Source organism: Protomyctophum bolini (assembly GCF_963924005.1).
Source record: "Protomyctophum bolini genome assembly, chromosome: 8".
NCBI lineage: Eukaryota > Metazoa > Chordata > Actinopteri > Myctophiformes > Myctophidae > Protomyctophum > Protomyctophum bolini.
In genome coordinates this window covers 39303234-39431630 of record NC_137869.1, presented here as the reverse complement: position 1 = coordinate 39431630, position 128397 = coordinate 39303234, and the positions used below count along the sequence as shown (strand labels likewise).

The 128397-nt window shown below is 44.0% G+C and overlaps 4 protein-coding genes across 9 annotated transcripts; 2 read left to right on the top strand and 2 right to left on the bottom strand.

Annotated features, from left to right (window-relative positions):
- Positions 1-20173: 20173 nt before the first annotated feature.
- Positions 20174-50986, bottom strand: plpp2b (phospholipid phosphatase 2b). Of its 2 annotated transcripts, XM_080771294.1 has the most exons (7): positions 50696-50986; positions 50417-50493; positions 33650-33801; positions 30707-30972; positions 30262-30319; positions 28535-28711; positions 20174-23850 (listed from the first exon to the last, which is right to left on the bottom strand). In XM_080771294.1, exons 2-7 carry the CDS (start codon positions 50475-50477, stop codon positions 23683-23685), a joined length of 882 nt encoding a protein of 293 aa, XP_080627420.1. In that variant the 5' UTR covers positions 50478-50493; positions 50696-50986; the 3' UTR covers positions 20174-23682. The 2 variants fall into 2 exon arrangements, with proteins under 2 accessions (XP_080627420.1, XP_080627419.1); XM_080771293.1 differs by having other exon boundaries at positions 50417-50986.
- Positions 50987-61733: 10747 nt separating this feature from the next.
- Positions 61734-76691, bottom strand: mier2 (mesoderm induction early response 1, family member 2). Of its 3 annotated transcripts, none has more exons than XM_080769333.1 (13): positions 76644-76691; positions 75225-75413; positions 73443-73568; positions 70981-71092; positions 69143-69234; positions 68365-68434; positions 67923-68077; positions 66585-66666; positions 66261-66355; positions 65925-66046; positions 64170-64327; positions 63193-63286; positions 61734-61872 (listed from the first exon to the last, which is right to left on the bottom strand). In XM_080769333.1, exons 2-12 carry the CDS (start codon positions 75249-75251, stop codon positions 63231-63233), a joined length of 1095 nt encoding a protein of 364 aa, XP_080625459.1. In that variant the 5' UTR covers positions 75252-75413; positions 76644-76691; the 3' UTR covers positions 61734-61872; positions 63193-63230. The 3 variants fall into 3 exon arrangements, with proteins under 3 accessions (XP_080625459.1, XP_080625458.1, XP_080625460.1); XM_080769332.1 differs by having other exon boundaries at positions 61749-61872; positions 63189-63286; XM_080769334.1 differs by having other exon boundaries at positions 61749-61872; positions 63189-63286; positions 70981-71086.
- A 7496-nt stretch (positions 76692-84187) lies between these two features.
- LOC308320224 (uncharacterized protein) lies at positions 84188-88515 on the top strand (the record flags this gene model as incomplete). Its single annotated transcript, XM_080770542.1, has 6 exons — positions 84188-84291; positions 84610-84725; positions 85351-85480; positions 85832-85973; positions 86086-86217; positions 88402-88515. The coding sequence occupies 6 exons, from the start codon at positions 84188-84190 to the stop codon at positions 88480-88482; spliced, it is 705 nt and encodes a 234-aa protein (XP_080626668.1). The 3' UTR covers positions 88483-88515.
- Positions 88516-112363: 23848 nt separating this feature from the next.
- On the top strand, positions 112364-116211 carry s1pr3a (sphingosine-1-phosphate receptor 3a). Of its 3 annotated transcripts, none has more exons than XM_080771287.1 (2): positions 112364-112701; positions 113406-116211. In XM_080771287.1, exon 2 carries the CDS (start codon positions 113552-113554, stop codon positions 114806-114808), a length of 1257 nt encoding a protein of 418 aa, XP_080627413.1. In that variant the 5' UTR covers positions 112364-112701; positions 113406-113551; the 3' UTR covers positions 114809-116211. The 3 variants fall into 3 exon arrangements, with proteins under 3 accessions (XP_080627413.1, XP_080627412.1, XP_080627414.1); XM_080771286.1 differs by having other exon boundaries at positions 112364-112730; XM_080771288.1 differs by lacking the exon at positions 112364-112701 and adding an exon at positions 112753-112887.
- Positions 116212-128397: the final 12186 nt, after the last annotated feature.

The window sequence follows — 128397 nt, the reverse complement described above, 5'->3', positions numbered from 1 at the left end:
GAATTAGAGGCCAAATCACTGTCACCGTTATTCATCGGATAGAATTTGGGTCCATACGGCACACTTTTTCAGCACGTCCCTCATCGACTGTATGTTGTTAAATAGAAGTTCACGCAATTAACAAATACTTTGGTGCTTTGTTTTTAACCTGAATATGTTTTGACTCGCCTGTCTCTTTCGCCTATCATGACAAACACTTGCGCAATTGTATCAAAGTACATTTTTTTCCCTCCAAAATAGTCAAAAAAGTCAAAGAAGTTTAGGGATAAGGGGTTTAGCACTGACGGAAATAGGGTCCTCGGTGTCAAATGGACAGCGGGGCTTTCACTACAGCATGTGGGGGCGATCAGATAACTTGTTCTTAGGTCTTGATAGACAGCAACGGTCTTAACTGCAAACCACAAAGCATAATAGAATACTTTGACAGAATTGCCACAAAGTTGCTTCGCACTCAAGGTAACAAGGGGAAAGAGGGAGGGAGGGGGGGGGGGGGGTAAGTAAGGGTGTGTGTGGTGGGCTGGAACCCCCCCCCCCCACACACACACACACACACACACACACGCACACAGTCACACACACACCCCACTGTCTCCGAGATGGAGATGGGGATGTCTCCTGCACGGCATGGGCCTGAGTGACAGAGAGACAAGGCCACAGTGTTGTCACAGTGTAGCCCCCTCCCCCCCCATACACACACACACACGCGCACACACACACACACACACACACACACACACGCACGCACACGCACACACACACACAAACGCCTCTGCCTCCCACTAATGCCACCCCCACCATCCCCGCCCGCCCGCCATCCCCCCTCAAAGCAGACAAGCCTGGTGTCAGCGCAGAGACGGCAAGGTGATTTATTAGTCTCTACTCCCCTGGGAACCCCCCTCCCTCCTGCTCTGCCCCCCTACCCCCCCCCCCCCCTATTCCTCCCATCACCCACTCTGGCCCCTCAGCCCCCCCCACCCCCCCCCTCATACTCCTGCTGCATGGCCCCTTGGGGGAAAGAAGGGGTAATGACCCACATCAGCAGCGGCTATGCTTGCTCACACGCATGCTCACGCACGTGTTTGCACAAAACGTGCCACACACACACACACACATACACACACACTCGTGCACAATAGCACACACACTTCCTCTCTCTTTTCCACGTGCACGCACGCACACACGCATGCACACACACGCGCACACACACACACACACACACACACTTGTGCACAATAGCACACACACTTCCTCTCTTTTCCTCTCTCAAACAGACACATCACGCGCGCGCGCACACACGCACAGGCACACACACACACACACACACACACACACAGTCGCACACATCACGCACACACATCACGCCCCAAGGCATGTGTATGTGGGAACTGAGAGGCATTCCAGCGCTTGATGTTGTGTGTTCTGCTGCCTTTCCTGGAACCCATCTCTGATACCAGAGGAGATCAATAGGCTATACTACTATAGCACCATGCTGCATCTCACACGCACGCTTTCTATACCATGCTGGAGATCAATAGGCTATAGCACCCCATGCTACTATACATCTCACATGCACGCATTCTACCAGTGGTGGGGAAAGTATACTCAAATGTTTTACTTAAGCAATTCGGAAATTCCTATAGAGCTAAAGTACTACAAAAGTATCATAGGCATCAACATGTATAGTACTTGATACCAAAAGTATAAAAGTATAGTCATTGTGCAGAATGTGCCATTTCAAGTATATAGGCCTATTCAAATGAATAAAATAAAATAAACGCATTGTGAGCTTGTTGTAGATCGTCTATTTTCAAATGGCCGAAATCTAATAGGGCTGAAGTGGATAATGCAGTCTATGTTTTGTAATAATACAAATCTCCTTCAGCGCCACGTTACGTTTACTGTTAAAGTTTAGTCAAAAAATCTACAAAGTAACTAGTAAAGTCTTCAAATGTATAAGTGGAGTAAAAGTACAATATTCTGATCTGAGATGTAGTGGAGTAGAAGTAAAAGTATTGGAAATTGGAAATACTCAAGTAAAGTAGAAATACCTCAAAATTGTAGGCCTATACTATATAAGTACAGTACTTAAGTAATTGTCCTTTAGTTACTTTCCACCACTGCATTCTGGCAACTTAAGTGGCAAGGATTCCCACTTTTTTTCTTTTCTTTTCACAATATTCAAGTTGTAACCTTTCCCCATTGTAAACCCTGGAAGAGGGAAATTCCACCTCTCCTTTTCATAAGAAATTTGTCTTTGTATAGCAGAACAATGGAAAGATTTGTCTCTCCTCGCCGCCACCACCATGCACCACCACCACAGTGAGGGGGAATATGATCTGTTTTTAACTCCCCACATATATCTATGAAAGAGCTTTTGATGAAAAAACTGAGAAATTTGGCCTTGAGATTGTGAGGTTGCACTGTAGGATCACATAGGTATTAGATATTGTATTAGAAGAATGGGGAAATTCAAAGAGAAACCTTTCACTTGCTCTCCCAAACATAATTATCTACACTCCTGCTGAATGAGACAAGGTCAGTATAGCAATGATTTTCGCACTCTGCCTGCGTCCATCATTTCAAGAGCAAAAAATGAACCTGTATGATTTTGGAATTCATGACACGGAGGTTAAATCTGAGCATTGACTTGCAAATGCCGCCATTCCCCCTCCTGCACACGCAGTCACGCAGTCTCCCTCTCTCTCTTACACACACACTCACTCTCAGTCTCTCTCTCGCTCTCTCTCTCACACACACACACTCTCACTTTCTCTCTCTCACACACACACACACACACACACACACACACACACACACACACACACACACACACACACACACACACTGGCCGAGAAAGCGAGCAGTAGATTCACAGGTTGTCAGATACAGAGAATCAGAATCATACAAGTATAGGCTAGCTCTGGTCCATGGGTGACAGGCTTACAATATATTGTTTTGCAAAAAAACACTCACTGGGCTTAAAATGGCCATGCCCACATTTGTGATGACGGCATTGGCCGTTTTTAGCCAAATGAGTGTTGTTTTTTTTGTTGCAAAACTAATGTTTGAAATGTATTCAGCATCATGAAAACCCCCTATTTTGACTCATCACATGTTACATAAAGCATGATGAAATTTTGAATATTTTGCCTTCTATAGGTTGTTAATGGTATGGTCACATATTATGCCAATTATGAAAATTGCTCAACATATGCAAGTTAGCATCCATGCTGGGGACCCATACTCAACATTTCTAACATAAAGATAAAACCTTGGTGTACTCAACATGTCCGGGTTCACGATGGGGCTCTATGGGCTGGCTACTAACTAGACTAATAAGCAGACAACAGTTGGAGAGCATCGAGCCGTCGAATCCTCGCCCATAACACCCATAACACCAGAGGGAGTTCAACAAACCATGTGCTTTTTTTTAGGCAGCGGTTCTCACTGTTTTCCAGTTCGTAGGCCTAGGAACATAGAGCCTATAGCAGGCAGTGTTTACATCCAGCGTAAACATCCAGCGTTTGCCGTAATTTCCCGTAAAGCATATAGAAGACATCAAATAACTCACCAAGCTTTTTTGTTTTGCAACTCTATCCATTCCCAACCCCCATGCAGAATGGCATGGCTGCCTGAGCCTGATGCAATTCACATGCATTGCTAAAATATTTGGTCGAAGACAGCATATTTATTGCTGTGTAGCAGGTTACAAAAAGAATAAATGACGTTTGAGAGCCCACGTATGCAAATAAGTCTATCCATTGTCATCTTGACTTGTCTTTCTTGAACCATAATATGCAAGAGTGGCTGGAGGACTGTGTTATATTGCCCCCCTCTGTTCATACGAAGTACTGCATTTGCTTTAATTTTAACATTCACGCGTATCAGCTGATAATAATTAATAAAAGTTGTAGGCTATATCAGTTACGGTATAATCACGCGTATACAATACTAAAGATCTGAGAATTACTCGTTCACATTAGTTATCATTGTGTTAGTAGTTTTCTTTTAGGCATTGAACAAGACAATATGTGGTTCTATGGTGTAATGGTTAGCACTTTGGACTTTGAATCCAGCGATCCGAGTTCAAATCTCGGTAGAACCTAGTTTTGAGTTAGCGCTTTGGTAGAGATCATAAAATAGAGATGGATTTGCTGGATTACGTGGTAAACTCAGGTAAACTTCAAATGAACGACACAGGAGTGATGAAAAGCCGAAAATGTCTGGCTCTGCTGTATAATGTAGCCGTTACAGTCAGGTTTATATGCGTACCTAGTTGACCTTAATGCTTTGGCTTTTGTTTCAGATAGTCGCCAGGGCCAAGGTAAACAGCGTGCCTACTTTACTTACCGGTACTTACCTTCAGACGAAAAGAGGAAATCGTAGCCTACTTTGAGATTATTTTGACGCGGACAGAATGCTTTCTGGCAGCGAGTATACATTTTCACCACATGATGTCGCTAGTTTACTGTAGGCTAAACGAAGGCTATTTTATAAGTGAAAGAAAGTGAAAATAAATGAGATGACTGAATAGAAATTCACGTCGACGTGTATGAGAGAGAGAGAGAGAGAGAGAGAGAAAGAGATTAACCACACGAGTGAATATTTTCCATGAACTTTCATTTTTTCACATGGTGGAGCAATTATTTCTGAGCATATGATTTAATCCTTTTTTTCATGAACATTACTACTGGATGGCCTGGATTTGCTCAAAGGGATTTTCTAAAATAATTATAATTTTGCTATTATTACGGTTACTGCCAAAATAGAATTAAGCCATGGCTTGCACCTTCACTGCCTGGCTGGTACCCTCCGTGCCCTGCATGCCTGCGGATAAAATGTCACTCAGACACTGAATTTAGACCATAGCCTATTTTATGGATACATTTTAATATCCAGCTCATTTTGTCTCACAATTTACAGTATGCAGGGCTGGATTAACCCCCACGAGGGCCCCTCTGGCAGATAATTTTTGCGAAGGTCCCCGAACACAATAGAAGTTCGAACACAATAGAATAGGCATAGGTCCTATAACATTTTCAGCTTGGCCTGGGCCGTAAGAACACAATACAGTGCACCAGGTGAGGCGATAAGCACATCAATATAATGTTATCCTGAACCAGGATCAAACCCAGTATTACATTTCATGAATGCAAACAAAATATTACACGCGCACGCACGCACACACACACACACACACACACACACACACACACACACATGCTAATTAGTAAGGCCAGGCGGGGCCTCGGGCCAGTCCAGTTAGGGCCCAGGTAGGCCCGGGCCATAATTTTCGGGCTGTGGCTGTGCGAATAACTTTGGGACGGGCCCGTCTAGAGTTTGAATGGACAGGTATCGGTCAAAAGGGAATCATCGAAGAGGAAGCTGTGGGAAGGATCAACATATGGAACAGGTCAGCTCCATATTTTTGAGCTTGTAGATCAGCTATTTTTGCTATAACTGAATTGAAACCCTGAATCATTTTTTGGTATTTTTGAATTGGAATCCTGAAAAGTAACCTTTTTATTGAATTTCTAATGCATTTAGTTATGTTAACTTTATGAACTGTTAACATAACTACATTGGACACAAAAAGACAATAACATTTTAATACTAGTCATTAAGTACTAGTCATTTAATACTAGTCAGGAATCAGCTGAAATCAATACTATATCAGTATTCTGATATTAAAATGCGGGCCGCATTAAGTGAATGTGGGGGCCGCCAGTTGCCCACCTTGGGTTGGCTCCCATAGTGTCGTGTTTGCTTGGCACTATAGTTCTCTCTCTGACCTTGTTGTCTGTGACCAGTCGGAGGCCCCCGTAGAGGTCCACATATCCGATTAGCTCCGCCCTTGTGACACCAATGTGTCATTCGTATAGGATTCTTGTGTAGACGCCATCCAGCACCTTTTCCTGTACTGCTGTGTTCACAGCAGTACAGGAAAAGGTGCTGGATGGCAGTGTCAGCTATGGTCTACACACTGTACCTAAGCCTCTTGAGGCCATCATCCATGTCAGATCTTCCAACTCTCCCTCATCCCGTGCAGGGCATTCCAGGCAGGTTCCCTCCTCTGGACCTTCAGATCCTGTTCCGTGGAAAGCAGTCCAGCCAGGCTTGTGCCAAGGTCTTCAAATAGGCCTACGGTTCTCAAAACTGGGACTTTCTTCAATCCAGAATCAACAACAATGTGTTCCCAATGAACCTGCCTACATTAATACTATCTTGCCGGGAAGCTGAGGTTAAAATGTACCATTTTAAAACAAAAATACATCGCATAGACGCTCAGGTGACCCAGCCGGGGTGATCAAGTCCCGACTTACGTCCCAGTAGCTACCCTCGATCAGTCCCATTAGGGAAAAACCAGGGCCACACAATCCATTCCTCCTGAACTACTCTGCCGGGACTGGGAGGTACCATTCTGGCGCGTGGAAGGACTAGGCTCTGTGGGTTGACTCCTGTCCGGGTCCCTCCTACGTCTCACCAGGTCCACTCCTGCTCTCACCAGGTCCAGCCCCTGTGCGTTGCACCAGACTCCCAGCACCAGGCACTTTATTCAGGAATGGTGGATTCTCGAGCCGCAATGGTTCCGCAGACTCCACCTTGCCCTTGGTGGTGCCGCAGGCTCCGCTTGAGGCTTGAATGGCCCTCCTAAAGGCATCACCGTGGGTTTGTTGGGCTTCTTCCTCACGGAAGACACAGGCTGGGGCGCCAACCCATACTGCTCCCAGGTGCCGTCTACATTCCGGCTGCCACCCGTCTCTCCGGTGGTCACCAGACTATTCCTGGTTGTCACGTAGTCTATTCCTATGAGTCACTATAAATAGAATAACTAAAACAAAAATACATTGCATGGATGCACCTGGGACGTATCCTCAGTGATGTATCCCAAGGTCATCAGGGTTTTTACAATGACCGTCAAAAAGGGTTTTGATGCTCCATATGTTTGCCTGCAATTATATCATGGCCTTCAAACTTGTGTGGCAGAACCTATTTCTTACAAAGTAACCTACAGTAACCTTCTAACATCACCAAATAGGATGGAATCGCATGTTGAGGGGACTCTGAACAGCGCAACTCCAAAAGTGCTTTCACTTCTGTCCATAGTGGCTGCCACAAACGTGAACAGTTGCACTGTCTTTCATACATAGGCCACTGTGTTTCCCCTCACAGCTTCCTTGTGACCTGATGGCCACACCCACAACTAACTGACACAAGAGTCCAGTGAACCTGAGCTCACTGTTCTAGTTACATTGTTGAACTGTGATATTATCAAACATAACTATTAAGCATATCAGACAGTCAGACATACATTACATATACATACATTTGCCATAATGAAATGCATGCATGTAACTAAGGGGGGATATCGAAAGCATAGGCAATTAGGAATGGATTCCCCCCCCCCCCACCCCCATCATCCCCTTAGAAAATCAAGCCCTGAATATAATATATAATCAGAGAGAGAGAGAGCGAGAGACCTGAGGGGTTCTTCAATTTACAACTCATTCCAGTTGATCTGCCATCGGTTTCTACACTGTAAAAACGTCAGTGTTCATTTACGATGGGTCCATTTTGTTCCATTGATTAGGATATTACTATAATGCTATGCTTTAGTAATGCTGCTCCATTTGAAGTATCTTAATCAGACGCTTTGGAGAAGCCCCATTCCCTGTCTTTAATGTCAAATCATGATTTTGTGATTTTGTGCAAGCTTCCAGAGAGAGAGAGAGAGAGAGGTTTCAAACTGATTTGTCTAAAAAAGAAAAATGGATGGTTGTACTTTGTACACAAATCCACACGCACGCACGCACGCACGCACGCACATGCGCGCTCACACACACACACACACACACACACACACACACACACACACACACACACACACACACACACACACACACACACACACACACACACACACACACACAAAGACAAAGAACCATCTAGAATCTTACCAGCTACTTGTCAGCTGAGCTCAAAGTATGGTGGAGGAGCGAGAATCACTCCACACTGACATCTCTTGCCTTGGGACACACTGTGTCACCTCCAAGCCTTGGGACACTAACTCTGTGCATTTCAGCCAATTACAACGATTGGGTGCACGCTTTAGACTAGAGCATGTGACTTGATTGGGAATTGAATACACAGCCATAAGAAAAGAACTCTGCTCCAGGTGGGGCTCGATTCAAACTCACAACCTCAGCATTGCTTAGCAGGTATACTGTCTGTCATACAAGTACCGAGCACCTTCTCCTTTCTTCTCTGGAAGCTTGGATTTTTGGCTGAAATAAATCGCACTACTCTCTTCTCTGCTCCTTCTTGGCCAGCAGCATGCAATGCTCACATTTTCCCAGTTTCATTAACTTTTCCCTCTCTCTCTCTCTCTCTCTCCAGTCTCCACAGATTCCTGGCACAGGAAGGGACCTTGTATTTTCCAGGGGAGCCCATGCAGCTGGCCTTACAGTACACTACTACAGGCAGCAGACCCTGGCCTCCCGTTTCCCCCTGTGGTCCTTCTCCCGCTCTGCTGCAGTTACATGGGAAATAAATATACACACAGACAGACAGAAGCACACACACGGAATAGAATAGAGATGTCACATTCCATTTTTCGCCCCCCAACTCATTTGAAAAAGAGGAAGAAAAAAAGAGAACTCATTTGAAACAAGGGAAATGAGAAACAATGCTAAAAGTCAATCTTTTGTCAATGGTAGATTTAATCCATCCACAAATTATTCTATCTATTGTCTATCTATGTATTAGTTCTATAGTAAATGGTGCATTTATAGCACTTCTCTATCCAAAGCGCTTTACCTCGATTGTGCATACGATTCCTACACCGATAGTGGAGGAAACCATGCAAGGCACCAAACCTGCACATCCGGAGCAATTAGGCATTCAGTGTCAAGGACACTTTGACACTGACTCTGGGGGAGCCCGGGAATCGAACTGGGAACATCACAGTGTCCCATCCAGCCACTCTACCCGTGAGCCACTGCTACAGGCGAGGTCGGTTGCGTTCAGTGAATAGAGCAGCACAGGGCAGGCACACACTTGGGATATTACAGATGTGATTTTGTACAGTTGCTAATTATTGTGTGCACAACACAAATAAGTTCAATAATGTATATGATTCAGAGCCTCACTCTGGTCTAGTCCTGGTGTTGCTATGGATATACAGTATTTCAGGGGCTTTGCATGCACAGCACAACGCCTTCATAGTCCGCTGGGACTGAGAGACTGTAAGCATGCAGTCCTACTGTAAGTGATTTAGTAACTCGTCAGACCCCCGACCACACGGCTCCGGAGGAACACTGTTAATGTGTCACTTAAGAAAACCTGTTGATCTTTGGGGAATTCCTGTCGTCACATTAAGCTACATTGAGCTACATTGAGCTAAAGTGCTGAGTTAGTGGGTTCAAATGATGGGTGCTGCTGAACCAGCTGATGTTTAAATCCACACATGCATGTTGTTGTACTAATAGGCCTATATGTTGTCTGACTATGCAACTCCATAAGCTAATACTATAACTCTCCCCCAGTCTAAATATAGCTACTTAGATAACATATAGCAGTGTTGTAAAAAATGCCCTGGCATACATAAATACTCTTACTCAGCTTAATTTGGCAGAAACACATATCAATGCTTGAGTGATGAGATGGGTGGTCTCTCTCTCTCTCTCCTCCCTCTCACCCCGATGGGGATGGTGGTCTCTCCACAGAACTGTTTGTGTAATTCCGTCTCACATAAACAGAGTAATGATGCAGACTTGATCATCGCAGTGAACCAATAGCCGTGGCGTGTATTGTAGACAGTCATCCACATGATACAGTATAGCTTTTGAATCCATGTTACATTTTCAGAGTAGCTAGCAGAACTGCAGAATGACATACTTTTCACCCTGAAACAAGGCCACAACAGAAGCCCTGTCAGCCTGCACGGTCCCCTCGTGGCACACCTCAGGTACTGAAGGTTCTGTTTACTCCTCCGTGTAGCCATTATTCAACAGCCCGGGACAAACTCTACCTTGGACCGTAAATCTATAAAGACTCGGGATGACTTATGAGGTCGCAGGGAACGACACGCGGTGCCAAAAGCGGCGCGTGCGTGTGTGTGTGTGTGTGTGTGTGTGTAAATATATAAATATATAAATCCATCACCAGGGTCAGTGGTGGTGCTGGGGGATGGCTGGTAGCCAGACACCAGGAGTGATTCTCTCTCTCTCTCTCTCTCTCTCTCTCTCTCTCTCTCTCTCTCTCTCTCTCTCTCTCTGGCTGCCTGGAAGAAGTGCAGCATTGTCCAGTCAGTGTTAATTTTGACAGTACATTCCGATTTAGTCTTTTGAATAACACACCATTTCGTTTTAGTCCTATTGAGACATCTGCAGTTAAGTCTAGTCTTTTAGTGTTCATTTTGAAAGCAAATTCTGATGAAGTCTTTTTAGTCTTTTGAATACACCACCATTTGGTTGTAGTCCTATTTAGTCATCTGGTGATTCTAGGCTTTATATCTAGTCAACACAATTAACACTGCAGCCAGGGCTTCAAACTGATTTGTCTAAAAAAGAAAAATGGATGGTTGTACTTTGTACACTGTCGACAAATAAATCCACACACACACACACACACACACACACACACACACACACACACACACACACACACACACACACACACACACACACACACACACACACACACAAAGAACCATCTAGAATCTTACCAGCTACTTGTCAGCTACTGTCACAGTTAACAGTCACAGGCCCAGATAGCATATTATAGACTGCAGACGGCATGTGCTACAGGGTTTTAGGAACCAGCTCCAATGCTCCACAACGCATTACTAATGAGGAAGACGTCAACAAAATATCTCATTCTGATGAATTTGAATTATGTAAACAAGTCTTAGTGCTTTTTCTGGTTTTATCCTCTTAGCAGATTTGGCATTGACCTGTACTTTCGTTGAACTGTACCCATTCTACAAACTGTTAACACATTTCTCAATCAATGAATCAATCAGTTTCAGAGGATAGAAACACAAAAGCTGCGACACAATTGAGAGCTTGTAGATCAGCTATTTTCGGGGCGCAACCCAGCAGTCTTTATCTACTGGAGATGCGTGTACGACATGGATTTAGAAACAAATTCGTTAAACGCAAAATGCTGCGTTCAAGTTCAGGAGAAGTTCGGAAAAAAGCAATTCTTCTGAACGCTGCCTTCCGGCATGGAAAGGAGTGGCATTTGCATTTCTTAAACTAGATGCTGCATTCGTGGTCTGGAGAGGGCAGTTGTGTTTTACAGATGGGTAAAAGGGCAGCTGGGTCTCAAGCCCCCTTTGAGGTCAGTGGCTTTAGCCTGTGACCCAAAAGAGACATTTGATGTCTCTTGGGGGGGAACCTTAATAGGAAAATGTTATAGAACGTGGTAATTAAAGGAGCTCTCAGACACTATTTTCTTCAGCCAACAATTTCTTGTATGCTATATAACATACATTATATTTTCCTATTAAATTTGTGACTTCCTCCCCCCTAAACCCTGCTTTCAAAACAGCCCTGAAGACTTCACTGTAGAGTTGATTCACCCCCCCCCCCCCCCCCCCCTTTTCCCCCTCACTTACTGTATATGTTTCTTTTCCCTTTTTACCTCCTTTATGATGAATTCCTGTTCCGTCCTTTGACTATATAGAAGTGTCTATTTGTACGTCTCTAAATGTTTCGATGAATTGAACAAGGTGGACCCTCTTGTAAGTATAATGCTTTATTGGGTCGTCCACTCACCGTTGAGTAACAGTCTTTGTATTGAGTTGTGCTGGAAATGTACTGTAATTCTGCAAACTGTTAATAAATATTTCAATCAATGTGGTGGGTTTTGAAGTGCATTCTGTTAAATGAGTGTTGTTGTGAAAACCTCACCGTACAGCAACAACACAGAAAATGGAGACAGGATATTGCTCGCTCCACAACAAGTATACATTCTCTGGGCCAATTGCAAAGTAAACAGTTTGGAATGGCTGCTGTAACTACGGAAAGATTTGGAGGCAGTCCACATAATGTCTATTTTGAAGGATGACACTCCCTCACAATAAACATGTATAATTTGATCTTTAACTGCCTGGGTTGGACACCTCCCACTGAGGTTTGGACATTTGGAGTTTTTACAGTTTGACAGACGACGCCAAAGGCAACCGTCTTGACATTTTATGGTCATGATGTCTATACTGTACGTGAGATTTGTCAAACTGCCCCGAAAAGGATGACGTATTAATTATGTTTTATACCCAAATATGCCGTATACTCACAGGTCATCTCAAAGACTTCACACTCTCGCCGTTCTAAATGTGGAACATGAAATTCACGCAATTATTCCCAGTTCATTGTCTTAAAAAACATTCTGGGCGGGAACCCCTTTTGGTGTTAGCAATATGCTATGCTTTAGCTATTGATCTACAAGATCTACAAGCTCACGAGCTTGTAGGTCCGCTATCTTTTTTTTAAATCGAAGAACCACTGACATAGAAACATAGCTTTTTCAGAAAACTGTCATTTTCAAACAGACATTTTTAGAATCTGATCTCAGGTCAATGTTTCTCACTGCAGAGAGAGTGGTGTTGTCCATGTATAGGCAGTCTGCGCGAAGACAAGAAGCCGTCTATAATAAGAGGAGAAAAACAACAGTGGCTGGCGGCTCGTCTTCGGCAGGCATTTTAATTGCTGGAATACATTGCCAGGCTAAAAATGTCTGCGTTGGCCTTCAGCATGGGAGAGTACAGAATGACTCACTGTACGTGTGAACACCTACTGTAAAGTCCTGACATTTATCATGAATTAAAAAAAAATATGATCTGCTTCTCAGCAGAAAATCAAGACTATATATTATTGACATTTATATGTTCAATGTTAAATGCCTTTAATTAAAGTGGCTGATATACTCCTGATAAATGATACTCCTCTTCAGACACACTTGGGAAATGGCAAGGATAGAGTAAATGTGTTGTGTGTAAAGTTGTAAAGTGAGTGGTACTGTACTGTACTGTACTGTACTGTACTGTACAACAACTCAAACAGTACTTGGATACCCCGATTTCAATCAAGAAGAAACTAAAGTCAATTGTGACCGCACAGTCTCGTCAATATAGGCCCTACTGTTACCTTTGCCTTTTGTTTATTGATCAAAATACTTCCTGGCTGTATCATGACCACAACTGGCAACATACTAGTCAGTCAGGCTCCAGTGTTGTTAGCGTGTGTTCACAGTAGCCTATATGTGTATGCGTGTGATCGAGTGGGTATGTAAGCAGGCCTATGTGGGTATGGTGGGTACAGTATATGGGTGCAGCTCTCACGGCTTTCTCTGAAGCAGTATTTTCTCTTTAAGTGGAGGAATCAGCGACGGAAGCCAAGATCTCCAGCCCAGTGGAAGCCGCAAAATAACAAGTTACACTTAAGGCGAAGAGAAACAATGCGCGTCAGCCATCTATCTGACATTCATTCTCCCCCAGTGTTTTCGGTTCAGGCATTCCAGTCCGGGACCGCACAAACCGTCACCTACTGGGGGGGGGGGGGAGCGACCAAACTGGGTCATTCTCCCGAAACGGTCCCAGTGAACCGAATCCGTCTCTCACAGCATGAAAACACACAGGCAAATGAGTCTATTCTGTCTTTGCTTTTTTTTTTACTGCTTCCACTGCTGAGGTTTTCTGAAACCACTCATTTCATTTCGGGGGCCGCCTTTCACCATGAGGCTCGAGGTCATTCACAGAATTCCAACCTCTGTTCCAGAACCATTCATGATTCCTGATGGTTTCTAAGGAATGGTGTATTTTGCCGTCCGTTTATTCGAGTGGTTACCATACTTGTCATCAGATTAACGAGATTTCACATTTTCAAGTTTATTTGAGAAATGCAATATAGCCACACGCCCTGTGTAAACTGTGGAAGAGAACTTTATGTATAGTATAAAAGAAAAGTAAAGTAAAAAAAAAAGAAGTCATAAAGTAAATCATTATAATACCGAATCCGATGCTGTATAACTATAAAGTTTAAAGTAAATATAAAATTGAATGTACAATACGTGTGTACTGTATGTGATGCAGTCCTATTGTGGCTACAGCAATCACATGACATAAAGGAACAGTAAACAGACTGGGCTCAGGATAACAAGTCACTTTGACTTGGACCCTATTTCTGCCAGTGCCTTACCCTTATCCCTAAACGTCTAACTTCTTTGCCTTTCTTTACCATTTTGAAAAACATTTAAAATGTGCAAACTAGCTGATCTATATTGACACGTTGTGAGCTTGTAGAGAGCTATTTGAACTATTCAAAAATGTTTTTCAAAATGGTAAAAAGAAAAGTTTAGGAATAAGGGGCGAAAAAAACGATGTTGTCCACTGTGTCAGGCCATGTGCTTCACATATTGTCAGTGCTGTCACGCCAACTGGAGAGTGTAGTGGTTAAGTGTCTAAACACTCTAAGAAGGTTGGGGACCACCTGATGACCTCTCATCCAGGCCAAGGCTTCATCCATTAGAAATGGATTATTATCGCATCTTTGTTTTTTTCCCATAATCTTTATCCCACGATTTTGTAACCCATTTTTCACCCCTGTGTCAATATCTAATGTGATCCTGGGCTCTACACACCCTCCGCCAATTAACCTAGTCCCCATATATGGGGGACATGGGGAGAGCAACAGACTTGAACTCATGCTTCCTTCATGCCCGAGTGTCCAAGTTGCTCCTTTCCACCTGACAGGGGGGAGTTTCCCTGGTTGGACGTAACGCGTGGAAGGAACACGTTATTCCAACCAGTTATTTTTCTCTCCATCAGGCGCCCCAGCTGGCCAGGGGGAGGCAGTTTAGAGACCAGGATTACTGCATGTTTTTTGTGAGGGTACCATGCACTACCTACCCTAGGGGGGACACGGGGAGAAGATGCAAACTCCACACAGAAAGGCCCTTTCGCCAACCCTGCCTCAGTATGCATGCATCTTCATGTAGGCCTATATTATATTTCCACAGTCACTCCAGAGGGCCACTATATTTCCACACTCACTCCAGAGGGCCACTATATTTCCACATTCACTCCAGAGGGCCACTATATTTCCACACTCACTCCAAAGGGACACTATATTTCCACATTCACTCCAGAGGGCCACTATATTTCCACATTCACTCCAGAGGGCCACTATATTTCCACACTCACTCCAGAGGGCCACTATATTTCCACATTCACTCCAGAGGGCCACTATATTTCCACACTCACTCCAAAGGGACACTATATTTCCACATTCACTCCAGAGGGCCACTATATTTCCACATTCACTCCAGAGGGCCACTATATTTCCACACTCACTCCAAAGGGACACTATATTTCCACACTCACTCCAGAGGGCCACTATATTTCCACATTCACTCCAGAGGGCCACTATATTTCCACACTCACTCCAAAGGGACACTATATTTCCACATTCACTCCAGAGGGCCACTATATTTCCACACTCACTCCAGAGGGCCACTATATTTCCACAGTCACTCCAGAGGGCCACTATATTTCCACACTCACTCCAGGGGGCCACTATATTATATTTCCACACTCACTCCAGAGGACCACTATATTATATTTCCACACTCACTCCAGGGGGCCATATTGCATGTATTACTGTCATAGCAAAATAAAAAGCCGATCTTGTAGATCAGCTATTTTTGCTATATTTTAATTGAAATCCTGAAAAAAATTGGCAATGTTTCTTTTATTGGAATCCTGCGCAGGTGAACGTGTCCATCAAACAAACAACACAACAAATACTAATCTAAACATATAATACCTCGTTGGCCGCTTGTCGTGGAAAAGGTTCTTGCATCTTGAGTTGCTTAGTTAGAGTCCTTTGAATGTCCTTTTGACCGTCTGCCTTTGACTTCAGACGTCTTTTTAATAACTTTAAACAGTTCGTAACACACGGTGTGTGTGTGTGTGTGTGTGTGTGTGTGTGTGTGTGTGTTAGCCCTGGTCCAATGCTTACAGCGAGTGTCTCTCCCTGACGCCTTGTGGAAGTACCTTCCACGGCCCACTGGTCATATTTCCACTCCCGTGCGCTGTTTTTGTAATACCAGCAAATAAACAAAACGACGTAACCACTTACCGAAATAAAGCCTGCTAGACCTTGGTAAAAGTCTATTCTCGACCCTGGGAAGCGTCTCAGGTCCCCAGTTTCTCTCTAAAATGCACTTTGTGCCATTTTAATAACTCAATGTACCCTGAATTAATTACAGTAACGCTATCCTACACTCGCGAACCGCCAGGATCACATTACTGGCGACTCGCGGGTGTAGGATAGCGTTAACTCACTTAAATTCAGGGTACATTGCGTTATTAAAATGGCACAAAGTGCATTTTAGAGAGAAACTGGGGACCTGAGACGCTTCCCAGGGTCGAGAATAGACTTTTACCAAGGTCTAGCAGGCTTTATTTCGGTAAGTGGTAACGTCGTTTTGTTTATTTGCTGGTATTAAAAAAACAGCGCACGGGAGTGGAAATATGACCAGTGGGCCGTGGAAGGTACTTCCACAAGGCGTCAGGGAGAGACACTCGCTGTAAGCATTGGACCAGGGCTATGTGTGTGTGTGTGTGTGTGCTGCTTCCTTGTGTAGACCAGAGTCTGAATGAGTGAGACACGGTTTGTAGCACCTGTGTGCAATGCCAGGCAATCATGCAGCATCAATCAGTCAATCATTGTCCAGTGTTGCTACTGACAGACAGAACTTGGTTCTGCCTCAGAAAGTTATCATCACATGTTTACATTTTAACCTTATATGAAATATAAATATATGTTTTTGTTGTTTTTCACCGGCCGGGTAAAAACACCGACTACTCTAGGCCTACTCGATGTCCACAGTCCATGTCAATGAAATGTTATGTTATGAGTTATTCATTAAAACAAACGGCTTGTTACACTGCTCAGCGTGGTGGTGTGTTGGCGTGGGTGTGGTTATTGATTATACCGTGGCGTGAGCACATGAGCGACCGGAGGAATTAAATACATGAGCATGCGCAATTGCGCATCCCGTGCACCGCAGCTCAAGGAACCCCCCCCCCGCACGCACGCACAAAAGCACGCACCCAGGCGCGCGCACACAAACATACACACACACACACACACACACACACACACACGCACAATTTATTTATTTATGTATTTATTCATTCATTAATTTCATGACAGTAAAACTGAATAGGCTGCATTGAAGTGTATGATTCAACTTTTCATGGTTTATATTAAATTGTTTTAAAATGTTAATCATATAGTATAGGCCTATAGTAAAAAGGCATGACGAAATATTAAAGAAGAGTAAAGCTCCAGTTGCCATGTAGGCTATTTACAAATATTGCTGTCAGGTGGAAACCTTGTACACATAACGGAATTTCCTGAATGAATGCCCTAATTAATCATAGGGGTGTCACTAATTCGAGTGCCCTAATGTCACACAAACATAATAGAAAATGGCAGAGAGGCTATTTTCTCAATTCTTTAAAGTTTTTAAGATAATAAAAAACAATGCATAATGCGTCACCAGGCCTTCAGACGCATGGTGGCAAATTCACAACCCCAAGGTCATCCATCCGACCATCCATATCCCACTTTGATGTCTTGCTAATATTAAAGATGACATTTGGAATCAATGATTTGAATCCATACCTCATTATCCCGCAGCAGATGGCAGATATATGCTCGTCTGGATATACGCTGTAAAATCCTGGGTTCGAATTTAACTCCATGAGTGTCAGTGTAGAAATGAACTCTCATGATTTTTCAGTGTATGATAGGCAGGCATGTCGCGCGTAATTGTAGAACGCAGGGCATTCACTGTGAAGAGTGCGGGCGCAGACACCACAAAACAGTTTGCAATCAAACAGCCTGCAGTCAATATACAGCGCATGATAGACGCGCCGACCACGGCAACGACAGACAGGCTGACCACAGTGTTGCAGATGCAGTAGTTAGTTAGTAGTGTAGCAAGCAACTCTGACAATAGTACAGTACGTATTGCAGACAGCTAACATTTGGATAGATGCTAAGATGCACCAACACAAAGCCAAGTAGCCAGGTGCCTATTAGATGGGGGTAGCACCCGCAGTTTCATTAAAGAGGATATTTCCAGAGCACTTAGCCTATAGTATAAAGAAACGTTGAATATGTATGTATTTGGTTCCAAAACACCCCAGAGAATTACCTGCAGGAAATTGAAGGCTCGTTTGAGAAATATTAAGAACAATCAAAGCATTGATGTCCATTCATGGAAACACCCAAGTTGAGCTCTTCTATGATTAAAGCGCCAAACGGAAAGATAAGGAGGGACTTGGAAGCAAAAGGAATGCCTATAGCAGATGTATAGCCTGCCTACCCATCATGGATGCAGTGGAATTAGGAGTCCTAATTAATTGGCGGTGACCAATATTGGAAAATGGTCACATATGCAGGAAAAATGGAGAGACTGAATGAAGGACTAGTTGCACTGGAAAGTGTATTTGGAAGGATGGCTGGTGCAAGGACAAGTCACCACGCTAAATATCATAACTGAAGTTGTGGACATTGATTGAAGTGATGCGCACATCAGCGTCGGAGAGGAACAGGCACTGTCAGATCAGTTACGCAACTTTTGGGAAATCGAATCCCTTGGATTCAACAGGCCAAGTTGCGTCTCGCACACACACACACACACACACACACACACACACACACACACACACACACACACACACACACACACACACACACACACACACACACACACACACACACACACACACACACACACACACACACACACACACACACACACACACACACACACACACACACACACACACCTAAACATTTTGCCAAACATCACACACTCTCCTATCCTCCTGGTGGAGACCTGTGCCTATACAGTAAGAGTCAAGAAGAGACATCTTTCCCATCTTTTCATAATCACAGGCAGATGTACCATATATATATATATATATATATATATATATAATGTTTGTGTAAGATGAAAATGTACATTAACTGAATATAGGAGGGGCTAGAGCCTAGAGCCCCTCAAAAATCAGTCACAAGATGGACAGTATTTATATTGGCCACATGACGTCTCAATCCTAAACAAACGTTAAGAGTCCATAGACCTGGCTGCCATTCGTTTTTGTTAAGTGTCTAAACAAGCATTACAAGTCCATAGACTTGGTTGCCATATGACGTAATTTCAAAAGCCAGGAATTGGCGGGGCTAGCGCCACTGACTCAAAAACATAGACGAAACCTCATTTCTATAGTATACCCATTTACTCTCACTTTGGAGAAGATTTTCTTTTCCTTTTTCAAAATGTCTTGACAATACAGATTGATATACACATGCGCAGGGCTTTTGCAACAAATGACTATTATTGGTTTAAATGAATGGTTTCAATATAGCTGCCAATGCCACGCCTACACATCGCCCACACGCGTGTCCAGTGTTTACGGTATTTCGGAAAATAAACTAAATACATGTGGGGGAGCGGTCCGCTCTCCGGGCCGTGCTCACTGAGATGGGAGGGGAGCCTTGCCTGCCTAAATCTCCCCCAAATCCTTGCGATTTAGCCATGTTGAAACTATGGATAAGTGGAGCAGGGTTTGGTTCAAGCAGGTCCACAATGAATGAACCACGTACCCAGTTTGTCTTCAGTGTTATAAATCGTGGGGCATTAATCCATTTTGGGTCGGGAACCCCTTTCGGTGTTTTAAACATTGTTATACTTTAGCTATTGAAAAATAGGGCGCGTTATGAGCTTGTAGGTCTGCCATTTTTGAAAAATCGTTAAAATGTGCCTCAAATCTTTTCGAAAATAGTCATGATTTAGAAAACATTTTTTATCAGGTGCAGTACCATGGCAGTTTCACTACAAACAGGATAAAGGACCACGGTTCTGCACATGACCGGTTACTGAACACCGCTAATTTGTACGGTTATGTTTAAAAATAATAATTATGGATTCTGTTAAATGTTTATTTTATTACAAAGCATTTTGTGCTGCCGTCTTGGCCACGAGTCCCTTGTAAAAATAGATTGAGTAGTCAATAGGGACTACACCTGTTAAAATAAAAAAGGTGAAAAAAAAAAAGATTATACAAAACTCCAATAAAATATCACTTACCGACACTGTAGATAGGTTTTCTTTATTTAAAATTCTATGTTTTACACACAGACAATCTACAGATGAGTCAATGTACAAAAGTAAACACATCATTTATATTTGACACACAGAAGAATGGCCAGAAAAGACCTTGTCGAAGGCACTGAAACACCAAGAGGAGAATGTGAAAAAGATACAGAGCCACGTCGACCAGAACGACCCAGCAGAGTCTAGTTACAACAACAAGGAGAGAAGCTGGAGCAAAACCAAAGACCATGACGTTTTTTACATCACCATCCACGTTTGTGCAGTGTAACGTTGGCCTGGCATGACCAGACTAATGTCACTGCATAGATATTAGTCTGGAACTTGGCTGTGGAAGATACATTTCCAAGTGGCGGTTTACAAACAGATTCCAACGTCACCGCAAAAAAAAAAAAAGAAAAAAAAGTCTCCTCACTTTGAACAGTGGGCTCTGATCGGTCACCCACAACTCTGGGGTTGAGCAAAATGTAATTCAAGCTGAGTGAGTGCCAGATCAATCTAGCCCAGGGATTTGTTTTTCTTGTCCTGTGGTAGATTTGTCTGGTTTCCAGGCTACTGTGTAACCCGGGCTGTGCTGGATGGATGGATGGGTGGGTGGGTGGTGGTTGTGTAGGAATGCACAGGTGAGAGAGGATAGGGGGGGAGGGGGGGGCAGCTTGCACGACAACACTTCACTGAAATCCATTCCAGGTGGCTCTCATTCTCTGGAATTCAAAGGCAAGTCCTTAAAAGAGATGTCTCATGGGACCATGGCTCACCACAAGGGGCCCCTAGCTCTCCAGTCTCCACCTCTCTGGTGCCATCGTGGCGTTCCACAGTCCCAGGTCATCCCCGGAGCCCGCGCAATCACTACCAGGTGAGAATCCATCCATCCATCCATCCATCCCTCTTTCTTGTTGTTGGTTTTTTCCTCTTTTTTTCCTTTTAAATCGGGTCCGTCATCAGTCCTACCGCGGGCTGTACAACAACTGTACAGGAGCCCTTATTCGCAAATTATCCCCCATCCACGCACATGGCACAGGGGGAAACGGGGAACGAACACAGTGAGATCTTTTTGAAGTGGGGAAAGGGGGCAGTGTTACCAGCTATAAAGCACAGAGTTTGGCGTTTGGCACAGGGCCTTTTATCGTTACAGCAGTCCTTAAAAAGCCCCTGCCAAGGCATCTGGTTCATGTTTAAGACCTGGAATTGGATCCGTTTGTGTGGCAACTCCAAAAGGGCACTATAGTCCGAGAAGGCTTACGTTTAGGTTTAGTCGCGGGGCCAGATTGCTCAGTACATGGGAAATGAAAACATAACCATACACGTAGAGCCAAAAACATACATGCATATACAGTATATATATATATATATATGTGTACATATTATAGACTTAATTGAACATGAAACGCATCTCACGGTATTAGCAGACAGATATGGTATTAGTGGCTCGTAGTGGCAAGCGAGGAGGGTGATTGCACAAAAACCTAAAACAGCGCCGGCATGGAGAATCCTTCCACGAGTAAATAAAACACGTCTCGTATTTCAAATAAATTAACGCCATTATCAAAATGGCCCTCTCGTTCTCTCCTTCTATAATAATAACAACACAACAACAACAGAACACAATGTAACAAGAACTAATTTAAAATGAAGCAAAAAAAGAAAAGAAAAAAAGATCGAAAGAAAGGGTAAGGATTAAAGGAAAATGTCCATGGTCTTTTAAATGGCAGTGATTTCTTTACACTCTAGTAGTGGTATGTCACTGTTCAAAAAGATAATCTAAGACAAGCTATCCACGTCAATGTATACTACCACTCTGCAGTCCATTTCACAAAACCATTCAATCAATATCGCTCAGATTACTTTTTGGAAAATAAGTAACGCTGGCCAACATGCTAGTGACTAAAAAAGAAAAAAACATTCTAAAGGTGAATCTGTCCCGGTCTGGAGATCTATTGGCACCGTTATGGGCATTAAGAGGTCAGACCTGATGATCTGGCGGTGTGAACACGTTTACGACTCAATCCCTCCGGCGGCGTCTAGTCGGACCAGTCAGAGCTGCTCCCATTAGTGGCCACATTTTGACACTAATGTGGGCAGATCTCGGGGGACACCTCGTAGAACGAGGTGAGCGGCGACACGGTGATTGGAATATTCGGTTGACACAAACGCATCTCAAAATGACGGCTAGTATAGCGTACGCTGGCATTAAAATGACTTGTTAACCCATTTTGGGGGCGGGAATTCCTTTTGGCGTTATAGCGTTATGTTATGCTTTAGCTATTGAAAAATAGCGCGGCGGACGACTGACATAGAAACATAGCCTTTTCAGAAAACTGTTGAGAATCTGATCTCAGGTCAAAATGGGTTAATATACACCGTATCCCTCTGATGAACTATGTAAGCCCCCCATGTACAACTGAACAAACAAGTCAGGTAACAGCTCAGCAAGTTGTCTAAAATGTCTGCAAATTAGATACTGCATCTCATTTGATGACCATGTTATTACTGTTGGCTGTTGCTACTTCACTCTTCACTATTGGCTGCATGTCGGCCGTTGGCGGTATTGGCGGTATTCGTTACAACTTAAGACTTTAAAGACAGATCTTGTGCGATCCTTTCATCAACTCGGAACGCGAGTGGAAACTCGAAGGCGTCTTATCTATTTTTGGAGGAATGTCCACAGCCCGTCTTCTGGCATGTGGCCAGGTTAAGGTGCTCTGGGAAAATGGGATCAACCTAGCCATGATTATATTTTCGACAACATTGAACGCTCTTATCGTCTTTCTGTCCGTATCATAGTGCCTTCATCACTGCCAGCTGAGTTGATTCTGTACACAAAAAAAAAGGCCATTCAAAAAACGGAAACTCACATAATGAAGGATAATATACTGTACACTTCGGCATCAGCAACGACGCTTAAAAACCATTAAGCTCCTCTCTGTACCATCGGGAGGAGAGGAGGTCATCTCTTTGAGAAGGGAGCTCGGGCGCCCGGCAACAGGGCACGGTCCCCTCAGTCAATCCAGTGGTTTGAAGGGGGGGGGGGGGGGGGTATAGGTGCAGTGTATAAGTGGTTGACACATCTGGTGCTTGCTGCTGCGAGGCTGTAAAAGCTGTCGACTGACTGAGGCTATTAGGTTGACCCCCCCCCCGGGGGGGTCAAACGGCAACATATTGTACGCTGCGCGGAATGAAGAATCCATATATTGGAGGCACTAATAGAACGGGGGGGGTCGTCTCGCGTGAAGATTGCGAGTCGTCGGCGTGCTGTGTGGATAAAACACAGACAGCTAAAACTGAAGGTCACGGGTCACGACCCTCTCATACAAGAGCTACAGTACATACTGTCTAGGACAAACAAAACGAAGATCGCAGCCCTCTTGGTCGGGCCCTCGTTACGTGTGCTTTGTTGGGGTATACTGTAGCAGCGTTGGCAGCCCCAACAAGGACCCCCCCCCACCCCTGCATGCAGCGTATATAGCAGGGCCCCCCCCGGGGGGGTCACACGGGCCCCGTGTTGTGATGGTGGTAGTTGTAATGGTTGTTCTGCTCGGCGTCGGCGATCTGCAGGCTGGGCTTCCGCTCCGGCTCGTCGCTCTCCTCCGTCTCCGGGCTGGTGTTGGTGCAGCGCGGCGGGCGCTTCTTGAAGAAGTCCGACACAAAGTGAACCTGCGGATGATGGAGAGAGAGAGAAGAGGAGAGGGTCGGTGGTGGTGCTGTTGTTGTTGTTCAGCTGGAGACTAGCCCGTTCTGACCCGAGATCGGATTCTAAAAATGTCTTCTACATCCTGACAGTTTTCTGAAAAAGCTATGTTTCTAATGTCAGTCGTTCTTCGATTTTTCAAAAAATAGCAGACCTACAAGCTCGTAGCGCGCCACTCGGTGGCGCGCTACGAGCTTGTAGATCTGCTATTGTTTCAATAGCGAAAGCATAACATAATGCTAACACCAAAAATGGGTTCCCGCTCGAAATGGGCTAATCTTTTCCCAGGGAGAAGTGTACGCGAAGGACGTAAGGGGATGTAAAGCATGCGAGAGGGCTGGGGTGGAAAGTGTGATTGCACATGTCTGGAAGGACCTGTTCATTGCACCAGCTGCTCCGTGCACGCACACATGTGTACGTGCACACTCACACATGTGCGTGCACACTCACACACACACACACACACACACACACACATACGTCTGAGGGGAACACACAGGGAGACACAAGGCCCGTTCGGCCTCTAGAAACCATAAAATATTGTGCCCCAGGAGGGTCTCAAATTGCACACAGCAGTCCGAATGCCCAGTCTCACTTTCCAATATGAATCACACATGGGCACGCACACACACACACACACACAGGCGGTCAGGCGCACACATTGCACATTATACACCAGCCCGGAATTCCACAAGACATTCTGACAGCACTTCAATCAGAACAGGGAAGTGGTCAAACAATAAAACAGCCAGCTGGACGACGCGCTTCAGGAGGGCCAAACAACTGTTGCCCGGAGACCTGCCTGGTGGAGGAATCTCACAGTGAGCAAGAAAATGACTTTTTCTCTTTAACACATAGACTGCTACAGGTTCTAGCGGACCCTGGCTTACTGGTGCTGAAGGCTTAACATGGGCTTTTTGAACTTTTTGGGGGGCCCACAGCGAGGGGCCTCTTATAGCGAGAATCACAATCGCATAAATAAAAAGAAAGCCCAACTTGTCCACTTCAATTTAAAAAAAAAATTATGATTCTACCATCTTCCATTCTGGAGATATTGACCTTTTTCTAACACCTGCTTTTGCCTGCACGCTGCTTGTGAAAAAAAACAACAGAGATATGGAGGCCTGAAGTTGACAGACATTTCAGTTCAGTTTTTTTAGTTCAAAAGACCGATATAAAATTGAGCACAAATAATATCCTATACAAACCATATACCGAATGAAAGCCCTGAATGTCTACTTTTAGGAGGAAAACAGTACACATTGTACACATATACAGTTTGTCACTAATTGGCTATTGAATGCAGCTTGCGCCCACCAGAGAACTTTAGAGAAGGCATGGACCCGAAGAACTATTATTCACAAAATAAGGCCTATAGCGACATGTACATACTATATACCGTATGAAACAGTAGACTCTCTGCTTTCATAAGAAAAATACCACCCAGAAAAATCACACCCCTGTGAAGTGAGCAGTGCAATTGCACTGCTCACTTCACAGGGGTGTGATTTTTATTATTATTACAGTATTAGTATTTTTCTTATGAAAGCAGAGAGTCGACTGTTTCATACGGTATATAGTATGTACATGTCGCTATAGGCCTTATTTTGTGAATAATAGTTATTCAGGCCCATGCCATCTCTAAAGTTCTCTGAAAAAGATAATTTTAGAGAGCATGGACCTAACAACTAAATATTCACAAAATAAGGCCTATAGCGACATGTACATACTATATACCGTATGAAACAGAATACTCTCTGCTTTCATAAGAAAAATACTAATACTGTAATAATAATAGAAATCACACCCCAGTGAAGTGAGCAGTGCAATGTTGCACTGCTCACTTCACAACATTGCACTGCTCACTTCACAGGGGTGTGATTTTTATTATTACGAGTAAGACGCGCGAACGCGGAAGGCGAACGCAGATCGTAAATTGCAATAACAATTAGAATAAATTACAGACATGATCTGCAGGGTGTCATAGTTAGTGCTTGGACCACGCCAGCTCCATATATGGTCACAAAAGACGCCATCACACTCATGTCACCATGACTCAGCCATAACCATATAAGGAGTCCCCAAAGCAGGACCACGCCATCACACTCATGTCACCATGACTCACAAATCACTCAGCTCCATATATGGGCACAAAAGGGCCAGGTCCACATATACAGTAAGCGGGACAGACAGACACACACACACACACACACACACACAGACAGACAGACAGACAGACAGACAGACAGACAGACGTGATCTGCTAGGTCTCATAGTAAGTGCTCATTGCATTCGCAATTACAGTATTAGTTTTTTTCTTATGAAAGCAGAGAGTCTTGATGCACATTATCTGATCATAAAACGGACTTGGAAACTTTCTTCAATCGTAGCCCCATATGTGCCCTCTCCCTACGCTCATTGAACTCATTCTGTGATTCGAGCTACAAACAATCGCAGTAACGGGGGGGGGGGGGCAACTAGGCTTTGAGGAAATGATCTTGCATAATCAACATTATTGTCGATTGTCGTGTGCCGCTCCAAACATGTCCAGACATACCACTAACCTCATCGATCCAGTCTCGCGTATCTATAAGGTGAGACGCGAGACTGGATCGGATTGTGTCTGGACATGTTTGGGAAAAAAAACAAGAAAAACAACGAGATGGATGCGGCAGCAGCACGTCAACGTATTTGGAAGAAAAAAAACGAGAAAGCACCACCTGTCGTTGCAAGACAAACACCCGTATGTTGCTGATAGACAGATAATAATCGATCCGATTTTGTCCTGCCGTTCATTTTATCACATTAGGTGCAGGGCAGGCTGCTCGACGGTGAGTTTATAATAGCCTGTTGTAACGAGAAAGGGGGATGGATTGGATGGTTGGATGCGCGCAGCGCAGCAGCGCAGCAGCAGCAGCAGTACGGCTTGCGATCAGCGACCAACGTATCATGGCGGGCCCTCGATAATGATGTGCAATCTGTCCATGACTAACTCCACATGTGTCTGGCAAACGTTACGTTATGAAATCAAATGCCGATCGTTGCAGGTTTATATACGGGCAGAGAGCAAATCGCGTTGTATCTTGTTCCGAGAATGAGAGCGCAAGCCTTGCAGTTGAAAGCAGTGGGGACTCGGGAGTGGGGGGGGAACTGCCAATGCGATCCAAGAGGAAGAGACCCCCCCCCCCACCATTCTCCCTCGGGAGAAACCATGTAGAAACAGGAGGGGAGGGGGAATCGAGTGTATTCACACAAACAAGAGCATTGTCCCATCCATTTTAGATCCCCTGACATCTGCGTTGGTCTATGCCGGACGGCCGTATCCATTACGTCGTACGTCCTCGCATAGACCAACCAATAGGCGGTGCCAGACGCTTCTCAGACCAACACCTCTTTTCAGCAGGGGGGGGTTTTAACTCTTTTTAGAGCCGATCGGTGTTACATTATGAGTTGTCCGGGCGCAAATATAGTTGAACTATAGTAATCAATAAAATAACGTTTTTTGGACCATAAAACGTATAAAAACGTTATGCGCTTCTTGCGCTTGGCTATAATAAAACGTTTAAAAACGCTTTCAGCATTCTATGAGTTAAATGTTTGTCCCATGAGAGCTCCGAACTGAGCACATGCTTCCTTCAATGCGTGAGGAGTGAGCAGGCCGTTTCTCATCACCCGAACAGCGGGGAGTTTCCCTGGTTGGACGTAGCGCGTGGAAGGAACACGGTATTCCAACCAGTTCCTTTCCCCTCCATCAGGCGCCCCGGGCTGACCAGGAGCAAGGACTATTAAAAAGAGGACTGGAAGCAAAGACCATGTTGGTGGACCTCCATGGTGCTCCCTGGAAGGAAAGAAACATGCGCAATGGGCTATATGCAGCCAACGCTTCCACGTTCAGCTTCCTTGGTCTCAACTGCGCATGTTTCTTTCCTTCCAGGGAGCAACATGGAGTCCACCGTACGGTCTTCGTTTCCCGTCCTCATTTAATAGTCCTTGACCAGGAGTAGGTAGTATATAGAGACCAGCAAGGATTACTGCGCGTTATTTGTGAGGGTACCTATACCCTATGGGGACACGAGGAGAACATGCGAACTCCACACAGAAAGGCCCTTTTGTTGGGTGTATGGGCGCTGATGGGACGCGGAGGAAAGAACATCCCCAGCGTTTAACTTAAATATACGGAAAATACTATTTGGGTTTTACGCCAAGAAATCTACAAGCTCATAGCGCGGCACCGAGTGCCGCACTACGAGCTTGTAGATCAGCTATTTTCGAGTGGTGCAACCACTCCAAGGAACAGCAATGTCCGTGTCCCTGTGTCCGCCTATGTGACGTTAACCTATGTGACGTTAATGAGCACCAGGGGCGCTGTTGTGCCAGAAACAGAGAGAGAGAGAGACAGTGCTGCACTGTTGCCTGCTAATGAGAGAGAGAGAGAGAGAGAGAGAGAGAGAGAGGGAGAGAGGGTGGGAGAGAGGGGAGTTGCACCACTCAGTTCACACGGGTGTGATTTTTCAAAAATCGTGAAAATGTGGCGCATATGAATATATATATATATTCTTTTCAGAGCAGCGGGTTATAAGACGAGTCGACGAAATCAATCAACAGTGATTGGAAGAGCACTAGCCGTGCAGAAGGAGCAGCGCCACTCACGTTGAGCACGGCGATGAGCGCCCCCTGCAGCAGGCCCACCAGCACGTCGCTCCAGTGGTGCTTGTAGTCGGAGACCCGCGTGTAGCCCACGTACACCGCGAAGGCCACCAGGAAGAACTGGATGGTGGGCCGGAGGAGACGGGCCCACTTGGCCACCAGCCTCGCCTGGACATACAGCTGCATGGAGGAGGGGGAGAGAGACAGACAGACAGACAGAGAGAGAGAGAGAGAGAGAGAGAGAAGTCAAGGGCACAGTGAGAAAGAGCATGTTTATTTATTCAAGCATTCCTTTCCGTTATTTCACAATTCTTCTGGCCTTCTGAAATGTCGTCTTTCTGACCAAACAAGGCAACGACATGATTTCGGAGAAGAGACGCTATTATGACTGGCGCGAGCGAGCCATCTGTTTGCATTGGTTGGCGTTTGTCAAATGTTGTCGAAGGCTTGTCGAAGTTGCTGACGAAAGGGGGTGAGGTAATGCGGCTTTAAACATTTCTTGGACCTTGGCACTTTCAATGTTTTTCTCGGGTAAACTTATATGGCATACATTATCAGGCCGGTCCAGATCCCAGCAATAAAATAAGAGGTGATAACTCGCATGCACTGTCTAAGCCCTAAGGTCAAAGAAAACCAGTTGACTTATATAGTAGGTGAGCGGTAAAATGTGTGACCAACTGGAAAAAATGAATATAATTTTAAATATCCCCTACTATGAACTGAAACTCCTTTTTAGCGCATTTTGGGCGGGAACCCCTTTTGGTGTTTCAAACATTATGTTATAATTTAGCTATTGGAAAATAGCAGATCTACAAGCTCATAGCTCGCCACTCGGTGGCGCGCTACGAGCTTGTAGGTCTGCTATTTATTTATTTTAATCGTAAAAATGTGGCGCAAACCTTTGAAAATATATTCTTTCAAAGTGAATGTTTTTAAATCAGGTCTAAATGGGTTAAAAAGGAGGAGGAAGAAGAAAAATAAGAAACTGGCAAAAAAGGCACACAGATTCCTGGCGTTCCGGTACAAGCCGGTTTTGTCGGAGGCGTGGTGGATGTTGGCACTACGGCAGAGCCCCCCTGCCATCCAGCCACTCCGACTCAGCGACGAACACTGCAGGGCGCTTGTACGCTTAATACACTAGACAGTATATAAGCTGGACATCTGCAAAGCTTAGCTCCGTTTTGCTTGGAGCCAATAACCAAAATACTACCGATTCTAGCTAGTAGTAGGAGTGACATTTCAGTCTCTTATTTCAACTGCTGTTGCCAAACGAGGTTCAGAGGAGGATGACAGATTGCTTTGCTTGGCCCCCTCGAAGCACACCGACGTCTAGCAGCACAGGCAGCGCCCTGGCCCTTCACACACACAGACAGACCCAAGGCCGCAGAGGGCAGTGAACTGGACAGACAGAGGGGGGGTCAGAGAACCGTCCTGGTGTCGCCTTCATCGTCGGCTCTGAGAAACTGCAGCGTGTCTCCTTTCAGCTCATTTGTCTGAGTGTCTAACATTCTTCTCTATATGTCCACAGGCACTGTCTCTAGGAAATACACCCAGCACAACACAACACAACACGACACAATCAGTCACTTCAGTACCGATCTAAAAACAGAAACATGACATCAGATCATGATTCCGTCCGGGCGCTCTCATGAGACCGATTCATATGATGTGAAATGTGTTCACATGGGAGTACCGCTCAGCGGATATAGAAGGCTTTTTGTTCTACTTACCGCTAGGAAGAGCATGCAGTACATTCCAAACGAAGAGTGACCGGAATAGAAGGATAACCTGGAGAACAACAACAATACAAAGAGACGCCGTGAATGACCCCACCGCAGCTCAAACACGCCGCCAGAATGACATCGTTAACGTTAAGTCAAATTAAGGCGTCCCTCAAATCAATGTCCCCCGTGTGTTTTGACCCATTTAGGCCTGACGTCGACATTTTAAAAATGTCTTTTTTTAAATGTCTTTTTTTTCTGAAAAACCTCATGTTTCTATATCAGTGGTTCTCAATATTTCATGTTAAGGACCCGCAAAAATATATGAAATTGCCTGCTGACCCCCCCATCTGAAAATGTGTTGTTTCAGGGACCACCTCTAAGAAGCAAAGATTTGAGTTACAAACGTTCGCTCTGAAAGAGTATATATTCAAAGCTGGACTCCTGGACTCACCTGGACTCCGTGACGTCTCGAGGCCTGCCGGTGCAGTTGATCTCCAGCGCGTAGCCCTTGCAGGCGACCTTGGGGGCGCAGACGGCCATGAAGTTGGGCCTCGGCCGGCCGATGGTGAACTTGGCCAGGTCCGTCAGCGACTGGCTGACGGCCGCCCCGAACAGGAAGGTGCCCAGGACCTTGTAGAGCGCGGCCACGTACTGGTTGAAGTCGGAGTTGGAGTAGATCCTCTTGCTGTAGACCAGATAGGCCTCTCCGGACGAGACCTGGCCGGGGGGGGGGGGGGGTAAAAAGAGAGAGAAAAAGGAGAAGACAAGAGATCGTGTTATTCAGACGTTTTCGTTATTGCAGTTTTGAGAGAAGATTAAATATCCCTGAAGCTAAAACCATTAAACCGTTTCATATCCTGTGTGTGTCACTGGAATATTCCCTCCCCAACACACAGTACGTTTTTCCCCTTTAAAAAAAAAAACTTTCAGTTATATTAATATAGTAAACAAGTTCCAGTCCACAGCATTTTAGCAGTTGTTGATTTTAGAAAATAGGTTACAACAAGCATGCCAAACATGTCAAAGAGCAGTGAGGATGAATATTTCTCCCATATAAAGAGAACAAAAGGTTTAAATTGTTTTTGTTCACACAAGAGATATAAAGGGGATACGAGCTCGACATCCCACTGCAATATGTATTTTGACATCAATTACGTTGCAGATTAAATTGCATCAAACGTATTAGACAAGTTATGACATAATGTTTTGTGTTGTGTTGTATGAATGGTAAATGTATTGATATGAAATACGTTTTTACCAGCTGCTTGGAAAGCATGCTGGTCTATTATTTGGGGTTTTTTGCAACTGAATGGCTGGAAATGGAAATTAAGAGTTTACATAGTACACAGTACATGCATCAACTTTCCTTAATCTCTTTTTAGTATTAATTAATGACATGTTATCTACTATTAACCCATTTTGGGCTGGAACCTCTTTTGGTGTTTTAATTTATGTTTATGTCGCGAGACATGACCAAAGCATTTCCGGGGGTCCCCAGCCAAAAACGTTGGGAACCCCTGCTCTAAACCAATGGGACAGCATTGCAGCCAGCAACAACCCATCCTACAATAAATGCGCCACGTCTCTGTGTGTGTTTGTGTGTGTGTGTGTGTGTGTGTGTGTGTGTGTGTGTGTGTGTCTGCGTGTGTGTGTCTGCGTGTGTGTGTGTGTGTGTGTCTGCGTGTGTGTGTCTGCGTGTGTATGTGTGTGTGTGTCTGCGTGTGTGTGCGGTTGTAATGCACGTAACTCGAGAACCGTTTGCCCCGCCGACTTCACATTCGACACATGTGTTCCCACACCCCCGCAGCCAGCCAGCCACCTGTGCAATTTCCAGCCTCTGCCTCAGCCAATTGACTGCCATGGCAACCCCCACATCTGCAAATTGATTACTTAACCACTCCACTTTTCCACAGTCAGTTTGGACTCTTCAGACACAGGCAGACCGGCAGATAAAGATCTCCACGTGGGACACAGACCGAACGGGTATTATTAATTAGGTTCCCAAGTTGCATCGTTCTCAAGTGTTTGGAAGTGTGTGTGTGTGTGTGTGTGTGTGTGTGTGTGTGTGTGTGTGCAGCTGGTGAAATATGATTTTTGGGCTTGTTTTCTTGTATGATATTGGTTGAGAGACCCCAGGGAAAGTAGCTACTGTAACTGTACAGTGAGCTAATAATGGGTGCAGTGCTGCACGATTCTTGCTCAAATGTGAACCTCGATTTCTCATGCGATTGTCATTTCTTCCCACTAGACCTGTACATTGCCTGTCGGCTGCACCGGCTTACAGTATACTTGGGAAAGATGCAACTTGGGAACCTAATAATACCCGTTGTCATAGCACCCATTTTAACTATCTCTGTGTGTCCCACATGGAGATCTCTGTATCTGCCTATGTCTGAAGAGTGCAAACTGACTGACTGTGAAAAGTGGACTGGTTAGGTTAGGGCATGGGTTTTCAAAAGGTGGTCCGTGGACCACTGGCGGTCCGTGAAGGTATTGCTTGTGGTCCCTGACCATGCATTTAGTAGTGTAGGAAAGGGAAGATTTGTATTTTAATTTATTGTATTGACCACAAGTTGAGAAACAATGCAGTAAATGCCGTGGTGACATGATGATGACGCTCGATCGATCGATCAGTTACTGGGAAGTCGGACGTCGAACTTCCACAGAAAAGGGAGTGAGAATCTCATGGGAAAACTGTACCGGATTGCGACTGATGGAGACTCAACCAGAGTCACCATTATAAGGAAATATGCCCATAATTAATTGCATGTGTATGTGTTCATACAGTAAGTTACAATGAACAGCAACATGATTTTAACATGGAAGGTTAATTTCCCCCCCCCCACACCACGCCCATATCCCCCTCCTCCCAACACAACAGTGGTCCCCAACAGGTTGATTCTCAGTCAGGTGGTGGTGGTCCCTGGTTCATAATCAGTTGAAAACCCCTGGGTTAGCGAGTTCAGAGTCTGGTTCAAGGACACGCTACGACACTAGCCTGGAACTCACCTATGCTTTCTATGGCATAGGCAACGCCCGGCAGGATCCGCCGGGAGAAGCTGCTGGACATGAGACTAATTAATTCGAGCGACAGAGAGAGAGAGAGGAATGTGTGAGTGTGCGTAAATTTAACAAAGGTGCAGACGATCAGAAATCAGCAGAGAGAGTGATCGACGTTTGCGCTACTCTATGCCGAATTGAAGTGGACTCGGACACAGACTTTTTTTTTCCCCTCTCTCCCTGGAAATAAAAACGTCTGGGTTTTTCCGAGGCTACTACGACACCGACTCTGGGGGGAGCCCGGGATCGAACTGTGGAACCTTTCCGGTTCACCGAACCGGCAACTCTACCCCCTGAGCCACTGCACTGCCATCCCACCAACCGGCCAACTCACGATGATCACGGTGCAGGAGATGGTGACGGCGGCCAGCAGGCCGTGGGTGATGGTGTCAGACTTCAGGGGGTACATGATGCTCTCGTCGTCGCAGTACACCCCTCTCTGGTACGGCCTGAAGATGATGTTCATGACGATGAAGGGCAGTGCCGCTGCAGTGAGAGCAAAGCAAAAAACAACAACAACAAACACAGCCTGGGTTAGATTGGGGCTTGATTGGGATAATTAGACAGCAGTGGGTTTCAACCTGTGGTCTTTTGAGGGGGTGAATGATTCAACCGGATAAATGATGGAGAGTTGGTAACAAAATGGGCCCTTTATTAGATCTAAAGTTGAAACCAAATGGATTTAAGTTGTCTACACAATTAGAGAATGTAGAAGAATTAATATTTTGATAAACGTTTGCCTGTCTCTCCTATGGTACCGACATCAATACAGCATGGAATTGTGGGAAAAAAGTATTATCCAATGATAACAAAATATTCTTTAGTTTTGGGTCTGAGAGGCTAAATCTCATCAAACGGTGGTCCATATGGCTCAAATGCTGAATTAATAATGGGCCTTGAAATGAAAAAAGGTTGAAAACCACTGGCATAGCCTTAGATTAACAAAATATTACAGGGGAAAAGACTGAAATAGTTTCTGGAGGATCTTGTCCAGTCGATATGACTATTAATACACCGATGCTTGATTGAGACGAACGATCAGTGTTCGCAAAATGATGTGGATAATTCAGGATAATGGAGTCGGGACTGAAAAAACATTGTTTCGCAAAAATAATGGAATGGATGCATAAATAACGCGCCTGTTTTCAGTCTGCGTTTCAGACATGACATCAGCTCCTAATCTGGGAAGTCTCAATGTTCCTCCAAGAAGGTTTAAGCTAAATCATTTTTCTTCCACCTTAATATTTTGATATGCACAAATTATGATGAACAGCCCGGAGGACCCAAACAAGCAGTGCAAACACGTGCGCACGCGCCTGGCAGGGGTTTGCAAAAACAAATGTTGAAGTAGTATTTTTACACATGCAAGCGGGCACAAAACACACACACACACACACACACACACACACACACACACACACACAAACACCTTCAGCGGCTATAAATCTTTAGGGATTTGGGTCATGGTTGTGTGCACACAAACACAAGCCCAAATATAGCTGGCCAACACTCCTGGACGAACGGAGAGAAATGTCCTTGAGTTATCCTGAGGCATTCATCCCAAAAACACCTACGCACGCACACACACGCACACACACACACATACATACTTCCATTTTACCCTGTGTGTGTGTGTGTACGACCTGCTGTTTAAACAGATACAAAGAGTGCGAGAAGGACTTCATGTGCTGCTAAGGGGTGAGTCGGGGTGTGCTTTTACCAACAACCTGGGGCAGACTTGCATGTAGAACCATAGATTGGAGCAAGGGAGGGGCATATTCGACCGAATTATGTGAGGTGAATTCCTACATAGTACTGACTCCACCACATGGCAGGCAGACGGCCAGCCAGCCTTGGGGCCAGCATGAAAAATGCCGATGAGGCCGCACATATATACTAAATGCAAGAAAAACATGTCGTGAAAAAAAAAGTACTGCGCACACTCGAAAAGTGCAGTCTCTCTCTCTCCCACTCCCCAAAGTATTACGTTTCTGTGTAAATCAGCGGCACCAGAAGCCCATTCTTCCAGCATAATGTCTGCAGCTGACATAATCCCGGGCGGACGTCCAGGGACACGTATTGATGAGAGGCCAGGAGTCCACTTCCATACGCCGAGACTAAATATAAATATACATGCAGATGTTCGGGCTTTCGTGGATTTCAGTCGAGGTGAACATTCTAGAAGTCTAGAAAACACCCTTCTGGAATCCTGTGGCTTTCAGCCTTTATGAATGAAGTGGCTCTATAGATGGAATCAACAAAAGATCTTTAAATTTCACCTGGATTCAACCTGGCTGAACCCGAGCATGAATAGAAATGCTGTGCACTATTTGTGAGGTATAAGTTTAGCAAAAGAAAAAAAAAAAAAAACCTGTTAAACCAGATCATCACTACAACTCTAATTTTGCAGGCTGGGGGGGGGGGGATACATCTTTTTTTGAGGGGCGCTATCCCCTCCAATGCATGGCTTTCGTCATGTGGTAGCCAAGTTATGATGTCATTCGTTTTGCCAGCCAAGAGTAAAGTAATGTTTGTTTATAGGGCTGTAAATGACAACGTAAAACGTCATCTGGCTGATATAAATACTGCCCTCGCTGCGCCCCTCACTTCACGCAAGTGTGATTTTTATTTTGTTAAAGGGAATGGGGAAAGTGACATTACATCGTTTTAACTTTCTCATAATAAATGCACTCATATATATCACAAAATGGGGTCTTCGCCGTCATCTACAAACCCTCCCGCTCACTCAGATCAGCCAACGCAGGGAAGCTGGAAGTACCCTCACTAAAAACGCCGGGACAACGCTCCACACGTCCCAAACTCTTCTCCCTTCTGGCTCCAAAACTGTGGAATGCACTTCCCATTGCAGTCAGAACTGCAGCATCACTCCCAATCTTCCGCCGTAGTTTGAAAACCCACCTTTTCAGACTCCATCATGGCCCATAGCACTTACCCCACCCCCTTAGATAGCAATTCTGTAGACTTAGATAGCATTTGATACAGACTTATAGCATGTTATGTAAACAGCATAAGTGCATGTAGTCATAGCACGTCATAGTACATAATGTATATCATAGTAGTATAGATGTATAGCTTATATGTATAGTTTCATTATAGATATTCCACTGTTACTTTCTTAGCTTACACATGTTTCATGATAAATGTTTTTATGTGATGTATTCCCCATGCTTTTTGTTCTTGCTTAATGTAAGTCGCTCTGGATTAAGAGCGTCTGCTAAATGCCTAAATTGTAAATTGTTATCTAGTCTCGCTTTGCCAGACTGTTTCCAAACGCTTCCGTCATACAGTCTGGAGCAACGGAAGCTCTATCATGAGTAAGCTATAAAAGCGGAGGTGGAGACTCCTACCTACGGACAGTCACACACATTTATCCGAATATAAATATAAATCATCCAAGCATATAAGCTTGTTGCTTAGCTGAAAAGGAAATAAGATATCTGACTCGGTAAGTATGTTTCCAAGGTGCCATCAGATGACGACTGGCATTGTTTTTTAGTGGCATGCCAACTGTGCACATGTTCCCTCACAGACGACCATGCAGACAAAGAGCTGTATTGACTCACTGGAACGCTCCAAGGACAGGAAAGAAGCAGCTTTGTGTTTAGTTAAGAGAATAAACAATGGCATTCAACACAGGATAGACACATATCATTGTACGGCGAGTCCTCCAAGTAACATAACCTTGGAGGAGTTGGACAGAGGAGGCAAACAAGGAAGGGGGAAAAACCTAAAATAGAGTTGCTGGGTGACTAGTCCGGAAGAATTGAGATCACGATTCTCAGTTTTTTTTCCGTCTGTAGTTGCTGAACATTTTACTACATTCAAAATGTGGTACCTTGAGCCAACTAGCGCGGCTTTAAACAGACAGCATCAAAGTGCTTGACTTAAACCTCTCTTAAATTCTCTCTCTCTCTCGAAGCAAAAACATAAGAGTAAATCCCACTACCAGAATCAGAATAGGGTCAACGTGGTGTCTGCATGGTTACTAGGATCGAGCTTACCAGCACTCCACTTGCCCCAGACTATTCATAAGTATTATTATTATTATTATCCCGCCCTCAATGTCTTCTCATATTGGACTGTACAGTCAATATAAAATGCATTATTCAGACACATTTCAGCCACCTTTTGCCCATTAGGACCACTCTACGCGACATCATCAAACAGCGACACGCGCACCTATGGTAACATCATTCTACAGGCCACTGCGTTACACCTATTTTTTTTTTCTGTGGCGCTCCACCGGCCACTTTGGACAGGACAACTAGTGGTGCACGATTCTTGCTCACATTTAGAAGAGATCGCATCAGTGTGTCTGAATCTAGATTGCAATCTTTTTTCGATTGATTTGTGCAGCACTATGGGTGACAGCAACACAGCTTCCAGAGAAGTTACAACTCCACTCAACTCATAATCGGATCATAGCCCCAAACCTGGATTCCGATTGGCTGGTTTCCATCTAGTAGACGTGATAAAAACAAGACACTATAATGTACTTCTTAGGTCGGTTTATCAATCACAGGTGCGTTATTTGCTTCTACAGTGATCCAGCGTATCTGTAGCTTAACGAGAGAAGGAGCGCTTGTTTTCCTTACAAGCCCCGGCCGCACAGGTCTTGTACGTTTTTTTCCCCCTTCCCTCTACTTAAAGGGAAACTTCATCCTTTTTGCTAAAAACATATATGTTAATGACGTTTAGAAGATTTAGAACACTTCGCTGGGGGTCTTTGTGTGTAATGTGTGGCTCACTTCCTTCCTGGACTACAATTCCCATAATGCGTTGGTGCACTGCCCCTCCTTGTGGATAGGGGGAGGGCTGTCTTACTGAGACAACATGTAGTCCAGGAAGTAAGACGGACGGACGGACACACGGACTCACACACACACAAACGGACGGAGTGCAAAACATACTCTCTCCCCATTCCCTCGGCCTGGTGGAGGCAATAACATGACATATATTCGTCTTGTGCATTTAAAGGCCAGTTGATTATAGTTCTGTGAGGGTCTCCAGACAGTGGACGAGACAACGTGGTTGTGATTATACTACAATTTGTGTCGCGGACACGCACGTATTCAAGAGCAACAGCAAGGCTGTAGTCAATATGATATGATGCTGCTAGCTATGCGGAATTGCGGATGCGGTTATGCGGACATGTGTAATTTGGTGGACAAGTATAATTTGGCCTTCACCCAGCCTGCCCATTAGGAGCAGTGGGCAGCTACCGAACAGCAGTGGTGGAAACTAACTATGTAATGTACATTTTACGTAAGTACTGTACAATTTTGAGGTACTTATAGCATGCCTATAGCATATCTACAAGCTTGTAGATCTGCTATTTTCAAAAGATTTGTATACATTTGAAAACCTGAAATGGGACATTCTGCATAATGAGTACTTTCTACTTTTGGTACTTTAAGTACATTTAGAATTTTTGATACTAATACTTTTGTACATTTACTAAATCATTTTTTGAGTAAATGACTATTACTTGTAAACAAAGTGTTTCTACATTCAAACATGTACATTTTACCTCCTAAATATTCCCCTCATTTAGGAGTTGAAAATTTTAAATGTCTCAAAATATGAATTGTTGAGGGAGAACAGAAAACTACAACATGGGACCAATATACGACCGCATATTAATATAATATAATATAATTAATATTAATATAATCTTTGCAGCCCGCGTACATTATAGAAGAAGTACCTTCATAATCCATTCAATGTGGTGTTGGTGTTTTAAGCATTATGTTATGCTTTATCTATTTTAGAAAAATCGTGAAAATGTGGCCCAAACGTTTGAATATACTCTTCCAGAGTGAACGTTTAACTCAAATCTTTGCTTCTGGGGAGTCTCTGGAACAACATGTTTTCAGATGGGGCCAATTCGGCGGCCAATTACATATATTTTTAGGGGGTCCTTGACCTTAAACTGTTTGAGAACCACCGCTATAGAAACATGAGGTTTTTCAGATAACCGTCAGTATTTAGAAGGCATTTGTAGAATCGTCCTCAGGTCTAAATGGGTTAATGTTAGTTCTCCCTGTGTGAACAGCAGAAGCTGGATGCCACCTGGCAGGACAGGCAGCTTCCCACTGGCTGCCCAACCAAACACAGCGAACACTATATATATGTTAGACGCCTGCTGCTCTAACATTGTTTTTACACACAGCTACCTACTGGTCTCGACAGGCAGCCGGTGGTAAAACTGGAAGAACAAAGCCTTGTGTTCCATTTCCCTCCGAGTGCCACCAGAATCCTGTCCACGATATGGGACCACAACAAGGCAATATGGGGGATTCTCCAGCTCAGCTTAACATCCTGTCCCAGAGTGACTCCATGGGGACTGTAAGAAGAGACAGTGAGTGGGACAGGCGGGACAGGGGGTGGCTTGAGGTAGATGGCTGCATCCTGGCTGCCTCCAGCTGGAAAGGACACAGTCAGAAAAGAACCATTGTCTCCTGCCTGTCCCAATGTGTCCCATGCAACCCCAGGCTGTAAAATAACCATTGTCCTGCCCGTCCCATGCAACCCCAGGCTGTAGCTGGACTTGAATCAAAACAGAGATATCATCGGATAATATGCAAGGGTTTCCATTCTGGAATCTGGATTTATTTGTTGCGATTGCCGGCCGCTCCACTCCAACATAAACTCAGATGTTCCATTACCGATATTGTCAACTCCCCGTCTGTGCTTTTCTTTGTTTCTAAAAAATGTCTTGACCACCACAGTGAAATAAACACAATATTTATCTCAGTGAAAAACAATACTGTATAAAAAAGGACAGATAAGACTACATATAGTAAATGAACTATTGAACTTTCAGTGAATGTGTTCTTCTTCCAGTGCCATTTTGCCAGCCCAAGTCTCTTCAAAACGTTATTTAAAATATGGAAACGTGATTGGAAGTTACACAAGCTGTCAAGCACTCTGAAACACCATTTGAAAGCATAACATGATCAGGGGAGTGTCGATTAGCTGGACATTATTTGAAATGAAAACAAACCTCGTCCTCGAAGGGCTACCGTGTTGACTGCCGTCATTACGGAGAGGGAGGGACACGGCGACATGATGTGTTACGTCGCTCACAAGCCGCGTGTGGAACGGAATGTTCACATTTAGTAAAAATGTTGACAATGCAACGCATTGGAAATGTTTTGGTTTTGGTTTAACCCATTTAGGCCTGACATCGATTTTAAAAAAAAGGCTTACGAATCCTAAAATTTTCCAGAAAAACCTGTTTCTATGTCAGTGGTGCTTAAACTTTTTCATGTCAAGGACCCCCAGAATTCTCTCTATTGGGCCACGGACCCCCATCTGAAAATATGTAGTTCCAGGGACCCCCCAGAAGCAAATATTTTAGTTAAAAATATTCGCTCTGAAATATATATTTAATGATTTTTCTAAAATAGCACCAAAAGGGGTTCTCGCCCAAAATGGTTTAAGCCCCTATTTGTACCTCCAATGTATATCCGGTTTGTTTAGCCAAATGCACGAGGCGTACGTAGGAATATAGCAATTATTTTCAGTTTCAGAGCTGGTCTGTTCAGAATCAAGGAAAAGGGTTATTTGCTTAATATGGCAAGTGTTGAAAGTCCCCATAAAAGTGGCAGGAGCGTAATTAATTCCACATAGGAGTCGCGGCGTAGAGTAACTCCCAATATTTTATGAAGCATTTAACACTTGCCAGGGCTCGACCATTAACCCATTCTGACCTGAGATCAGATTCATACGAGGTTTCCACTAGGACACACACTGGTCTGATTAACCCATTCTGACCTGAGATCAGATTCTAAAAAATGTCAGTCGTTCTTCGATTTTTCAAAAATAGCAGACCTACAAGCTCGTAGCGCGCCACTCGGTGGCGCGCTATGAGCTTGTAGATCTGCTATTTTTCAATAGCTAAAGCATAACATGATGCCAACACCAAAATGGGTGCCAGGTCAGAATGGGTTAATCACAGTGGAAGGGGTAGAAACAACCTATAGGGCTTCAAAGACCTATTAAACCACACCGAAAATCAGCGCTGTTCATTTAACTCCAAGATTGTACTACAAACTGAGGCAAATCAAACAGTGAAGATCACAGTGACTCAGTGTAATGACAATTAGAGAGAATTTCTTCCTATAAAAATTGTATAATCTTAAAACATTGGGGATACAGGAAAATGAATTCTTCAAATACATATATTTTTTTGACATTTCAGAAGTTAATTACACGACTGACTGCATTCATAATTACATTCATCCATATTAAAAAACCGTAATACGCCAATATTCCCATTAGACCAAAATGAGAATGTTGTGCTTGGAGAGCTATGCCAGTTTGCTACAGTCCATCCTTCTACTACAAACAAACTACAAAAGGATCAGAGGAAAGTCTAGGCCTGACGTCGAAATAAGAAAAACGTTCGCTCTGAAAGAATATATATATATATATATTCAAAGATTTGTGCCGCATTTTTACGATTTTTCAAAAACAGCAGACCTACAAGCTCATAGCGCGCCACTCGGTGGCGCGCTACGAGCTTGTAGATCTGCTATTTTTCAATAGCTAAAGTATAGTTAAAACACCAAAAGGGGTTCCCGTCCAGAATGGGTTAAGACTTGGGTCCTGGACGACGGCCGGTGTCCAAAACCGCCTAACCAACCGATAAACCCATATGTGGGCATATACTCTTATGACACGAGGGGACCCCCAATATGGGCATAACAGGGTGCCTACAGTTACCGGGTAGGGGCATGAATTCCCATTCCCAACTTGTATCGTTCTGGAGTATAAGGCTGGGTGGTTTCCCGTTGTTGGTTTACTTAAATCACAGAACCTGGACTCAAATAACCCCCTTTTCCCTAGCTTGTGAGAACCGTGTACATTAATAATGAAGGAGCACTGATTCAACAAACACTTGAAATGGTCCATGTCAAACAAGTTTGGATCAAAATAATATTGGTTCTCACTCAGATGAAGTTACCCAAACAGTCTGGGGTTGCTGTCCTGGGCTAGAATGAATAGTACGCCCCGGAGTGTGTTTGTGTGTCAAACATTTTACCACTGCAAAAGAATATCTGAGAGACGAACCAGCATCTCTCGCTTGAAAGACAGACAGACACAGACAGACAGACAAGACAGACGCATGCCCGTACTCCTCGCAGACAGAAATAGAACCCACGGACAGACACAAATCGGTCTTCAGGATACCGCGAGACAATCCCGCAGCCCAAACAGAACCCCTCCTGCCTCTTGGCCTCAAGACGGAGCCAAGTTATTTTGCCTTGAACTACTTGAAAAACCCCACGTCCTTGTGTAGAATAGCTCTCTTGTGGAGAAAAAAAAAAAAGAGCAAGGTATTACACAGGAAGGGAGGGCAGAGGGGGGGTGGGGGGGGGGTTCTTCTGGGCCCACCCGTCTCACAGACACACCTGCCTCTGGTAGAGCAGAAGGAAACACTGCCTGTTTGGAATGCTGCCAGGAAGTCTAAATCTCCAACCGCCAGTTCCATCTCCTGCCTATACGGAGCCCCTAATGGGAGAACCTGTTTGAAGTTGCAGGATGCAGATCTCATATTTCCTGTCTCAGATTAAAGAAGGCCGTATTTCAGATGCTTCCCACCCATCTGACATTTAATGCCTCTTATGTGAGCTGCCCACAAATCCACATCCAAAACCTTTTTTTACTCGAGACCCAAAAGAATGTCTCCCCCCAGGAGGACCCAAGGTAGCTGAAAATAGCCGATTTACAAGCTCACAATGCATCGTGATGCGACGCGTCGGGACTTTTTTTTCTCCCCAATTCATGGAATTTCCTGGATTTTGCTTTAATTCATGAAATTAGTTTCTAATTCTTTTCGCTAATGTTTTGAAATGATAACAATCAAGAAAGGCTAGGGCGTCTGCCAGCCCCTTCAGAATTCTGAACAGAATCAGTGAGCATCAGAAAAGTATCATACGTGGTACATAAATATATATATACTCTATCAATTAGTCTATAATACAACGCCTGCCAAAAGAGTATCTTCAGCGGGGATTGGGGAAAGGAACGAGCCTCATCTCTTGCACAAAGTCATTTATACTCCTTCTCTGGCACTTCCTCTTCTGTCCTAGTGTCCTCCCACGCACTTCTTTGGCTGTTGTAAATATAGAGGCCTCGACGTCGGAGACACTGCTTTATTTAGCAGCAGGCAGATGTGCAATTACGGACTGATTTGGACCCAAGTCTCACTGTCGGGCTGAGCCTCAGGCTCGTCACGTCCTCTTTCCCTACAGCAGCATGTCTCTCAGCTTTCCTCTCCGTCAATTTGTTTTTCTCTCATCTCACGGTTACTTCGCCTACTGTAGTTCCAGACTACAGTGTCGTAACCTAAAAGAACCCATGAAACCACCTAGACAGTTTCACTACAATTCACAATTCTAAGAAATCATACACCCTGGGAATATCATCATGCATAATATTCTCGGAGGTGGTCGTCTGGTCCTGCGAGTTGCAACGTGTAGGAATGTGCATTTTGTTGTGTTGCAAGATGTAGGTGAGAAGTGACAGACTTAATTAAATAGAGCGCGGGAGTGTTGATTCTCAACTTTATTTCATCAGAGGAGAATATTCTCACGAATTGCTTACTTATTATATATATTATATTATTATATTATATTCTTGATATGTCTCGGCATCATTCTTTATTGGAGCCTCCCTCTCCACCTCGTTAAAGCCTATTGATACTCCAGTTTAGGTGATAAGGTGACCAGTCGCCAGTCTGACCACCAAAACAGTGGTTAGTAAAAAAACAAGAGTGATGCGTTTGCCGTTTGGGGCGAGCGGTGAGTCGCTTACCACAGTGGTCACCCTTATCACCTAAAACTGAAGTATGAATAGCCCCAATAGTTACATTGTTATCCCAGTGTGGATGAGGCAGGACTACAATAGCCCTCTCTCCATCCTCCTGACTCTGGTCCCTTAGGTTAATCCTCATGTCTCTCCAATGTTGGCATTGCGGGAGGAAGCCTGCCGGGCCCCGGCGACAACATCACTATACTGACATTTAACAGATTGCATCAAGTGTTGTAAACACACAACTAAACCCTCGCTCTCATTCCTTCTCTGTCTGTCTGTCTCACCCCTCTGGACAAGCCGGGACTGACTCATGTGGAAGGTATGTGCTGAGCCTACAACCTCCAGTCAGCGTTGTTGGTCTCTGGAATTCTAATTCACACGAGGAACCGCCCAACCTCCACCACCACTCAGTCACACACCAAATCCTGCCCTTGGCTGCCCTATTCTTGATGTCTAATCCCGCTGGCTGGGCTCGCTCCCGCCGCCGCCGCCGCCGTCGTGTACGCATTCTGAGCACCAAGCAGGGTAGAAGTAAAGAGGGCATGTGGGAGGGAGGGCAATCAAACAGTCTGGTTTTGGGGAGATCAAAGAAGCGGGCCACACAGGTTTAGGCCCAACGAAAACACGTATATAGTAGGAGGAGCAAAAAATAGCCTGCTTGTATATGCAACAAATTACACGGGTTTCAAGGTTCTCTGAAACCCATTAACGTATGGTAATAATAGGCCCTAATAGGGAAAAATATCCTCCGATCCCGATGACTACATGTTAGTGTGCTAGAACAGTGCGCTTGTTGAAGAGGGCTCCAGTTTCCATGACAGAGCTCTCTCTCGGGGGCAACAATTCCCATCAGTGTCATCGCTGTGTCTCTCTGAGAACCCGGAACAATCCGTCTTCCCAACACAAGACACACGAGAGCTCCAACTCCCCGGAGACGCTGAAGCATGCATTACTAGAATCTGTGGGCCCGTCAACAAGGTCAAGGCAGTAACATGGTGATGATACGCTGAAAGAGTGTGGGAGGAGGGTATATCGACATCAGTTTTCGGGAAACAAATACTGACTCGTTTGTGGCAGTCATGGGTGAAAAAAGGTGAAAAACCATGGAACGGCGATGTCGGATTGCATTGTTGTTAACAACGCCAAAATCATGTGCTGCGATATTTTATAAGTTGGATGACAGAGTAAATCACAGCTCCTAGTGTTCTGTGATTCCCCAGTGCTTGATGGGTAGCATGTTGTCCAACGTTACACCCACACGCAATCAATTGAAACGACCAACACTACGTTATGTCATCCCATGAAAGGTGACCAGGGGTTTGTACTTGTTGTACCCCCCCAAAATCCCTTAAAAGTCACCTTCCTAAGCAGTGGCCAGGGTGGGTCCTGTAATGTAATGTGAGCGCTCAAGTACTGTACAATTGGATACGTTTTCCACCACTGCTGCGTGGTACAATTTTGAGGTACTTTCCTGGAATACTTCCAGTGTTCAATACTTTTTTTTTACCTCTACTCCACTATACATCTCAGACAAATATTGTACTTTTTCTCCACTACATATATTTAGACTTACTAGTAACTTGATTTCGATCATCATTACAAAACATACATTAACCACTTCACTGCAGCCCTAATTAAACTTTGGCTATTTGATAATAGCTGACCTTGGTTCCCTGCCACGGCTGACTTCAGCAGAATGACTCACCCAACGTTTAGTAACATTTATCCTCACTATCAGCTGTCTGGTCTGTCTGTCGTCATCCTCATGCACAGATGAGTCCCACAACACGTGAGGTGTGGAAAATATTAATACTTCTCTTTATGTTCCGCCACTGTATGCATGCACGCCGCTAACACGTGTGTGTTCTTGTTGAGTGTGTGTGTGTGTGTGTGTGTGTGTGTGTGTGTGTGTGTGTGCATCAAATTGTGAAGAGCTTTTAACTAAACAGGTTTGTTGCAAAGCATAATTCACAGAGCAAAAACTGACAGCAGCAGCAACAACAACTACAGTACTGTACTGTACTGCGGGATCACACTGTACTGCCCATATCTGGGCTCGGGGCCATTTACTGTAGTCACGCAATATTTTCTCCTGTGGATTCTCAGAGATAATCCAGCGCTCGTTACTCGTTCTCACATCACCTGGAGTGACATTCAATAGGGTTAAAAAAGGTCCTCCTTAACTCCTTTGACTTCTCCGTAGCAGTGGTGGAAACAGTACTCAATTGTTTTAGTTAAAAAAGGAAATGTATCAATACTGCAGTGCAATGTAGAAATTATAAATTAATAAGTCCGGGTTTCAAAATGTACTACAAATGTACAAAAAGTATGCAGAATGTCCCATTTCAAGTTTTCAAATATTTTGAGAATAGCAGATCTACAAGCCTGCGACGCATTGTGAGCTTGTAGATGTATAATGTATATATTATAAGGCTGAAGTGTTTAATGTACGTTTTGTAATAATAAACAAAGCAACTAGTAGTAGTAACTAAACTTCTCAAATAAATAGTAGTGGCGTAAAAGTACAATCTCTGCCTCTGAGATGCAGTGGAGTAGAAGTAAAAGCATTTGGAAATTGGAAATACTCAAGTAAAGTACAAATACCTCAAGATTGTGCTGTACTTTGAACTTAAGTAAATGTAGATAGTGTACATTCCAGCCCTGGTCTGTATAGCCTACCTCCACTGTACCACCTTCAGATATGCTGTAGACACAGGGAGAGGTTAACCTAACCTCAGACCTTCCCATGGTGCGCACGCGGCCAACACCCTCCATCTATTTGTGCCGAGTGTACGCTTACATGGACAGAGAATGGAGGAGGAGGAAGGGAGGGATACATGAAAGAACGAAAAGAAAAGAAAGAAAATATCTTTTCTGAACCACACAAACTCAAAAGTCTAAAAAAAAACCTAGATCTGAGGAGCTCGGGAAAGACCCGGGGTATAGTATCCCCCGGTGATGAATTCCACAGGTTTCACACACACAGCTCCCCCAACAAGTAGGTTCATTAGAAATCCAAGATCGACTCGACCTCATGTTAAAGAAATTAGCGCGCTACGCCCTGTATAGGTCAACTGCACTCGCTGTATTATATTTCTTAATTAAGAACCCGCAATAGAGCTGTCAGCGTGCATATACAAAAAAAAACCCTAAAAAGCCACAAGGTGTGTGTGTCAATGTGTTCTGAATAATAATCAGGTGTTTGAGCTGTAGACTAAACAATACAGCAAGGGGTCAGCGAATCCTAACTCCAAACCACACTTTAATAGAGGTTTGTCAGACCAATACATTAATGCTACGTTGTTATTATGGCTGAAGCAACCTCACATAAATCACTGAAGAGAAAGCCATTCATTGGGTTCACTTGATTTTACTATTTGGGAGGCTGGAGTGGTGGAGTCAAAAGGGAGAGGAGAGTCAGTGGGTGGGCTTGGGCCGTCAAGATTGGACTGACTGACCGCCCCATACGTATCCAACTCAGTGGGGGTTCCCGAACATTTCAGGTTGAGACCCAAAAGAGAGATTAGAGATTTGCCCGGGACCCAAACTAGTGAAAATAGCAGCTCTAAACAAGCGCACAACGCGGCGCAAGCTTGTAGATTGGCTATTTTTACTGCTTGTTTGTTAGTTTTAACTTTTTTTTTGTAGGAAAAGAAAATGGGATTTTTACTCGAGTCGTGACCCATACAATTGGTTCGAACCCGGGCTCCTCCAGAGTTAGTGTCTCCCTGGAAATAAAAACGTCTGGGTTTCCGAGGCTATAGTGTCGAAGTGTCCTTGAGCAAGACACTGAAGTTGACTGAACCCCTAATTGCTCCCGATGTGCAGGTTGGTGCCTGGCAAGTTTTCCTCTGCCGTGTGTGAATGGGTGAATGTAATGCACAATCTATGCAAAGCGCCTTGGATAAAGGCGCTATATGCACCATTTATAAATGGGTCGCTGTTTGGGAAACAGTGATCTAACTACTGCATGGCCCCGGAATCCCAGACTAGTAAAAGTAATAAGGTTATAAGCTTAATATACTGTAGACTTCTATGAGGCAAATGTGTGTGGTAGTACTAGTAGAGGTCTGCCTGTTCCTAATATATGTAAACGACATGACATCAGCTTGTGACTGCAACTTGTTCCTGTTCCTGTCTAGATACTTCCTTAATGTTAACGAAGTCCACACCAGAGGGAGTGCAACGAACCATGTACAACCCAGATTCGGCACAAACAAGGGACTAAATAATTTTCGCTCCTATGCCACCAAAATGTGGAACGCCCTACCAACAGTCATTAAGACATGCAAATCCCTCGACTCCTTCAAAACCGCTCTCAAAGGGCACCTATGGACGGCTGCAATTCGAATCTGGCCCCCGTAAAATCTGAATCCCCCCCCCCCCACCCCTTTTTCCTCTCACTATGTTTCTTTTCCCTTTTTACCTCCTTTATGATGAATTCCTGTTCTGTTCTTTGACTATATAGAAGTGTCTATTTGTATATCTCTAAATATTTGATGAATTGAACAAGGTGGACCCTCTTGTAAAACAAGTGTAATGCTTAATTGGGTCGTCCACTCACAGTTAACAGTCTTTGTATTGAGTTTGTGCTTGAAATGTACTGTAATTCTGCAAACTGTTAATAAATATTTCAATCAATCAATCAAAATGCATCCTCACTGGTTTATGTAGCCATGGAGCAGATCCCACCAGGTGGCCTAGATCTCTTCTCACTCAACACCAACAGCCACCATCTCACCACACAACACAAACACAAACATCTGAACCTGCTGCTAAAGTCCATAAAATTATGCAATAAGAGTCTCTCTGGCATCACTCGCCGAAAACGTTCATTTCGGAAATTGTGTTCCATTTCAGCGAGCGTCGTCATTATCGAGCATGAATTAAACTTTACTTTCACAGCAAGTAGCACAGTACAGCTCCTGATATACTGTACATATATTACCATCTGCTAAACTTACTACCAATTTTACTGTATTGTGTGAACAAAATAAATAGATACTTCCCATGCCTTTCTTTAATTTACTTTATAGGATCAAATATGGAGACAAAGTAAAGATCTTGAACACCAAGCTGAAAGCAAACAGCCACCATTATCTCTGAAGATGCTGCAGATTGAATTTTGAGTGATGGGGGGGGGGGGAGAATAGAATAATTATAGTATCTAAGGTTTACTTTATATGTGGCACCTTATGATTGTGTTGGCTGCGATGTATATATTAAAATGTATCGTGTGATGAGTCAAAAAGGAGAGGATTTGATCCTGACAATGTTAACTCGGGTATGAATTATTCATTAGCTAAATGTCTTTCATCGTAACCTAAGCTAGTCATTACACATTCCAATTTAAAACACAGCCTAGACTAGAGAGCACAGTAGGGTGTTTCTGATCCGTCGCAGCCCCGATAGAATAACATATTGATTCAAGTTAAAATGAAAATAACGGTTTGCCGTAAGTAAATAGGACCTTGAGCAATGCAACTGTGGAAGTACAGTAGAACATTCTTTGAGAGGGATTCTTGGCAGACAAAATATTGGAGAAAAAAAAAGGGGACACTGAGACATGCATATCAAATTTCCATAAACAAACATTCGGCTTCCTGAAACTGTGTAAAATGCTGCAAAGTCAGTCAGCAGCACTGTACAGAAAAGGGCGTATATAATAGCAGAGTTTATAATGCTGTAGTGTAATCTAATAGCATGTCAACGTGGACTGTATTTTTACCTATTATTTGCGTGCATGTAAAAACACAATCAAGGGACGACAGGCTGGCTTCATCAAAGTAATATGCCACTGTCACTATAATGTGCTAAATAGAATAAACAGTTTTAGTTTATGCTATGATGTCATGTTGGTAACAAATTGGAAAATAAAGTAATTTACAATGTTTATGGTATTTAATGATGCCATGTACCCAACCGTCCACATGGTTTGGTCTCTTAAAAAAAAAGGAGACAGATGGATAGTTTCTGTCCTTCTGGACAACAAAGCAGCAAGGCTAAAGTAAAATATAGCACCTCAAAGGAAATCAATAAAAAACACAATAATTAGTGGTGCCACAATCATGTGTTTATATTAAACTTCACACACACACGCGGTTTGACCACCACGGTAAGCATGGGGTGGATCGGGATGCACTGTTTGTTGTGAAATCCTACCTACACTAGTAAGGTAACCATAGTAGAGCTGCCGTGAAGGTAAGCAACGACCTACAGACAGAGTGACAGAGTGTACAGAGTGTCCACAACTCACCGACGAGCACGCACAGCACGTCCATCAGCACGTACAGCTTCTTCTTCCTCAGGTCTTTCATAGTTGTTCCCGTCCCTCTTTTTTGAATACGCCACGAAGGTTAAAAAAAAGGGGAAAAATGAATAAGTCTACCTAATAAATAGAACTGTTATTTGTGTATATATAGTCTACTTGCATGAAGAAGTCCATTTGCGCTCGGGAGTAACTCGGGAGTAACAAACGGAGAAAAAGTGCAGACTGTGCAGAAAGATACACCTATACTAGTGATAAACAAGCAACCTGTACTAATGACGACTCCTTCCGGGGTGTCTGTCCTCTTCTCTTCCTCTACCTGTCCATGGAAGAGGGAGTGACAGCCATGAAGGTGTGTTTGTTTTAAAGAGGAGGAACAACAACACTGCTCTTCTTAAACTCGATTCGTGACCAGACGAAGAGGCTCTTCTTCTTGTTGCGCCTCTTCTCTTCACGACACTTCATTTCAACTAAGACGGATCCCTCGATTTCACACACAGCGCGCCGCTCGCCTCGAACTGCCTGAGAAACCAACCAACAAGTATTTTACTGCTCAACTACAGCTCACTCACACAGAGCAGAATGATCCCTCCTCCCGTCCTGTGACTCCTGTCCCAGTCACTTCCTATAGCCTCTGTGTGTGTGTGTGTGTGTGTGTGTGTGTGTGTGTGTGTGTGTGTGTGTGTGTGTGTGTGCGTGCGTGTGCGTGCGTGTGTGTGTGTGTGTGTGTGTGTGTGTGTGTGTGTGCGCGCTTAAGCTCAAAATGCGTCCCAATAAGTATCTCTGAGTGAGTATACTCAATTGGTTCGTAACTGACCCCAGTAAAATGTCCCCCCTCCGCCCACTTTACTGTAGCTACACATTTTTTGCATAGTACTGTAGTAGCCTAATGTATATTATGTCATGAAATGTTCTGATGATTAATTGAAAATGGAGGACCCCAATGGAAACGAGCCTATTAGTGCTTTCTTTGGTTTTTGAATCCTCTAATAGCAGATGGTGACCTTGTATTGAACTGTGCTTATTCTATAAACTGTTAATAACGTTTTCAATCATTCATAATTTCATTCATTCATCAGAATGTTTACTTTGGGTCATAACTGTGAAGCCTGATTTAATCAGGCTGACACGCTATCTGACCCTGCTTGGTACACACACACAAGGCTGATAAGTAAACAGAAACCATTTTGTAATTTAGGCCTACTTTGAAGTTTGTACCGCACCATTAGCGCCATAATAAAAATATACAATTGAAATACAATTATGAAATAAAGTTATGTTTGTGAAACAAGATAAAAGTCATATAAAACAAGTCAAACAAAACAAGCTAAATAAATTCTGGCACTAAATAGGCAGGCATATAAAGCTATCCACATGCAGTAAGTCTCGCTGCAAATGAAATAAGGAGTGACATTAAATTTTGTTTGCTCGGTTAACCACCGTCTGAACCCGTTCCCATCATAAATACTGTGACTGTCATAGAGAACCTCACTCTGGGCACTTCTCGCCATGATGAGAGGCAATGGAGGCTGAACAGTTTAGAACTATAGAAAACTGCTCTCCAATTTAGCTCCAGTTGAGCTGAGACAGGATAGACCTAATTTATTCTTCGTCCTCACATTATGATTCATTCAGTCCCCCAGTGGAAAGTTTACTTAAGTACTGTACTTAAGTCATTTATGTATTTCTATATTGTAGTATTGATACTTAAAAAGAAATGTGAGTACCTTTACAGTCTCAATCTGGGACTGCATGCAGGGACCCCGTTCTGAGACTTACTGATATTCTGGGGACTGACTAATAAAAGTTAACTAAACAGGGTCTATGACATTTATCAGAACTCTACAGTATACAGTGAATATAGACTCATATAGAGCCGATGTGGCCCCCATGCTGATCACCATGGGCCCAACTGTAGATACATTAAAAACAATAAAACTACAGGGAGGTCAAAACTTCCAGCCTTTGCACAAGCAAAAAGAGACTTTTACAAGTCCTGCTGGGACTGTAGAATTAGCGTGACTTTGCACCAGCATGACTCCAAGAAAAGCGAAGTGCATTGCCTCGGGCTTCCAGGATCCGGCGGTTTCAGCATCAGCAGCATGATATTTAGCTATCCCTCAACTCAATGTTTGTGTCTTTAAGTGCGATTTGTCATTCTGCACATGTTTTGCCTACAAACATTGAAGAAGAAACAACATAACCTTATAGTCGTACAAAAGGCCACAGCACAAATAAATAAAGCACAAATAAAGACACAGCAGGACCCCCTAGGGTAGGTACCCTCACAAAAAACATGCAGTAATCCTGGTCCCTATACTGCCTCCCCCTGGTAAGCCTGCATGAGGTCAGTCCGTTGCTCTCCCCAGGTTGGCAGAGGGACTGGAGTGCCCAGAATTACTTAGACAATTGACACAGGGTGGAAAAAATGTGTTGCAAAAATCGTGGGATAAAAATGTAAGAAAGAAAAAATAAGGTCACAGCAGGGAAGTGTAAACAACGGCTGTAATCAACAAATGACTGCCAAAATACCTGGTGATAGTACTGTAAAATAATCTGAAACACAGACATTACCTTATAATAGTTAATCAGTGGGACATTTCACTCCTGACACAGAATACATGTAAACGTGAGACGCCATTGCCCCCTCCTGGTTGCTTATAGCAATAAGAAGTTTATTTGAGAATGGAAAGATCTTTCTTCTCTCACTCTCGTGTGTGTGTGTGTGTGTGTGTGTGTGTGTATGTGTGTGTGTGTGTGTGTGTGTGTGTGTGTGTGTGTGTGTGTGTGAGTGAGACTGTGTGCGTGCGTGCGTCACAGACACACACACAGGCAACAAATGAAAGGACTAAACAACATAAAGTGTAAACAATTCAAAAGAAATGCTGCCCTAATTACACGTATAGGCTAATAAAAACACTTTCATTGTTTTGTTTCAATATCTTACATGTTATTGGACTTGGTCCTTAGGAAAATGAAATAGCCTATCATATGTGGATGAAGTTCGCAGTACAGTTTCCATTGTGGCTAGTGAAGAATGTACGTCTCCCACTCTCCCATGTGATTTACTGACTTACAGATTTACTTGAGACTTCTGCATTGGAAATGTTGGTGGTTTTGCCATCTGGAGAGAGCATTCACAGATTATCACCATTTCTAATGCAGGAACATCAAACATATAGAGCTGAACATGAGGGAAGTTGACGCCTTATATCCATACATAGATGATAGATCATAATTGTTGGGCATAATATACAGTATAGCCTAATATACAGTATGTTCTATGGTGGTTGGTTAGATCTTGGTAGGGATGTCGCATGACTATAGAGCGTCGCAGTCCCGCCTCCTGCGAGGGCACCAGGAAATAATTCCCCATTGATATAAATAAAATAAAATAAAACAATCTACCTGAAAATAGATAGATATAAGTGAAGAGCAATTTCCGCCCCCCCCCCCAAGCTTTTATTTTTGTTCGAGTAATAGTACAACTCTAATAGTATTACTTATAATAATGTAATTAAAGATAACTTCATTCAGATTTATTTATTTTTATTTCATTTTCCAGATTTTTTTTTCTTCTTTTTTTTAGTTTTTCATTGGTGGGCCAGTCATAATGGTCCCGCGGGCCTGATGTGGCCCGCGGGCCTGAGGTTGAGTATCACTGCTGTAGAGGGGTGTTTCTTTAGGGGGAGCATGGATGCATGCCTGCGTTTATCATGCAGACATGTCCTTAGATTTAACCTGCCCACGAACTTTATCAGATCATTTGCAAGTCACTATGAACATTTTCAGTCCAATAGGAAGGGGTGTGGCCGGTGTGCATAAAAGATAGACATGCACAAAGACAACTTCAACTTTATTATTTAGATAAAGGCCGGCTGTCATATTTAAAAATGTATGGTATTCAGTCTGAATTTAAATTTCATAGAGTTCATACACTTTCCAGCACCTCTGTCTGTGAATAAAAATACCGCACCCCACACTACCCCACCCCAATGAGCTTACAAGATTTCCATTTAAAAATGTGACGCTTTTATTTATGCATGGTCATACACACAGTTGAACCAACAATTCAAACGGTGACAACAAAAGAAAACAAGAAAGATCAACAAGATCACAGAGATGAACAAGAGAGAGAGATCCAATCACCTCCCCGTCAGAGACAGCTTCCAAGTCTCATTCTATACAATACAACGTTTTCATGCCGCCCTGTGGGCAATTTCAATGGGACAGTCCTTGGATTCATATAATACCGTTTTTTCCATCTAGGCCTATTCCAATTCCCCCTCTCTCTCTCTCTCTGGAGCTGTATATTTGTATGACATCATGAATTAGTCACTGTGCAAGTCAAACACTGGCCTCTTGTCTGTACATGGCTACATACATACAGGACAGTAGTGACGGTTCACAAATACAAAATGACCTGCCCTCGGGTCGGAGGACTTACATTAACTTTGCAAGCCAATGATGTGGATTTACGGGCTCACATTTCACGTTTCATTTCAATCCTCAATGAACTCACAGAAACCCAGAAGACTACTTGGGTTTAGATTCTAACCCAAGGTCAATAAAATACCTGCTGATTATGTTATTCTAACCATTAGAACAACATGATAATCAGGTACACTATTTACCTTTGAGTGGTCACATAAATAAAAATGCTAGTGCTGTATCTCACAATCTGTGTGGAAAGGTTGTGTGCGTGCGTGCGTGCGTGCTCTTTAATGTTGTTATAGTCATCCAGGCAGGCAAGCTACCTAATGCAGGGTCAGGGAAATTCGGCCAAATACATATACACGATACACATTTTGGGTAACAAAAATATAAATAAAGATAGAAGAAGAAGATACTGTCTGTATATAGAGGCTGATTATTGCAGTTGCAGTCGTTAGTAGCATAACAGTGCATTCAACATTGCACTTGTATGCGTCTGGTCCTCCTCCTAATCCTCCTGCAGAACCTGCCCTGCAGAGCAGGAGGCCAGATAAGATAGGACATTAGCAGTTCAAAATGGCAGCTGGTCAAGTTCACACAGCCTGGACTTCTTTCTCGATCACTATTCTCTATACAGGGGTTCTCAACGTGTGGGTCGTGACCCGTCTGGGGGTCGCCAAAGTATTTAGGGGGGGGGGGGGATCTGCTATTTTTCAATAGCTAAAGCATAACATAATGTTAACACCAAAAGGGGTTCCCACCCAAAATGGGTTTTAATTAAGGAGGAGAGGACACTGGAGCAGCACGGACATTTTAAGCCTTTTATTTAGATGCTAGTATATAAAAAAACGACGAATGTTTCGACCTAGAAGGTCTTCATCAGAGTCATAAAGGTGGCAGCATTTGGGGAAGTCTTTAAATGCAGGGTAGGTTAGGGCTGGGCTGTCAATGAGCCAATGGCAAATGGCCATCTTACATGTACGCAGTAAAAACCACATACTGCCAGCAGTAGATATAGAAGTGTCTATTTGTACGTCTCTAAATGTTTTGATGAATTGAACATGGTGGACCCTGTTGTAAACAAGTGTAATGCTTAATTGGGTCGTCCACTCACAGTTAACAGTCTTTGTATTGAGTTTGTGCTTGACATGTACTGTAATTCTGCAAACTGTTAATAAATATTTCAATCAATCAATCAATCAATAGATATAAGTATAAAAGTATAAAGTATAAAGAAAACGCTGTTTAACAGTTAATTATATAAAGAAAAACAGTGATTCAACCATGAAAGTGTATGGCTTTTTTAAATGAATTTTAGGACAAAGGCATTAGAAAGAAATAGAGCTAAAGCATTATCAGCCACACCCTCAGTCCAGGTTTCAGTCAATATTTGAGTGGAAGGGTAGGTATGGATAGGGAATGCCTGCCAGTATGTAACCTCAAGTCCTTGGCTTGAGTCGACCTACGACAATGGCCAACAGCTCCCAACAGCTCCCAGATGTAAATGAAGAATAATTTGAATGCCCAACAAATGAAATGAACAAATGTTGGATGCAAAAGGGATGTTGGAAATGGCTAACAATTCAGCAATTTGCTTGAGATATCGCCGTGTTGCTACTTGCTAGTTGCTACTTACCAACAGTGAGTGGCGGTGGCCCGGTTGGTACCGGTTGGTGCCTGTTGGTACCGGTTGGTACCTCTCCTGCCACCGTATGAGCGGCCGGTCACAGATCTTCTGTACCAGTCGGACCACGGTGCAGCTTAATGTGTGGCACCGGAGTAAGCACCTCATCTGCACACAACAGCAACACACACACACACACACACACACACACACACACACACACACACACACACACACACACACACACACACACACACACACACACACACACACACACACACACATTGTTACATCATGGAGTTTTGAAACCTTGATTGATAAACAGCAGAACATTATGTCCACCTAATGTAGCCATTGGATAAATGGAGCGATATATAAATACTTTTTTTGCAACTGAATGGCTGGAAAATGGAAAGGAAGAGTTTACATATAGTACACATAGTACATGCATACACCTTCCCTAATGATTATATCTGGTTTCAGTATTTAATACTATTTATTTATGGTGTATTGTCTCCATTATTAAGGCTATTGTAGCAGTCAATTTCTATTGGGGGTCGGGAGGGGGCAGGGCGGGACATTGTTAAAGCATTTCCGGGGGTCCCCGGCCAAAAACGTTGAGAACCCCTGCATTAGGTGATGAAGCCATGCTGCTCTTTCCCACTGCCCACACCAGGCTGAATGCACTGCTGCTCTGCTCTGTTCCGTCACCCTCACCTTGGGGCCAGTAGAGGGCACTGCAGGGCCAGAGAGGAAAGGAGTGATGGGAAGGAGGAGGAAGAGGGAAGGTGAGAGTGAAGAGAGATAGACAACAAAGATCTTTAATATACAAAGATGGTCGATCCCGGTTGGAGCCATTATAGAGGCGACATGGTCTCCCCCGACATGTTTTCCTATGTCCAGCTTTTGGTGTATGTAACACAATTTTTGTCCCAGCACAAACATTAAATGACATCGACAATGAATGGACAATTTTGAGTGTTTGTGTAAACACAAACATTGCGTGACACAAACATTGAAGAAGAAGGTGAGGACGCAAATTGTGATTGGCCGGTATGAGATGATGTACGATGATAAGAGCACCGCTCACTTCACACAGGTGTGATTTTTATTATTACATCCTAGCGTAGCACAAAGTTTTGGCATTGTAGTCAAACTTGTCTTTATATGTAAATTGCAATCACAATTGTCCCACCCCCCAACAACGATGATGATGGCGCAAACAGCCAAACACTCAACTCTCACCCGGAATTTCGGGGTGAGATGTCCGGACAACTCACTTGGAGATGGAAAAAGGGTGAGTTGTCTTGTTACCGTACTGAATACACATCTATTTAAACGGCTACATCAAACACGAGGCCTATGCTGGCAAATACTGCGGCATGGTCAAAAGCAATTGGTTTTGATAGCACATCAGTGAGCTGGATGCAATCCTACAGATGGTGGAGGTGAACGGAACTCTTTCAAATTCCCTATAGAAGTCTCTAAAGGTTCTGATTAATTGAAAATGGTGGACCCTGTTGTAAACAAGTGTAATGCTTTATGGTGTCGTCCACAGTTAACAGTTTATGTATTGAGTTGTGCTTGAAATGTACCCATTCGGCATACTGTTAATACATATTTCAATCAATCACATTTCAACAAGGCAATTCAGTGCATGCTTTACATAAAACAGTAAGGCAAAGGAAACATTATAAAAGGACATTTGAATTTCTGATAAAGAAAAGGGATAGGCTACAGGGCATTTCTATTTTAAGTAACCATCTTTGGGAACCAACAGTTCCCAAGCCATCCTGCATGGCTTCAGATCAGATAACATTTATGGGAAAAGTGATTCATACCAGTGCCTTTCACATCCTGCTGTATTATTTTTTAATAATAAAAAAAAAAACGTTCCCCTAAATGTGTCATACTTTTGAGACCAACAAAAAGGTTAACATAATATAATAAGCATCGTGGTGAAAATGAAAAGGGCTCCACTTTCCCATAAATGATATTAAAGTTCAGTCCCAGCAGAAATTCAACCACCACCAGTGTCCACAAAGTACATGATACAAACCACCCCATTAGACCAGCTACCAGTGGTTATCGTAAACTGTAGTATAGGGCTGTTGCCAGAGAGCAAATACTGTACCTTTCAATATCCCACTGGAAGAAGGAGACCGCCGGACAAGCCCAGGACCAGATGGGGGGGGGATTACATCTCCACAGCGGCCCGGGAAGGCCTCGGGATCCCCCAGGATGAAGTTACCAATGTTGCTCTGGAGAGTTAAGTCTGGAGCTCTCTGCTGGAACTGTTGCCCCCGCAACACGACTCTGGATAAGCAGTTGGAAGATGGATGGATGGATGGATGGATGAATGGGACCTATTTAAATTTCATTTTAATATGCACTTTTTTATTTTTTTTACAAAATATTACAATTATAAACAAACATAACATGAAGCCGTACAATATAGAAATTGCAAAATTAAAAAAAAAAGGCAGGGTTCCCTCTCTCTCCTGGCCCTGGTGGTCATGTCTGGGACTACGCTTGTGTAAAGAAAACAGAAAAAACACTGATCTGAACATGGCTCTGGTCTAGTAGTATAGGCCGGCCTTGACATATTTACACAAAAAAGCAAATAAATACAGAGACAGATGGACGTTAAGCCGAGGCTGGATTCAAATTCACCCTGCCTTATTAACTTCTCCTTTCCCGTTAAAAACTACAAATCATACGTTTTATGTACATTGCATCCCTTGCCCTCTACAGACTCTCAAGCAAACCAGCCATGAGCTACGAGTGACACCACCCAACGAGCCAATTAAGCCAGCGAGTTGCCGTGTCGCGGTCTATTAACCCACGGACGTCACTCACCGACTGGTGAAAGTACTGGGAGGAAAAGACACTTGGTATCTGGCGCGCCGTCGGCTTCAAATAAACTGTGACACCGTCGGTCAAAGTTGTCGGCCCTCACCGGGGTCTAAATGTCTCAATGGAAGAGCAGCAAGACCACCTCCGACCGCTGCAGATAGGCTTAGTTATGTGTTAACACAGAATGTTAAAAAATAGTTTTATTCGTTAAAATAAATCCTGGATCGTATAGCTTAAAAAAAGAAATCACTTTGATCATGATTTGGTACATTTAAAAACTGCCATCTGTTTGAACACATACAGTAGGGTTTGTGCATACAGTATATGTTCCAAGAGATTTCTTATATATATATACAAGTGTAAAAAGAAAAACCTGGGGCACAACTCCACAACACTTGGATGGTGCTCCATTCCAAAAAGAATGGAGAATCCTTCAACTGGAAGGCAATGTTCAATCATTTTAGTTCTGTTCATTTCCAAATTGTGCTACTTATCCAAGACTTCGGTTTTAATGAAGGCAAATCAGCAGTATTGTTTTTTTTATCAAATGCACTTGCAATAAAACTGGAATGTTTTTGGAAACTTCGGCCACATGAATATGCTTGTGGGGGGGGGGGGGGGGGGGGTGAACAAGGGGAAGGTCTATGGCATTGGCTTGATAGAGGCATCTTGCTCAGACGTCTCCATGAACCCGTGAAGGTATAGGAGATGTCGTGATCAACGCCTGAGACATCGCTGCGGATCAATACATCCCTCATGGCCTCAGAAATAAAAATATTCCTTTTAGGAAAATAAGCTATGGCACACTTCTGTCTACTGTGCAAGTAAAGCAGGATATTTATAGACCATATTTGACCCACAAGGCAGTAATTTTGCTCCTACGAATAGATATCAAGTAATAAGTAGAGTAAGAGAAAAATGGCTGCAATGTGAATATGGTCAATGGATCTTACAAAATGTAATTGAGAAGGGATACAACACTATACCTTCTGACATGCCCCCCGAACCCCACACACAGTTAAAACTACAACCGCAAAAAAAACAACATTGTGCTCTTAAAGTAGTGCCTGATGTTGCCCCATCATTGAATTCATCTTTCAACAGTTAGGTAGGAGTTTGGGAGGCAATACAGACGTAGTTTCAGACATACAACACACACACACACACACACACACACACACACACACACACACACACACACACACACACACACACACACACACACACACACACACACACACACACACACACACACACACACACACACACACACACACACACACACACACACACACACACACACACACACACACACACACACACACACACACACACACACACACACACACATACACACACACACGGGACTTTTGGGAACAGATAAGATATTCAACAAACCCAGCTTGTTCTGATATGGCATGGAGATTTGTTCACCAGCAGATACACCGCCAAGCAAAGTCTGATTTAAACTTGCCTATTTTGCACCCCGATAGTCTCGATAGGTGAAACATTAAAACAGAGCTTGTAGGTAACGGTGTCCTGGTGTCTGAGGATCCCGAAAACAATCAACAAAATGAGGCGGCAGTGAATGAACGCTGATGTTTCTCACGTCCTCCCGGCGGCTGGTTTCTCAAGCTGTTAGTTGTGATTACGGTTGCTTTTGGTTGGACTGCAAGGTGCTTCCAGTTTCCGGTCTACTTTAAAAAATGTCCAGTCGTGACTCAATGCCTCATAGGTCACTGTAATGAACTGCTTATATGTGCCGATCATCAGCAGAAATATATAACATTCCAGAATGGACGGCATGTGTTCATCATTCCAGAAAGGATAATGTGCTTCCGATGTTATAAGAAGTCTCTTATTTCTTTCTACATTGTCTACGCAGTACAACGGCATAAAAAGACCAAGGTCCACTCAAGATGTCCACAGACAAAAATGGCACAAACTGTGTAGCTCCATTTTAAATGGAATACAATCCCTCCTCTTTCCCCGTGTCGTCCTCTTCACTGTGTGAGAGAGCGGGTGGGGCGCTGCATGGGAGAAGAGGAGCACAGAATGGCACCGGCGTAGCCTCCGAAATCCGAGGGCAGGAGAGCGGACGAGGGAGGGGAGGAGGAGGAGGAGGAGGAGGGCAGGGAGAAGTCCACCTGTGACCCACGACGAGGGAGGCCATTCCCAGTCCCACTCCCCGCGGTGGTGGCAGCACAGTGCCCAGGAGGGCCCTCTGGGATGAAAGGCCCGTAGAACTGGAGCTGGTAGAAGCCAGAGCCCAGGATGTGACTGCTGTGGTCCTCCTGGGTGGGGGATGGAGGGCCGCCACCGCCACCACCACCGCAGGGTTGTTGTTGCAGGGAGCTGCTGTGAGGAGGAGGGGAGGAGGAGGGCTGGGCCTGCAGCTGAGAGTTTGAGAGGGGAGGACAACCGCCCGGCCGCCCAGCAGGCTCCCGGGGGTCTTCCACAGGCGAGAGAAGCGAGAAGGGGCACCTGAACAGCTGCTGGGGACACCCACCAGCGTACATCCCCTGCTCACCTGGACAGATGGAAAATATTAAAAAAAAAAAACTAATAAAAACAAAACAAAAAATATATATATAACAATTAAATTAATCTCTCTCTCGCTGTGCTATAAAATCATGTTAAAATTCAGATTTTTGAAGAACTCCGCACACCGTTTTAAATGATCCCCAACACAGTGAGTTTATTATATGAGCACGTTTCAACCCCATGGTCTTCGTCAGGAACTGGCGCCTGACCCTGACCTTTGCATATTGTTGTTGACGGCACCAATGCCATTAAGATGCCATTGTGGAGAGACAAAAAAGAACTCCTCTAACCTTTTTAATTCAGTCCTAACATTATGGTGCCAAACATACCATAATTATTATTCCTAAAGCAAATTACTGTATAGGCACTGAAATAATTATTTATTATTATTATTAATATTAATAATTAAAATCTCCTGCACAATTTGTAAAAACAAAACAAAGCAAAACAAAGTCTTGTCTTTGATGATTTGTAAATACTGTGTCCCATGAATAAGCCAGGTGAGAAATAACACTCATCCATGATACACATGCTTTGAGGTGTTTCTTTTGTCTATTACCCTTAAATACATGATTTGTTAACCAGTCTTGTACGGTACATTTATGGATTTTCTTTGGAAGAGAAAAGTTAGTGAGTTTCGCTCTGAATCTAGGGCTGTCTTTTCTGTTTGGCTTGTAGGCTTCGTAAACAAAAAGTGCAATAGAGCGTCGCAGTCCCGCCCCCTCGAGAGACCCGGAAAAGAAATCCCCGTTCATTTTCCTCAGACTTTTCAAAGAGTATTTATTTAAAGACGTTTACGCCGCAGACAAAGCCAACTCTTGTCGTGACAAATCATGACAATAAACACAATGTTTTGGGCCAAACAAAGAATTAGAAAGTAGGAAAGAATGGCAGGTTACAACACTTTTTTGTGTTTTTCTTCTTTGTAATTATTTGTTTGGTCCAAAATATTGTGTTTGTTGTCATGATTTGTCACGACAAGAGTTGGCTTTGTACGACGCTTATAAGGTCTTTAAATAAATACGTTTCGAAATGGGGAAAATGCATTGGGAATTATTTCATGGGCCTGGCGTCGTCATGAAAGCTGGCGGGACTTCGACGCTCTATAGACAGATACGACAAATAACTTAGATAATCTAATAACTATATGAATAGTGGAAACAGCCGATCTGCTATTTCCACCGTTTTTTGGAAAATCCAACATGGAAATGTTTATGACGATTATGGCAAAGATAATTGCGATTAGACAATTACGTGATAATTGTGACAGGCCTATGAATCACATTGTCTCTGTCTGTTTACCTACAGGCCACGCCTGCTTTCTGAGGCCTGTGCGGACCAAGTTCATGGCTTTAAGAGAAAGCGTGGTGTTCGTCTCCTCCGGGGACGGCCCTCCTCCTCTACAGCGCCATGTCAATGTATACACACATGTGCATGTACACACACACACACACACACACACACACACACACACACACACACACACACGCGCGTGCACACAGACACACACGCACACACAAAGAAAACAAACAAACAAAAAAATGATAGGCAAAGCAAATAGAAACAGGTGCGGAGAAATAACCAGGGTTCCCACACATTTTTACCAATGAATTTCCAAATATTTCCGAATATTTAACCCAATTACCAGGCCTATAATGACAATAACTAATTCAGCGCAATAATGAGTGTCTTACTCCTATGTGAAATGCCCTAAAGACGGGCAGTGTAGCAACAATAAAGCATAGAATATAGATAGAATGCTATAATTCTATTCCAAATGTTTTGCTACTCCACCTATCCTAGGGCATAGAATCACGCTGCAGCGCGTTGTGAGCTTGTAGATCTGTTGTTTTTTGTCACATAATGGTACACATTAGGCTGAAACCGCACAACTTGTGTTACATTTATTTAGTTATGGAAAAAAGTTTTTTATTAACTAAATCAATAGCCAAAAAACAATGCATAGCCAACTATTTTTCCAGGACCCTTGATAAATTCCAAAACTTTTCCAGAACTGAATTTTCTTTTTCTAATTTCAAAATATTTTCCGGAATTTCATGACGGTGGGAACCCTGAATAACATTCAGAATGCTTGAGACAGTGATAACCAATGAGACCAAAACAAAAGTCAAACACCACAGGCACGAGAACTATGACAAACAAACAAAACAAAACAATGTAAATAATGTGATCTAACATGAACCGTGAATGGGTTTGAATAGAGGGTCGTCCATGAGGAGAACTGCCATTTTGTCCTTTGGGGGGAGTGTGTTAACCGCCTACCTTGTTTGTCCAGTTCCAGCCCTTGCGGTGGAAGGGAGGAGGAGGACTCCAGCTGCACTGCACCCTGCAGGGAGCCCGGAGTAGTAGACCCAGAGTCCTGGGAGTTACCCCCTCCGACCAGCTCCCCCACCTCCCCATCCTGGTCTCCATCCTCCTCCCTGCAAAACACCACATCATCATCATCATCATCATCACCGTAAGTGAAGCAGTCAGTAAGCTGCCAGAGTTACAGTGTTGCTGGTGGCAGCACATCACGGAAGACGCGAAGAGCACGGCCTTCGGTTTGGTGCTTTTCCCGATAATGCTGTGATTATACCGGAAAACAACTGAACAATTTAAAATAATCAAATCTTAACTGGTTGGTTTCTGTTTTTGGCTGGGGACCCCCCCCCCCCCCCCCCCCCCCTCCCCACCACCAATACAAATTGACCTGCAATTAATTCATTAATAACCTTAATAATAGAGAAAATATTTCATAAATTAATACCGATACCAGATATAATCATTAAGGAAAGTTTATGCATGCATGTAAACTCTTTACATTTTCCAGCCATTCAGTTAAAAAAAAAGAAAGAAAAGAAATTGAACATAATTTGGGGTTCCCCCCAAAATAATGTGTCGACCCCCCCCCGAGGGGTCGCGACCCACGGGTTGAGAACCCCTGAGATAAGCCATAGACAGAGAAAGGTAGATGCTTCCTCCGGCACTGATGCGTCTGTAAAATAGGGAAGCCAGTGTGCTACTACCGCGGGGAGTGGGAATGGCCTCCCTCGTCGTGGGTTGCAAATTAACTTCTCTCTGCCCTCCTCCTCCTCCTCCTCCTCAGATTTCGGAGGCTACGGTGCCATTCTGTGCTTCTGTCCCATGCGGCGCCCCACCCGCTCTCTCACACAGTGAAGACGACACGGGGAGGAGGAGGAGGAGGAATTCTGAAGCACGCTTCCGCGTGAGTCACAGAAGGGGGCATTCGGTAGGCCAATCACAGGCGGGACTCTTTCCTTCCCAGAGACTCTGGGAATGTAAACGTTTGTTTCTTCATGCCAATAAAGCTCCTTTGAATTGAATTTTAAGTGCCGGAAAAGACGCACTGTGATTGGCCAGTAGACAGCGTGCCTTCCACACTTCCACCTTTTTATATCTATGACAATACATTAATAGAAAAGAACTTCTGAGGCTTCTTGAACAGGAGGCTCCAGCACATTCGTTTTGTTTTAGATCAGTGGTATCCATGTTATTGTTCCCTCAGAATACCAGTCAACTTCCCTTCAACTAGATCTTCAAATATTTAATAATTGTACTGCTAACAGCTCAAATTTAAGTGGATCACACAAGTAGCTTTCACCTGGCAACCATGTATGATTGACCCATTACATGAAAACTCCTGCTGTCGGACATTAAAGTTGATACAGTTGGATACCGTTTCACCCTCTACATCGTATTTCTAGTATATTGAAATGTCGTCATGCACATTTCTTCAGTGCATATACTGTAGCCTACTGCAGACCTTGTTGACTAGATTTAGAAACTCTTGCTAAAGAAATTATCGATTATTTATATGGAGAAATCCCGTCATTTAACATGCATCTCAATGGGTGGGAAGCACAGCTTGCCAGACCTTGGTCTGGCAGAATGGAGTGGGGGCGGGGCTTAGCATAGGGTCAAGGAATTGCGGAGCAACTTGAAAACCCAGACAAAAAACATCCATGCATAATATGGTTTCATGGTTACTCGTGTCCACTCCCAGCCCCTACTTACATATGCATGTTGTACTTCCTTCGGGTCAGCTTTGAGGCCTGCTGAGTGAAGTACTCGTGGCGTTCTGACTTCTTCCACATATAGTAATACTCGACACACTCCCCCACAGACCGCGTCCGTACCTGGGTAGGGGAAAAAGAAAGCCCTGTGTATGAGATAACGTCAAACACCCCTTTACAGAGAAAACATTCACACACATGAGAGAAAACACCAAAAAGGTACACTGAATCCAGTTAAAAAGAAAAAAAGAAAGAAAAAAGCAGTATGTTGTTGTAGTACGATGGAGAGGTCGTCTGAGGACGACCTAGAGAGGGAGTACGATCTCAGGGCACCAACCTTATTGCCCTGAATGAGGTGAAAGTTCTTCCCATAAACTCTATAGCCATGTTCAAAGTTCCGGCACTCCTGTTCGCTCCACGCACACAGCTCTTCTACAAAAGAGACAAGAGGAGGTCAGTGGAGAAAACCAGTCCCAACAACTGGTCAGTCAGTTCAATTGAATTCAACATTACATTTGCAATGCCATGACAATACAGTCTATCTATACGGATAGGAGGATTTTTGAAAAAGTTTGTGGGGAACTTCTGTGCATCACTGTCATGTTGTGAATAGTGAAGAGTGTGGTCATAACGAGTCGAAAAGTACGCGGAAAGTTCTTACCGCGGTACACTTTCACATTGAAGCGCAATCGCCTGAGTGCCTCCTCCATGCTGAAGTTGCATTTCACCAGCTCGTACAGCGCCTGAGAGGAAAGACAGAAAGAGAAACGGAAAGTGTTTCTGTTTGAGACATTTAGCCGATGCTCCTATCCAGTCACTTGACGATACAACATACAACGTTGATGGTAAAACCATAGAGTATATATTTTTATCCCACGATTTTGTAACCCAGTTTTTCTAATCACCCAGTGCCAATTATCTAATGTAATCCTGGGCGCTACACTTCCTCTGCCAACCTGGGGGGGCAGCGGACTGACCTCATGCCTCCTTCTATGCATGAGGAGTCCAAGCTGCTTCTTTTCACCTGACAGAGGGGAATTTCCCCGGCCGGACGTAGCGCGTGGAAGGGACACGTTATTCCGACCAGTTCCTTTGCCTCCATCAGGCGCCCCGGCTGGCCAGGGGAGGTAGTTTTTTAGAGACCAGGATTACGGCATGTTTTTGTGAGGGTACCTACCCTAGGGGACACGGGGAGAACATGCAAACTCCACACAGAAAGGCCCTATCACCAACCCCCGCCTCGGGTATGGGCACTGATGACGCGGAGGAGGGAACACGCCGCCAGTGCCCACAGCGTCCCCAGCGGGAATCGAACCCAGGACCTTCTAGCTGTGAGGCGACAGCACTACCAACTGTGCCACCGTGCCCCGTAAACCTTTCCACTGTTGAGAGTTAAATTGAGGATTCTTCTGTGTGGACAACTGGACATGCTATGGTTGAGTGTTGACCGACTGTTGCAAGGAGTTACAAGTGACAGCATCCTAATTCCGTTTGACTACTAGTCCATTGTACAAGCTTGCAGCGCAGCAAAAGGTGACATGCTGTGAGCTTGTAGATCTGCCATTCAAGAAGGTACCTTTGTACCTTGTGTAAACTGTTAATAAAGTATGCAATCAATCAATTAGCCAAAGAATGGCACATGGGAGGTGTATAGTTCTAAAATATATATGCATTAACTCGAGATCGTCCTATATATTGATTAGGGTTCACAACTCTGTGAAAGTGAAATGTCCGCTGTCTTATGCCGTCTATGGGAACGGAGTTTTTAGAATCCTAATATCTCGGATTCTTCTTCCCGGCTCCGGCACACAGCATTGACTTCTGCCTTTCCTAAAGCTGTATAAATCTCATCCTACATGGCGTCACCCACCCACACACACACACACACACACACCCACACACCCACACACACACCCACACACACACACAACACAACTCCGTCATGGAACAAAGTTACATGGATGCACTCTTTCTGCGTCAGAATGGTGAGTGACATCACCTGTTCGTTGTCTCGGATGGTGTCTCCTGGTAGACGTGTGCTCCTCGCCGCCCCCTCCTGGCAGCCCGGTATCTGTGCACAGAGCAGGTACTCCTCCACCTCTTGCACCGGCAGCACCCCGGGACTCCACAGCAGCTGGTCCTCACCATCCTGGGCTGGAGACACAGAGAGGACAGAGTCAATACAGAGAGAGAGAGGACGAGGACAGAGTCAATAGAGAGAGAGAGAGAGAGACAGAGAGAGAGGACTCCACAGCAGGTGGTCCTCACTGTCCTGGGCTGGAGACACAGAGGACGAGGACTTTAGAGTAAATAGGGGGACTCCACAGCAGCTGGACAGAGAGCATGAGGACAGAGTCAATAGGGAGGAGAGGAGAGCTAGTAAGTGGAAAAAAACAACCCCTTATTCACTTTTAAAAATGGGACAGAGGCCCAGAACCTACCTCTATCCTGAAAGGTGTAGGGACTGACGGGAGGGATCTTCGCTTGGTACATTGAGCCAACCATGATGTCCTGAGGGGAAAAAAACTAAGTCATTCACAAACCATGGCATATGCTACTGGTAAATATATGGACGTATAATAATTTAATTTGTCTTTAAATCAATTAATGGTCTGGCTCCTCTTTATCTGTCTGACCTTATTGAGGTCTATACTCCTCCAAGGTCACTGCGGTCTGAGGGCCAGCTTAATCTCAGGGTCACAAAGAAGACCCGCTTAAAGTCCAGAGGCGACCGAGCCTTTTCTGTTGTAGCCCCCAAACTATGGAACGCACTCCCCCCTCCCACGTCAAATTGGCCCCTTCCATCGAGACTTTTAAATCTCGCCTAAAGACCCACCTCTATACCTTGGCTTTTAACCCCGCTTGAGTTCCTTCGGTCCTTGTATACTGTCTGTTTTCTCTCACTGTGAGGCTGTTGCTTTTCTGTTGTTTTCTGTATTGTGTCTCAGCTTTTTTCACTGTTTTCTCGCTGTTGTTGTTCTGTGTGGTAGCTTAGTTCATTTGTTTTTATTTTTCTCCTGTACAGCACTTTGTAAACTCTGAGTTTTGAAACGTGCTATATAAATAAAGTGGACTGGATTGGATTGGATATAAACAGACACGCTGCAGTGCACACATACAGTACTGTAATGGTAGTGTTCCGATGAGACTGCATATCGTTTAGTCATCAGTGGGTTTAGCACCGTTTAGAGTTCATACAGTATCAGTCATTTGACTTACCTTGCGTCCATCATTGGAGGCACTGGAGGCATTCGAGTCATCGTCTGATTCTTCTTCTGAAGAAGAACTGATCAACATGCCTTTGTCTCCGCCTAAAAGATGGATGTGACATATACACACATTAATGTTAGGTGCCAATTTGGTAACCTTTCCAAAAGCACATTTTAAATAATTCAACGGAGGAAAAATGTTTTGTATTGCATCTGAATATTAAGCTGGATCAGCGCCAGTGCTATAGTAGCCGCTAGCGTGCCAGTGCCAGACGTTTTTTGAAAAAACTCCTAAAATGGCCGACAATCAGTTCCGACAATAGTAAACTTCTATTAGCTTTTTCACAGGTCAGGAGAGGTGATCCGATCGGGGAATAATAGTTTTAGTCACATCTAAGTCAAATCAAGCCCCGAATATCGCATTTTGAGCATATTATGATCCATGATGCACATAAAGACACGCGCGTGCACATGAGTATTTTGGCCGTTTTTAGGTAAACGTCATAAATAGCATAAAATGCTAACAGACTGGATTATGGGGAATAAAACAAATAAATTAATTAATCTCAGTTTCTCGGGGCTGGTGCGGAACCAGTTAAATATACTGACTAATACTGATGAGAGAAGAAAGAGGAACTAACCAGGTGCTCAATGGAGCCCTGATGAAGACCCGTTAGGTCGAAACATGTTGGCAGTTGCCTTTTCATTTAATAAAGGCGTTCCTAATTTTTTAACTGTGTGCCCGAAACCTTCTCCTTCTATCATGAACATACTGATGTTGATAGAATGCCTACAGTGCAGTGCCTACAATACTGAGCACAGGTCACATGGAATCATTACACAACTATTTATTAATAACGTCATGAATGTATAATTGAACTACAAACCAAAACAACACTGTAAAACCCTGAGTGAACCCTGAAAGGTCACTCTTGACTCTCAAGCAGGTGCTTGTAATGTATTTGGAACTAGTAACATCTGATGCACTAATGCAGAAGTTAAAAATATATATTACCCTCCAGTTATGTTACATTATTAGAGAAACCCCCTAAATGATCTTCTGTAACCAAACAAGCCTGTGTGGAGCGTCACAGCATGAGCAAGTTGAAATATGAACAGCAAGGAAAAACAAACCTGAGATGTCACTCGGCTTCTTTGGCAAAACTCACATTCCGTAAACCATTCTACATAATATGGGGTTATCTTTAACGCATTTTGGGCGGGAACCCCTTTTGGTGTTTTTAAAGCATTATGTTATACTTTAGCTATTGAAAAATAGCAGATCTACAAGCTCATCGTGCGGCACTCTACGCTATTTTTGAAAAATCGTGAAAATGTTCCTCAAATCTTTGAATATATATGTTTTGTTACAGAGTGAACATTTTAACTCAAATCTTTGCTTCTGGGGAGGTCCCTGAACAACATATTTTCAGATGGGGGGGGCGGAGGCATATTTCATATAATCTTTGGGTTCCTTGACATGAAATATTGTGCACCACTGATAGAGAAACAGGAGGTATTTCAGATTTTTTATTTTATTTCGACGTCAGGCCTAAATGGGTAAAATCCTAACCCAACTAAATTGTGGATTTGCACAGCTGTACTAGGTTATGTTTGGATTAATGGTCCTGTGCTGTGATTCCTGGGGGGGGGGAGGGGCAGATTCAAAATGTCCAGCGAAAACAGCCGGTTGATGCCATTGGTTCACCGATCTAATTTGTTTTTGTCTTTTGAAAACAAAACGCCCGCGAGTCTATTTTGCTTTTGCAGTGCAAAGGTGTAGGTGTAGGGTACAGAGTGCGAATGTGTGTGCGTGTGCGTGTGTGCGTGCGTGCATGCGCATGTGACCTTGCAGGCGTCGGAGCAGTTCAGAGGTGTTAGAGGTGACAGAAGGGGTGAGGTCATCGGCCGATGATTCTTCTTCCTCCTCTTCAGGAAACAGATCCTTGGTTATCTGATCCTGACGCCGAATGAACAACACGACGAGACAGAAGACAATGCAATATTAAACTAACAAAATAGAAGCTGTAGGTCAATTATATGCATGTACATTAAAACAAAGTTCACAACAATGGCAAGACTGAAATGCACTTTCCAGTGATATTTAGATTTAAAAAAAATGGCAAAGAGGACATAGATAGAAAGAATAAAGATGGGGACCAAGTATAGTGCCCTGGGAGACACCAGTCAACAAAGTATAGGTCACAGACCAGAGGGGATAAAGTGTGTCCTGTGTTCATGTGCGCTGGACCAGTTTGTATGCATTTTTTCCCCTACTGTCTCTGTTCTTTCACTTATTATACTTTTTTTTTTTTTTCACACTCTGCGTCTCACTCACACGCGTCCGTCTGTCTCTTTTCGTCAGCAACTGAGAGGATTACGCAACTTTAGCGTGCCCTTCCGAGCTCGGTAAAGAAAAATAAACTTTGAAATTCACCCTCCAGTCATGATATTTGGCCCTGTACCCAATCCATGTTATTCCTATGATGAGTGACAAGCACTGAAGAAGGTAAATTAACAGGTCGCTGGAATAATTGCTCAGACCGGCAGGAAAATCTTGTTAGGGAAGTGAACGATCACCGCGCTCACCGCGCTGAAGCGCCCTTGAGCAAGGCACTGACTGCTCCAGTGGAGTTGCTCAGTGACTAACAGAATCAAGACTGTGCAGGTCAGGTTGTACTGGTCAGCTCACAGGTTAGAATGTGTGCGTCTGTGTGTCTATGTGCACTTTGTGCAGGGCGTTGCTGGAAATGAACACTGGTGCTCAGCTACTGCCCTTGGTAAATAAAGAACACACACACACACACACACACACACTGGGGATTTCAAGGAGTCGTGCACAGCAGTTAACTAGTGTTCATCAGCCTGTATTTTCTTCAGGACCAACCTACACACCACACAAGGTGCTGGTGCAGCATGGATGGTGGGCGGCTGACATACGGCAGATACAAAATAAAGGGTCATGGATTTTTCATTACGCAAGGAGGGACTCCTTCGCGGGCTGCATCTGGCCACCGGCTTGACACCCCTTGTTAAACCCATTAAGATCAGTGGTTGTGCTTCAAAATCATACGGATTTGGCCGGAGATCCCCGGTTCCTGGCAGAGTCCTGCACGGCCGTGCACGGGTCCAATTTTCGAAACACACACACACCGCCCGTCAACCATCAGTTCCGCAACCCGCCCGCTACCCGTGGATCGAAACTAGATCCACTGGACCCGTTGCCCGGCCCGTTATCTGTTCGTATCACCGGCACCGCTCGCTATATTTGACTTTATTTCAACCAACACCGGCATGTTATGTGGTGGTGGGCGGCGGTGGTGCGTCATTGCACACGGATGACGGATGTAGTTGAATGAGGCTACTGCTTCTTATTATCACAACATAAAGTTAATTCATGATTTTGGACAGGATGATAACAAAAAAAAGATTAGCCTGATGACCTCGCAGTGATTAAAAAACACACACCAAATGTGTGTTTGGAAATGCTACGATAACCAAATTTGACCTGAGATCAGATTCTAAAAATGTCTTCTACATCCTGACAGTTTTCTGATGTTTCTTCTATGTCAGTCGTTCTTCGATTTTTCAATAGCTAAAGCATAACATAATGCCAACACCAAAAGGGGTTCCTGCCCAAAATGGGATAAGGAAGCAAGGATCTGACCGTGATGTCACTGCTATGCAACGGAAGCAGCACACCAAGCACAGCAGCAGAAACAGAACGCCATTATGAAGGAACCGGCGGTGACGTGGCGACTCCTTGGGCATGCGACGGACTTAACTTTGTCTCCGCTGTTGAGAAGCACCCAGATGCTTTTTATAACATCCTGCAGTGCGCTCCGATTTAAAAAGGTCACCCACCCGCGTTTCGTTGCGTTCCGCCCGTCCCCGCACCTTCTAAAAGTATATTTTCACCGGTCAAACTCTGGTACCCACGGGGTATCCGACCTGTTGCAGGACTCTGGTTCCTGGGACCCAGAGTCTAAAGTATTTAGTAAAAAATTTAGTAAAAAATGCACACATCTTTACGATTTTTCAAAATGGCAGATCTATACACGCGGCACGAAGTGACGCGTGTTATGAGCTTGTAGTTCTGCTATTTTAAGTATAAAATAATGGTTAAAATCTAAAAGGACTTCCTGCTTTTAACGGGTTCATGTTTTAATGACACTCACAATTTTACAGTGTATTGTACTGTATGTACTGGGCTCAGAATGACGCACGCACACACACACACACACACACACACACACACGCACACACACACGCACACAACCCCGGGCTCAGTGTGCCAGGGAATGTCTCACCTTGTCCAGTGTCATGTCTGGCAGGCTGGCAGCTAGCTGACAGGTGTCTTTGTCCGAGTGCAGGAGAGGGTCCAACACCTCGTAGCCGTACAGAGCCAGCAGCTCCTCCAGGGGCAGTTCACTGGCCTGAACACACAAAACACACACAGAGAGGGAGGGAGGGAGACAATACCTTCTCAATACCAAGAACGCAAAAAAACAATGGACTCCCTTGGTGTCCCTTGGGTGGAATGTACTCCTCAAGTTAACTTTGGGGAGAATGTGTTCTTTAAAAGTTCATAATAACGCCAGAGAGTGTATTTTTTTTCCAAAACAGACAGGTAAATGGTGCATTCGTATAGCGCTTTTATCCAAAGCGTTTCATACAGATGGTGCACACTGGGTGCTTCTACACTGTAGTGTCTCTTCCTGGTTTTTAGACAGCTGGTGGATGAAAAAAAAAATTAGCTCACGCACAGCTTCTGCTTGCTGCAGGGGCAAGCGTTTCCCGTTTCCTGCCCGACGCGGCATTCTGCCACGTGGGTGAAGCTTCATTTCCATCCACCAGCTGTCTAAAAAACCAAGGAAGCTTAGAGAAGGAAAGGAAATGGTCACGTGACTGGGGGCTGCGCCATGACACTTTCATGGGAACCAAAACTCACACCGTAAGTTCAATGAATACATGGCAGTGAATGGAGCCGGATGGACCCAGTTCATAACAAACATTATTTCTGAACAATTGAGACCGGTTCAGGAATATAAAAGAAGACATATGACAGGTTGTTTTCTAATCACTTGCTTTTCGATGTGCACAGAGTGCACAGTATATCATTATATTTGAGGATCAGGAACAGCAGCAGGTATCGTTCCTGGCTCGGAAGTATCGCGATATTTGACTGACAGACAGGGAACGGTGGGAAGTCTCGCGATACTTGGTAGGTTCAGAAAGGTGCTTTGTGCTCTTTAGATATCATACGTCTATAAAATTACACAGTGTACACATCGAAAAGCAACACAGCAGACAATAATGTGTGACATGTCTTCTGTTATTTTCCAGGAGCGATTACTTTACAAAAGGTCTCAGTCATTCAGAAATAGTGTTTGTTCATGAGCTGGTCACTGAGCTCACGTCGACTCTCAAGTGTCATGGCGCAGCCCAGTCACGTGACCATGTCCTTTCCTTCTCTAAGCTTCCTTGCTAAAAACCAGGAAGAGACTCCTGCCACGAGCAGCATTTGGCATCTCCGTGACGCTACAGTGTGTGTGTGCACTGATTCATACACCGATGGCAGAGGAAACCATGGATGGCACCAACCTACACATCGGGAGCAATCAGGGGTTCAGAGTCGAGGACGCTTTGACACTAACTCTGGGGGAGCCCGGGCCTCGGGATCGATCTGGGAACCTGACGGTTTCCCATCTGGCCGCTCTACTGGCCACTCCACCCCTGAGGTACTGCCGCTCCCTAATAAGCTGTGTGTGTGTGTGTGTGTGTGTGTGTGTGTGTGTGTGTGTGTGTGTGTGTGTTAGAGTCAAAACAGTAACACCTCACATCTTCGAAAACAACAACATTCTGATGATGTTTCACAAAGTTCATGAGCAAAACAAGCACAGACAAGTGCAGCTATTGAGAAACTTCCAGAGACAGAAGGCTGGTTTTGTTACGTTAATATTGTTCTCTACTACCTATGAAAACTCTCAGCGTCGCAATACAATACAAAACTTAAATGTCTCAAAACCAAAGTTTTCTTGGCCAATGTCCTAGCAATGTTTTGGAGCATGTCAGTACAGTTTTGAACTCACTGCGTGGGATCGGGCAGTCATCTTCATGGGGCGACTGTGTTTGGGCCGTTGGGCTGTCCTTATCCAACTCTTCTAAGGCCTAAGTGGACTCCTTTCCGCTGCTGTTGTTGAGGGACCTCATGCCGTATGGCTGTGTGCACACTAGACCCCCAGTGCTGCATGGCTCAGCTGTAGAACCCAGCCAAACATCTAGAACACACAATCGCACATACAGAGTATTATACACACACACGGACACTTAAAATATATCATACAACATGGTGACAAATTGTAACCCATACAGTTCCAGACATGCCAAGTATACAGTGAGTGCACACAGTAGCATGCGTGTACACACACACACACACACACACACACACACACACACACGAGTGGCTGATCCCTGCTCATCTCATTACAGATCAGCTGACTCCTGACTTTTAACCTCTATCTATGCTTTTAACCCACCACTTTTCAATTGCTGACAAAGACAGTCAACATAAATATATATTTTTAAGGGCAATACATTTGCATCTTAAAACTTGAGGCTATACCGTGAATGACATGAAAATAGTCCCAAATCTTGCACTGTTTGAATATACCGGTAGCCCCAAAAGGTCAATTTAAGACAAAAGTTTACACCGATTTGGAGGAAGGGCAAATTACGGTAGGTTAATCCCACTAAAGGCCACACTTAGAGGGCGTCAACGCCCACTAAATTTGCTTAAATGTCTCAAAAGCTTGCATCTCGAACAGCTACAGCTGTACACACACACACACACACACACACACACACACTTGGACAAAAACGTGATAAAAGTAATGTTAAAATAAAATAACTGACGTTAAAATAATAGCTGGTCTCCCCCCACCCCTCCCTGCCTCGCCTCGGGCACTGTGTCTGACCAGTGGCGCTTTCCTGTGACTTGGTGCTGAACGCTCCTTCCTCCCACTGCTCTGACTCACTACAAGTCTTACGAGAAGGAAATAGTTCTCAATGTTTCGAGCACATTGAAAAGAGATGGCCAGAGTAAACCGGGCACAAAGTCGGACATCGCCCTCAACTTTTGAGTCAATCCCCACTTTTGTTAGCGGCGGGGGGCACACCTGAAACAGTTCAGCACCACTAAAAGAAGCCCGACACACTCCTATTGTTTTCTCCACACAGCTTTTTACTATCAAGGCAAGGCAGGGGGAATGGCTCTTTAAAGCCGAGCGAACGAACGCCGGAGAGTCTAGAGAGAGGGAGGCGATACCGTGGAGAGATTCTCCATTTTTCTTTGCTCGGTTGTATCCCCGATCGCCCCCTTTCCCCCGTCGCTGGCCGCCGGGTACAATGATCAACGTACGTGTGTACGGTCGGGAGTGACACGAGGTCTTAAAAACCGTTCGGTTTCTCTTATCATTTGGTTCATTACATTCCTCATTTCGCTCACTTACCTCCGCCATTCCGTTTCTGCGCAGGCTCCCAGTGGTGCCCGGATGTTGTAGGTCCACTCTAGTGCTTCTATCTGTAGTGTAGCTATAGAGCGGAGCTCAATGGATGGAGTCAACTCACTTTATTACCGCAACGTTTCACTAACTGATAACTGGATTACACGAGAAACATATTAGTTATGTGGAAAAACAGCCTGCCTCTGCCTCACAACATATATAGGCCTATAGCTGGCTATGTTGCCTTCTAATTCACAACACTGAACAGATAATGTTTTATACTTTTGTTTTCAAATAATTCTTAACAAATTAGAAGTTTGCTTGAATAAAACTATAGTACTACTAGTTTTTGTATTCAGTAATCTACTGTCAAGTGTCTAACAGACGAATCAAATATATAGCCCTAATTAAAGATAATTAGACTGATTGATTAACTGAATACTTTATTAACAAAAAAGTTCAGTACAGTTCTATACAAAAGTATGCTAAAGGATTAAACCTATTGAAATCACTATAGGCCTATGGCTTGTTTCCATTTGGGTCCTGCCTATTCAATTAATCGAAACCAGACTACACTGAAAAACATATCTACATGCCTGGGTAAACACAGTGAGAAGGACAGGCAGCATAAAATAAGTATTAGACCTGTGGAACAAAATATAACATTTCTTTCAAACATACAGCGAGATTGAAGCACCGTATATGGCTCGTGTATAAATGAGGGAGGGGACAGGATATGGCCAAAGCAGATAAAGATAGTCTGCTAAAGATAGTCATTGCATACAAGGCATTACGTAGCCAATAATTAAGTAACTTCCTTTGACTGTCAAGTAGGCTACATCCATTCCAGAGATATAGGCCTACTACAGTATAGCCTATAGCAGAAGGAAAGACAGTATAGCCTACAAATGTTACCCACACATAGCTCACATTCATGATTCAACCAAGACACAAGAATGTTTCAATAATGTAGATATGAGTGTCTAATTGATGAAATGTATATGGCCAATATATAATAATAATGCTTATTATTATTATTATTATTTGTCTGTCAAAGTAAGGTGCTGGCAAGTGGAAGAGGGACATAACATGTATGGTAAAGGAAAGTTTACAGGATATGACATATTGAATGTGAATTATACTGCTAATACACATTAGAATAGAGCAAAGAATTAGAAAGTAGAAAAAAACGGCAGGTTACAACCCTTTTTTTGTTGTTTTTCTTCTTTGTAATTATTTGTTTGGTCCAAAAAATTGTGTGTGTTGTCATGATTTGTCACGACAAGGTCTTTAAATAAATAAAGCACGAAATGCCTATGGGACAAATGCATCGCGATTCATTTCCTGGGCCACTCGTTGTTCTGAAAGGGGGAGGGACTGCGACGCTCTATAGCCTTCTAGACACTTGAATCATGAAGGAATATGTGGAAGTTATTTAAAAAAGGGAAAACATCGTGAAAAATGCATCATTAGCAAATAACCCTTTTGAGATACAATTTGCTAGCAATGTTAGAAATGTTGTTCTTCAAGGCCAAGATTTGACCTTTTTACATTCCCACTAACTTGCCCTCTGGATTACCTGACAGCATCAGAAAAGAAGGGTTGTGTCAAACACAAGGAAACCCAGACACAAGACATTGGCGAGAGAGAGCTAGGCTGTCAACTGTGATGTTGTAGTTATAGTGGCTATACTAGTGGCTTGGGTGACATTGACTAAAAGAAGCTGCATACATTACAATTTTCAATTAAATCTTTATAAGTGAACTCAGGTCCATAGAAATGCATACAAGGAATAAACATAAAATGTAGACGGCACCCGGGTGAGCAGTATGGGTTAGCGCCCCAGCCTGTGTCCTGAGGAGGAAGGAGGAAGCCCAACAAACCTTGGTGAGGCCTTTAGGAGGGCCATTATAATCCACCACTCCTGAATGAAGTGCCTGGTGCTGGGAGTCTGGTGCAACGCCCAGGTCCTGGGCCTGGTGAGAGCAGGAGTGGACCTGGTGAGACATAGGAGGGGCATGGACAGGAGTCAACCCAAAGAGCCTATAGTCCTTCCACGCGGATTGTGTGGCCTTGCTCATTCCCTGATGGACTGATCGAGGGTATACAGTAGCTACTGGGACGTAAATCGGGATTTGATCAACCCCGGCCGGGTCGCCTGAGTGAGGGGTATCATGTTAGATCCGAAACCCCGTTGACCTCAGGATACATCACTGAGGATACGTCCCAGTTGCATCCATGCAATGTATTTTTAGTTATAGTCTATAGTTATGCGTCTCCTGTTACAGGCCTAATGGTGTATTTTATTTTATGGTATTTTATTTTATGTTGTATATTATGTAATCTGCCCTGTAAGGATCTTGGGTGTATATAATTTAGTATTCACTTGATCATTGTTTGCAAACTCATGTCATGTCATGTGTCATGTCGGTTTATTGTCATTTATTGTCATTGTTTATGTAAATTGTAAAAAGTCCATATGGGCTGGGCTTCCTCGGAAGCACGACACTTAAATAAAGAATCAATCAATCAAATCATCAATCACACATGTAGGCATTTTAGCCACTAGTGCACCCTTAGTCTGTATGTAGTCCTAAATAGCGTGAACATTGTTGGGTTTGAGAGCGTCACATGCTGTTTGCAGATACAGTACATTCAGCATTTGAATAAACTTGAACATTTAATTTCTTAGAAGTGCTTTAGTTTAAAGGGTTATAGTTCAGATTTGAGTGCACTGGGGGGCCACACGTTAAAAATAAACGAATCCACAAACTAGCGTAATTTGTATTGTTGACCTAATTCTACCATATAAAGCCACTTTCATTCAACTTTGACCCCACTGTCACATGGAACTGTATGTTTCATTCAACTTTGACCCCACTGTCACATGGAACTATATGTTTCATTCAACTTTGACCCCCAATGTCACATGGAACTATATGTTTCATTCAACTTTGACCCCCACTGTCACATGGAACTATATGTTTCATTCAACTTTGACCCCCACTGTCACATGGAACTATATGTTTCATTCAACTTTGACCCCACTGTCACATGGAACTATATGTTTTGTGTCCATGGTATGCCAGCAGCAGCACAAAACCATGGTTCCATGTGACAGAGGGGTCAAAGTTGAACGAAGGTTTCTCTATATGGTAGAAATAGGTCAACAATACAAATAACGCATGTTTTGTGGATTGATTTATTTGTAATAAGTGTCCCCCCACCAAATGACCGGAACTATACTTAATATTCACCAAAACCAGACACGAACTCCCACCATAGCACTAAATAGCCAATCAATTAATACCTTTGCAACCACTATATTAATGGAAAGCTTTACGTCCAAAAATCTCAACAAACCCTTTAAAAGTCATCACTCCAGACCAGCAGTCACAACCACCAGACAAGCACTGCCCCCTCTGGGTTTTTGAGCGGTGCCTCCGCTCCATCACCCAGCTAAGTGACCACAGGTGAGCAGTATAAACTATCAAGTGCTTAAACAATGACACTTTCACTTTAGTAGAACAATGACTGAACTCACAGGCAATAGCATACAACTTTGACATTGTAAATATCATCATCAGTCATTTAATCAGTAGGTACCGTATACTTATACATACAGTATGTTTAAAAAGAAAAAAATCACCCAGTGTCAATTATCTAATGTAATCCTGGGCGCTACACTTCCTCTTCCAACCTGCGGGGGAGTTTCCACGGCCGGATGTAACGTGTGGAAGGAACACGTTATTCCGACCAGTTCCTTAATTCCCCTCCATCAGGGGGAGGAAGTTTAGAGACCAGGATTACTGCATGTTTTTTGTGATGGTACCTACCCTAGGGGACACGGGGAGAACATGCAAACTCCACACAGAAAGGCCCTTGATGACTATTTCTATACGTTATCTATGATGTATTACCATGTGTTGTTCTTGCTTACTGTAAATTGCTCTGGATTAAGATTAAATTGTAATTGTAATATTAATAAAAGCGCTTTTGCTGGCATTGTAGTCATGTTGCACACCACACTTAGAACATTATGTCAAGGAGCTGGGTGTGAGGACCACCAGGTCAAGTGCACCCAGTGTTACAGGCTCTCAGTTGAGCAGATAAGTTGGTTATCCATACTGTATATATTTATACATTAAATAACATTGGAGAAAGAATCACCCTTGCCTGACACCGTTGCTTATATAATGGTCCCGTGTGAATGGACATTTAGCATGAATGTCACTCATGTCAGTAACCACTTGGATTCAAAGTGGGGGAAAACCCTCTGCCCAAAGGTAATATTAGGCTTCCGGTCTTCACGGATGAAAAACTAGGCTACTATATAACTCTGGCGCATGCGTGTGTATGTACTGTACATATGTATGTGTATGTACTGTATGTATGCAGGAATGATAAGGACAGGGATAGGTCAACTCCATGTGTCTGCAGAGCAACATGGTGGCATTAAGTTTAGAAAGGGTTGATATGCTGCTATGAAACAAGGTCATACTGAGACAAACATAAACGTGTTCACTCACAAAACACACTCAATCACACGGTGTTCGCCCACAACAGGCCCAATTAATTCCACACATGCAGAGAGACATGCACACGCAATTAATAAAGAGATAAAGAAGGGGTCATATTTGCATATTTTTCATTAATTCCTTTGTTCTTAAAAGGACACATAGATTACAGTGCTTGGCCAAATGGCTGTATATCTGAATGTACAATAAATCACAACACACGGGCAGTCCCGCCTCTCTCCCGTTCTTTCATTTTCTTTGCCCAAGACAATGAATTTCTTTACTAATGAACAAGCGGACTGATGGAGCAAAATGACACGGCGCAGCCCAACAGCCAAGCATCTGGTATGCCACAATGAATCTGCATAGCTAATACCCTGCTCGTATTATTACAACCTGCAAATTAAAAGAACCAGCCACTTTGGTTTCTATCAATGGGAGTGGGGCTATAGCGGGAGGAGAGATGGAACCACGGCACGGCCATGTTGAGATTTATAGGCAGATATCCAGTAAATGAGGGGGGTGTGAGTGAGTCAGGACAAGTTCGTAAAAGTATTCATCAAGCGGAGGGAGGCCACCCATGGCTGTCACCCCTCCCTCATACCAAGTCACTCCACCTCTCTATAATTGGCCCCTACATTGAAAGAAGTTTAGCAGGGGGACACAGGGATGTGTCCTCTGTTTCAGCTGGGGCCTTTAATTAGCCATGTGCGCGCATGTCAGTGTGTGTGCGACTGTGCGTGCGTGTTTGTTTTGGCAATTTAATTTGTTTGGCGGCTGGGGGTGGGGATTGCAAACCTGAATTCAACAGCAGCAGGAACATATAGAGTCAGTGCAAGTCCATTCATATATACCAACCATGGAAGTACGTTTATGGGGAGAGTGAGAGTCAGGTTTTCAGCAAGGACAAAGCAGTTCAATAACAATAGAAAGTATGTATAGCCTTACTCAACAGAACATCGTTATAGCCCTCTTGACTCCGACAAAAGGGTCCTGTGTGTGGCACTGAGGAGGATCAGTATCTGAGTGAGTGAGGGACAACTGCCGTATTGTCATAGACTTAACAAGGTGTTGTAGGACCTGCTATGAGCTTGGCAGTGGCGAGGCCCTCGACGTTGAACTGACAGTGCCTGGCCCTCCTCGTCCTCCCGCGAAGGGGACGTTCCGTGCTCTGTTCCTGACCTTGGCCTGCCAGCGCGACGACTCTGCGACTCTCTGATATTAGTTTCACAAGATGGTCTGGCGCCAACTCTTGCTATTGGTGGGGAAAGACGCGCACTACTATAGGCTGCCTGTCAGCTTCTTTCTCACAGTTTTAAGAGTTTAGACTCTGGTTTAGAGTCTAAACCACTGTTTCCCAAAAAGTGGGTCAGGACCCATTTGTGGGTCTCAGACACAACTTTATGGGTCCTTTATTTGTTTTTGAAAAAACATTCCCAAAAAAGCTTTATTTTTCCAGTAATTTCATGGAGATAATAAATTAAATTCCATAAATTAGAAAACAACGTGGCGTGAAGGGACACGTTATGAGCTTGTATATCTTCTATTTTCCAATAGTTTGTGTCCCAGACAAACACATTTTCTTTTTGGGTCTTGAGCTAAAAGGTTTGGGAACCACTGCAAACAACGCAAGCAATGTCACGTCTTCAACCCATTAAGGGCCACCTTTAGCCACAAATGCTCTCGTGCACCATGTGACAATCAAACAAGGTTTTCAATGTCATACTCGAGTGAGTGACAAATATACCCTGTTGATTTGTCATCTTTGAAGTGAACAAGAGGAAACGACGACGTTAAAGCTCTTGCTGTCCGACATCATTCAATGTCCCTTTGTCTCCTCAGCTCTCTCCATCTGCTCCCAGCACCCTATACACCCTCCTCCTTTCTTTTCAAACGCCAACCCCAACTTCACAATCACATTGATGACCAAAGGGGTGGGGCTCCATGTGCGCGTATAAAAACAGGAGGTTCATCCTCAGTGTTCCTCGTGCGCGCAATCTGCTGCACAATGTGCACTGATGAACCAGCGATAAAGGACAGCCCCCACTGGAAGACGAAGATCCTCCGACTCATTGGCAACAGCTGATTTTGTCTCAGAAGACCACAGCAGAAGACCACGGCGGACGGCCATCATGCTGGGCCAACATTTTCCGAGCACCTGTAAGTAGGAGCATGTTTTTTTTCTCCCCTGATTTGAAGATTAACTCTTAACTCTGAGAATGTACAAATGTAACTCTCTATACACTATGAGAGTGTCACGCTACAGTACTTGTAAACAGCTTTTATATATATAAAAAAAAAATATATACCCTAGAGATGTAGCGCGAGGCAAAGACATAGACTACATCACTATTAAAAGAAAAAGCAAAGCCCTCTAAAGTGCCTCCCCCTGGCCAGCCGGGGCACCTGATGGAGAGGAAATGTAACTGTTGGAATGACGTGTTCCTTCCACGTGCTACGTCCAACCGCATGGTTAACTCCCCCCTGTCAGGTGAAAAGAAGCGGCTTGGACTCCTCATGCATAGAAGGTAGGGCTTTAAGCAACTAGTCGACTATTCAACTAGTCAACTAGTAAATCCACTAGTCGACCTTGTTGGAACTAGTTGACTAGTTGATCGTTTTGTATAGGCCTCATAGGTATAGTCACCAATGTACAGTTTTTAATGTACTTTATTTTTTACATAATAGGTACTGTAGTTAAGTCGACTAGGCAACTAGTCAACTAGTAAAAATGACTAGAAGTGAATGCCCTAATAGAAGGAAGTATGAGGACAGTCCATTGCTCTCCCCAGGTTGGCGGAGGGAGCCAACCTGGAGCCCGCAGGATTACATTCGATAATATTGACACTCAATTGGTGAACAAATTGGTTACAAAATCATGGGATAAACAGTTAGGTAAAAAAAATAATGCAAAGCCATCCAGTGAATTGTACATTTCCTGTAATTCCAGTGGTCTTAGAGTGCAGTGAAGTCTTTGGTCTACAGGGCACAACATGGCCCTCTGTTGGCTGTGGAGGCCCCTATGGAGAATCCATGGTTCAACATGTGGGGAGTGACGAGCGTGGGTACCCAGGAGGTCCGGTGGACTGTGACCAATGGCACATTCCAATGGCACAGGGCTCTAGCACTTCTTTCAGGTATACGTACTGAGGCATACTGTTTATAGTTATAGGTGCCACCTTTTTCATTTGTTTGTATCCTTGTTTTATTTTCAATGTTTGTTTTCCATTTCATTTTAGTTTTGATTCGTTTTTAAAGTGCAGGTTTCTAGTTTCGGTTTTATTTTGTGAAAATACTTAGTTTAGTTGTACATACATACTTACATCCCTCTCTCTCTCTCTCTCTCTCTCTCTCTTTCTCTCTCTCTCTCTCTCTCTCTCTCTCTCTCTCTCTTTGTGGTCCTGTGTATTTGCATGTTGTGTTGTGAAATAAAACAATAATGCTGCACCAATCAGCGTGATGCAGGGCCCACAAGCAGCAGGCCGGCACACAACTCCACAGCAACAGAGTCAAAAAGAAAACAACGTACTGCAGAAAACACAAAGTAAGAACACCTGGACAGTGGTGGAAAGTAATTACATTGCAAAAAAAATTACCTTCTTTTTTTTAACTTTATTGGGGTATTTCCAATTTTGAATACTTACTTAAAATGACTCCCTTACCTCTCAGAGGCAAATCATTTGCTTTTACTTCACTATTATTTATTTATTACAAAATGCAGACTATACAGCCCTCTTAGACATACTGAACTAGTGAAATGGGACATTCACTATTCCCATTTCACTACACGCACGCATGCACGCACGCACGCACACACACAAACACAAACACATACACATACACATACACACACTTCAGAGTTACACCAACCAGAGTGACAGACAGACACACAGAAATATGTACTTGGCTGACAGCATCCATGTCATGTGCCTTTATTGTCCTCACAGTGTGGCTCGAAGAGATAGTTTTACTTAAAACACGATGCCTCGTAACAATCCAATCATCCAATCCAACAATTATTTAGTGGGTTTGCTGTAATTTCTGTTCCGTTGTTGATGGCTGCCCACCTGATGTTATGTGGGAATTCTGACTGCTCCAAAGCAAACTGAATAACTGCTACTTTGCATAATGTCACACACACACACACACACACACACACACACACACACACACACATTATCTTTGTCATTTCATAGACAGTTTCAAAATGAGGCACAGACGACGCAGAAGGGGCCTGTGGTCTGTCCAAAGCTACGGGAGAGTGATTCCAGCTCGTACCGTTCTCACCGAGTCCCAGCTGAGAGCGCTGATCACCTGCTACTCCAGGTAGCGCTGCATGACTGTCACGATTGACACGTTGAAGTTGACAATGACTTGTCACTCAAATAACTGCAATTAATGATTTAATTGTGTTCTTGGCCATTGGAAATTGGAACCTTATGAATAGAAATTACATTTCTGTTTGCCTTTTAGGCTTCGTGATGAAAACAATGCACAGGGCCGATATGATAAATAACTGAAATATACCAAGACATTTACTGTCATTTCTTTTTATAAAATGTGTACTTTGTACTAAAGTATCAGCAAGAATGAAAAGGGAAGGGCTAGCCCCCCTCAAAAAAGGTTATTAGGCCTATCTATGTACAGTAAATAATTGTGACAACCCTATAACTCCAGGACCCCCCGCCCGGACCCTGCAGCCAAGCAGCGCCTGGGCCTGGTGACAGGCCTCAGCCCGCGGGTCATCAGAGTCTGGTTCCAGAACAAGCGCTGCAAGGACAAGAACGGCAGGAGAAATGGGACGTTGTTCGGTGCTGCTGTGAGTGTGTGCAACGTGTGTGGCTTTCTTTCTCTCGTCATCTTTGACTTTGAGGCGTTTCTATTTATCTTACGTATTGTTGGATGTTCTCTCTCTCTCTCTCTCTGTGAAGCATGAGCCAGCTGGGCCAATGGTGGTCCTCTCCCCTGATCCCCCCGATCTGGCCCTGCAGATCTCCGTCTTGGAGTCGCCATGGCAACTGCGGTGCAGTCACAAGGACGTGTCACTCTGTGACATGTCATTCGTAAGTCACAGGACAGTGTGATCCGTCCTATATAATATGCATCATCAGCATGTGTGGTCACCAACATGTGTGTGTACTTGTACAGTATAGCCCACTGTACATCTCCCAATGAAAACGCATGCTGATATTATGAGGGGTCATATGCCATGCTGGATTGTGGTGGACATTTTTTTGGGGGGAAAAAAACGAATGGAATCAAATGACTCTTATCAGTGGTTTTCAATTACCCTTGCCTTTTCTCATTAAGGCCACAGACCAGCATTTGACGAGATTTAGCCAAGACTTTGAATATTTAGTTGTCCTTGGATAAGATTGTGTCCACGATTCCATGCAGTGTTGATGTTGGTACCATAGAAGAGATACTAACAGGCAAACGTTTATCAAAAATAACAATTATTCTACATTCTCTAATTGTTCAGACTGCTTGCAAATTAATTAATGCAGATGTTTAACAATAATGTAACTCGAGAGCGTAAAATTGTACGCTCTCAAGAGTTAAAGATCTATATAAGGGTCCATTTGGTTACCAACTCTCCAACATTTGGCTGGGGGCCACCTGGAACCTCCTCAAGGATCACTGGTGGTCCCCGGCCGGACCACTGGTTGAAAACTACTGACCCATATGGGTCAATGTTGTTCCATTTTGTACACTGCCAGAGTTATGGGGCGACCCCTGCATGCTTATTAGTCTAACGTCTATTAAAAACATAGTATTGTCTTAATGACACCTGGGATTACCATATGCATTACATTCCCATTACCACAGTGTAGCTATAATATTATTGTCACCTTCTTAAACTAATGGCCTAAGTAGGTCTTTCAGGAAAAATGTAATTCCAAAACAAAACTATATGACATTTCTTAATTTCACCAAAAATGTTTATAACAATTTATGAATATGAACATAAAAATAACACTTTCTGTCAGTTATGTATAAGAGGATTAAATTGAATTAAATTGAATGAAACCTGAATTTTGGCCTAAATTACACTCTTGAGATGGGACATTTTACTCTGAGGACTTTTGCGATGTTACCAGAGGTGGACAGTACGTGTCATGAGGAACTGAAAAAGATCCTCAAAAAATGATTTAGGCCATTATTTTAAGAAGGTGACGTTATAACTGCATGCGATGAGTACAATGGTACAGAATAGATAGTAATGTAGGCCAGTGGTTCCCAAACTTAGACCCACAAAATAAATGTGATGTCTCCCTGGGACTGAAAATAGCAGATTTACACTAATTCTTAAAACACAAGAATGTTTATTAATGGAATCTCTTTGATTTCTTTTTTTCATTATAATTTGTATGAAACTCTTTTGAAGATTTAGATATTATTTTTTGTAGCCTAGTTGAAAATGTTGAAAATGTTTTGGAATAAATAAATAAATTAGTTAACAATTAATAATTAATAATTAATTAATAATAAATTGCGAGCCATAAAAGAAATCGTCCGTGACCCAAACATGGGCCCGACCCACTGTTTGGGAAACAGTAATGTAGGCTACTCTGCCACATTGTACAACTGGGAAATGACTAATGTCTCTATGAAATACCAATTATATTTAAATGAGCAACAATTGAATCAGGTAGTATAGCACTGAAGACAAATATTTTGTTTTTGTTGACCGTGGTTTTTTTAAAAGTTGAATAGTAATTTGTTCACATTTGCATATATGATGATTGATTGATTGATTCTTTATTTAAGTGTGCATGTTTCCGAAGAAGCCCAGCCCATATGGACTTACAGGACACTTTTTACAGTTTACATAAACAATTACAATAAACCGACACGACGGTTTGCAAACAATGATCAAGTGAATACCAAACTGACACTCCAGATCCTTACGAGGCAGATTACATAATATACAACATAAAATAAAATACCATAACATAGAATACACCATTAGGCCTGTGACAGGAGACACATGTACCTACTTGAAGAGCTGGGATTGTCTTCTACTCCAGGCTCTAGAAACAAACCGGGCTGTCCTAAATACGTCATCAAATTAAATAATATATTGCCATGTAAATGCAGTGGACATATAATTCATGTCTATATTATAGACATTAATTCCTTCTTTACTTTGAAAGTGACTTTCTCAACACTGGCCCTTTGGTGTCATTAGAACTTGTCAGGTGGTCCTGATACTTTGTGTTCTGTTCTGTATCATGTATTCACAGAACACATCATGTGTGTATCAGGAGGGGACTCACCACAACAACACAGCAGTGGTGGAAAAAGTACTCAAAGTTTTTACTTAAACTACTAAACGTATCAATAGTATAGAAATGAGCCTGCTCTGTTACAAGTAAAGGTCACAGAATTCAACTTTTACTTCAGTAAAAGTACAAAAGGTAATGGCTTCAAAATGTACTTAAAGTACCAAAAGTAAAATACTAATTGTGCAATTAAAGTTTTCAAATGTGTAATAAATCCTTTGAAAATAGCAGATCTACACAAGCTCACTGACAATGTGCATATAAAATATATATATATATAAACACAACTGATATGTTGTATTGTCCCGTTAATATGTGTGGTAAAGAATTCTAACCAATATGTTGACTTAAGTTGTCACAGCTGAATCCACTCAGAAGAGGAAAAGAAATACAGTAACGTATACGTAGAGCACATGTAGGCCTACAGTACAGTCTGGACTACAAGTTTACATAAGGCCCACCTGTCACTACAAACAGCTTTATCTTTAGGATGGTACATGCGGTGGTATCCGTCAGGGTGTCATGTCAACACTCTGTGTTTGTACAGTCACAGCTCTGTGGTTGTGACTGATTCAAAACTCGCCTCACAAAACAAACAGAAAAACCCCGGAACCATGCACGCAGAACCGCAGATCTGTCACTGCGAGAGTAACATTCCACTGTAAATGTGAGACCACAGAGGGAACTGCACATATGATGGATATTCTCCCAAATCGTATTAAAATACCTCGAGCATGGGGAGTGTTTATTCTTTTCCAACTTCCAGATCCTTTTTATGATGTTGAAGGGCTGGTATGAAGGTTTCATTGGCTCTAAACTTTTATTGTTTTGCCTGACCCTATTCGTTTCCTCTACACTACTAGAGTTCCACATATTATTTTCCCACTTTATTGCCTCCACTTTGTCTTGAATTTAGCAAGAGAGAGAATCCACTGCTGTAGGTTGTCACACCATTCCACAAGGGGGCGCTGCTGTACTGAGTATGTAAAATGCAGTAGGATCCAATGATTGAGTGCAGTGACAACACCACAGTATGTAAAGCATGTGAACAAAGAACTTAAAATGAACAACACTGAGTTGAGTTTGCAACCATGTTTGCAACAGACAATGTACGTACAGTATCAAATCAGCATTTCCTTGTAAGAAATACTCCCTGTCCCTAGATGAAGAAGGAATTTGGGGAACATATGCTTAATGTACTGGTATGGTGTTCCCTCAGCCCTATAGGTTCCCTCAACCTCAAACATAAACCTAACCCCAACCCCTAATCCTAACCCCAACTTCAATTCGAACCCTACAATGAGGGAACATAGGGCTGAGGGAACATAAGGCTGAGGTGACATAGGGCTGACCCAGGAAATTGCTTGCTGAGCAGTGCAGTACATAGGCTAATTTTCAGCAAGCTTCATTTCACTTTGTTCACTCTGTCTCAACTTAGCTATCCTGCCTCTGCGAACTTCAAAGACACGGAAAGAAACAATGCAGTTTTCACAAAATGATTGATAAACAAATACATGTCTGCACTCTGCTGCATGCCTTCATTACAATGCTTTTTTAGTTCCACATTCTTTTGTGAATCTGCCTTTTTGGTCATAATGACCTCACTAGCTATAGTCTCCGTCTCTCTCTGTCCCTCCCCCAGCATAAACAGGATGTTGTTGGTTCTGTGCGGGGCTGCCGGCGTACAGACCAGTACAACACTGATGACTGAAGAGATAGCATGCATAGCTGTGTGAGCGCCCAGCTCTCCCAGTGCAGTGCAGTGGCAGATTAACTGGGATTTAGAGCTTCCTCCACTATACTGAACCAACACACAGCAAGGGGACAACAAAACGATAGGAGGTCATTCAGCCGGCCGCATGCGGCCCAGCGTTATGTTTCCCATGGTCCGGCTTTGATTGTCTCGATGATGCATGGAGCCCATTTGCTCCTTCAGTGACCAGCAAAACCCCTCTGCTCACATCCTATAATATGGTCTCATTCATACAGGTGGTCGTTCTAAATAAACAAGGTGCATTGACACAGATTGTCACATGTCACAATAGAGGGTGGGCGCATAGTCCGCACTCCGCATACATCGAGTGAGTGGCAAAGTGAGTTTAATATTGTTTAACATTTGACCTGAGATCAGATTCTAAAAATGTCTTCTACATCCTGACAGTTTTCTGAAAAAGCTATGTTTCTATGTCAGTCATTCTTCGATTTTTCAAAAATAGCAGACCTACAAGCTCGTAGCGCGCCACTCGGTGGCACGCTATGAGCTTGTAGATCTGCTATTTCTCAATAGCTAAAGCACAACTTAATGCCGACACCAAAAGGGGTTCCCGCCGCAAAATGGGTTAATATCGTTTAACGTTGTTTAATGCAATCAGATAGGACCTTTCTGTTTATGGGCTGTCAAGACCAGAAAGTAGTTTTTTTGCCACTCTGTATAGGCGTTCCCGCATAACTTCTGGGCACGATGATGATGTCACACGCGTACTACCCAGCCATCATGTGTCAATATTCAGAATGTGTCAGTATGCACGACGTGAGATCATCATCATACCCGGCGGAAAGTTATGCGGGAACGATTACTGAGTGGCAAAAAATCTACTTTCTGGCCTTGACAGCCCATATACATCTAACCAGAAAAGTCCACTAAACGACATTGAACTCACTCTGCCACTCGATTTTCCACTCACAGTACTGTAGTCTTCTCACTGAGACTGCATCGATGGTTGTGTTAGCGCTGATATTATGAGTCTGTGTGCCACACTGTACCTCGTGCCGGTACAACAGTATGTATATCAGATGCCTGTGGTTTTGTGCACAAAAGGCTCTCTGAGTCATAATATGCACATGCTTACCAATACCCTATATTTCACACGAGTTCCTGCCCTCAGGTCAGTTGACCGAGAAAGGGAATATCGGGGAATGTTTCCGTGGTAACGGTCGGTCAGTCACGTGACAGATCGCCCCGACCATGTCCTGTTCTGACATTTAGACATTATTAATAGTCTGGCATGACTTTCACCGCAGAAGATGAAGCCGTCTCATGGAAAACAGTGGAGGGTATTTCCTGTGAGATGGAACGGGCTCAAATAAAACAGAGTGGAAAAGATGTGTGTGTGATTCTGCCCTGTCCTGTTTTGCTCTCCGGCGCCCTCCCCTCCCTTCCCGCTCTCTTCCCCTGTGAGGCTCTCTCTAAACCACTCCTTTTCCCGTACGTTTACCTTTTTTTATAGCCCTTAAATGCTCCTTCCAGAGCGGCGTCTGAAATTAACCCGCTTTAACACGTGTTACTTAGTTTGCCTGCGTTCCTGGCTGCTCTGAAATCAAACTGAATTACGCTGATCCCATAAAAGGGATAAACAGGATTCTCTTTGGGCCTATATAATCAAAGGATCAAAGGAGCTCAAACATGGACCCCCAAAGTCACCCACCTCCACTCTGTGACTGACACAACTCATTTTCTGTTGGGGGGGATTTCCGTGCGTGTTATTTTTTCAAAAACGAGCACTAGGAGCGGGAGTATGAATTAGGGCCCAGTAAGTAGTGTCATTAAGTCAGCGAGACGCCCAGACACACGGCCCTTTCACAACACACGGGCTGACCGGCGTGTACACACATGTGCCATAGATACAGGATACAATTAGCCTCCTGTTTGAATCCACGGCTAATCTTCCATCTAGACCTGCCTCTCTCTTCCTCCATACAATCATTATATGAGCCGAGAGGAAACCCGGGCCGTGTACAATCAATGTGACGCATGCGTGTGTCGGCCCTCAAGTGGGTCACCTCGTTTTTAAAGGCTATGGAACGTGTTGGATGTAATAAATCACATTAGGCCTAGCAGTTAAACTCTGAAACATGTTTGTTACATGTACACATTGCTTGCTTTTCTTGTTAATTAGTCATATCCCAGCTCATGTTGTACGCACGCACGTCGCACGCTCGCACACACACACACACAATTATGGGGCAGCGGTGGCCTAAGGGTTGGAGGAGCGCCCTTGTTGCCGAAAGGTTGCCGGTTCGATTCCCCGGACGGGCAGGAAAAATCTGGGTGGGGAAGTGATTGTCATCACTCACCCAACCCAACCTGAAGTGCCCTTGAGCAAGGCACTGAACCCCCAACTGCTCCCCCTGGAGCTGCTTAGTGGCCAACAGTATAAGACTGTGGTTGTACTTGTCAGCTCCCAGGTTTTAATGTGTTTGTGTGTGCGCTCTCGTGTGTGTGTGTGTTTCTATGTGCAGGGCGTTGCTGAAAATGAGCACCTGTGCTCAGCTACTTCCCTGGGTAAATAATAATAAATAAATAAATAAAAAGTTCAGGCACTTCATTTCCATTTCCGTCAACATTAGGGTGATCTAAGACGTGACTTCAAACATGTTTGTTACTAGTTGCCAGATGAGGAGGTTCCAGTGTCTCGGAAAGAGCTATACTCTCCTGTACAGGACTAGCTCTCAACGTGAGGGTCCGGGGACCCCCTGCAGGTATCCTTGAGGGGATTCCAGGGAATTCCTTATGGGTCCATGTGTTCCATTTGTACACACTCAGAGTTAAATGAACACTGGCATCATGGCATGTACATGTACAGTGTAGATTGGGGTCTTATCGATATAACAACAACAACACAGGTACTGTATAAAATGGGGGTCTGTGGCCTAATGCATATCAAACGGTAGGTCGTTGAAATTAGAATGTTTGTATGCTGTACATTATGTGTAGAGTTTACTGAAACTGCCTAAACCTTTCAGTCACCTTCTTAATGTGAGAGAACTGTCAGTCTCTTTAAAGATAAAAGGAAGGCACACAAAAAATGCACACAAAAAAAGCATAGTGATGTGTATTTGGGTGAAAAAATAAGATCTTCAGTGCAAGCATGGGGATCTCGTACTGTAGGTGTGTAGCCACTGTGTCCGTTTTGTGCATTTGGCTGCATGTATTCCGATATGCTAAGCGCCAACAAATCTTTGAATCTTATCTCCGACATTGGCCCAGTTACTCCATAAGGACAAATTAGACAAAGTTTTCCATTAACTCATCAGGTTATCTGACATGATGGATCAAGTCCTATAATCACAAATGCTCATTTCCGAGGCTGCGCCGTCCTCAACGTAATGTTTTCAAAACGTTTCAACAACGTTAATAATATAATAATGGCCTATATTCATATTCAAGCAGCCTTCTTTTCCCTGCCAAACATATCCAGAAGAGCTATTTTTGTAGAAGGAACTTTCCAAGGCCATGCAAAGAATGCAATGCGTGAGCGGAGTGAGCGCCTCGCCGATGGCCGTCGGGTCTGCTGAGAGATCACATCTTTTGGTCGCCGTCCATGGAAAACAATCCATTGGGGTCAAAGAGGCACCGACAGCATTGGGTTCAGCAAGTCCTCGCTGGAAAGACACATTTTCATTATTTTCTCTGTTGATATAAAGCGCCGTTATGAAATCCTATACCCGACAACTTTTGATTAAGGAAATACTCGGTTGATGAGGTGTGCGACCAAAACGAGCCTGCGGAGCGTCACGGCGTGGCAGGTTGAAATATGAAACAAGCGAGGGAAAACACAAACTCATGCCCGTTTGTGAGATAAAGACACTCGGGCTCCCAGTCCTTCGCCAGAACTCACATTCTGTAACACGTTCTAGATAATATAATAGAACCTGCGTTATCTTCAAATCATAACTCTGTGCCAATAATGTGCATATTGCAAGTGGTTTCATGTAGCCGGTAATGGCTTGTTAGGTTTGGATGGTAATGGTCCTGTGCTGGTTTGGTCTGTTTTGTTTAGGACTCTGGGGGATGCAGTGCAGAGGAGCAGGCCAGGGTCAAGGCCAGGCCAGGGTACAGAATTAGGTACCCGGTCCAAGTGCAATCTGAGAACCCATCGTCACAAAATAAAGGAAAAACAGCGGCCTCTTTTTCCTTTGGAGTCAACAGTCTGTCTTGAGAGACTATAGGCCAAGTGTAATATAGAGTGTGTATGAATCTATGTACTGTATGCATTTGTGCAAGTATACAGTGTGCAGGAGTGCACCACAGCCAGTGTGTGTGTGTGTGTGTGTGTGTGTGTGTGTGTGTGTGTGCGTGCGTGCCAGGTGTTCTTTTGTGTGCTTTTATCCAATGTAGATGTGTACAGTAGATGTGCGTAGATGTGCGCATTACGTTCACACACACATTCACACACCGATGGCGGCGTGCACTCCCCCATGCAGGCACCAACCCGCACGTCGTCAGGAGCAATGAGGGGTTCAGTCTTGCTGAAGGACACTTCGACACTAAACTCTGGAGTCTGGAGGAGCCCGGGAATCGAACCGGAAACCTTCCGGTTATACCCAAGCGGCCGCTCTCTCTACCCCTGAGCCACTGCGGTCAACAACACAAAGGACAAAAAACCTCCTGGAAAAAGGATGATCTCAGACTAAAAAGACCTGCGTGTTTACACGAGGAGAATACACGAGCCCTGACTGACGAGCAGACCTGGCTCTCAGCCGCTACATTGTCGGGGCCCGCTGTCTCTACGCGCCGCGGCCCTCTCTCCGTTTATTTTCACACGGCATTCCCCTGAAGTAACCCTCGTCCACCTCCTCCGTCTCTCTCTTCTCCTTCGTTCCTCTCACCTTTGGTCAATAAACAGTCCGGTACGACGCTCACAGCCAAGCCTTTCTCAACCGTCAGTGAAGCATGTTGGCTTCACCCCCCCCCCTCCCAAACACCTGGTCTGTACCCCGAGAGCAGCACATGGTCAGAGACAACAAGGGGACACATGTGGGCATGCTGGGTGGCGTATAGAGGGCGGCTGTGGTTTCAACAATGTGAACCTTTGCATCCTGTTTCACACTCATAGAACTAATAAACATCGATGGGGACTGTGGGCGGCACTGAGGGGCTGGGGTCTAAAATGAGTGTGCGCACACGCGTGCGTGTGTGTGTACGTGTCATGTGCGCGTGCCCGTGTGCGTGCACGCCTGCGTGTGAACCTATTGTATAAAAGGAGGTGGATGTGGAAAGCTGCTTCATTGAAACACACGGGCCTGTTTTGTCAGCCCATTGTCAGCTATGAGCCTTTATTTGTGTTTATTGGATAGCTCCACTGAATTGCGTTTCATGACTTCAGGAAGGCTTAGCTTTAATCTGCGGTTATCGAACAAACCCATATTGGATTAATTGCCATGTGTTTCCCCTTTCCTTTCCAACTTCAACTTCATTCCAAAAAAACAAAACAAAAAAACAATATGAATTATTTTATTTTGCCTCGTGTTGTTTTAGACCCGTGACTATACCTGGAAAACAGTTACAACATTACCGAGTGAAATGAAGCTGAACCGAACAACGTCCTGCTCAAGTAAAACATCTGGAGGTTCTTTCTATAAAACAGAGAAAGTCTGTGTAGTTACTGTACCACAAACAATAAATGTCGTTCTGAGAGAGAGGACGGCGGAGCGACATGAACTCTGGCCCGTCGATGATGAGGTATTATGTTTTGACCCTCGGTCAGCTGTCCCGGGCGTCGTGTCTAATGAGATGTGAAGGGCTGTGTTTTTAGCCCTTAGTTCGGCGGGCTTCTCTGTGGAGCCAGGGAGCTTCTCTGTGGAGCCGGGGAGCTTTGGGAGGACACAGTTCCACGGCCGGCCTTCTCTTAGTGTTGTTGCAGGGTCAGCAGGTTACCGCGCCGGCCCTTGCCACCTCTGCAGATTGTTATCGGGGCGTTCTTTATGTGAAGCGTTGCTGCGTCACACTCGTGCACGCGCACACACGCACACTTTCCCCCAGAAGCCACTGTCCCTCGGTCAGTCACAGCCTGCATGCGGACACTATGACTGGCCCCCATTCACTTGGGTAATTCATTCACACAGACACACACCATTCATTCTATAAAGACAGCACAGGGTCACACACTATAGGAAACATACCACAGGACTCATTCAGTTCCACCGGTAGGAGAATGCACTCGTGCGCAATTTGCAGCACCGGGCTCAGCGTGTCGGCACACAATATTATCTGTCTTTTATCATGCCTGCAGTAGACTGGGTGTGATGTCAAATGAATGCACTTTGGGATGAATGGAATTGCCTGAGTCTGAATCGGATACTGTGGTTTCACTGTTCATCATGCACATTCAGATTCAGTTTGACACTATTAAAGATGAAGTGCCGTGATCCCCCCCCCCTAAAACATGATCATCAGGTACTATGATTATACTAGGAGGAAGATTTCTTTCAAAACAGTGTACAGAAAGTGTTAAAATTACGTTTTTATGTGGCCACACCCACCAGTTCATTAAGTATACCTGGTTTTCACCTTAGCACCTCCCACCTGAACTTAAGCCTCGCCCACAGCTGTGATAATGTGGGAGGGGTTAGTGTTATGACGCCTCTAAAATGGTGTTATTTCGATTGGGCCTTTTGACTCAAAGGCTTTCAGCTTTCAGGAAGAAACCAAAAATACACAGGGAAGACATATTTGAATATTATAACCACACCTGGGGGTCTATTAGAGTAATGTTAACTCTACACATGCAATACTGAAAAAGTACAAAAATCACGGCACTCCAGTAGCATAACATCATGGTGATAGGCTCGAGTCCAGTAGCATAACATCATGGTGATAGGCTCGAGTCCAGTAGCATAACATCATTGCTTTTGAGCAACTTAATGCAAGTGGATGGGAGGAGAAATCCGTTGACGTCTCTATTAATAATATATACTCTAAGGTTGAGACCCACACAGAGGTACTTCCGGCAGACTTCCAGGTGCTTCAAACGAACTGAATACTAGCTGGGGGCGGGGCCCTCTGGTTTATATAACTCTATGGGTGAAACCGTGGCAGAAAGGTGGGTGCGATAATGAAAAGGTTGGAGATGTGAGAGCATGCAATCATGGGCAGAAAACGTTTCCCTGGATACATGACATGTATAGTAAAACAACTTTGTTTTAAAGGCATCTTCCTTGGCCTTTCTGCAGGTTTAAATATAATTCAACTAAACGTAACACGGCAAAGCAAACGTAACGAGCTATAGTATAGGTAAACATTTAAATCCTGCCCGATGCTTTGTTCCGAGAATGTAAGAATTGACCCTGCCTTATTTATATCCCGTAGTACAACCGCGATGCGCGAAACAAGCGACGTTTAAGCTATAACGTGTCGACCCGTGATGCAGCGTGGAGCAACACTATGTCATATATTGGATGGATGGAGTATGAAACAGCTGGAACAGCTGGAACGGCGGTCCAGGGAGGTGGTGGGTGGGGTTCTGTCTGTTTCTGTCAGTGGGTTAGCCCTTTCTCAGGCTCCGCATCTGCCTTCTCTGGGAGGTCTGGCTGGCCCAGCAAGGGTGAAGAAGTGGCTCTCTGGCCTAGGGTGAGTCTGTGTGGGTGTGTGTGTGTGTGTGTGTGTGTGTGTGTGTGCAGGCATGTGTGTGTGTGTGTGTGTGTGTGTGTGTGTGTGTGTGTGTGCAGGCGTGTGTGTGTGTGTGTGTGTGTGTGTGTGTGTGTGTGTGTGTGTGTGTGTGTGTGTGTGTGTGTGTACGTGTGTGGGTGCGTGTGTGTGTGTGCGTGCGGCCGTGCGCACGAGCGTGTGTGTGTGTGCACGTGTGTGTGTGTGTGCAGGCGTGTGTGCGTACGTGTGTGTGTATGTGTGTGTGTGTGTGTGCGTGTGTTGGGGGGGATGTTGGATGGTGTGTGGTTGGCGGTCAGGGGAATGCGTCTGGACTCTGGAGCGGAGCAACACACACACACACACACACACACACACACACACACACATTGAAACACTTGAGCATTCCTCCGCCTCTCGAGGGAGTCGCAGCCTTTGACCGGCCAGCATAGAACGTCTACAGACTGCACAGACACAGACACACTCCAGAGTCCAGACAGGCACTGCATAATTCTCTCAGATAGATTGCAAGTAGTCGCATTGGTGTGTGGAGGCTTTACGGCCCTTGAAGTTTGTTTGTTGAGGGAGAAAGATTGGTCGTTCTGCACTGAAGTACAGAAAGTTATAGTGTACTGTATATAGTGTGCATGTGTGTGTGTGTGTGTGTGTGTGTGTGTGTGTGTGTGTGTGTGTGTGTGTGTGTGACACCCTGTGCGTGGTCACACTCGATCATGGTCATGCATGCACAAATTGGACACACACTGACAAACACTCTCACTTTCTTTTACATACCCAGCCACACAAACACACTCGCACACGCACACACACACACACACACACACACACACGTGCACGCACACACACACACACACACGCACGCACGCACGCACGCACACACACACACACACACACACACACACACACACACACACACACACACACACACACACACACACACACACACACACACACACACACACACACACACACACACACACACACACGCACGCGCACACAAGCTTTCCCAGGCATGCATCAGTTGAACTATACTGAGAAAATCGGGCAGATTCAAAGGGCATGATTGTTTACATGACTGAGGTCCAAGTTATTTTTAACGTTTTTTTTGGCAAGGCCAAGGCTTGAACTCCGTTTAGGTTTCAAGACGGTCATCGTAAGGAAAAATAAATAACCCCTGCAAAAAGTCCACATGCTGTAAATTACTGAGATGGTGACATTTTGAAGGTCACGGTGGCTAACAGTATGGCAACATGTTTTGATATGCGTAGTGTCATGTTTACGAGCACTTCATGTGTTCTCAACAAAAACCTACAGGTGAGTCATTAACATCTAGACTAGGTATGCAACATAATAGTTTTCATTTCATATGTTCGAAAGTAGCTACTCCATAACTTCCACTTCTCATTTTATTTTACAATTCCCTTGATCATAGAAAGCTCTGCTTAATAGGTTTTAATTTTGACTGAGAAATGCAGACGGAGGTGACGTCCATACCGGGTCTTTCCCCTTCTTTCCTGGAACGACTTTCTCTTCTTCTCTGCTGAGCCGATTACAATCTTAGGCAAAGTTACAACTATAACAGCGTTAGGAAAACCACCGAGTTGACAACCGCCATTTCGTTCTCATGAACGCATGGTGGGAGATCGCACCATTTTCTTTGGAGGATACAAATACTCCCATGAGCTGTATACTTCTTACACTTAAGTCATTTAGTTATTCAGTTTGCTTTGGAGCTGTCAGAATTCCCATATAACATCAGGTGGGAAATGGCCGCCGTCATCAACATGGGACATCAGACATGGGCCCTGACAGTAAATCTAGCCAAGACGACAACATATTTCCAATATTCCAGTGTCAGTGTCGTGTTACTCACTTATACCTGTAGGTTCCCACCTCACCCTATCAATCCTTCCATTTATACATCTTCCCATCCATCCAGCACCTGTTACACACTCATCTATCCATTTTTACAGTCCATGCTAATGAGCATTCAATACATGCACAAGAAATTAATCAATTCCACCTGTAGTCCCACATAAGACAACATGACAAAAACAGAAAAGACTACATATAAACTGTAAAAATACCTAATTTAAGCCTAATTAACAACCTAAATACATACTATAACATCTAATACCTAACCAATACAATACATCTACAGTATTTTGACAAATCCACGATTAAAAAATATAGTCACAGAGACCCTTTGTTGTGTTTTAAACGTACTTTAAAGGTTTGCTCTCGTTAGAGTGACTGGGAGGCTATTCCATCGTAGGCTTCTCATGATGAGGAGGACGTTCTGTCTTAAAGTGGCCTAAAGTGGCGAGCAGTGGAGATATGTTTCAGCAGCAGCGGTTGTCAAAAGTGTGAAGTGAGGGGCGCAGCACTTATATCAGCCAGTTGACGTCTTACGTTGTCATTTACTGCCCTAAACAAACATTAAAGTTCATATAGAGTCTTACTCTTGGCTGGCAAACGAATTACATCATAACTGCCCTTAACAAACATTAAAAGTCCATAGACTTGGCTGGCCTATATCACAAAATTTCAGAATTAATTTAACATATTTATTTATATTTGTCACCTTCTTGATGTGCTCTTTAAAAGTCAGGTTTGGATCCAATATGACCCACATTTTGATGTTGCTATTTTTGAGGGGCGCTAGCCCCTCCTATATACACGTTTAATGTTTGTTTTTAGTTCAATGTTTGTTTTAAAAACGCCATTGACAATGAAGGGAAATGTACGTCATATTGTCCCTCATTACGTCATATTGTCTCTTTATTGTTAATGGCATTTAATGTTTGTGTTGGCACCGTGTTGGCACCGGTTGTTTTACATCACCTAATCTGTCGGTATAGGAGGCAGACCAATCAATCACCAACCTCCGCTTTGCGGATGATATTGATGGGCTAGCTGGAGAAGAAAAATAACTTGCCAGCCTAGTGGAAAGGCTTGACATCACTTCCCGAGCCTATAGAATGGAAATCCATGCAGAAAAAACAAAAATGATGACCAACAAGCCCATATGGAAAGACAAAAACATCAGTCTGGCATCAAAGGTGAGACTACTGTGATCACTTGTCATGTCAATCCTCCTTTATGCTTGTGAAACTTGGACCCTTACAGCTGAGCTACAGAGGAGAATACAGAGCATGGAGATGAGATGCTACAGAAGACTCATGGGTATCTCCTACACCCAACATGTCATAAACGAGGAAGTATACGGCAAAAGATCAGCCAAGCCATCGGCCCACATGATGAAAGCGTAAACTGAGGTGGTACTACGGACACATCATCAGATCCAAAGACCATCCTGCAAGGCACCGTACAAGGTGGCAGGAGAAGAGGGAGACAAAAGAAAAGATGGGAAGATAACATCGGAGAATGGACACACTTGAAACTCAGTGAGGCAATGAGAGCTGCCGAGGACAGAGAGGGATGGAGAGAGCTGGTCAACAGATCGTCTGTGGTGTCCCAACGACCCTCCGGGGTTACGGGATAGGTGAGGTGAAGAATCAACATGAGTTAGACTTTAATATATTTGCGCCCCTCACTTCACACAGGTGAAAAGCAATTACCGGTATATATCTAAGGATAAGTCACCTGAGGCACTTGAAGACCTGCAGTCCACAGATAACCCCCCTCCCCAACCCCCCCCCCCCCCCCCCCCCACCGACCCACTAACTTAGATAACTTAGACACACTATCATTTCCGCATTCAGGACATCCTGGAGAGAAATGCCTGCATACCAAACACGGAGACATATTTGATGGAGGTACAGATATGGATTTCAAAGCAGCCAACGCTAGACTAAATCTCCATCCCGGAGACATCATGTTGACCTGTTACGACATGCCCAGAATATGGATGCTATGGGGTTCAATCATTTGACCTGTCTGTCTGTCTGTCTGTCTGTCTGTCTGTCTGTCTGTCTGGTCCATAGACCTTTTGACATGTTTAATTAAGCAGGGTCCAGTTAAAGCAGCTATATCTAACTGTTCTTCAGACAGACTCTTGAGACCCCCCCCCCCCCACCCACCACCACCACCACAAACTAACCCAGATAAGATACACTATCAGCTGCTCCAGAGCTGCTGCATTCAGGACTTCCTGGGGCGAGGTGTCTGCAGTGCACACCACAGTGATGCAGGTATAGGCTACAGCAGTGGTTCCCAAAGTGGGTCCTTGAGGGAGTTCCAGGGGGTCCGAGGCTAAATGATAGTTAAGAACCAAATGGACCCTTATGGGTCTGTAACTTTGAGAGTGTACAAATGGAACCAAATGGACCCTAACGGTCGGGTACAATATTATATTATTGTACATATTCTTCTGTCCCTCATCATGTATGAAGGAAAAGCTATAAAAACACAGGCCAGGGATAGAAGGGGCCAGCGTTTTCTTCATAAAAATGAGTATGAGTTTTTTTTTTTTGTCAATGCGGTGAGTGTTCTTAATAAAACTATGTAAGACACCTCATTCTCCTAATTGTTTCAGCATGGAGGGCGGTGGTGGGGAGGAGCCAACAGCCTGCAGGAGACCCTTCCTGCTCCACCACCACCACACCCCCTATAGTTCCCACTGAACGTTGCATTCCTACCAGCTAATTCACTAGCAGCTAATTCACCATCTGAGCCACATCGTCAGACAGCCTTTTTTTTTAATATATTTTTTTATCCCACGATTTTGTAACCCATTTTTCACCCCTGTGTCAATCATCTAAAGTGATCCTGGGCTCTACACACCCTCCTAACCCACCAACCTATAGTCCCCATATATATGGGGGACAAGGGGAGAGCAACGGACTTGCACTCAACTCATGCGTCAGACAGCCTTGACTCACTTCTATGCATGTTCGCAAGCATATAGAACAACTTTCTCTCTCTCTCTCTCTCTCTCTCTCTCTCTCTCTATCTCTTTCTCCCTTTCTTTCTTTCTTTCTTTCTTTCTTCCTACCTCCTTGTCTTCTGTGGTGCATATGTGTGTTCACATACCGTACGCACATGTGCAGATTGACACAGCACCGCACCAGCATTACCTCAATTATATAACCATTTATAAGGCCTTGTTCGCGGCCTCTTCTGCGTGTTTGTCTGACCCATAACTACATTTCCTCTTTCCCAACAGCACCAAACATCCCAGGAAGTCTGTGTCCTTGCGGCAACATGGAACCGAGGCCTTCGGCGTTGTTTTGATATAGTTATAAATGGGCTGTCAGGGTGTCCGTGCGCCGCCTGTTAGTCAGGGTAAAGTCAACAGCTCTGGGGAACATTCATTAATCTGTAAAGCCCAAGGCTGACATGTGCAAGAGGGCCAGAGGGCCTGTAACTCCTCACAATGCCACTGACACCAGAAACAGGGAGATGAGGCAGAGAGAGAGAGAATAAGAGGGCAGTCAATTCTTCTATTCCCCATCTATCTCACCGATATTTTTATCATCATTTGCTGCAATGCCAGCTGAGTCAAATTAACACATGATTGTCATTGTATGCTATTGCACTAGACTAGGACAACGCCACACGTCCGTGTTGTCATTTCTCCGTGAATATAATTTTCAACATTTTCAACAAAGTCAAGACAGCGATGTGTCTTTGGCCACTGACCATGTTTTGTCCGTGCGGCAGGTGGTGTGGGCGCTCGCCATGTGTCTTTGGCCACTGACCGTGTTTTTTTTCTGCAAGGATAGAGAAAGGTAGGTAAACTACAGGGAGAGCGAGTGTTCCGTGCTCATACCGCAGTTGTCGGAAAGCCCCACTGTGACTGGCCAGTTGTCGCACATCCACCAAGCAGGGGCGAAACCGAAACGCAGAGGTGAAGTCAGTGACGCATTACGGTCACGGCCACAAACCACAGACGTGAACGGAACGTGCATACGTCACGGTGTATGACTTGGCCACCTGAACCGGTGCACAAAGTTGTGCGCTCCATGGGCCCAAATACATTTGCATTGTCGGCGTGGAATTCTCTCAAATGTAATAATAGATACAGGAGGGTATAGGGCAACCTTTTTGGGCACAAGATAAACTGTTAAGTTAACCCAAGTCTGGTGAGCTCTACCATCCTCAGTCCGTGACAGCCACCACTGACATTTGAATAGGTTTTATGCTAGATTTAGAATATTATTATGCACACATAATAATATGTCTGAGATTTCAGTTCCTCCTTTCTTTTCCTCAGTTCAGTATGCTGGACACGCCATGTCAAATGATTTGAGGTTTGTCAAGTGTCTTTCTATGTTCCCTTTCTAGTCCTCGCTGATCATGAGACAAATGCATTTCCCCATTCAACGTGACAAAAACATAATACCGTAATTCCCTTCCCATTCTGCATGGACATGGTAGGTCTTTTAGCTCATCGAGCTATATTTTCCGCCCGTCACAAGAAATCGCAAACGGGCAGCACAGTTGTCATTACTATCTTCTGGCTGACGCAGTTGTCATTTTTATGCCTGACGCACCGCTGTCTAGGTATTGTATAGGTCAGGGGGTCTCAACATGTGGGTCGTGACCCCTCGGGGGTTCCCCAGATGATTTTTTTTGTTAAAGAAAAAAACCTAACCACACACACAAACACACACGGCTGGAAAATGGAAATTGAGAGTTTACAAAGTACACATAGGCCTAGTGCATGCATAAACTTTCCTTAACCAGGCTGTTTTCTGCCCCCCTCAATATCGTAACTCGGTAACTATGGCTCTGGTTCATGTATGAGACAGATTTTCCATAATATTCCATTTCGATTGGCTATGATTGACTTATATAAGATTTGTGGGCCCTGGGAAGCAAACCCCGGCCTGCTGGAGATCTACGCTCCTCCCTCCCTACTCTACGAGGTTTTTGATCACCGGGATTAATGAATGCCTCAGGGCATATTCATTTGAATAATGTTTTTAAAAGTTAACTGTTTCTGCATTTCTGTGCTGTTAGCCGTGCAAGAGACAGACTGCTGGGTTACCCAGGGCGTCGTTCCTACATGGAACGATGCATAAAACAAACTAATCAAAGAAATTACATTAACAAAAAATAAAAAAATAAAGTAGTGCAAATAGCCAAATCCAATCCAAGCCAATCTACAAGACTACAAAGACTGCTTAGGGATGGGCAGATTTATACCGAAATATCGACACCTTCAATACTGACATTTCCTCATAGAATCAGTCCCAATATTAAAATATTGATACCACGTGCTTTCTTTGAACTGTCATTTTTATATTTTTCTTATGTTACAATATACACACAATATTATAATGTTCTTATTTTAACCATAAAGACCCAAGTACTGAATATCATGTTTTCTTCAGAATATGTATTACCGGTACACTTATTTACTATGACACTATGGCACATTAGGAGTCCAACTAGACCTACTCATTTGTACATCAGTCTGTCTTTGTTTCTGTGATTTATTTTGTCCTGTAATGTCTACCATTTTGTAATGTACGTACGTCTATGTCTTGTCTGTGTCTCGGACGGTGACGTCATGGACGCAAAACTAATTTCAGTGCAAGCTGACAATAAAGTTGTATCGTACCGTATCGCATCGTATTATTCTTGAGAATGAATGTGTATCTAATGCTGAGAAAGTGAGAAAGAAAATCAAAAGAGAGTAGAGGAGTGGCATACAGCATATGGTGAGGCCGGGGGCTCGCTGTTAGGCATTAGAGGCCATGTGGTGGTATATGCCCTAACCACTCGGATATCGGGTCACCCACTCATTATAAATTTAAAGGTATAAAAAGTATAAAACATATGTGGAGGTACTTATGTGGCCTATACTGGCAGAGTGTGCACAAGACATTTGGCACTGATCGATATGTCAGGAGATGGAATATGGCATTTGTGCCAACATATCTCACCCGCCAGCTAGCTAGTGGAAGGGCCTTTATGGATCCGACTTTCCAAAGTTACGCTTAATTTCTGTCCCACTCCTTTTTTTCCATTCTCTGAAACTATATCTTCTAGTTGGTCTTTCCCCTGTTAGCTCCATCATCCTCCAGATCCCTCCAATATGAGCCGCCTCTGAGCACAATGGTCCCAGTTTGGGAATACTCACACCAAAGACACCGAAACCACAAGCTAGCTAATGCAAGACACCCAAACCACAAGCTAGCTAATGCAAGAGTCGAAAAGCTGGTGGCAAACCCAGGACAACTTGAGGGGTGGGGGGGGGGGTTGGGAGAGAGAGAGAGAGAGACTTTTTGGAGTGGGTTATGTGTGCGCTTTATTTATTTTATTTATTTATTATTGTTGTTGATTATGTTCATGTTTATGTCAGTTGATACTATCAATGATAAGGGCTACCAACTACACCCTATAGGAGAAGCTCCTACAATAACCACATTATAAAAACACTTAACAACACTCCTCTGAAACGGGTTGATGACTACAAGTATTTGGGTTCATATATATCTTCTTCCCAAAAGGACTTTCAAACTACAGTAGGAAGGTTATATGGCCTGCAGTCAGCCTGCAATGACATGCATAAGATCTGGTCATCCCAGCTTAGTAAGTAAAAATATTTAGGACGACTGTTGAGCCAATTCTACTCTATGGCTCCGAGACATGGACACTTTCAAAGAAACTAGAGAAACGGTTGGATGGCGCTTACACCCGCCTACTAATGAGAGCGCAAAATCTGTCTTGGAAGAGCCACCCATCGACTGATCTAATATACGGCAACCTTCCCCGTGTTTCTTCACTAGTCTGACCCAGAAGAACACAGTTTGCCGGCCACTGCTATACAGAGCTGACAATGAGGTTATATCTTCCCTTCTTCTCTGGAGTCCTGCCTCAAAGCAGACCATAGGAAGAAAACTGTCGTTCCCTGATGTCATCGCTAGTGACACATGCATCAGTAAGCAGGAACTGGGGGTGGCAATGAAGGACCGGGAAGTCTGGCATGGCATTGTGAAATCCATGATCATCGACCACGGTCGCAAAATGATGATGATGATGATGATGTGTGCGCTTCATTACAATGTTAAAATACAGTACAGTACAGTACAGTACCCAGTGATTCCTCCCCCAGTGACCCCCACCAACACTGTCCTTGTTTACAACCCTCAGACTCTTATCATATAAACATCAACACTTTAAACATTAAAAATAGATAATCTGATTTGAGCAGACCAGACAACATGAAACAACTAGAATAGGGCTGGACCGTGTATGGTATAGCCTACTAATAAATTAATCCCGTAAATCCATCAGCCAGTGAGTCAAATGAGTCAAACTCATTTTGGGTAACGTGTTCCGATTTAAATAACCACTCAAGATTTCAGTGCAAGATTCTATCAGTGTATGAGAATGATTGAGATTTAAGTTTTTAATAGTGAAATAGCTAGTTACATAATAATAATAATAATAATAATCTTTATTGTCCCGAAGGATATGCATCTTTACGTGTACAGTGTACAGTGTGTACAGTGACTAATGACAAAAAAAAATCTAATCATGTAATAATTCAAACCAAACCAAACCACCACCAAAACCAAACCAAACCAACCAAACTATAACTAAACCAAACCACCGCCACAGGCTGAATTTCCAAAGTTAACCCTAATTTGCTCTCCAACCATATGCTCCACTCTCCCCCAACCTCCCATCCTCTCTCAGTAACTCTCAGCCTGATTCTGAATCACGGACCCGGCCTCCTTACCCCAGGGTGTTTACAGTAACTACGTCACTTACCATAATGTGGGAATGTTAGAACAGAAATGCAAGGCATGAACACAAATTAGAGGTAATTGCCTGCACCCCCTGCCTTTTCCAACCACTCAGAGTGGTGTGCAATCTGTGCATGGTCAGAATGGATTGTGCAACTACTATTATGGGAATTTGATGGGGATGAGTGTTCTGTTAAACACAACATGAGGCCAGCTAATAGAGGCTATGCGCATTTATATGCAGGAACACCTACTGAGTGAGTGGCAAAAAAAACAAAAAAAACTTTCTGGCCTTGACAGCCCATATACTTCCAATTCTGTTTTTATTAAACAGTGTTAAACTCACTAACATTACAGGTGTACGGAAAGCTTGACTTTTCCTCTTTCTACCTGCAAAGTGTTTGTTTCATAAAAATCCACTATACACATGTTATGAAGACATTCTGTGCAATTGATTATGTTTCTATCTGAGTAGTTTGGAAGCGCTCGTTATCAATAACGCAACGTCCTGCTACCTCCTGCATTGTGCTCAACTTATAGAAGGTGGTAGCCTATATACAGGAAAGTTGAGTGTTCCAACGAGTGCTTCCAAACTACAATGCTCCTTGCTGCTCAATGTTTCAAGTAGGATGGGTAACTGGAGGCCATCTTTGCCCGCCAGTTACCCATGTTTCCAATGTTTTGCCACTCAGTTTAGATGGGGGGAAAAAACTAGATGCCTCATTGGCCGCTGCAGTTCGTTGGAGCCATGTAAGAACGGAAACAATTTACACTCTGTGGCGGAAGTGCGGCGGAAGTGTGGAAGGCACACTACGCCACGCTGCCACTGTGACTACTGGCCAATCACAGCGCATCTTTTCCGGGACTTGTTGTTCCTTATTTTTCAGCATTCCAATTAAAAGAAATTGCAAAAATAGCCGATCTACAAGCTCACTCTATTTCTGCTATTTTTGTGTGCCATACTAGAATGATGAAGTAGGACTTTCATTTACGAAAAAATGGGGAAGAAAATGGAACGATAGCGGCCGACTCTCCATCATCAAAGTTGCCCACCGCTGGTATAGGACAAGAGTACATATGGACGTACAACAATGGACTTCCGGCCGGGCGCGCCGACACAGCAAAACAATCCGCGGAGTGCTCACGTGGGTTTCCCCTGTGTGCCCCTGTTTCCTCCCACAACACAACACATGCATGCTCTTATTGCCATAGTGTAAGCCTTATAGGTCTGCCCACTGCTCCAAGGATGGATCAAATGCAGGACAATTTCCCCTCCGGAGAACAATACAGTATAACTTTATTTGCCTTGTAAAGGCAACTTTGCAACTTTGTATTTCAGTGCTTTGCGGCAAAGGTACCTGTCTAGCGACAGGTGATACTTTTACCTTGCAATGGTTGAATGACAACATCTCTATCTATGCAAAGACGAAAGGCAGTGAGGTGGACAATGCCTATGTTGTATGTGTGTGTGTGTGTGTGTGTGTGTGTGTGTGTGTGTGTGTGTGTCATGTGTACACCAAATCCGAAAATCTTTGTATATTCTTCCTGTCGCCCACAACTTACACATCCCTGTGTAGGCAACCCATCCTGGCGGAGATATGTGGTCCATGGCCACACCCCTTTTTCGGTATCAAGGTGCAGCTATACTTTACATAAAGTTACACAAGTTCACCGATGTAACTATTATGTACAGTATGTCAGACTTCTGCATTTCAGTACTTTTGTTCAATGATTTGCTCAAAGGTCCCTGGATATGAGGGAACAAAGAAAAGCACTCTTTTCCCCTAATGTTTCCAGAAGGTTTTCTTAAACAGTGGTTCCCAAACTTTTCAGGTCGAGGCTCAAAAGAGAAATTAGATGTTTGCCCGAGGCCCAAACTAGTGAAAATAGCAGATCTACAAGCGCACACTGCGTTGCTTCGCGACGCGTTTTGAGCTTCAGCTATTTTCAATATTTTACAATTTGTATTAACTTATTTTCTTGATTATCTAAATGTTTTGAAATTACAGTGACAAAGTCTAGGAAACAAAAAGTAAAGGGACATTTACTCGTGACCCATAAAAACATGACGAATGGGTCCCGTACAGTACATCCGACCCATGCAGTGTTTGGGAACAATTGTTTTAAAACACTTAAAACTATCACGACAATTTATTCCAGTTATTTTCACTGACTCATTCCAGGCCGTGGCCCTTTGAGTTCACTTCCAGGCAGCACATATATATACCCGTGTCAGCTTCTGGACATTTCACACACAATCCTGTCCCGCACCCTGTGGGACATACATGGTTCTGTGTCATCCTTATCTGTGACTCCTCTGGTTTCTTAATGAAGAGGATAAAGTGCATAAAAGGAGATGGGACAGTCAGTGTGTGACTCTGTCATTCCTTTTCGAGTAACATCACTCGTCTCCGATGACAGAGGTCTGACCTATCTCACACACACACACACACACACACACACACACACACACACACACACACACACACACACACACACACACACACACACACACACACACACACACACAGTGGAGGATAGTCATCCTTCTTCTTCCTGATCATGACAAACAATAACTACTCTAAGCTAGGAATAGGATATATGGAGGGGGCTGGGTCATGTCGTTCTCATCATATCAGTTTGCATAATTTCACAACAAAACCCCGGACAATTCTTTAGGGTGACTTACAGTAAGTTGCATTTGTACGTTTGTTCTTTTGTATATTATTTTACTGTAATTTGGTGAAACCCTAAATGTAGGACAGAGAGAGCGACGACGACTAGAAAGGCAGAGACGACGTTCCAGAGTGATCTTCAGTGGTTGATAAAGTACTCAAATGTATTACTAATAAGTAAAAGTATCAATATGGCAATACAGAACTACTCCGTTACTTACGAGTAAAAGTACACTATTCAAAATGCACTTGAGTAAAAGTACAAAAGTTTTGGTATCAAAATCTAATGAAAGTATACCAAAAGTAATAGAAAGTAGGTATATATATAGTTATACTCATTCTGAAGAATGTCCCATTCCACAAGGTTCAAATGCATGCGACGCACTGCGAGCTTGTAGATCTGCTATTTTCCAATGGCCAGGGCTGCAAGTGCATGGTTAATGTATGTTGTTGTTTGTAATAATAATCAAAATCTGCAGTTTTCCAAAAAAAAAAGTGCAGGAGTAGAAGTACAATAGATAGTGGAAATACTCAAGTAAAGTATACAAATACCTCAAAATTGTATACTTAAGTATAGCCTACAGTACCTACTTACAGTGGGACTAAAATGTGCTTAGTTTACTTCCCACCACTGAGTTTGTGATAATCATTATAGGCCCGAATATGCAAACGATGCACATCCCTTCTCTAGTTCTGGTGCTGAGCCAAATGCCCCACAGGTAGGCCCATCGATGGAGCCTAAAAATAGACCTTCAAAGCTCTGTGTACAGAACAGCATGTGCCTTCCCTAATAGCCTACTGTAAACGTGTCAGGACCTGCAGCCACTGACACATCATGACACCTGGGCATATATACAAATTAAACACTTATGCTAAAAAAACAAACAGTAAAATGACACGATCGTATATACGGCAATATAAATAAATGGTAAATGGTGCATTTATATATATATAGCGCCTTTATCCAAGGCGCTTTACATGGATTGTGCATTACATATTCAGTTATTCACCCATTCACACACACTACACATTCACAATAACAAAAAAAAACATTGCATGGATGCACCTGGGACGTATCCACAGTGATGTATCCTGAGGTCAACGGGATTTCGTTGACATACCCCTCACTCAGCCGGGAGTGATCAAGTCCCGACTTACGTCCCAGTAGCTACCCTCAATCAGTCCCACTAGGGAAAAACCAGGGGCACACAATCCGTTGGAACTACTCCAGAACTATACTCTGCCAGGGCTGGGAGCCGGTACACTAAGTTCTGGCACACACCTATGCCGGAGGAAACCATGCACGGTTAAGGCACCAACCTGCACCAACAGGAGCAATTAGGGCTTCAGTGTCTTGACTGACTATGAATCCTCCGCATACATGTTTCCCATCATTCTGCACAGAAGCCATATGGCACACACCAAGCAACACCAAGTGCATGCACTGTTCATCATGCAGGTAGGCACGTAGGCTATACTGTACTGTATGTGGTTTCTACATCTACATCCTCATGTGGTCGTATTGTTTCGTATCGGGTGGAAACATTTTTAATACCTCTCAGGAAATGGAAAAAAAAATCACATGTATTCTTTTTAGTGTAGTTATTCAAATGCTCCTTTCATTGGTCATAATAGTTATGAAACTCACAGACAGACTTATACCCACTTTCAAAATGGCATCAGTTTTTTGGGGGCAATTCATATTAGGCAAAAAGCTTTAAAAGTCCCCCATGCTGTGTTGCCTAGAACCGGAGGTCTGAAAGAAATCAGTAACATTATGAAGTACATCTCAGTGACATGCAAAGATGTAATTCAAAGATGTTCAGATTTTTTTTTCAGACCTCCAGTTCTAGGCAACACAGAATGGGGGGGGGGGGGGGTTAAAATTATTTCGACACCTTTACAACTTTAAGGTATTTTAATGACATAGTCAAATGTTGAAAGATTATGATGATGTAACTGATGTATATATATATATATATATATATATATAGCCTACATTTATTTATAGCAATCTAGTCTACTCTATAAAGTAAATAAACAAAAAGTCCGTTAAAAAACGTTTCAGCATGACAAAGTGTGCATTGACCTCTCTCTCTCTCTCCTGAGTCCTGACTCATAATTGGTCTATAACTGCTCAGTGGAGGGTTATACTGCATCATGGAGAGGGATGCGGGACGGGTCCGCCCCGTAACCAGATGGGTGGCGTGAGAGCGGGACGGTACAGTCAGAGAGAGAGTTGGGATAAAGTGAAGTCACCGTGCGTGGAGTGGAGTAAAGTGGAGCGAGTGAGAAAAGAAAAGTCCGCTAGAAAAGTTCAGCTTCTTAACCCCTATAGCCTACATACGATCGACAGCTCAGAGAACGACCTGAAAAACGGCGTAAAAGCGGCTCTGCGTTCATATAAGGACGAGATATGGAATTTCGACTTTATGTTGGACTGGAGACGCATGGAGGACCAACTTCTATTTTATGAGCGCACAAGAGGAATCGATGTTCCAGTCGCTGCGTGGAGTTACTGCTGGGATGTAATATCAAAGTAAGGCTACAGCCAAATAACCCAAACAGGTAGGCCTGGGCCTGTCACATCTTCTACTATAGCCTTTGGCAACCAACTCGTTTAAACAAGATTGGTGTAGATTTAGTACAATGTTATGTCATTATCACGATTTCCCACGAAATAAGACAGAAAGCTGCAGCTGGCTCCAGACAGACTTCTCAAACAGTAAGGCTACTCAAACTACCACAACTGCTCGGCAGTTTCATATACGTTAATGGTGCTTATGTGAACAGTGACTTATTGCTCAGTAGGCTACAATTAACGTACACAATGAATTGAGTTTTGGTTATGTTTAAAAAATATGATAGTTAGCCAATATTTAAACTTTGTTTTCGTTGTTGGCTGCGGGTTAATTGAACGATGTGAAATGCTTTAATCAAACAATGTATCATAAACATGATAACATCAATAGCATGGTGTTACAATTAAAAACAGCAAACTTGAGTCTACTGAATTTGTTCAAAGCTGTTGTGTGTTCAAAGTTTTAGGGCAACTAAGGCTACTCTCACCATCAGTGTATAGTTGTTCTCAGTTAATTAATATTCACTCAGACTCTTCAATTAAATGTTATAAACGCCTCAAAATTAACAAATTAATAGGCTATTGATTTTAATTTAAGCAATTCAATGGAAATATAATAGCCTGTTCTTTTTTTTTCTTCTTGTGCTGCGTTATATTGACAGATCCTTGAAGGAGGCTGTGTTGTGATGAGATGCAAGTGGCATCGCTGCCAGCCCAAGTAGCCCCGCTTCCCTCCACCGTGTCCAGTGCTGTGGCGCCCTCTGCTGTGTGAACCGAGGAAGGCCAGGCCACAGGCAGGCAGGTCAACATGGGCAACGTGGTGGAGGAAGGCATGAACGCCATCATCGTCACCCACTACAACCACTCGGGGAAGTGGGACCGGCCGCGGCGGAGCGAGGCCTGCAAGAAGGCCGTGCTGCTGCTCATCTGCGCGCTCATCGTGCTGGAGAACGTCACCGTGCTGCTGGCGCTGTGGCGCAACAAGCGCTTCCACAGCCGCATGTACTTCCTCATCGGCAACCTGGCGCTCTCCGACCTGCTGGCCGGCGTGGCCTACGTGGTCAACATCTTCACGTCGGGCCGCAACACCTTCTTCCTGACGCCGTCGCAGTGGCTGGCGCGCGAGGGCAGCATGTTCGTGGCGCTCAGCGCCTCCACGTTCAGCCTGCTGGCCATCGGCATCGAGCGCCACATGACCATGGTGCGCCTGCGGCCCTGCGAGACGGCGGGCCGCGGGCGCCTGCTGGGCCTGCTGGGCGCCTGCTGGGCCGTGTCCGTGCTGCTGTCGGCGCTGCCCAGCCTGGGCTGGAACTGCCGCGACGACCTGCCCTCCTGCTCCACCGTGCTGCCGCTCTACGCCAAGAGCTACGTGGCCTTCTGCATCAGCGTGTTCAGCGCGCTGCTGGTGGCCATCGTCATCCTCTACATCCGCATCTACCGCCTGGTGACGTCCAGCGGCCGGCGCGTGAGCAGCCGGCCGTCGGAGCGCTCGCTGGCGCTGCTGCGCACCGTGGTGATCGTGCTGGGCGTGTTCGTGGTGTGCTGGGCGCCGCTCTTCCTGCTGCTGCTGCTGGACGTGGGCTGCCGGCCCGACGACTGCCCCGTGCTCTACCAGGTGGACTGGTTCATCGCGCTGGCCGTGCTCAACTCGGCGCTCAACCCGCTCATCTACACGCTGTCCAGCCGCGAGATGCGGGCCGCCTTCTTCCGGCTGCTCTGCTGCTGCCAGTCCAACCCGGAGTCCTCGGCCATCCACAGCCCCGGCGCGGCCGCCGGCGGCGGCGGCAACCCGCACCTGGGCGGCACCGTCATCCCCACGGCGGAGAACAGCAAGACCAGCCTGGGTGGTGGAGGTGGAGGAGGAGGGAAGGTGCCCACGTCTCCTCTGTCCACCTTGAACAGAGGAGGGAAGGTGCCCACGTCTTTGAACTCCGACATTAAGCATAACTATGACAATATGGACCAGTCCACTCCCACCGCGGTCCACCACCCCTCCGGGCCGGCCGACCTGCTGTCGGCCGTCCTGGTCAAGGCCGGGGCTCTGCCTTCCCTCGGCAAGTTCTGACTCAAAATACCGAGCGGTTGTGTGTGTGGAAAAGCTGATCCGATGCCATTCTCCTGTTGTATAAGACACTCTCTGAACTGTCGTCCGTATCATGGCAAAGAGTGAGTCACAAAGAGGCGTTGGGGCTTTCAGCTATACGCAGGTCCACGAAGCTGTCTTGCTTCAAACGGAGGGTTAATTTACAACGAAGACGCTCACACAAAGCCACTATACGTAGAACTAACTACAATATTATTCACCGCTGCGGAGTCATTGAGAAGAGCCTCACACACATTCATTCACGTTTGTGTTCAAATTCATTATGGAATGTGTTCAGCAGGTTGTTTGGGTGGATTAAGCCAGTGGTTTTCAACCAGCGGCTCCGGGGACCACCAGTGGTCCTTGAGGGGGTTCCAGGTGGTCCCCAGCTAAATGATGGAAAGTTGGTAACTAAATGGACCCTTAATAGATTTTTCTAACTCTTGAGAATGAAAAATGAAACAAAATGGACCCTTCTGGGTCCATTCGGTTTCATATTTTACACTCTCAAGAGTTAAATTATTTGTAAACAACTGCATTACTGAATATACAAGAAGTCTACACAGTTAGAGAATGTAAAATAAATTACATAATTGTTATTTTGATCAACGTTTGCCTGTTATCTCTCCTATGGTACAAACATCAACACAGCATGGAATTGTGGACACGACGCAAGTTTTGGTTAAAGCTAAATCTCATCAGATGGCGGTCCGTTGGCTGAAATACTGAATAAATAATGGACCTCGATATGAAAAGGGTTGAAAACCACTGGATTAAGCAATGGCCAAAAGTATCTACATTCTGTACAGTAGGTACAGTAGGACATGGCTTAATCTATGTCTGTGAAAATGACCCTCGATTGTGCTTCAACGTAATGACAGACCATAATTTAATTGTGCGTTGCGTGTCAATAATCATGCTTTTCTTTAAAAAAATAAAATGTAAAAATATTTTCTTTTAAAAGAAAACTAAATTACGGGCACTGTTTATTGCATGTGCTATGTATGTATTGTAAAAAAAAATATCTGCAGCTTCTCTTTCAATATGTCTGTGTAAACTATTTATTTTTCCATGAAAACCTTCAGTATTACGAACCATGTGTGGTATAATTTTTTGCCTTGTGTGCATAAAATCTGTCATGGTACAGGGAGTTGGATATTGATTTTGTTATGATTTGAGGTGTAACTGTGAACGGGAGCTATGTCGCGGACCTCTCCACAGCGCACCGAGACGCCACTCGCACTTCCACTAACCACTAGTGAGTAGGGGGTGTTGGATTTGAATTATTTAACCGCCAGTAGACTGTAAATGATACTTCAATCCTGGGCTGTGTAGTGCCCCAACACCATTACATATCAAACAAAATAAAAAAATATACATATACATTTTTCATGAGATGTTCATGTGTCTTTAGTTTGCCTTTTCCTATGTCCAGCTTTTGGTGTGTGCGCACAGACTGGGTGCAGTACTTAGTTTAGACAGTTTTTGGTTTAGACTAGTCATTGGTTAGACCAGTCTACAACTACAAACCATCTCAAACCCTCACCCTAAACCTAACCTCCCACGGGGCAGCACACCTAAACCTAACCTTTGTTCTACACAAACAATACATCCCATTGACAGTGAATGGACACTTTTGAGTGTTTGTGTAAACACAAACGTTGCGTAACGCTAACATTGAAGACGAAGGTGAGGACACAAATTCTGATTATGGCCGAGAATGAGTATGATGATGTACGATGATAAGAGCGCCCCTCACTTCACACTGGTGTGATTTTTTTTTTAACCCTTTAGATCATCGACATATCTGCTCTCACTGGTCCAAGCCTCGTTTATTTGTTGGCACAAACCTGTATGGATAATTAGATCCAATCCTGTGTTTTTGTACAGAAATGTCTACTCTAAGCTGCAACAGTTTACTGAAATATACACAATTTTAATCCATATTATGTTTTGCTGTCTGTGTAAGATGACGGCTCATATACGGCAGTCAGGTTAAGGATAATATTTAACCATAAACTGTAAGCATGTGCATTGATATAGACGGGGTCAAATAATCTGTCACGCTATCACATGCCATCTAGACAAATAAAGAGGAATCTCATTAGGTTGAATTTGCTCCACTCATGGCAATTTAATACGGGGAGCTTGATGTTTCCTACACCAGCTGTGTGGGGATAGTAATTATAATACTTCTTATCTTGGGAGGGGGAATTGATGTTTCAAAAAGGAAAATATCTCAACTGTCTATAGCACCCACTAAACTAACTGTGTTATCTCATGTTGCATACCTCATCGTGGCAGTAAGCCAAAAACAAGCCACAGAAGAAATAATTCACAATGGCTTTTTGCCTCAGAGAGCTTTATCACGCCGTTTTCCTGTGAGAAACTAGCTTTGTGGCTTTTATCCAGTTTCATTGCTAATAGTTATATATAGCAAGCGCAATATGTCACTGGACGTTTAAAAGGGTCTTTACAATCAGTCTAAACATGTATTCAAACAATAGCAGCATAAATTGATAAAATATCTCGAGGTAAATTATAGAGGAAAGTGTGGGGAGAACTTAACAAGACGCTGAGCTAAGTCTGAGCTCAGTGAGGTCACACACACAACCTGTACTTTCTCCATATTTGTACAGAGAGACCATTATTATTAATATGCCACAGCAATAGATGTTTGTTTGAACTGCCACCGCAATGGGGTTTAATTTATAGGCTACTACCTGACGAACGGATGACCTATTGTTGTACCAGGGTATGTTGTCGTTCATGTGACATTTCAACTGGCGGGATCCGATAAGCACTGACAGTCTGGCATTTCAGGCTCACCTCGTCTCTCTCCTCCCCAGCGCCAATTCTGAGGAGAATGTCAGTTAACCGCTGGGTATACGTGCTGAAGCGCCGCAGCTTAACCCATTCTGACCTGAGATCAGATTCATACGAGGTTTCCACTGGACACACACTGGTCTGATTAACCCATTCTGACCTGAGATCAGATTCTAAAAAATGTCAGTCGTTCTTCGATTTTTCAAAAATAGCAGACCTACAAGCTCGTAGCGCGCCACTCAGTGGCGCGCTATGAGCTTGTAGATCTGCTATTTTTCAATAGCTAAAGCATAACATGATGCTAACACCAAAACGGGTGCCCGGTCAGAATGGGTTAAAGGCCAATGTAGGCTTTGCCTGGAACATTGCAGTGAGTGACGTATGTTCTGTCCCAACTGATGGTGGTCTTAAAAGACATCCGGGACATCAAAGCGTTGACTTTAACCTCTCCGACTGCCTCCTCTCCATGCTTCTACTTAACATCATCATCTTCCTTAGATAAAGATGTCTTAAGGGGCAACAGAAATGTACAAATCATTTGTAAATTGCTAGGAGAATTCATGCTGTAGGCTATAGCAGATATGTGTCGACATACAATATACAGCTGAAATACAATCTACAATTTCCATACAAAAGACAATTTACATTTAAATTGAATTTAATATTATACGGTATTTATGTTCATAAATAGTCTAACGTCAATTCCTTTTCACCATTGGCCTCTGCCGAGCCGCCATCATAAACAGTTGCAATGCGCTAACTGGGTCATACACCTTAATAAATCATGTTAACTAAATAGGCGTCGCCGGGCCTTCTTTGAGGACTTAGACATGGTGGATTTGTGTCATTCTCCCGGCACAATGTCCATTTGCATATGACTAATGCGAACACGACGGAGGACAAGAGAATCACAACACCCTACGCCGCGCCATGATCCTGGCTTTTACTCTGCCGTGGTGCGTGCGTGCGTGTGTGTGTGTGTGTGTGTGTGTGTGCGCGCGCGCGCTGCATTTGTGTAGGTGTTTGTGTGTGGGCGTGCGTGCGTGCGTGGAACAAAGGCTCCATCTGGTCTGGGAGTGTGAATGTGCCAGTATGAAGCCGTTTTCTCTTTTGAAGCAGCTCCGAGGTGAAGAGGGGCCAGCCGGGCAGCAGCAGCAGCGGGCGAGGGAAGGCTTCTGAAGTGACGTTCTGATGAAGGTTTTGCTTCTCCCTCACAGCAGAGAGCCCCTCCATGCTCATCCCCGCTGAAGCCATTCTCTTGTCCACAGCTGAATCCCCCCCCCCCATTCACCAGAGGGGAGACAGACACACATTCATCTGTCGTGTGGTGAATCACCACCTCCTGCCTGCGGCAGCTCTTCAAGCCAACACGGTGTAATTGCTTTTGGAACAACACAAAAGTGGAGACCCCGGCAGAGCTTTCGGGTTGATGGAAGGAGGGGCGTGTCAAAGGTCAGACCGACCGTGGCAGGATATTGAAAGATCCGGCTGTGATTTGGACTGGTGTGTGTGTGTGTGTGTGTGTGTGTGTGTGTGTGTGTGTGTGTGTGTGTGTGTGTGTGTGTGTGTGTGTGTGTGAACGCCAATCATGCAGATTTGGGGATGCACATTGAAACGGTGTGTGTCTACGTGTGTGTGTGTCCAGGTCGGCTCCATATATTATGCAGATCTAGGTGATGATCCAGTCTTCCCCATGTACGGGTATCCAGGGTTAGATGAGGTCAGTCTCGTGATCTTCATATATGGAGGCCCTTTCGCCAACCCCAACCTAAACTGACTGGGCAGCGTGCGCCGTCATTGCCGCGAGAACCGGTTAACACAGGCTGCAGTGTGTGACTAATTGACAGTCTCGCGATGACAGTCTATACTTACTGTACAATAAAACGTACTCTGACTCTTTATGATACACCAATTAAATGACAGTGTGCACGTCGGGGGAAAAAAACAAGACATAAGAAAACAAACCGTGTCATAATGCCTTCTTTGTGTTCTTGAACCGACACACCAGGTCGCAATCATTCACAATAAAGTGTCCTTTCATCAGGAGTCATCGCTATCAGGCTTGTGGTGGACATTTTGGTCAACATTCATTTTTGCTACGAACATACACAATGAGTGGACAATAATATGACACATGAAGAGTTGAATGGCCCTGAATGGCCTTTACGGGTCCATTTGGTCTCCATCCCTATATACTCTCAAAGTTAAGTTGGTCTTTGCAAATAAAACATTGGAGAACGAGCTGGACTCCTAATATACTGAACGCCACAGTGTTGTGGAAAATAAGTGCCATATTCTGAAGAAAACCCTGGAGACTTGACATGCAGTGATGAATTGGGTCTCATGATTAAAATAAGGACATTATAACAGAAAATCTAAGTTCTTCCACAGACCAGACCAAGTCTTTAGCCACGCAACGGACACATTTTGTCCATGTATGGACATGATATTGATGACCCCTGCCTCACATTGACTGCAATGCATTCCAAAATGCAGGCTACAGTTTGCCTTGCAGTGCGTTGAACCGGCCAGCTGGGAATTACCAGACCAAGAAATTGACAATTATGCCGTTTCCTTATTTACATTACTTAGCCTTGATGTGGCCCGGCCTGTGACGGCCATGATGTATGACTCCAAATTTGGGCAAGTTTTCAGTCCAATCTGAGCCACACTGACTGACATGAAAGTTAAGAGTTAAATATTTCAGTATAAAACATGGCCAACTGTCAGTGCAGGAGATTAGCTCCAAACAAACAACAGGGGGAAGAAATGCAGAGGAAAAAGATAAGCCGGCTTCAAATGACATTCAATTACAGATAGGTGGCAGGAGTGGATAAGCAATCATTGTTCTACACTCGCACTCTTTAGCAGCAAAAGCCCCCTGAAAGCACGCACACGCACACACACACACACACACACACACACACACACACACACACACACACACACACACACACACACACACACACACACACACACACACACAAAACGAAAGTGACCCGTGCGCCTTTGGCTCCATCAGTTAAATTACAACTCAGGGTTTTACTGTACTCCAAGACGCTGGTTCCCAAACACTGGGTCGGGACCCATTTGTGGGTCATGGACACATTTTTATGGGTCCCTTTATTCATTTTCCTTTCCGTTTTTTTTTTAAATTATTATGTCAAAACATTTTCAAAAAACATTCACAAAAAAGCAAAGATTGTCATGATTTAAAAACCAAAAATTCTATCCATTAAATTAGAAACCAAAATGTTCAAGAAGTAGTGAAAATCTACAAGCTCGCAATGTGGGGCGAAGTGACGTGTTGTGAGGTTGTAGATCTGCTTTTTGGGTCTTGAGCTAAAACGTTTGGAAACTTTCTTCCCATCTAATATTGAACCAGTTCAGTCCTAATATAGAACCAGTTCAGTCCTAATAATAGAACCAGTTCAGTCCTAATATTGAACCAGTTCAGTCCTAATATAGAACCAGTTCAGTCCTAATATAGAACCAGTTCAGTCCTAATATAGAACCAGTTCAGTCCTAATATAGAACCAGTTCAGTCCTAATATTGAACCAGTTCAGTCCTAATATTGAACCAGTTCAGTCCTAATATAGAACCAGTTCAGTCCTAATATAGAACCAGTTCAGTCCTAATATAGAACCAGTTCAGTCCTAATATTGAACCAGTTCAGTCCTAATATTGAACCAGTTCAGTCCTAATATAGAACCAGTTCAGTCCTAATATAGAACCAGTTCAGTCCTAATATAGAATCAGTTCAGTCCTAATATAGAACCAGTTCAGAGCTTCAGAACCAGAACCCTAAAAGTTGGTTCGGAACTGGAACCAAGACATGGCTGCCGGTTCCGTGAAAGCACCAACAATCTGGAACAGATTATTGGAACAGATTCAGTTCTAGAATTTGGTGGAAAAGGGGCCTAAAAAGAGGTCTTCACATTACTCTTCACTTCCATAGCCCCCCCCCCCCCCCCCACCCCCCTCCCAGCTGCAGCTGTTACCTCTCTCTCTCCAGCCCATCTCTCATTGCAGTCTCTGGGGCTAGGCAGGCATGCAGGCAGCATGCTCACACCTGCTCTGCACTGGCATTCAACCTATATCGCATCCATCCATCCTGATCCATGCCTCCGCCACAACTGCAGGGGATTAGCATGTCTGGGACATGAGGGATATGTGAGAGGGCATAGTGTATGTGTGCTACGGTCTGACATGCTGTTTCCTAATACTGTCGTCGTGGTGTATAGCGTGTCACGCGCGCCGCCCCCACAGCTTGTTTTCTGGCGAGCCGTGGGGTTTACCAGCCGGCGCTGATCCTCTTGTGTAACAGACTAGAGTTTGGCGAGGTGGTGCCATACAAAGTATATACAACGATCCTCAGAGATCATTTAACTCAAGAGGGTACAAATGCGACAAAGTTGGCCCTTGTGAGGGGTTCAAGAGTTACTAAATAAGGCCTTCTAAATCCTGACCTAAGTTTTGTGGAAAAACGTCAAATATGTATAAAGAAATCACACCCGTGTGAACCGAGTGGTGCAACTCCTCTCTCTCTCTCTCTCTCTCATTAGCAGGCAACAGCACTGTCTCTCTCTCTCTCTGTTGCTGCATGGCACAACAGCGCCCCTACTGGTACTCATTATACTGGTGCTCATTAACCACACACAGGTTAACCACACATATGGACATTGCTGTTCCTTGGAGTGGTTGCACCACTCAAAAAGTATGACCCAATCCGTACCTCTCGCTCCCCCCTCCATCTCTCTCGGCTCCCTCTTTCTCTCCCCCCCCCCCCCCTCTCTCTCGGCTCCCTATCCTCTCTCTCTCCCGGCTCCCTAACCTCTCTCTCTCTCTCTCTCTCTCTCTCTCTCTCTCTCTCCCGGGTCCCTAACCTCTCTCTCTCTCGGCTCCCTTCCCTCTCTCTCTCTCCTCCCGGCTCCCTTCTGTCTCTCTCCCCCCTCTATCTGCCACTTATATGTAACGGGTAGTATAGGCACTCGACAGAGTGCAGTTCTATAGTTAAAGATGTTATGTTGCTATATAATGTACATACCAACAAGAACCCCGAAATGGTGGTTCCTGTCTTGAAGCGTAAAATAAAACACCCCCAAAATGGGTTCCCGTCCTAAATGGGTCAATAAGGTCACGGTCTTCATTATTGTAATGAATGGAGTGGACTGTATAGTGGACCTTCTTTGAAGGTCATTCAGTCTTGAAATTAAACAACTTTTCATTTTTGTCTACTAAGCCTGTATACATACTGTATACATATACATGTGTGTACAGTAGGTGTGTGTGTGTGCGTGCACGTGCATGTGCTGTGCGCACACAAGCGTGGGACTGTGCGACAGTTCCTTTGGCTCAACAACAGCGATCACAGGTGTTTGTTCCTCCGAGCTTAGCTTCTCCAACAGATTACCGGCTGCTGTCTCCGCATAATCATCGACACACACCACAGATCTCATACATTACATACAACACACATTCTGATAAGACAGCTGCGCGCACACGCACACACACGCGCGCACACACACACACACACACACACACACACACGCACACACACACACACGATACAATGATGGGATGATGGTGACATTTGTTCCAACCCACGTGGCGTGGGGGGATGAAAACAGCCTCATACACACAGTATATACTGTTTACGTCCTCAGTCAATGGATGTGCGATTTAAGCCATCAAACAGAGACAAAAACATCATCATATATTACAGCTTATGCCTTGCCGTATATACTCGTGCGTACACTATCCCATTCAGACCCTGAGGACAACTCTCTACGTTTGTACTGTATCAGTGGTTCTGAAACATGTTCATGTCAAGGACCATCAGAATTCTATGTATTTGGCCGCGGAGCCCCATCTGAAAACGTGTTGTTCCAGGGACCAGTCTCCCCCCCAGAAGCACTGAAAATGTGTTGTTCCAGGGACCAGTCTCCCCCCCAGAAGCACTGAAAATGTGTTGTTCCAGGGACCAGTCTCCCCCCCAGAAGCATGTTGTTCCAGGGACCAGTCTCTCCCCCCCAGAAGCAAAGACTCGAGTTAAAAATGTTCGCTCCGAAAGAATATATATATTCAAAGATGTTTTGCGCCACATTTTCAAGGTTTTGAATAGCTAAAGTATAACATAATGCTTAAAAAAAAAAAAACAAGCTTGTAGGTCTGCTATTTTTGAAAAATCGAAGAGCGACTGACATAGAAGACATTTTTAGAATCTGATCTCAGGTCAGAATGAAAACTATCAGGATGCAGAAGACATTTTTAGAATCTGATCTCAGGTCAGAATGGGATAAACGAGTGCTATACAGTAGCTGCGTGTGCTCCAGAACAACACAGCCAAGTGGGCGTCGCATGCCTGGGAGCATTGTTTACGGGGTTAGATTCCCTACATGTTGCGCTGCCTGCCAGTGTCATTACTATTCATGTCTGTCCCAAGGGGAGCCATGTCTGAGCAATGGGAGTACAGCAGGTCCCCTTCCTATCCAACTGTCTGCCTGTCTCACACACACCCACACACACACGCACTGGTTTCCTTTCCACCATCCAGTTTATTATAGTAAGTTACCATCAAGGGTTTTCAAGCAACCAACCCCCCGAGCCTATACTGTATATCTCACAGTAAGAACTCTCAAGAGTTTACAATTCAATAATTGAGGATTTTGCCGTGCGCGCAAAAGCAGTGACAAAAGCAGTGACTTCTTTTAAATGTCTCATCTTAAAAACAACACTTCTTGCTTTCGCCTGCGCTCTTTTTCGCAGCTGTGAAGCACTTTGTAACTTTGTTGAAAGGCTCGCTCTATGAATAAAAGATTATACCACCGTTTGATACAATAATAACTCAATGGTTTTCAACACGGTTTGAGGAGGAGTATCCTGGGATATCTTCCCTTCCACTCTCTGTCCTTCCTCTCATCACTTCCCCTTTGCTTTCTCCCAAATTCCCACTCCCCCCCCCCCACCCCCACCCATTTCACCCAATTTTCCCTTTCCTCTCCATTCTTTGTCTCAGTCTCTCCTCTCTCTCTCCTCCCAACTTGTCTCTCCTATCCTCAGAGAGTGTGAATGTGTGATCCAGCTCGTCTCCTCTCTCTCTCCTCTCCCTCCGTCACGCGGGTAATCAGCCGCCACACTATTTCATTTGGCTCTGTAATGAAAGCAATCCCGGCGCTTTTCACTGCAGCGCACCCCAAATAATGAGGACCGCCTCCCCCTCCTCCTCCTCTACCGCACCCCCCCCCCCTCCATCTCACCCTCCTCCCACTTCCCCTGCTGTTAATAGATGGATGAGAGCCTGTGTGTATGTGTGTGTATGTGTGTGAGCACGTGTGCACGTGTTGGAGTATATAAAGTCTGCAGTCCCTCCAGGTCCTTTGTCTAACCACTCCACTCTGTTTGGTGCCAGGAGCCCGCACAATATGGAGTGTGCATTTCACTTTGAACACTCCACATTTTACAATGCAGTGTCTAGTCTATTAACCATGAGAAGCGGGCATACAAACAGTAGCCAAAACACCCAGTGCTATATTCTGTGCCACCCAGTTAACCCTTATTTGCCATTTTTTTACTATTTTTGAAAAAAAAACTTAAAAAAACTTAAAAAGAATTGACGATCTACAAGCTCACAATGCGTCACGTCATGACGTGACTCGCTAGCTTTGAATAGTCTTTCAAATGTTTTGAAACATTTCAACTTAAGGGCGGCTGTGGCTCAGGAGGTAGAGCAGGTCGTCCAATGATCCCTGGGTCGGGCAAGACACTGAACCCTACATTGCCTCCAATGAGTCGGTCAGTGTGAGCTGGCCACCATTGGTGTGTGAATGTGGGAAGTGAGGACGCTGGCGTCGACTGTTCGCCGCTTCACCTCCCAATGTATGAATGAATGAACCATTGTAAAGCGCTTTGAGCACTTGGCAAGCGCAATAAAAATGCAATTCATTATTATAATTCATTAACGTCATGGCCAAACTCGGGGAGCCAAGTTGAAATTGGCTAAAAGAGAATGAGGATTGCATTATTATTGCACAATGCACATCCGTTTAGAAAGGCCTTATTGATGTGACGATGCAGAGGGCTTCAGCACATGCAGCAGGTAAAATGGGCCAACCAATCAGCAGGTAAAATGGGCCAACCAATCTTCAGCACAGGCAGCAGGTAAAATGGTCCAACCAATCTTCCTAGTACTACAGTGACAGAATGAGACCATGATATTCAATGAACACATGTCTGGACTTAAAGCACAGTTGACGTATAGATACTGGTCTGGTCTGGTCTGGTAGAAAATGTGGTTGAATTGTGATTATTATTATTATTATTTCTTACTTTTTAATCACTTAAACCCTAGTAGTGCCCCAATTCTCTCTCACGTCCCACGTGGCCAGACTGTTGCCTTGCACACATTTCAATGGTTCCGGTCATAAAGTCTAGAGACAGAGCACGGAAGCTCCGATCATGAACAAGCGATAAAGCGGAAGTGAAGCTCCACTTGTGTTTCGTCTTTACCGTCACGCAAATGCATCCTAATTTAAATTGAAATATAAGCACATAGCTTGCTGCTTAGCAGAAATGAAATGCAAAAATAAATACATTTAAGATTATTTTTGTGAACTGAAATGGCAGCTTCCTTATGCTCGGATTTTGTAGTTTTGTAGGTGTAGTTCCAGACTCAATTCAGAGATTGTGGAATAGTTTTCTGGCTACGCGAGACTATACCCAATTCTGGTCATAATAATAGGTGCACGTGAGGAGAAAAATAGTCAAACTCTGGGTTTAACCCATTCTGACCGGGAACCCGTTTTGGTGTTAGCATCATGTTATGCTTTAGCTATTGAAAAATAGCAGATCTACAAGCTCATAGCGCGCCACCGAGTGGCGCGCTACGAGCTTGTAGGTCTGCTATTTTTGAAAAATCGAAGAACGACTGACATTTTTTAGAATCTGATCTCAGGTCAGAATGGGTTCATCAGACCCAGTGTGTGTCCAGTGAAAACCTCGTATGAATCTGATCTCAGGTCAGAATGGGTTAAGTGGTTAATCTGCGATGCACTGCAACCAGGCAGTGACATTCAGAATCCATTATTAGACGCTGCATTAGCCGACACTGATGCATGTAATCGACTGAGATCTAAGGAAAGAATATACGATCAAAGACACCTTTGCAGGGTTCGGTGAGAGAGATCCAACATTCACACAACGGTTCTCAGACCGATCAATGGTTTTCTGGATTAGTATTCCTTTTAGTTTTGGGACGTGGTGGCTCATGGCCGACATACAGATCTTATAGAAATAGGTCAATTGCAGCAAGAAGACCTAATAGTGCAGGGAATGTTATCAGAACAATGTCCGATCAGGGAATTACTTCCTTACCGGTACATTTCTTCACCAAAGTGTTTGTAAAGGTGTCTAGTAACACATCTCACAGAGACTGACATTCAGTTTCCCTACAGGAGAATCTGTGAAAGTTGGGGTATACCATTAACAACCTATATGCAGGCAAACGTACCAAATTTAATTCTGCTTTAAGTAGCATGTGTGGGGTCAAACTAGGGGGTTTTCATGATTCTGAATCCATTGCAAGCATTTTGTTTTTGCACGAAAAACACTCCTTGGGCTAAAACAAATGTGGTGAGTTCATCACATATTTTAAAATGTGTTACTAGACACCTTTACAAAACGCATCGGTGAAGAAATGTATTGGTAAGGAATTTATTCCCAGATTGTACGAATATCCCCCCCCCCCCCCCGACTATAATCATAAAAGTTAGGTCGACTAGTTAGGTTACACTGACTCACTGGCCTCGGGATCCTCCAGGAGGAAGTTACCGACGTTTCTCTGGAGAGGGAGGTCTGGAGCTCTCGCTGAAGCTGGATATAGTATATAGTCATAAATAGTTAGGTTTCAAAATAGGCAAATTGCCACTGATATCAGTGCCAATTTGCGAATTTATAAGTTATGCAACGTAGTCAACAAGGTCCACGTGTTGTAAAACACGACCTACATGTGACATGGTGATACTTGGATGGACAATCAAGTCTCCATGTAAAACTGGCCCCCTCACACCCTGTTTTTAAAACCTGTCTTAAACGCTGTTTTCATTCCAAAGCTTTTAATCCAGAATCATTTTATATTTTCTGTTTATTTCTCTGTTTCTATGCTTATTTGTGTTTTTATCTCTGACTCCGTTTTTTAATGAGCTCTATATTGGATTTTCTGTTACACTAAAGAGCTGGAGACCGCCGGTATTCAAACAAACACAGAAAGTAGAGCTTTTAACATTTTAAAGTTAACCAAACCTTTATTCTTATTTCATTAAAAAAAAACCCACAGCACCTTTAAGTGAAAACCTTGTATATTCAAAGAAAGACCAACCATTCAGGATTTCTTAAAATCACGACAGCCATGCATTTTCTTTTCTTTTTTCAATACACAAGGATCTGCAATGTTGTTGTACAATGTTCTCATAGAGAGGCAATGCCAGTGGTGGAAAGTACATTTACCTAAGTAATGTACTTAAGGGCAATTTTGAGGTATTTCAATTGTACTTTACTTGAGTTTTTCCAATTTCCAAAACCTTCCACTCGGATCCAAATATTCATAACCTTTGATAACCTACAGTATATACATTTCAGCCTTCCACAAGCTCACAATGCGCATTGTGAGCTTGTAGATCTGCTATCTTCAGAAGACTATTATACATTTGAAAACTTGAAATAGGACATTCTGCATAATGAGTACTTT

Coding starts and splice junctions, on each gene's coding strand:
- plpp2b (XM_080771293.1), bottom strand. CDS start 50,477: ATGAAAGACCTGAGGAAGAAGAAGCTGTACGTGCTGATGGACGTGCTG. Junction 33,802..50,416: donor CGTGCTGTGCGTGCTCGTCG/GTGAGTTGTGGA, acceptor CTCTCACTGCAG/CGGCACTGCCCTTCATCGTC. Junction 28,712..30,261: donor ACTGCATGCTCTTCCTAGCG/GTAAGTAGAACA, acceptor TCCTCCATGCAG/CTGTATGTCCAGGCGAGGCT.
- mier2 (XM_080769333.1), bottom strand. CDS start 75,251: ATGAAGATGACTGCCCGATCCCACGCA. Junction 73,569..75,224: donor TGACTGCCCGATCCCACGCA/GTGAGTTCAAAA, acceptor TTGTGTGTTCAG/GCCAGTGAACTGCCCCTGGA. Junction 71,093..73,442: donor CAGACATGACACTGGACAAG/GTGAGACATTCC, acceptor ATTCGGCGTCAG/GATCAGATAACCAAGGATCT.
- s1pr3a (XM_080771287.1), top strand. CDS start 113,552: ATGGGCAACGTGGTGGAGGAAGGCATGAACGCCATCATCGTCACCCAC.